This window comes from Neopsephotus bourkii, unplaced genomic scaffold, assembly GCF_033783945.1.
Source record: "Neopsephotus bourkii isolate Nb327-2 ecotype Australia unplaced genomic scaffold, CSIRO-AGI_Nbou_v1 NB_838, whole genome shotgun sequence".
Lineage (NCBI taxonomy): Eukaryota > Metazoa > Chordata > Aves > Psittaciformes > Psittacidae > Neopsephotus > Neopsephotus bourkii.
Window position 1 is genome coordinate 1,846,366 of NW_026901334.1, and position 126,926 is coordinate 1,973,291.

Consider the following 126,926-nt stretch of genomic DNA (forward strand, 5'->3'; position numbering starts at 1 on the left):
AAGTTAGCTTCCTAAGCAGCTTCAAACACTCTCCCTGTGCATTTGCACCATTATAATGATGTTAATGAATGAGGATTGCAGACTATTTTCCTATAGGACTGCCACATGCAAGTGCATCAAAGTGAAGTGATGGCATCTTTTTCTCTACCTAGTCGAATGATCAGATCCATTATTTGTTCCCACTGCTCAGTCCAGGCACACAGGAGACATGGCAGGAATTCCTGGCCTCATCCTGTGAAAAACTTCTAAATCTCTACCCACTTTCTCAAATGCTTTTGACAGAAAATCAATGACGGGCGAATCTTGCCTTTCACTAAAGGTAAAATGATGTGCTGTCCTTTTTCCTCTCAGAGCCACATTTCAGGAGCTTGCACAAAGATCAGCATTTAAGATGAATTAAAGCCCCCTCCACACCCACAAGCTCATTGTTTAAAGTCAAATTATATGTTCATGTCAAGCTAAAATGCTCATCAAACCACCCCAGAATGACTCTTCCTTGCTCTTCATTTTTCATCATGTCCAGCGCAGCAAAAGAATCAGTTCCTTGTACAGCTCTATTCTAAGCACATCATTAACAGCAATAATTAACTATGAGCATTTCCCCCCACTGTGCTTCCCATATTAAAACTGAACCCCTTCACCAGCAGTTTATCTTCATGGCAGCCCTGTGAACTAAGACAAGGCGCTCTCCTGCTTTGCAGGCGGGGATCTCAAACACCGCGGTTGGCATGAAAACGCACGTGCCCATCTGCAGAGGCTGGGAAGCGGGGTTTGTTAGTGTGCTATTCAATGTACAGCACCTCATGTGCTTTCCAAACGGTTTGGGCTCTTGGAGTTCTCTTTGGGTACGATTTGGAAGCTGCAGGGGCCAATTTCTCTAACTTACATTTATCAGTGGCAGCCGTAGCTACAAGAGCGGGTGGTGTTGCTCTCCTGGAGCAATTGTTGCTACAGAGAGATCTGTTGTGTGATTGAGAGGGAGTTGGAAGGAAATAACTTCTTTCTTGCAGGGAATACTAAGACAGGGATTCTCCATTTGACTCCTAAAGCCTGCAGCAGGACAGCTGCTTTTTATTGAGGGTAATTGCATGTAGGCTGGCTGGGAGGGTATTTAACCATCCTACTGCTCCTTATGCTTCAGGGCTCTTAGCTTGTGGGGCTGTGAAGCAGTATGTGTCCCACTGCTTCTTGTTTCTCAGGGGGCTGATGTGCACCCCACTATTCCTAGAAAGAAAGAAAGAAAGAAGGCTTTCCTTCCAGCTTCTCTTCTATCCCTAGCTCGAGCTAAGGAGCTATACTGGATGCACACAGCAGAGGTAGGTAAGATGCTTTAGGTGTTCACTTTGCCTTCTCCATGCTGCTTGGGACCAGGTAGACACAGGAATGGTTGGGATGAGTGTTATCATGCACAAAAGCAATGCCAAACCACCCAGCCACCGAGGGGGAAAACAGATGGGGAGCTAGACAAACACATACAAGTGTTTGTAACTCCCTGTGGCCGGCAACAAGCATTCGATGGCAGGGAAATAAAGAACCGGTTGGAGGCTTGAATGAGACTTTGAATGAGATCTTGCTGGGCTGCCTGAATCCTGGGGCTTGCTATGCCCTAATGACATGCAGCTGCGCTGCAAAGCCCTGCCCTAGAAAATCAGGGAGGGAGCGAACAGCATCGTGTTCACAGAGGTTTAAAACCCTTCTTAGCCCTCTGTAGTGGAAGGCAGGGTAAGGGGGGAGGCATGTTTCACTTATGTGCCAGTCACTTGTAGGGCTGTGCCCCCCTGCAGCCCTCAGAGAGAGAGGAGAGCAAATGTACCCAGGAAATGTTCCTTAAATGTGTTCTCTGAGATCACTTACATGCGAATTAACAGAGGAAGTGGGCTGAGCAGGATCATGCCAGAGGTGAGACATGGGATAGCATCTATTCTAAGCACAAAGAGCGTTTTTTCACTAGCCCCGATACCCTAGACCCAAATGAAATCTAACTGGCATTGCAAATGCTTTCCAAAAGTGAAGCTCTGGGATTGATTTAGTACCTGCAGAAGAAGCCATGCAACTTGTCCCTTTGTGTAATATCCCTGTGTGTAACATCACCTGCTTTGGACTGGGTTCTACAGTATTTGGTGGCCAAAAGTCACAGATTTCTGGGAGCTTCTGCAAATCCAAGAGACCCTGTGTGCATTTTCAGGTGTCTGAATGCTTTTGCCTATGTGGTGCCCACATAAACGTGATGATCACAGTGTAGGTGTTAGCAAGGATTAAGCTAGACTGGACTGCAATGCCAACTGCTTGGCCCAGCAGTTGTCACCTTGAGAGGGAGGAAAAGGGAGCTTGTGGTTGTGCTCTTGCTGCTCCTCTGCTCCCAGTCCTGCCATTGTCAACCAGGTAAAGTCCACACTTACTTGAACTGAAATGGGTACTGCAGGATCAGGCCATGGAACTGGTTTTTGTATCTTGTGGAGCTCTGCAGATGTGTTGACAGAGCTGCATTCCTTGCAATGCTCCATTATTGGCTGCCTGTGCAAATGGGCTCTGCCTTTTCCCTGTCAGTCCCCACAAGTTTGCTGCTAATTAGGCTGAGCATCATTCTGACTTCTATAAAGCTTGTAGGGGGTTGATGAGGAAGAGCCCAAAGAACAAAGAAAGGCAGCGAGGACATTTCAAAGGGGCAGAAGAGATGACAGGATCCCCGTCAGCTTGGGGCTAGCCCTGGAATTTCTGCACCTCTGGGAACTGAGCCGATAGCTGCATTTGAACCCTCATCTGCTGGGTGTAAAGAGGTAACCGAGCTGCAAGCCAGATGGTGGGATAACCAGGAGGCATCCTGGGATCCCCGGGTGGGCTGTGCACAGCCCGTTTGGGTTCCGTTTGGTGCAGAGACCTCTCTGAGCCTCTTTGACCTGAAAAGCTGCTGCATTTGGGCTTTTAGGAGCCTTCTGGCAAGGCTGTGGGTGTGCAGTGGCCCAGAGCAGAGGGAGCTCAGGGAGGAGGAGGCCATGTGCGTTTTATTATATAGTATTTAAAGCAGAGCCATCAGTAACGATTCCGAAAGCAAGAGGCAGAGGGAGGATATTTTTGCATGGAGAAAAAGAGCGGAATGAGACTGGGAGCTGCCATTCAGACAAAGTTCTTTCTTTATATCACCAAATACTTTTATAAAGTATTTTTATAAGGATACAAAGTTCAGACTTTTTATCACCGAATACTTTTCCTTTTTCCTTTAAATGTAGTTATTGGGAGGAAGTGTTTTTTAACTGCAGAGATTTTGTCCTTTGGAGCCGAGGTATCCTTTGAGTGTGAAGGTCTTGAGCTGGGTCACTTATCCTTCCACTCCATCTTTCCTTCATTGTTTCATTATAGTTGTACTAATTATAGGAAAATAATCAGCAAGAAAAGTGCCTTTTACTTGAAATCAGTTGGTTTTTTTTTTCCCCTACTTTTAACATACCACTAAAAAAAAAGGAGGGGGGAGGAAAGAAGAAGAATGTAAGTCCCAAATTGGAAATGAATTATTTTCCCCCAACCCTTTTGATGTGAAGTCACTGTTACTAATGCCCTCCTGCCTCCTGCAGCTCCAGCCGAAATTTGGGACAAGCTGCAACTGCCAGCGCTCCCTAATGAAGCGGCCCAGAGGAGGAATGCTTAGGTGATAATCACGTCTGCATTCAGACGGCTCCTGCTAAACCCAACCTCTCCCCCAGCCCCTCCTTGAAGTGAAAGACTTTTGGCTGAAGAATGCGGTAGGGTTGTCCTCTGCTACTCCCACTCCTCCTGCACCCCTTTCCCCGGCGCAAGGCCCTCCCCCTGTCCAATTTGGATGAGGCTGTACCTTTTCTTCTCTCCTTCAAGAGTGAGGGTTTTAGTCCCTTCTTTTCTGCCCACATCTCCACTAAACAAAGGAGCTCTGGGCACATCACCAGTTCCAGGACGTAAAGGTATTTAAACAGACTTAAATCCGGAGCTGCATAGCTAAGAGCTGATTTCTTTCTCTTTATCTGCCTGATTTGTTTGTCTGCCTAATTGCGTGTTAACTGTGGTTTGCACATTGTTATTTTAATGGATTGGGTTCATTTGCACACTCAAAAGCATGGGTTGGAAACTTCTCTCCTGGTTCCCTCCAAGCTCAGTTTCAACTCCGATGCAGTGGTTGATTCTCTTTGCTATTTCTTACAGGGGGTGTTTGAGGGAACTTCTCAGAGCTGAAAATCATTTCCGAGCCTTCTTTTTTAAGCTGTCTTCTGATGGTGTAAATGGCTTTTCCATACTCTCTTAGCAAGCCTTGTGTGAACGCGCTCGGGGTACGTGCCTGTGTATATCGATCATTTGTCATGCTTCTCGTTGCTCCGGGAGGAAATGGATGCGCCTGGACTCTCTGCAGTTGAAACCTCAGCACAAAGGCTGGGACTGTCCTGAAGCGCACAACTTTGTGCTGCTTTTTATGACCTCCTTTTCCCATCTGTTCCCTACCTCGGGAGCGGAGGGAACCTCTCCCTTTTGTCTCACTGGGGATATTCCTACCCCAGCCTTCAGCAGACAGGCGCGTGTAGCGAAGCAAGCAGAGCTCTTAGGGCTGCAGGAAGGGCAGTTTCTTTGTCTGTGCCTTTGCTCCCAGCCCTGCCTTTTCCCTTCCCACTCTCTCTCATTGAAACCTTAGACCCTGAAAAACGCCTGCCCTCGAGAGCAGCGCGATTCCCCCGGAGCAATGAGGGTTTCCTTCTAAAATCTTTCCTATTCGTACAATTGCTTTATTTATTTTGTCTGTTTCGGGCGCATTTTCTGCCTTTTCTGGGCTGGTTTTTTTTCCCTGTTGCCTGCTGTGGGGCCGGGCTGGAACGGGAAAGCGCTGCAGTGGGAAAGCAAGGGGGACAGTTAGGGGAGGCTCGGGGGCCCTGTCCCTCCCCGCCGGAGCGGGCTCGGAGCCTCCACAGGAGCACCAGATGCTTTTCCACTCTGTGTGTGGGGGGGGACCCGTGAGGATTCCTCCCTGAAGGAACAAACTCTTGGGGAGCTCGAGGTGAGAGATGCTTCCTGCTGCGGAGGAGGCAGGATGGAGGGAAGGGCTCCCCAGCCCCGTTTGCACAGGCAGAGCTGGGAGGTTTGGGGAAGAAGGGGACCAGTTTGTGGGGTGCATTCCTCTGTAATCGCTTTTACAGAGCCTTTTTAACCAGCTTCCTTACAGCCTCTCCGGGCTCCCACCCTGAGCCTGCCCATACAGCCCTGCAGCATGAAGCTATTGCCTTGCCACAAGGAGTGTGACAACTTGGGGGGGGGTCTGTGTTGTGCCAGGGTCTGTGCCCCTTCCCAGGGCTGTTTCCCTTTCCCCCTCGGAGCCTCTCATGGCTGCTGTAAGGACTGAACTAAAGGGACCACTGTGGGCTCCTTGTCCCCATGGACTCCCCCAAGCCATGTCATTGCCCTCGGGGGAGCGGGGCTCAAGCCTTTCCCCCCAGGAAGGGGCCTTGCTCCCCTCAGGGCAGAGGGGCTCTGGGGGCTGAGGATGTGCCCTGGAGTGATTGAAGGCCAAGCTCTGGGTCTGGTCCCTGCCCAGCCATGGCCATCTCGACCATGCTGTGCTTGCCCCAAGGTGTGTGCGCAGCCAGAGGTGTTGGGAGTTTCCTTCCTGCCCCTATTGCTCTACCCCATCCCCTCCACAGAGGCTTTGAAGCCTGCATCCTCCTCCTCCTCATGGCCTCTCGTGCCTGTCCCAGCTGAGCAGCTCTGCATCCCTCCAGTATGCCCAACCCTCCTCTGTCCCTTCATCCTCATGGAAACCAAGCTTAGCTCAGTGCAGTGTCTTCATGTGCTGGCCCCAGCTCATGCTCTCCCATCCGCTGCAGCCCATGATGATCCTTTCACCTCCCTGGTGTACATGTCCCTTTGCAAGCAGATCCCTCCCCTCAGCCAGCCACAGTTACCAGGTATTCCAGTGACTGATCTCCATGCCATGGCCTGTCTGGAGTACAATGCAGTAAAAGAGAGCTCTGGGACCAGGGAAGGTGGTCCATAAATAGGATCTGCTCTTTCTCGAAGTCCTCTTGCTTCTTCATAGCTGTTGCTCCTCTGAACCAAGGCACTATGCTGAGGTCAGTGCTATAACCCACCACCATGGGCAGGCAAAGGATGGATGTGCTTTTGGCACTCTTCATTCCTCCATCAGAAAGGCAGGAGAATAGATGCAAGGGCAGAACCATGAGACTTGGAGATCTTCTCTGGGTTTCCTCTTTGGGAAAGAAAGGTTTAGTAATGCTGTGATAGAGATTGGTGTGAATGTGTTGGCTGCAGGTACAAGGAGCCAGACTTGATGGGGACTGCGTGGTCCCACTGTATTAACTCTGGGGGGAGGCTGCTGGGGGTGATTGATCATTTTGAGGCTATGAAGGCCCTTAAGAGCTCTCGTGTCTTTCTCTTTCCTCTGTTTTTGCTTCTAGAAAGGGAGCAGCAGGACGGCACCTTGGCACCTGGGGGCTGCTGCCAAAACCCATCCTCTACCAAGGCAGCAGGGACCCTCCAGCTGGAACAAGCATTCGGGGCGGCCGGGGGAATCGAGGAATCTGTGCCATCATGGGGGTATTATGGCTGGCCAGGTTCATGCTGGGATGTACAGCAGTTCTGTATGTGGAACAAGCCCAGGGTCAATATGAAGGGGACTTGCAGACAGACAGATTTGCAGGCTATGAGGAAAGACAGCCAGCAAACAGAGTGCGAAGAAGAGGCCAAGACACTTTACGAGGGTAAGTTTAATGTTCTTCTCTATTTTACAAAGCAGAATCTGGAGACGTGTACAGAATTGGCTTTCCTTGAGCTCAGGAAGGAGTCTGCTCTGCAGGCCTATGGTAGGAGGAGAGCTCATGCCACAGGGGACAAGCAAGCTGACTCCCATATGAGCAGAGCTGGGTGCTGAGCTCTGCTGCTTTGTTTTGGGGATCACAGCACCTCAGGGCTCAAGTGAGGGTCTGGCTATGGAGAACCATCCACAACCTGCCTGTCTGGGGCAGTGGTGGCTGTGGCTGGGCTTTCCACCATTGCTGGGGGGCATTCTGTCAACCCAGGCTTTGACCCTGGAGTTGCCCTCTGCTCTCTGCTCCAGTCAGTGCTCCGGGCTGGAGTGAGAGGTTATTACCTCTGATAAGTGCTTTCTCATGGTTGTTGAAATGGGAAGGTCTCGCACTCAGGCCCGTGATGCCCAGCATGGCTGTGGCTGCGGACTCACCTGCAGGCAAACTGGTGCCAGAGCTGGACCCAGGAGCAGCGTTTTCCCCTTGAGGAGGCAGACAGGGCTCAAGTGAAAGGCTCGTGCTGGAGCTGAGCGCTGTGTGCAGGCTCTCAAGATGGTTCCTGGCCCCAGCGCTGGTTCTGGGTTATTTTAAGTCCGCCTGGCTGTGGTTCTTGGAAAGTTCCTGTGTCAGTGGGCAGAATGGGAGCAGAACGTGAGACACGCGCGAAGCCTGGCCCCTGCCAGACTGCTCCGGCGCTTGCTGGGAATGCTTCTGCTTCTTGACCGGCTGGAGCGCGGTGCTCTGAGCCCAGACAGCCCCAATGTGCTGGGCTTGGGCTGGAGCCGGAGCACAGAGCACAGAGCCTGGACACTGAGCTGCCGGGGCAGGGCTGGCAGCATCTGCTCCTGCAACCCAAACGTGGGTGTCCATTGCCTCCTGCTGCGCTGCAATCGGGAGCCGTGGACAAGGGGGTCCTGTGGGTTTGCGCCTCTCAAAACCGGCTACCGAGAGCTCCCTCGCAGGGTGGGGACACCCTGTGCCTCCCCCGGTGTGAGCTGTGTGTAAGTGCTTGTGTCATGTTCCTCTCTTTGAGTCCATCAGGTGAAACCTCCCAAACCTTTATGGCTGTGGGATGAGGCTATTCCTTGGAAAGGATGGGATGGCAATGTACCAGATGCAGAGATTCTTGCTCAGCCTGGCCGCCTGGGGCTGTGTGTGATTGATGACTGTGCTCGTAGTGGGGTTAGAAAGCACTGGAAGGAGTTGTGTGCATGGGTAATGGTGTCTCAGACAGCCCTGTGAAAAGAAAAGAAGGGCAGAGCAAGGAAATGACTTTTTCCATTCCCTATGGGACCAGGAGGGAGGTCACTGATGTCCAGTGGTCTTACAGCACTCGGTGTCTTAGCTGACCAAATCCTGTTCTCAAACACTGATTTACTGCTGAAATCCTTTTGACTCTTGGTGACTCTAAAGCTCCAATTCCCAAGTGCATTTTAAAACTGAAGCCCAGTTTCCCAAGTTAGAAATTACTCCTGAAAACCCTTTAAAGCCTCAGACATGGAGCAGCATTGAAGTAAAGCAATCCCAGGTTATTGGTTGTGTAAGTTCTTAGTGGCCACACAGTGAGTTTGAGGCAGGACCTGAAGTGTCTGGCTCCCAGTGCCCTGCAGAGAGCTGAGGACCACACTGCTGCCTCCTTCATGTTCTCTTCTGCTTCCCTCATGCCCTCTGAAGCAATTGCTGTAGGAAAAGAAACAAAAACCCCACTGGGGTAAGCGCAGGGTCTGTTTGAGGAGATCTGTGCAACCCCAGTGTGGGGCAGCTGAAGAGCCATTGTTTGTTGGCCCTTAGGAGAGCAGGGATTCGAGGGAGGGAATCACAGTGGAAGCTGGCAGAAGTCAGCGTGGCTGCAGCTTCAGCCCCAGGGGCTTCCCATGCTCTGTGTCAAGCAGCCCTGACAGTCTCCTAGGCTTTGTGTTCCAGTCTCTGCATCAGGATTTCCAGCCCTTCAGCAATCTCTCTCCCAAATCTCTGTTTTACGGGCAGACAGCACCACTTGAGATGAGAAGTCTATTGAAGAGTGATGGTCTAAGTAATGTTCTGCTTGGCGTAGAAAGCAGCCACAGATGTCACCAGCCACAATGCTGTAGATGGGTCTGGCAGCCAGTGCAACCCAGCTCCTGCAGAGCCACAGACCCAGATTCCCCACACAGCACCAGTCCCTTGTCCTGATGCTCTGGCTTGAAACAGTGCTGGAGAGTTGCAGTTTTGGATCAGCATCTCCTCTGACCTGGGTTTTGCTGCCTTAAGGCATCGGGATTCTTTGCTGCTGTGGAATTTAACAGCATTTGGTACACTTTGGGGGGAATCAGGGGAGCCAGCATTGAAGGTTTGCTTCATTCACAGACTAGCAGTGAGGCAGCAAAAGAATGAATGGGCAGTGAGTTTTCTTGGTGCAGCTTTGAATGTGAAGGAAGGTAGGGCTGCTTATAGAAATCTGGTGTTATTTTACAGTGTAGGCACGCAGGTGGTTTATGTGATTCGTGGACTCATCTATTCCGATACCACACCTCTAAACACCCACCTGAACCTCTAAACGTGTTTATCTGTGGTTTTGTTGGAATAGTTAGACATCATGTCATGGATTTGCTTTGGCATTTGCTCTCTGCAAGCGTCTCTTGTTAGAGAGATTAATTTCAATCCAAAGGTTCATCTCAAATAGCTTCAGTTCAAGGGTTGCATGGAAGGAATTTAAGTAGAACTGGAATTAAACTACAGCAAAGCTTAGCTGCATCACATGGGCCTTTTTATGTTATAAAGCTTGCAGTGAGAAACTGCTGTCTGGTACCTCTGACCCACACAGGGTCTCCTTGCTAGAGGGAACTGGCTGTGCACTAGGAAGCTGTAGATGCCTTACTGGTAAATGAGGCTTCAGCAGTGCAGGAGGAAAGATTGTATGGATTTCTGCTGGAACCATTTGTTTGGGGCTCTGTTCCCATCCCAGTCTCCTTTCCTAAAGGGAAAAAATATGAAATAAATGCAAAATAAACAAGGCTGTTATTCAAACAATGCTTTTACAAATAACAGTACGGTGGAGCAATAAATCACAGCCAAAGCCATGATTTAATCTAGCCTTAAACCCATTAAAGTAAAGGCAATTTAAAATGACCGTCTCCTGAAAGGCCCAGCACTGACAAATCCATTTATGAGGCAGGATTTGAATGGGATTATTAGTTTAATGAACTACTGAACAGTTTCCAAGAGCAAGAATGTGTTTAACAAAGGGGAAAGAAAAGATGATTAGTCTGCAGCCAGCTGAGCTGTTTGCTGGCAGAATGATTTCCTGTAAGTTCATGGCTGCCTGTTCTTTCAAGTAAGAAGAAAGGCTCAGCTACAGCCTGACTTTAAACACAACTAATTATGTCAGGCCCATTAATTATGAAATGGCCACTGCAATTGAGAAGATGGATGAAGAGAGGCTGCTGGGGGAGGCATTGGCGCGACCCCTTCCGTTGCTCTGACTTGCACAAGAAGGCAGAGATGTCTAAATTAAGTGTGGGGAATGGGGAACACGAGCAGTTTCTAAGCTGCTCTCCTGTAGGTTTTTGACACCTCCTTATTTTCCAACTTGACACTGGGGACTGGAGAGCAAAAGCACATGGCAACTGCACAACAGCAAGAGAAGAGTTGCTGGGAGGTAAATGAGCTCTTCACCCACCACCCTAGCTTGGCAGCGTAGATCAGTAGAGATGGAGAACCATAGGTTGTGATTCTGGGCCACATGGCACCAAGCTAAACTGGAGCTTATGCTGGGGTGCTCATAGAATGGTTTGTACTGGAAAGGACCTTAAAGTGCATCCAGCTCCAACCCCTCCCACAGGCAGGGACCCCTTCCATTAGAGCAGCTTGCTCCAAGGCCCTGTGTCCAACCTGGCCTTGAGCGCTGCCAGGGATGGAGCATGCTATTCAATGTCAAGGGGAGGTTGGACATAGAGATGAGCTTCATCACTTTAGTAGTTTACTCCAAGATGTGCACAGGGAGCAGATGACTCCCAGCAGTGTTTTAATCCCAGTCCATCCCTGACATTGCAGTTCCACAGGGATCTCGGTGCAGGAATTACAAACGGGTGTCCAGCAGCAGTTGTAATCTTCTTCACACTTGCTTTAGGTTTATTGGAAACATGTGCCTTTAAAAAGAGCTGGTGCCCAAAGCACAACCAGCGATGTCAGATGTTTCATGACTCAGGCCCTGATTTTGCCTCGGCCAAGTTTAAGAGTAGTGTTTTAGTTGACTCTGTTGAAAGGAAAAAGCCCTAGGAGGAGTCAGCAGATCCTTCCTGCAGTGTTAATCTCTGCTGCTGCTGTGAGTCTAGTGAGAGGTACTGATTTCTTGAACGTCTCAAAGTGAAGTTCTTTAAATATGGAAGTTCAGCTTTCATTCCTTAGAAAAAAATTGGTTTCTTGACCTCAAACTTGTAGGGAACTTGCTTGAATGTGAAATCCAGTTTAGAGTAAGAACCAAGGTGCTACTAAGAGGCAGTAGGAGCTAAAATGTCCCATTGCTTAACGTAATGCTATGGTTTAGGCTACCAGACAGTCTCAGACTGACTGTGTGGGTTGCTTGTGAAAAAGAGCCAGTAACTATGGTGATTTAAATGCTTAAAAAAGCAAATCTATGGGGTATGTCACTAACTACAACTGAAGCAGCAACCATGTGTAGACAAAGAGTAACAACATCCCGTCAGTACTTAAGAGAATGGTCTGAAATGGACCGTGCTGCTTGTGGTTGCCCACATGTCATTAGGTGATGACTGTAGGGCCCTTCCAACTGAAATACCCTCTTCTATTTCATCCTAAATACTGGGTTTTCTTACAAGACAGTGATATGCATGTTCATGCATGCTCTGAAGACTCCATCTGCAAGGGGAGAAGCTTTGGGCATCTCCACTTAGAAGCTATGAGGAAGAGCATGGTTAAACTGAAGCAGATCCTTCTTGCCTTGCCCCATCGCATTCCTGCCCTGGGCAGGATGTGGGTCTCTGTGCTCTGAGGCTTGCTAAAGCCAAGTTTAGACTGAGTGGACATCATTCAGGAAAGGTGCACCTGGAGCTTCCAGCCCTGTGATCCAGCTGTCTCTTGAGCATCTCTTGAGTTATCTCTTTGGTTGCTTCCAGGTCCACCCACTCCGGGCATGTAAACCTTTATTCATAAAGCTAGAGCTGAAATAGAAGCAACAAAATGAAGGCAGCAGATAGGAACTGAAGACTCCTATTCCTATGTTTTCCTTGTGCTTTGATTTAGATTGTGAAAGGGTTGATCTCGGGCTTCTGGCCTAGGCTGGTTTCTCTTGCTCTTGGCAGGAAACATGAAGGTGACCTTGGCGTGGCCAGGGGTTATCTGGTGGAGAAGTGAATGGGTTTTGTTGGAAGCTTTAAGGATTGTACTTGCAGTTTTGATTGATCTCAGAATTTAAGGGGGAGGGGAAAAGATGGGAGAGTTGGTAATGCTGCTTCCCAAAGGGAAGCGTTAACCAGTTCCTGGAAAATCTGCTTTCTGCTCTGATTTATGGTAGGAAATTCAACCCTGGCCACAGAGATGGGAGAAGCACCATCAAAGAATAAAAAGGCCTATTTAATGCTGTTTCAATTCAAGACAAAGAGAGTTTAATATGTGTTAGAAGTAGAAATGTAATAACCATCTGGAAAGCATAATTTAATTTCTCCCCATTTTCTAATAATACAGAAATGAAACCAGTAAGCACCTGAGTGGCTTCATTTGAAGCTATAATTGCTCAGTTAAAAGGCATATATTTTGGTACCATGCACTGTCCTGGTTAACTAAAGAAAGTGGTGAAGTAGGTGTCTATGGGATGACTCTCTAGCTTCAGATCCTCCATTTTCTGGTATAAAATTGCTAAAACATAAAACCTGGAGATGAAAGTAACTGCTTAAATCAAGGCTTCCTTTTCTGTTAAACAGCCAAGGAAAAATAGCCTCTGTTCACTTAAACCAGTCCCTCTTGTCTAGAGCCCCTGCTAGGCTCTGGCAGGAGGAGCAGGCAGTGGTGGACTCTTCCACCTCTTCCTAGTTTCCTTAAGGAGAGGATCAACAGCTGAATCCAGATGCTTGAAGGGCTCAGCTTTCTTTGAGCATCCTATGTCAAGGTCTTCTGAGTCCCAGTTACTCTGTCTAGGGTAAAGCAGAGACCAGGGCAGCAGAGGTGAGAAGTGCTCAGTGATGCAACCAGGAGGGAGCTGTGCACCAGTTCCCATCACCTCTATCCCTGGGGATGGAGGTAGGGGTGCTCCAGAGGCCAGGGAATGTAAAGGGTCTCCAGCAGGAATGTGAGAGACACCATAAATGCGGGGCTTTGGTGAGATCAGAGAGGTTTGTGTTGCCACAGATTGAGCTGAGTATTGCAGGTACTGCAGAGAGTCTTAGGGAAGTGATCCCTAGCTCAGCAAACGGCTTTGGGATGTGCTCAGTTCTGAGTACTTTTGGGTTTGCAATATTACCCAGCAAAATAGCTGTTGGCAGCCTTAAGGGTTGTGGCTTTTACTGGTGGTAACAGGAAGTTGGCATCTCTGCACCTTGAAAATCGAGCTCGTAGAACCAGAGCTAATTGAAATCACTGGGATCTGAGCTCATTCCTGAAAGCTGAACAGATGCTGGGCTGCTCTGCAGAACACAAGGGTGATGTTTCAAGTGGGAGGAATTAAGCACCTCCTTTGCAGGACTGAGTTAACATCCTTACATTAAATAGGGAACAGGATAGGAACAGCTGGCGTCTCCAGTGGAATTACTCTACTTAATTACTCATGAGCAGGTAACTTATCACACTGTGTATATTGCTTGAACACATACAGACCTGGGGGGAGAGTAAGCAATGGACATGTGTGTAGTGCAGGCCTAGACTTGTAAAACTGATAAATCATAGATAGAATGGTTTGGGTTGGAAAGGACCTTAAGATCATCCCGTTCCAACCCCTTGCCATGGGCAGGGGCACCACACACTAAACCATGGCACCCAAGGCTCTGTCCAGCCTGGCCTTTGACACTGCCAGGGATGGAACATTCACCACTTCTTTGGGCAGCCTGTGCCAGTGGCTGTGTTCATGGTCTGTGTATATTCATACAGTGTCTGTATGTACAGGCATTAATTTTATTTGACTCTTTGCACAGGATCTCATGGTAAGAGGAGCACTGGGGAGAGGGGACAAGTAACCTAAAAAGAAACTTCTATGTCTCTTCCCTAAAATAGCTGCTCTGTGAGCAGCAGCCAGAGCTCCTTTCTGCAGTGTCAAACCAGGAATCCTCACTATCCCGGTGTTAGCTCCATTGTCACTCAGTGAATTTATAGCAAAAGCTGAAGGACTCGGGGCACTCTGGAGCAGTGCTTGGGCTGATGTTGTTCCTAAAGCTGAACAAGTAGAAGTGCATCGAGAACTGGCTGAATCTGTGCCTGGATGGTTTGATTTCCCCATAAATATTTCAATGCTGAAGCCCGAGGACAGACAAAAACCTGCAAATGAGGTAAGGGACAGGGGAGGTGGTGACTATAAGTGTGCCAGGGGGTTGCCATTCACCCCATGTAAGCTGTCAGAACCGCTGCACCCCAAACTGGATGTGCTTGCAGAGTAGAAGGGGGATTTTCCTGTTTCTCAAGGTACCCAGAGAACACAAAGAGAGGACAGAAGAAAGGCTGAGAAGGCTGAGAAAGCTTCATGGGTTCCTAACATTAGGAGGTTGTGAAAGGGGAGAATAACTCCCCTGGACCTGGTGGCTATGCTTCTCCTAATCTAGTCTAGGATGTGTTCTGCTGCTGTTGTGGATTTCTCCTCTGATGAATCTGTCCCACCTATTTGAGGCCCAGCATCACGGATGAAGTCTCTTGACCATCAGGTTTGTGGTGGGGTGGTTGATCTGAGGTGCTTCTCATCCTGAAACCACCAGGCACTGATCCCATGTGCTGGTGGGGAAGTTGCTGCACACTCTTCCATACAACATGGGGCTCCAGCCCTGCACAGCTGTACTGTGGCAGGGCAGGAGGGTAGTTTTTAAGTGAGTGTTTTGCTTGAAACACTTAAATAGAAAGGAATTTGTGCTTGGTCACTTGCCCGATGTACATCTGGGACCGGGTGCAAGTGCTTTCCTTAGCAGAGTCTTTGCTTACAGAAAAGAAGCAGTTTGAATACAACGAGTACATATTCTGTAACTTTGACTTGTCCTCATCAAGGCAGCAGAGAGGAGATGTCAGGTGTTGGCATCTCTGCCCCTACCAAGAAACTCAGACTGGTCCAGAGAACTGTGGCTTAGAGCCCATGGACCCTCTTAGCTCAGAGTCCTTTTCCCATTGAACAGAGGCTATCCTGGAAAGCAGTGCTCAGGAGGGAGAGTCACAGCACTCAGGACCTGTTTTCACCCAGCAGGAAGATGTTTCAGGCTGTACCAAGAAGGGAAATACTGAGTATCTGTGATAGACAAGGGAAAGGGTCCCCATGCACCGGCAGCAGGTACCCAGACCTAGGCAGACACAAAGAAAGCAATGAGCTGGGAGAACACTTGCTGGACCACTGAGCATGCAGCAAGGCAGAGCAGGATCCCAGGCCAGGGTACCCCCAGTCACTGGCCGAGTATGAGAAGAACAGGAAATTGGCCCAAAGTAATGAATTATAGTGGGGTTTTTTTTGCCCCCTGTATTAATGTGTTCCATTGCCCTGGATGAGGCCAATAAAGGAGAACATGACCAGCTAGGGGAGCAATCCCTGTGCATCTCTGAGAATTACCCCAGCCCTGGCAATGCACCAGTTTCCATCCCCATCTCTCTTCCTCTAATTTAAGGAATGAAAATACCAGTTTTGACGGCCGGTGACAACCGAGGTGCACTGATTACTCACGACAGGGGAGGCAAACCCTGGGCTGCTGAGCCTGCTGTCTGGAAAGCACACACTGCGTGCAGACAAGGGTTCATTAGCTTTGTGTCTTGCTGGGTGGACACTGCAGTTATTACTCAAAACAGAGCTTTCTGAAGGGTTGGAGAGTTCAGCCTGGCTGGGTATCCTTTTGCCCATGGCTGGAGGAGCGGGCAGAAGCCTGTGTGCATGCACTGATGTTGAGGGTGTAGCTGTCGGTGAATGGGGAGCTCAGGGTGATTTGACTTGGTGCTGGTGAGGCTGCACCTTGAATCTGGGCTCCTCACTACACGAGAGACATTGAGGTGCTAGATAGGGCCAGAGAAGGGCGCTGAAGCAGAGCCTGGAGCCCAAGTGTGATGGGGAAGGGCTGGAGAAGGCTCAGGGGGGGACCTGATGGCTCCCTACAAGTGCCTGAGAGGAGGATGGAGCCAGGAGGGGCTGGGCTCTGGTCCCAAGGAACAAGGGATGGGACAAGAGGAACCGGCCTCAAGCTGCACCAGGGCAGGTTTAGATGGAGCTGAGGAACAATTCCTGCCCCAGAGGGTGCTCAGGCATTGGAACAGGCTGCCCAGGGCAGGGCTGCAGGCACCGGCCCTGCAAGGGTTCACACAGCCTCAGTGCCATGGGTTAGGGGTGGCCTTGGCACTGCTGGGAATGGTTGGACTGGATGGGCTTAAAGGGCTTTTCCAACCTGGCTGATTTTGTGATCCTGCAACTTAGTTTTTGGCTTCCATCTGTGTCTGCAAAGTGTTCTCAGCCTGGACTCCCCATTCTGTGCTGTCTGCCCTTTCCTACCTTTAACAATGAATTCTTCTGGGGTCACACTGGGCATCTGATAATAACTGGCAGGACCGAGTCCTTTTTGGCTGCTTGCTCAGGCAGTGAGCACCAGCTCAGTGCTCCAGGCTGTCTTTCCCAGGCTGCTAACAGCAACAGCCAGATGCTGCTTGTGTTCTGGCCCCACAGGCGGGCTGGCACCCTGAGCCTGAGGCAGTCCTGTGGTATGGATTGCCTCCCAGTCCTCGCTCATGCCTCCAACCCCATTGTGGATGTGGGAGAAAGGCTGCTCTTGCTAATAGCCATGCCTTTTCACATCACATGGCCACAGCTTTGCTCTGCTCCAGTGGGTTGTTTTCCTTGGCATCTCCCCATTCTCAGATGGAGCCACGGCCAGCAGTCAGCATTTGGTGCCATCAATTGAAATTCATGCTTACTTTGTCCCTGCTTATCTCTAGAATCCTACTTATTTAAAGAGGACAAAGAAGATGCTATGGCCAACATTGCTTTTCCCTCTGTCCTTTCTTAGCATCACCCTTGGAGCTGTATTCACACTCATGAAAATAGTTCTCTTGAGCAGCTGAGCTCTTCCAGCCTTTTCCTACATGGCACAGAAGGTGATAAGGGAAGATCTGCCTTGTCTTGCAGGTCTATTTTTGCACCAGCCAAACCATGGGGCTGCACCAGCACTGCTGCTCTTATCTCCATGGCTCTAACACCCGAAATGGAAGCCACCCTGGCGCTAGCAGCATCTCAGCAGTACAACTGTGTCTCTGCAGGACTGCATCGTGTCTGGATGAGACCCCCTTGCTATTCTGGCTGGCAAGGAGGCAAAGCTGAGAACCAGTGGAGCAGAAAAACCCTCTTGGTTTTCGGTTTAGGCCTGGTATGAAGTTTCTTGCTGGTTCTGAAACGTCTGTGGCTTTTGATTATCAGCAATAACCCCAGTTCAGGGCAAGTTTATGGAATTGGAATTATTTTTCCTCTAACCTTGGCATTCCCGTATCCGAGGAGCACTTCACCACAAACTGGTTGCAGTTTGCTTTTTAACAACTGAATGATGAGCCCTTTATCCACACCTTCTTGCTGATGGGAATGTGGGCTTCCAGCTTGCTGTTCCCAGGATTGAGATGACTGCTCTTCATTTCCAAAAGCAATTTTGACACAATTTGGTTAAATGTTATGTTTTTTCCTCACAAAGCAGTGTTCTCCTCACTGAGTTATTGCTTTGGAATCTGATTTCATTCTCCCTCTAGGTCAGTTCTGTGACACCATTAATTTCAACCCATTCAAAATGGGTTCTCCCCATGTTTTGTTTTGCAACTCGGCTAATTTTTAGCATATGCTTGTAAAGGTTCAGTTCTGGAGGAACAATGGTGAGCTGGTGCTTTAGCTTACTGTGTAGCAGGGTGCCCAGGGCCTCTCCCAGCATCCCTGCACAGAGCTTGATGAAATCCTTGGCTCCCTGTCTCATAGGAAAAGGTGGTACTTGCCACCGCAGTTCAAAATACCCACTTCAGTATCAGTTTCATTCAACTTCCACTTCCATCTGTTGTAGTCTATGGGGTTGATGAAGATATATCTTCCTTCAAGGACTTTGACAAAAAAGCCTGATAACATGGCCATATAACAGTGTATGAAGGTTAATGGTACCTTCCTTGCATGGCTGTTCACATCCACGTGTTGGAAGCAGGAGTGAGCAGACAGCTTCAGGTGGAAGTCAAACTGCATTTGGTGCCTGGCTGAGGTCTCTGGGCTGCCTACACACTGCAATGGGAGTCCTGTGTCTAAAGAAGATCATCCATCAATCCATCCATCCATCCATCATGCTGGGAACTTGAGGGATGGAATTTGGGCTTTACAGGATCTCTGCATCTCTCTGCTCAGACAACTTCTCTTCCCAGTTCATGTCAACCACAGACACTCTACCCAAAGATTTACACCTGAGTACCACTGGCAGCATTGGTTGTGCTTTATCCAACTTAATGCAACCAGGAGCTGCAACCCCTATCTGCAGGGAACCCTAATCCATACCAGCAGAAGCAGCTCTGCATTCAAGGTCTCCTTTTGATTTCTAAGCGCAGGAAAAGCAGCAGATGCCCAGGCTCTTAGAAAACACAGGTGGTTTTAGGATCAAAATATAGAGTCACTCTCCACCTCCAACCATAGCACTGAGTTATTGTTGGTTCTGTGTTAGTGAGACTGGTGAAGGAAGCCACATGGCACTGGGCAAAAGCAGGTCAGATGGGAAAAGAGTTGCCACAGTTTCTATACAGGGCACTGTGCGCTCTGGGACATCAGAACTGGGAAGCAGAGCAGCACAGGAAGTCATCCCACCCAGTCTGTGCTGCTCAGGGATCTCCATCAGCCGTGAAGGGTAGGGATGGCTTCTACATGGGAACATCACTCATTGCTCAGTAGAGGGTTCCTCAGAGTTTGCTCTCAGTCCAGCTCAGTGTTTTTGTCATTAATGCAAGCACTGCCCAGTTCCTGCTTCCATGGGAAAGCATTCTGCTTCTTCCACATCCCTGGTGTATCTGCTGCACAGCTGCTGTGTCTGCTGCACAGCTGCACTTCTGCTGTGCCCTGTCCGTGTGACTGTGTTCATGCTACATGTGCTGTGCATCCCGTGTGGGTCTGCTGCATCTCTGCTTTGGTTGCCATGCTTTCGGCATGTGTATTGTATGGGTGCTGCATCCTGGCTGCATGTCTTCTGTGTATCCCCTATGCATCTACTGCAGTCATGCTGAAGGTGGAAGACTGGTCTGTGCCTGGGTAATGGATTAAGGGTGTTTTGGGATCTACTACCATCTCCCAGCCTGTATGCTGGGAGAGGCTGGAATCTGGTAGTTGAGCCCCACAGGACGCTGCTGAGACTGGTTGTTGTGTGCAGGGGCACAGCCCTCCCAGCACCCTCTGCCTTCCCACTCCTGGCTCACTGCAGGAGCTTGAGAATGGCATTTGGTGGAAGAAAACCTGGAAAACCTCCCCACCACTCAGATTTCCAGGCAGAAACAAAGGCAAGGACAGGAAAACAGACCAATGGTACAGCTCCTACAACAGAGACATGCAGGTCTCCAGCTGATTATGGACTCATTGAATGGTTTGGGTTGGAAGGGATCTTAAAGCTCATCCAGTTCCAACCTCCTGCCACAGGCAGGGACATTTTCCACTAGACCAGGTTGCTCAGGTCATTGACAGACTGAATATGGACCGGTTTTAGACTGATGATGTTTAACGTTGCGGCTACAGTTCCATGCTGCAGCCTCATGTCAGGGTAGGCCTGGCTTTCCTTGAGCTCCTCACCCTACATATAGCCCTGAGAGAGTCACTGTAAGCTCAGAGCCCCAGAGCATTCTGCAGAGGGAGCTCAGAAGTCAGTTCCTGACATAACGTATGGTGGTTCCTTTGGTGGGAATGAAATGTGTCTTGCTCAAGCTCACAGCGAGGGAATGGGGTTTGGCAGAGAACTGTCCCATCAGAAGCTGTTTCACCGCTCTCCCACAGCGATGATCCATGATGATCCATGCTGGATCCATCCAATGCACTGCACAGAAACAGAGGAAAACAAGGATTGTTTTTCATTTTCAGACCCAATGTCTGTGGCTCGAGGTTCCATTCCTACTGCTGCCCCGGCTGGAAAACGCTGCCTGGAGGGAACCAGTGCATCGTCCGTGAGTATCCGTCTTCCCGTTAAGGGCACCAAGGGAGCTAAATTCCATGTGAGAAGGGATGCACATCTCACAGATGAGTGGATAACACAACATTTCATAACCCACCCGTGCTGGGAGTTCTCATCTCTGTGAGGTTTCATTGAACCAGGGTGGTTGCAACTGGTGCCATTTAGTGCCTGGCCTTTTGTCCACTGCCCCATTGCCCTGGTGTTCCGGAGATGAAGGAGCCTGCCCTTTGGATGGGAAGTGCAGGTCAGCTCAAGAGTCAGTAAATGGGATTCTCAGTGGAGACCGCAGGGGTGATTTTACCTGCATTTGGTCATGCTTCCTACTGGAACACAGTAAATACATGACGTCCTGGAGGTATTAACAATAACCTGGGCATACAAAACAGCTGACAGCACTATGGGATGTTGGTATCTCCCGTATTTTAGCTTCTTGAATAAATCTGCATTAGAGCACACTTGGAATTGTATTGAATGCCCTTTCCCAAAACTTCCTAAAAGGAGTTGACAGTGGGAGGAAAACAGCAGGCTCCTCTAGTGGGATCTCCCACCTCAGACAGGTCCCATATTTCAGAGGCAATTCCATCTTCAGAGTCAAAATCTCAGTCAACTCTGGGAGAGAAACACCTTGTGCTTCCTCATAGAGAAAAGTTTGGGACAAGATGTACAAAAGTGAGCCCAGAGCTGTAAATACACTCCTGTCAATGGAAATGGTGTCTGTTGTGTTAGGAGCGATCATAGAATGGTTTGGTTTGGAAGGGACCTTAAAACTTAACCAGTTCCAACCTCGATGTCCCACGGGCAGGGATATCTTCTGCTAGACCAAGTTGCTCAAAGCTCCATCCAGTGTGGCCTGGGATGGGGACTGTTGATGTATCCTTGCACACAGTGATTAGTCAGTCCCAGAGAATGGCATTTTATGCACTCAAAACAGAAAGGCAATGAAGAAGCCTCGTATCTCAGGGTATGAGATGCATTAAATGCATCCAACTTCACCCCAGGTGATGGTAAGAATCAAAGTTCTGCGCCCTCTCCTTTCTCCTAAGAGAAACTCACATAATCCTCAGCATCCTTGGGACACAGGATGCCCTGACAGGGATACGGGGCTTGAGTTGGATGCTGACTGCAGCGAAGGGTTAAGGAACTCCCAGGCAAAGAGCTGCTCTGTGGCATGTGGGGTTAGCGACACTCGGGGCTGGCTGCTGACTTTTCTCATAACTAAACCATGCCATCTGGGCTGCAGGTCCTCAGGGGACTCTGGCTTGTAATTGTATTTATAAAACACACAGAGATGAGATACTTTCATGGGGCTCTCATAAAAGTTGTGCTTACACAGGTGGAACAATACTGCCAGCTATGCTCTTGGCTCCCATGGCACAGGAAAGGGAAGAGATTAGCAGGGGTCCCATGCAAGAAAGGATGGGGATTGATATGAAGGCATCCTGCTGATGCATCTCTGGCTGACTCAGGCTCAGCCCCTCATTCCACAGGAGATGCATCCCAGTTAACAGACCACAGAGCGCAAAATGTTTTGTGGAGACACACACAGTGTAAGGAAGAGAACAACCTGGCTTAGCGTGAGCATCACTTGTCTCTGCTGAGAAGCTTTGTTAGCAGGCAAAACAAATTGATTTGGTATATCATAACATATATTATAATAGCAAATATATGTTATAATATAACAAATATAAAGGTGAACTATGTCTTCCCTGTCCTCTGCTGGCTCTAAAAGCAGTGTGGCAGCAGGACCAACCACTGCCTATGGTAAAAGGAAGGTGTCTCCAAGAACTCCCTGTGAACAAGTGGGTCCTTCCCACTGCTGCTCTGCCCTGAGTCCTTGCGAGGTGCCCCAGCTTCTTGCCCAGGTTCTTATTCTTACAAGAGGTGAATCCACAGCCCTTTAGCAGCTGAAGCCATGCCTGTGAGCAAGTCCCTCTGTGCTCATCGCTGTGTCCTTCTCTTCCTCCAGCCATTTGCAGGAATTCTTGTGGTGATGGCTTTTGTTCACGGCCAAACATGTGTACGTGCTCCAATGGACAGCTTTCTCCCAACTGCGGCTCAGCTGGAGGTAAGAATATTGCTGGTGCTGCTCCTCCCTCTGGAGCCGTTCTGTGCTCTCTTAATGTCCCCATCCCAATGAAAGGAAATGTCTGTGCATCCCTGAAATGGTTTGTGTTTTGGCAGCCAGGTTCTAATCTGAACTGGGGAGTGGTCAGAAAGTCTCATTTCTTTGTGGCCTTTTACTAAGGGTCCTCACTGCCCCGATACCTGGGGTAAACTGCTTGCAATTCCTGTATGAGGGATCCTGCAGGATGCAGCTCAGAAACTGCATCTCCGCAGCAAAGGGCGACGCTGCTGCCATGGAGTCCATGCATCCATCCCTGGCTGTTCTTTCCAGTGGGATGGAATCTGTCACTGCTTTTGGGAAGCCAATAAATATTCTATTTTTCCCAGTGGAAAAACAATGCAGCTTTTCCTGGGCTGGGATTTGGATGTCAGGGAGAGCTGCCCGGGGTTTTAACCAACTGCTGTGACTTAAGGAGGTTCCCCACTGGCAGAGCTGGGAATGCAGAAACTGCATTGCCCCTTTTTCTGCTTTCTTCTCCCAGCTTGGACCTGGGAAGAGGACTGGCTTAGGTCTCTGAGTAACTCAGAGTGACAGGCACATATCCAGCCAGCAATTCCCATATCCCTCTGGTAATCCCTGCCCATTCAATACCAGACCCTGCTTGCAACCACTGTTACCCTGCAGTGCATGGTTCTGCACGGAAAACACTCTTGCTTGAGGCTAAATCCTGATGGCTAATGATCTTGTGTACTTTCTGGAAGGGAATTACTGCTCCTTTGGGCCCCTTTTCCATTGTATTGCTGAAAGGACCTGGGAATTATGTAGAGCCCAGGCTGGATATGAGTCAATGATATGTAACGGAGGGTGATGGCCACAAGCTGCTGCTTGAGATGTTCAAGCTTGGGATCTTCAGGCATGAAGATGATTTTCTTGGAGGGTGGTGCAGTGCTGGGGAGTGTAACCAGAGCTGGGGGGGGGGGATCACCTTCCTTTGGGGGGTTTAGGCTTAGAGAGACAAAGCCATAGCCAGCCCGATGTGCAAGCCCTTCCACCCAAGCTCCTATGAGCCAGCACCTGGGTCAATGCAGGTTACAGGCAGCCCAAAAGGGCTTCAGCTGTTCCTAAAGTGACAGCAGTGTGTGGATGGGGGTGCCCCTCCACATCCCCAAATGGGGGTGACCAAACCCTGTGTGACCGTTTTCACTTGACTACAGAAGCACTTCACACATACATGGTGCCACAACTCAAACACCACCAGCCACAGAGTAAGATCCTGCAAGCAAAGAAACGGAGCTGTGGCACAGAATTGGTTTAAGAAGGGGTTTTGCCTGGGCCCTGTGTAAAAGGTGGGAATGCAGAGGATTTCAGAGCCTTCTGAGGTCTCAGATGGCTGTTTCTAGAGACACCCCCCAGATGTAGTTCCCGTTATTGCCCCTCTGTGGGCAAGCTCTTGTTACCAAAGTGACTCGCAGGCTCTGATTGAAGGCCAGACCCCCCCAGCCCCACATTCCTCATGTGACTCCAAGAAGGAAATTCCCAGAAGCTGCTTCCCAAGTGCCACGTTGTGCTCCAGCCCTGCAGATGTCCCCAGCAAGCGCTCAGCACCAGACCCCATGTGCGTGTGCTGCTCCTGCAGACCTTCCCCGTGTCTTTGCCGGGAGGAAGGTGCTGAAGCCACACGGGTTTCTGGAGTCAGGGTCCATATGTTAGCAATCACGCAGGAATGCAAGGAATGCTGTGAGCAGTATATACATTTGGGCACAGCCCTGGCATTCCCCTGGGCCTGGGCTGGATTGCAGCATGTGCTCGAGGTGGGGGTAGGATCCTCTGCAGGGGCTTCATCAAATCTGGCGTTCATTGTGGGGATGCTTGGATCTGTATTTATCATGAATGCTTCAGGGAGGTAAAGCAGACAAACGGTGCATTCCAGAGGCAATAAAAGCCACTCTGCCTCTCTCTGTTGTAACAGAAGGCTTGGTTTCCTGCTCTGGGGAGTAAGGGTGTTTCAGGAGTCATTCACAAGTGACTGCTCAGATGGCAGTAGTTGGTAAGCAGGAAGAAAACCTGCCTGGAGACTGGTGCTGATGGTGGCAGCCACCGGTCCTTTAAAATCAGTTGTAGAACTGATCCAACCCAGCCCTGGGAAAAGTTAACCAGGGTGAGCCATCATTCCCTTTATTCCTAGGACTTCGGTTTCTGCTACCCTGGCAAACCCTGACAATGCAGAACAGGCCTTTAAATTCTCAGTTGGAAGATGCTCTCCTGCAGGGGGTTCTAACAGTGCCAGCCTTGGGGATAAGTGAGATGGTGACGGGACCTCAGGGCTTTGGGGATCATGGCACAAGAAAGGGACCTGCTTTGTGCAGGTCCAGGAGGAGTCTTTGCCACTTAGTGGGAAAGTTTCTGGATGAGCATCAGGGTTCTTCCTGTGTCAGCCCCTGAAGCCCGAAAAGGTCTCAACTCCACTAAGCCTTTCCTCGTGCTGCGTGCATGGAATGAGGCTCAGGATGCTGGTTCCTGACAGATGGACAGCTCTGACAGTTCTGAGCTACCTCCATCTCTGGGCAGCCCTCCCAGGTTTGCTCTGTGCAATTGCTTTCCCAGGGCTGATGAATTGTAGGGAGCAGTGCAGGGGAAGCGTGTGCTGGAAACTGCCTTTTCCAGGGAGACTGGGCTCATGTCTGATGATCCAGCAATGCTTTGAAGCCTCCAGCTTAGTTTCCTTAATCATTAAGCTTTCATCTAAATTTGGCCTGATCTCTGGCCATAGAGCAATAGGAAGAGTAGTAGACATCATGACTAATTCAAACCACACCAGCAATGCATGGATTAAATGTACGGCACATGTGCTGAGCATCCTGAACGCAAAGCTCTGAGACTTCCCATTCCACTCCTCCTTCCTTTCAGGCTTCCTATGAACAAGGCATCAACCATATATTATCCCTATTGGATACTTGTCCTACTGCCTTTTGGACAGATGTTTCACCTGCACTGGCCCCAGCTCTTCCCTGCTTGGAACAGAGAAGACACAAGCCATAGCTACCATCCACTCTCCTTCGAGCTGCCAAATCAGGGCCCCTTCTATCCCTGGCAGACACGAGGTGGTTCATGCTGAAAACCACTTTTCACATAACTTGCTGTAACCTCAGGGCTTGCAGTTCGAGTTGTCACATCTGACAAAGGATGAATGCATTGTTCCAGGCCATTCAGGGAAGATGGAAAGCTCTTTGACCTGTATTTGTAACTCAGTGTTTAGCAGTTAAGCCCCATTCTGGGGCTCTTCTGCTTAAATACCGCATTACTTAAACATTGAATAGTGATGAAAGGGTTAAGCCAATACTGGCTTTGTGTCTACATCAGTATAAAACTTCCCAGTTTATTTATTGCTATTGTTTTCCTACAGTGCATTAGTCACATTTGAGTGTGGCATAATCCAGTGTGAAAGCTGAACTCTAACACAGCAAGAAGAATAGATGATACGTGCTTTTCTTTTCAGATGTCTTAAAAACCCCTTGTATTAAATGAATTGCACCATAGTAATAGTAATAGGCCACATAAAAAGAAGAGAAGTATCATAAAATTGATGCTTTTCCTCCACCAAAGAAATCCTATTCCCCCAAACATCTCATAGGTCTTTTAATACAATGGCATTTTAAAGGTTAGACAGCCCAGAATGTGAAAAGTGTGTTTCTAAAATGGGGCAATGATCCAAAAGGATAATAAAAAGGGTATGAAAATACTTGAAAAGTGTGGTATCCTGAAAGAAAAGCTTGTTTAGAATGGCAGAGTTATGAAAGAAAGGGAGGTACCAGGAACTGTGCCCTTACTCACAGTTACACGAGCTCCGGTGTCCTGTAGAAAGGGCAAAGCTGCAGTTGTTTAACTGGGGTAGATTCCTTAGCAAAGCACAATGATGAGTTTCTGTGGAATGAGCTCTGTTTGTATGACTCTAAAAGCTGTTTGCTGTAAGAAGACAACGATACCTTATCCTTATATATGCTTTATATAGCCTTATATATACCTTATACCGTCTGGGATGAACTTGAAGTACATCCCCGAATTGCTCCTCTTTTCCCACTGCCCATAGTGCTCATGGGTTTCCCTGTCTGAACAATATCAGGTATAGGAAGAATCAAACATCTTACACTTAGGTAATAAAGAACAGGCTCTCTATTTACTTTTGTAATTGTACCTCAGTGGAAGTGTAAGCCTTTACCCACACTATGGGCTCATATCCTACCATGGGAGGTCAACAGTCTCTCTGCTTAACTTGAAGGAACTGGCCACTTACCATCACCCTTAGGTTCTGCACTGAGACCAGAAAGCTTTGAGCATCCCTACATGTGAGGTGCTCACCTCCCATCACAAGCTGTTGCATCGTTGTGTGATATTTCCCTTCTCTTCCCCATAGTCCAAACCTGCAATGTGAGGTGCATGAATGGTGGGAGCTGCAATGAGGAGTCCTGCCTGTGCCAGAAGGGCTACACTGGAACCTACTGTGGACAACGTAAGTACCTGCAGGTCCTGCTGGTGAGGGAGGGCAAGGCTGGATCCATGCAGCTTCATGACTAGAGAGGTCACCTTGCACACACTGATGTGCTCTTTGATGGCAGCACTGTATCCTCCTCTCCATTGGAATCTCAGCCCCCTCTCCTTAGGGGATATAGATACAGATATAGACATACTGGATGTAATTTAGCTGTAAATATATATAAGCATAGATATATATGTAAATAAATGTAACAAATATATATGTACATTAGATATGATTTCTCTGTAAATTGTTTTAGATAAACAGCATATTCTCAACGCTTTCAATTAGAAGAACAACAAAACCACAAACTAACCAGTGCTTTCTGATTAGAAGTTGCTCTTGATTGTGTTTGGGAAGTTGAATTTTAGTTGTTATTTGACAGCACCGATTTTTTATAGAGGAACCTCCATACTGTAATTGAAAGACATTTTGCAGTGTTTTATGACTTGGTTCTCTGCTTTGTCAAATCACTTCTGCCTTTCACAGGGAGAGATTGAATTCCCCCCAGTTTCCTATATTTGGCCATTTTAAATCACTGCTCATGCACATTGTAGAAGTAGCACCCAAACAACTCGGGTACCATCCTCAGTAAGTGTCTAGTAAGCAAGTGTGCACAATAGTTCTGAAGGAGCCTCTGAGCAAATGGAGTTTTCCAGGGAAATTTCAAATCCCTGCCTCCCTGTGAGAATCGCTAAGATTCCCAGTAAGGTCTAGAAGTAAAAGCTGGGCAAAACACCATGTTTCCCCCTAAACTTCTCCTCAGCTATGACTGATTTCCTTTTTTGCTGCAGCTTTCCAAACAGTTCCACTCCAAGCAGACACACCATATGGAAAATCTCATTCCGAACAGCTCAAGCTTGGGAAAATTATAAGTAACAGCAACCCTGGGCTTAGAATGGAACGTGCTAGGCAACCTTAATTATGTGCTGCTACCAGCTCCACCTAGAATATCCTCAGTAGAGTTTTCATAATGGTTCAGATATTGGCAAGACATCACTGACAGGGTGGGGAACAATGGAGAGTCCCATTGGCAGCATCCCAGCGAGCAGATTTCGTCTTCCTCGGCTCTAAGATGAGTGTAGTCTTGGAAGGCTTGGAAATGCAGCAGTACCTGGCCTGTGCAGCTCAGAGCTTGGCTCTAGACCAGGGAGGGCTGCACTGAGGTGCTGTGGACCTCAACCTTCATGAGGGTCTATTCTACTCCTCTACAATGTGCTAATGGTGGTGTTGGGCAACTGAGTAGTGAAGCTCTCTGTAGGAGCTTTAGGAGGTGTCATAATGCTCTTCCTCTCATTAGTCATTACAGCTTCTGAGATTTCAATAGGTCAACGGCATCTGTCACAGCCATCAGTTGCTCGTGGCATGTGCAGGAGTGTTCCTACATCCTGCTCAATGAGCTTAGCTCCAGCCCAGGACCTAATCAGCAACCTCCTCCTTTGCCTTCAGTTAACTGCAGTTTCTCAGCTAAGGGTAGCAGGTCTAATTTGAAGTCAGTGAACACTGTGTGCAGATCAGACTCATTCCTCTTTGCTTTGGGTCTGTGGGATTGACAAGCCCCCTCTCCTCACAATTCACTGCTGTCACCCTTGAAACATTTGCCTTTAATGCAGTTTCTCATTCGTATCAGTTCATCTTGACCTTGACATCTAAATCCCAATGCTGACCCGAATGAACTGAGATTCCAGTGCACAGGAAATCCTCTCGAGTGAAATGAGACTTTATAGCCTTTTTATAAATGGGTTCATTCAGAAACAGGAAGTAATCTTCCAGGGAAGAAAAAGATCAGGCTTCTCTCTGTATGTTCCCTGCATAGAGGAGCCTCTTGATGGGTGAGCAACACAAAGCAGGCGATATTCCAAGTGCTGCCAGCACCACACATCTCACACTGGGGTCTCACTAAGACCAAGAATCCCTGATTTCTCTTTCCATTTCAACACAGCTGTCTGTGAAAACGGCTGTCAGAATGGAGGTCGATGCATTGGGCCGAACCGTTGTGCTTGTGTCTATGGATTCACCGGTCCCCAGTGTGAGAGAGGTAAGGAACACGTTTTCATGATGCTATCACTGACAGGGCAAAGGATGGGGGGTTGGAGATTTAAGTATTAAAGATCCTCAATTTGATGTGAATTTCTGCTCTATTCGTTTGCCTGATTGCACAGCCTCTAGTGACAACCTCATGCCCAAAGCACTCCCTGAGATCCCTGGTTATGTGTCTCTGGATCCTCCTCTCCACATGTGGCCCTTGTAGCTACTTCTAAACATCAATAAACCCCCATGGTGGGTATAAAAAGGGTATTTTTCTCTTGGGCATTTCCCTCTTTCCTATCTTGATAACCTGGGAGTGGCTTAAAAATGCCAGGAAGCCTCTTACTGCAGCATCCTTGTGGAGGGAAGGTGGCACCATCAGTCCCTTCCTCAAAACTAAGAGAGAAGGGGAAAGAAACAGCTCCAGGTCCCTCTTGTGCTGCTGCCCCAGAGCTGGATCAGGGCTGCAGGGGGGGTGCAACCCAGCACACGGAGGGGTTCTGGGCTCAAGCGCACATTGAAGCTGGGTTATGGGGATCTTCCCATTGACCAACACCACCAAGTCCTTCTCCTTAGGGCTGCATTCCGTTCTACCCTTTGCAAAATGGTTTTTATGGTTTAGTGCTATATTTACTTGAAAAACATGGAGAATTATGGCCAGAAGTGAAGTTTTTCCATGACAGAACCTTATTTTAGTAAAACTGTTTTGAAGGGAGCCCTAAGCCAACTCTGGTTTATTATAAACCTCATGCGGTTCGATGCCAGCTGCTCCTCCACTATGAAACAGCTCCACTGAGAAACACAGTTTTTACCAGCTAAGAATATGGCTTTTAGTGACATGTGGCTTTGCTGTAGCTCATCCAGCCCATGTGTGCTTGAGTAGATCAGGTTTACGCTTGGGCGGTGCGGGTATGACTGAGGGTTTGGCTGAGCCGTGCAATTTCTCCCTTTCCTGTTGGCTTAGATGGCCATCTCACGCCGCTGTGCTGATATGATTGTTGGCAAGGGGCAGAGTGGCACAGAGCAGAAATGAAACTGAAACACGAAGCCAAGGTGCAGACTCCCAGAATTAAGATCAAAGCACGCTGGAAATGCTCTGTTTGCTCTAGCCTCTCGCTTTCCCGAGATTGGGCGAATTCTGTTTAACTTCGTGTCCAAGGATAGGGCTGTTCCTGCCTTTAATGGTTTTTTTTTCCAAGCTGGGGATTCTTGGCAACATGATTTAGGGGGTGAGATAGGAATAACAGTTGGTTTCTGGTAGCCCAAGCATCAGTCAGCCCTGTTTGAATCGCAGCCAGCAGAAATAGGCAGAGCTCAACGGAGCTGTGCAGTGTTCCTTGGGTTGCAGAAGTATCTACTGAACCTAACGGTGCAGGTGCCCCATAAAAGGCCTCTGCTGTGGTTTGAGCCTCACATTTATTGGCTGCAGGGAAGGGAAAGCTCTTTAAAAGCCTCCACACACATTTACTGAAGTAACCTTTCATTGTTCCAGCCTCTGTCTTTGTGCTCTCATGCAAACACAGATACCGGTTGAGCACTGCAGGTCTATATTTGTTAAGCCCTCTCCTTGTCTTTTTCTAGCACACACACACGTGCACGTGCAGATATGTGCTGCTTTAGTTACAGAAGGGTATTATGATAGCAGCCTTTCTCTTTCCAAGGCTCTGCCTTGCAAGGTTCCATCCCCTGAACCCACGCTCCAGCCCTGTGTCTGTAGAGCCGCTTTCTTTCTGCCTTGCTCCCGGGGATCTGAAGCATTGAGGTTTGTAAATCCACGCAGACATTGGCTGGGTTTGAAAAGAAAGCTGGGAATTTCTGAAGGAAACCTCTGGATGCAGCCATGCCAGGAGGGACTGAAAGATCCCAACTGTCCCGACTTTGCATGCGTGGTAGTGGAGGGGTTAGCAGCGAGAGTGGAAGAGGCAGGGGAAGAAGGGGTCTGAGCAGGGCCAGACTTTGGAGACATCTTGTAATGTATAAAAAGCTTTACATAAAGAGAGCATTTTTACAAAGCCTTTAGAGATTTGGGTTAGTCCAGACTTGTACAAAGAGACAAAACAAGCTCTCCAGCTGTGTATACACGGCTCTTCCCTGCCAAGACAAACAGCGCGCTTGCTTTGCTAAGAGATGTTAAAAGTTACACTTCTCTAAGAGGCTCCTGGCTGGGCAGCTGGGGAGTTGGCAGCCAGGTGAGGTGGTTGTGACTGCCCCATGTGGGACAGCGAAGGACTTAACCCTTCCAAGGAGCAAACTCAGTCCCGCTCCATCTCCAGGCCTGTTACGATGAAGTCCCAGACTCACTGGAGACAGGACTGCTGTTGGCTTTCTGTTCAGTTTCTCCATTTGAAGCAGCCTGGTATTTGACATGGTTACAAGCATCCTTGGGAGTCTCCAGTAACAGGAGACTCAAGTGGCAGGCTTGGAGGGAACATGGATCATCTATAGCTCCATCTATAGCTCTGAGTCTCGCTCCTAACAGATTTTTCCCCAAGAAAGATTAATTCAAAGCAGAGCTTGAAAGCCAATGGCTTCATATGGAGGAAGAACAGTTATGCTATGGGCGCATCACCACATCATCCATGCGTGGCTGGGAGCGTGGTTGAGTACTCTGGAAATTCCTTGGATTCCTGCCTGCATCTCGGTGGGCAGAGAGCTTTTGTGAATCATGGAATGGTTTTGGGTTGGAAGTAACCTTAAAGCTCATCCAGTTCCACCTCCCTTGCCATGGGCAGGGACTCCTCACCCTAGACCATTTCACCCAAGGCCCTCTCTACAGGTAGCTTAAGCTGGGAATTTCTTGCAGGGATAATGTGGTATGTACAGTCATTCCCCTTAATACTTTGCTGTGAGATGTCTACTGATAGGAGCGAGCTGCGGTGGCAGATCAGACCACACTCAGCCTGTAGAGGAGAGGACGTGTCGTAGGATCCATCTCTCTTACTGAATTGGGGCAATTGCTCTGGATCGCTGCTGGGTAATGTGCGGCACTGACTTCAGGATGAGTGTGCACAGAGGAGTGATCTGTTCTGCCACAGACATATGGACTATGGAGCTGTCTGCAGTGGCAAGCACTGGAGAATGTGCCAGTCATCTGTGTTGATGAGAAGAAGGGATTCAAAGCCCACAAATCAATCTGATTGCAGATTAATTTAGGGTTTTAATTTTCCTTTATTTTGCTATAACCCTAAAAGGAGATAGTTTTCCTTTGAAACTGTAATAAACTACATTCCTGGAGGTTAAGCAACAGCTCCTGCTGCCATGCAGTCAACAAGCCTCATGTTCAACAGTTCAGGGCTCCAGTAAGAGGCTGCTTTGTAATAGAAGCAATCTAACCAACTTCACACTTCATTCAGGAAATACTCCACTTCAGAGGTAAATACCTTAATAGCTGGGTACTCAGAGAATCTTAGCATCATTTCCTCTCTGTACTTGACATCTTCAGAGATGAAGAACTAGAGAATATATTGTATAACCCCAGCAGCCTTTGGTAACATGAACTCCCATTACATCAGTGTGGGAGGAAAAAGCTGCAGTACAGAAAACATGAATCTGTGGGGAAAGAGGCCACATTCTGTTTTCAGTGGTTTCACAGAAAAAGGAGAAGTTTGGATGTCGTGTCTCTGATCTCGCCCTCCTTCAAGCAGGAAGAAAACGGTTGTGAAAAGGGACAATGTTTGTCTCAGGTGAAGGTGGGGATGCTCCTCCTGTGTTCCAAGGATGAGGTTGAACTGGGTTTTCTTCCTGTCCAAGTGCTGAGGTCTTCACTGTGGATGCCAGTTGCTGCTTCTCATGGAAGGAAATCTTTTCCTTTGGAAAAAGAGGTTTTTAGAGTAACATCCTTGATCTTTGTGGAGATTGCCTGTGGTTCCTCTGGTTTGATTCAAAGGGCTCTGGCTGTGTCTGCATGTTCTCCTCTTAATGGTGCAAGGTTAACCAACAGACTCCTGGGGTGATGCTCTTCAATACAGACACTGAGCTGAAAGCCAGCTGTGCTCCTGCAGCCTTGCATGGCTGTTCCCAAGTCCCATATCCCATGAGAGCCTTGGAAGGGGTTGTGTCCAGCTGGCATCCAGTGCCTGAGTTCTGGCTCTTCATTGGCCGGTACAAGAAAACAAAGCCCCATCACTGAATACAGAGCTCCAAACACATGAACAAAAGCAAGGATGGGAGCTGCAGAAGACCCTGGATGTGCAGCATCCATGGAAAAGGCAGTGAGTCTCTCCTGTTCCTCCACAGTCCTCACTGCAGGGCTGTTCCCTTTCCAAACCCATGGCCAGGACTGGCTTGGTTTGAAGTGAAAATTTACATGAATCTTGGTTAGGTCTAACTCTGGCAGCCAGTTTTGTCTAAAGGCAAGGCAGATCCCCAGTGATCTCTGCTGTTCCCTCCAGCCGTACCTTGTCCAGTGACAGACATCCCCTGCCATGTATAAACAGAATGCACGATCCAAAACACCATCTTGTAACATACAGATGGATGCTCATGAGTGGCTGAGCATAAACTGCATTTTAATCCACTTGGATTTCCAGATGGTGGGAATATTGCAGAATACCCCATTATTCTTGCTTGTGAAGCATCTCCAACCCCCCTCCTGAGGAGACTGAAGAGTGGCTTTGTCTCAGCTTTTCTGTTTCCTCTTCATAATGATTTCTTTCCCCCCACCCCTTAAAATACTCAGTCTAATTTGGAGGCTTAGAAGAAAGGAAACAGCCCCACAGGATGTGTCTGAGCCCTCTGGGTGCATGCAAAAGCCATAGCAGGAAGCAGGCAGCAGTAATGTGGTCCCTTTGCTCACTCCTCTCTTAACTCAGGTCACAGACTTGAACTCCAAAATGCTGCTCCTAGTGAAGTAATCGGGAAGGCTTTATGGATCGCATACCTTCAGCTGGAAACTCCCCCGGAGCCCAGGCACACAAAGGCATACATCATGCTGGCAAGGAAGGGACCACAAATAGTTCATGGGAATTCTGTGCTCTCTGGGATAACTCAGAGAGGATTTTAATCTCAGCCTTTGCATTGCAGATGAAGATACGTCAAAAATCTCTCTTCCATAGAACAGGCGATGCCTGAGGTCCACGTCCAGTGTGAAACTGAGCCCAAATCCAGCTCTTCTGAAGGAAGAGCAACACACAGTCCCAGAGGAACGGAGAGATCCCAAAACCATGGACTGAGATGTGGCTCCTTGAGGGCCCTTTGCCTGACTCTCCCCATGCATCCCCTGAGTTGCAAGGCTGTCCCAGGGAGCCGTGAATTCCTACTAATTCCTTGGATTTCAGTTCTCTGGGATAGGGAAAAGGTAGGGACAGCACTGGCTCTGCTGGCTCCTTTCTGCCATACCCACTCAAAGCCATCAGGGCACTTGCTGGACACTCATCAAGCCCTTCATCCTATGAATTTCAGATTCATCTTGATATTCCTTCAATCACATCTCTTCTGCAGGAATGCTGTTGGCATCTCCCACCCCCCACATGAGCTTTGTAATAAAAGGCTTGTGTTTACAAAGAGATTTCTCATCCCTGTTAGAAACTGGGTGTTCAGCTGATCTTTCCTAGTCCTCTGCTAGTACAGATGTTAAGACATAAAGCAGAGCACGTAGCTGGGATGTAGAATATATGATATAGATATGTGGTGGAGCGCCTTCTCCTCAGCCTGCCTCCAAAGCTGAGGCAAAAGCTCCCATTTCTGTGGTAGAAAAAGCATTTTGAGAACTGTGGTCCAAAGAGCTCTGGCATCTACTGCTCTGCATCACCTGCATCTATGCGGAAAGATCTGGCATAAACTGCCCAAGGAGTGGGATTCAAGCCTTTTCTCAGCTCTAAGTTGCTGTTTTCCTCCTGCAGACAGGTTTCCTTGATGAAATAATTGTAGTTCTGTAAAACCACATTTCCCTCTGATCTCTGCAGAAAACCAGTCGGAGGCTGCTGGGAATGCTGGTGGATGGAGGCACATGCTGCACATGTAATTTTCCGTCATGCCCATGGGCTTTATGGTCCAATCTTTAATGAGACAATTACTACTTTTCCCAGCCCATGTGGGCAGCACTCCCAAAGCGCAGCTTCTTGATACCTTTGTTTGTGGCTTGGTGCTCAGCATGTGGCTCAGGGGCCAGTTTGCTGTGCACAGTGGGAAGCAGCCTCTGGAATCAGAATTGCCTCCAGATCCCTTCATGGGAACAGCATTCCCAAGACTTGTCTTTAAAGATGACAGCAATGTTTTGATGGGAATTTCCCCAAACTGCTTATCCTGGGTACAAACCTGTTTCAAGGTTAAATAGGTAAAAATTGGCAAAGGTACAAGTAATAGCAAAGAGGGTCTTTGCAATGAGATGCTCGAGTCAACCTTCTCCAAAACCAAGTTACTTGCATTGCACTGAGAAACATGGGAGTATTTGAATCAGCTGTAGCTGAGTGAGCTGAGGAGGCTGGACCACCATGGGTTGGACCTCATTGCCTGCTCTGGGTTGGGCAGGAAAGCGGCTGCCTCATCTTCTGGCTCTCCATCACTCTTGGATGCAGTGGCATTCCCACTGCGGGAGGAGTGTCCATGAGCAAGGGTATCCTGATGCTGTGGAACCTGCTGATCCCTGTGGAAGGAAAGTGGCACAAAGAGAAATGCTTCTTTTCACATTTCGCATGAATCTGAAGGCTCTGCAAGGTCTGGAAGCAGCACTCTGCAGGTGACTGAGTGCAGTGGAGCATCACATCGTAGAGGTTCAGCAGAGCACATTTGGAGGTAGACCCATGAACGGCTGCAGCTCCTGTGCACTGACACCAACCCAAGGCTCTGCATCCACTCTGCTGCAAGCCCCTGAAGATGGATGAGGAGGAATGCAGACTGGCAGGAGAAGCATTGCTTGGTCCACATCTACTGAAGGCATTCAGCTCATGGTGGCACAGCAGCTCCAGGCCTGTCCAACTAAGCAGGGTCCATGTGCCCCGTGAGGAAGAGTCTGGAGCTATCAAACCCCTTTGCCACCCCAAGCACCTCCACTCCTGCACATCCATCTCTGCACTAACTGACCAGGCAGTGATTCAACAGTGTTCCGAGCCCATGGTCTCTTCCAGGCTGGAGCACACAGCGTGCTCCAACACTCCCAGGCATTTTCACAACTCAAATTTAGATGGAGCTGAGGAACAGTTCCTGCCCCAGAGGGTGCTCAGGCATTGGAACAGGCTGCCCAGGGCAGGGCTGCAGGCACCATCCCTGCAAGGGTTCACACACTGTTTAGATGAGGTCTTCAGTGCCATGGGTTAGTGGTGGACTTAGCAGTCCAGGTTGGACTGGATGGGCTTAAAGGGCTTTTCCAACCTGGTTGATTCTGTGATTCTCTAACTGCTGGGACTGCCAGCCCCGTGTTGCAGTGTGTGTGCTTTGTGCCTCGGATGCTGCTCGCAGTGGAGAGCCCTCGGAGGAGGGCTGTGCTGGGAGCTCTATCTCAGGTTTCATCAGGCTAAGGCTTTGACAGGAAACTGTAAAAATAGGACAGGAAAACTTAAAAAAGTTCTCCCTTTACTATTTCCTTCGAATATGTTATTTCAGCTCTTGGAATGTCTGGCCTTAGAAACCGCCCCGGCCAGCTTTTTCTTCTCTGCAAAAGTCCAAACAGTTAAACGTGAGGAATGTGGCTGTGTTTGGATGAGGTAAGGAAATGACTAGGTGGAGAAAGTATTCCATGAGAAAGGAGCCCTTGACGGAGACCCTCGTGCTGTTCTCCATGCAGCCACCGCTCCCCCTCCCAGCAAAGCTGTCACGTAGGAGGCAGGCTGAGAGGCTGAGCAGATGCTTGGAGCTGTGCTGTGTGCCGAGACCTAGGATCAGCATTTGATCGTTGTTATAGCGATGTAAAAGCTCTGCAGTCACAGTTAGTGCAACAGAAACAGGCACAGGACTTTCTGTTGGCTCCTCAGTTGGTTGGTGGCTTTTGGATGCTGTTCTTCTCCATACATTCGTGGTGTCTCTATGAGCAGGACATGGATTGCTCCATTAAGCTTTTAATTTGGAAGCTATCAGCTCTCCCAGCAGGTTCTCCATGTTCTCCCCAGGGAATGGCCCCATCACAAGCAGCCAGTTTGTGTGGGAATCTCTTTGGGTAGAAGCTTGCAGAGGGGTGTCCCATGTCAGTGCCTTGCCTTGGTCGCGTCTTGCCCTTTCCCAGCGCTGTTTGCCTTGCTCCAGAAGTCCGGAAGGTTGCAGACAGGAGGAGCTGCCAGGCTGTGCTGCCATGGCCTGGGGGGACCAGCCTGGTGCTGATGGAAATAATTCATTAACCCAGCCAAAATAGATATCAGCCTGGATATTCCCCGTCCTTGCTCTCCTCTGCTGGAGCTTTTAGAAAGCAGCGTGGAAGCCTGCCAAAGCCTGGGGCATATGTTGTAGTGACCTCATCCCAGCGAGGTCTGTGGCTCCCTGGGGATTGCTTACAGGCAACGTTTGTCCTGACTGCTTGAAGAGAAAGCCTTCAGCAGCGGTGTTGTTTATTATGGGAAGGAATTGGATTTTTAGCAAAGAAAAATCTCTCCTTCCTCGCTGCTCTATTTATTTATGTTGTGAAGAAGGAATTCACCCAGCCCATGGCCTGGCTCAGGAGGGGATTCCAGCCAAACGGTGCTGGGGAAATGGGAGGCTGCAGGATGGGGTTGGGGGTGCAGAAGAGAGCTCTTCAGTCCCTTCACCTCTGGACTCTGCTTACGCAGCTGGGTCAGGCGTGTTTGTGCCTCTAGGACTGTGTTTTAAATAGCAAGGGATTGTTCCTGCTTTGCCATCTTTACCCTGGGATCTGAATTCCCACTGCAAGCGTTCGTTTAGTTGGTGACACCCTGCTGGGAATGTTAGAGAAGTGGAGGAATCATTCCTCTTGTGAAAGGTGTCCAACAAAATGCTTCTTTTCACAAGTTCTTGGTCAAAATCTACTGGTTTCCACAAAGGGAAAAAGAGGAGCCAGTTAAAAGGGGGAGGAATGTTAATTTTCAATGCCTCCCCCTTCCAGCAAGGCAGTAATTTGAATTGGATATGAAATAAAGTTGTAAATGGTTCAGGTTCAGGCGCTGTTTCAATTCAGGTGGTACACAACACCCTTGTTTAGGGAAGTGTTCAGCTTGAGGTCTCCCTCAAAGGAATCAGCCTGGATTTAACATTTCCATGCAAACTAATGGCTCTGAATATCCCAGGGAACCATTCCCTACAAAAGATAGCCCTTGTTTTCATTTAGCACTGGGCAAACTGAGCAGTAGAGAAGGTGCCTTCCAAGTGTTGTCCATAAATGTTTGATAGCCTCAGAGTGGTGATTTTAAAGTGTCTGCAACTGATTATTCTTTTCTAATGACTCCAAGCTGCATTTCTGCTCTAAATTATAGCCATGGCTGGCTCTAAAGAGCAGTGCATCATTCTTTATCACCTCTTGGAGGAGCTTGGACAGGCTCTGGCAAGGTGAACTTGGGTTAAGTAGGGTAGGCAAAGCCAGGGCAGCATCCGTGGTCCTCAAGTGGTGGACATGGGGAAGCTGTGAGGTTTTAGGTACTGGTTTGGCTGAACCATAATGCGCTTCACTGCACTTTAATGTCCCAGCCCTTCCAGCAGGACTCCATGCAGCACGTGGGTGAAGGCAGATGTCCTCAGCAACCATATAGTGTTCTTCCACTTACATCCTAGACACTCATTAGGAGAGTTCAGAATGTCTACAGGGATATTTTGAGGAAGCTGCTCGCAAGTGGAATAGCGTGGCTCAGTGTAAGAGCATGTGTAATGGCAAGGATCCCACCCATTAACTCCCCAAGGCTTTGCGGCTTGGAACTGTCAGGGATTCATTAGCTATAGGGGTTCCTAACGATCTCCATGACAACCAGCCAAACATGGGAACTGGGAATGAGGTCTATTCCTGTTAAGCTTCCTCTTCTGAGCACATCTGGGGCCTGCTTTGGATGCAGGGTTGGGTAGATAGGACTCAACGAGAGCCCCACCATGGCTCTGCAGCATCTGCAGAAGTCGCTAGTATAGGGGAGGTGATGCTTCAAAGCCATATGTGGAGGGAGGCTAGAGGCTGGGGTTTGAACACAAAGAGCATAGCAAAGAGTCAGATTTCTTGTGGTTAATGCAAACACGTTAATGCTTCAGCTCTGATTCCGTGGTGCCTTTTGCCATGTGAGGGCTTTCTCTCCTTGCTGGCTGCTCCGGATGAGTAGGCATGAAGAGTAACCTAATCTAACCTGATGGTGACAAGAACTCTCTGATTCTAACTGTATTTGGAGAGGTTAAGTCAGGCAGTGATTGATTTTTGCAGTTACAAGTGGCTCTAAAGGCCCACATACATGTTAAAAGTCTCCTCCATAGAGGTGAGAAGATTCTGATGACCAAAATAAAGCCTGGTCCAGTATTTCTTACAAGCTCTTTAATGAGAACTTTACCTGCAGATGGAAAGGTGGAACTCATCCATATCCTACCACTGGGCACTGTTATTGGAAGCTTGAGGAAACAGGGAGAACTCTCAGCTTTCAGTGAGGAAGCCACCTTGTCTCTGGTTCTCTAAGAAGTATACCAGCAAAGACCAAGCTTCTAAAGGAGACCTACCTGTGACAGGGTTCCTGGAAAGTGGGATCCCAAGCATTGACTGTAAAAGGGCTTTAGACATCCAAGCGTGCATATTTCCTTAATAAAATCTGATTGGTGCCCCATTAAAAATTTAATCATTTCACCATTAAAATTAGCAACAGATGGGCGGTGGAATGCAGCCAGGCTTTCTGCATTCCAGACTGCAATTTCCTTGGCTTCGTTCCCTCCGAAGAAGTAATCTACATATGAAAATCTATTTTTGTCAATTATTTGTTTAAAAAGGGGGTGTTCTCCCTGTGCTTTCGTTATCAATCTGGAGGAATTCTTGCTGCAGTGCGTCCAGCCTCGGCGGGATGACGTGGGAGGTGCGAGTTCACCCTTTTCCTCTCTGTACCATTGAGTTTTGGGTTATACATCTATGTGATGTGAGTTTCTAGGAGCCCTCTGTAGGTAGACACCACAACGACATCAGCCACGTGTTCTCCATGCTCCTTTTGAGTAGGAAAGGGGGAAAGCAAGCTCTTTGTTAGGAGTTGTCCCAGGTATTGTCCTGGGGTTAACAAGGCTTCAAAGCAGCTCAGGTGATGTTCACTATTTCATAGTAAGCACATGGGTACTGCCATGTCCAAGCAGAGCTGAGCTCAGTTTGTGCCTCAAAGCTCTCAGTTCCCATATGCTGAAAGCTGGGGGACAGCATAGGAACACAGCAGTCCTTTATGAGCCTCCTCTGTATGGCTTCCTTGGGCACCGGGCACCTGCAGCTCACGATCTATGGCAATTCACATCCTCTGTTAGGAGAATTCCTCTCATGCAGAAGTACTTTCGTCTGTTTCTTTTGAGCCAGCATCACTCCTCTGCCTGTGACACCTCCTGGTTCTGGCTCTCCAAGTGAGTCCATCTGCAGTCTGCCTGTTCCTCCTCATGATTTCCACTTCCTCCAGGAGTTCCTTTGCAGGCTGGGGATGCAAAGCAGCGCTCCTTGTTGTCCTCCTGAGCCTTCCCAGTTCTGCTGCTTTCTGAACCAGCCTCAAGGTTGACATTTTGAGCAAGAGCCTTTCAGTTTTACATATAAAAAAAAGAGACAAAACAAGTCAAATGTTGTTGCTTTCTTTCCTAGGAATAAAGTAGAACAAACTAAAGCATTAAACTTGGTGTGGCAAGGGGACAGTAATGAGGACCATGTGCTTTGGTACCTTGTGAAAATGTGGGTCGGACAAAGAAGAGGATTATTTGGTAACTCCTTAGTGGAGTTACTTCACTTCTGGTCTGATTTTCAAATCACTTTTATACCAATATAGTGTCACAATCATGACCCTTTTTCTTCTCAAGTCCTTCTTGCTGTTTACTCCTCGGTGCCATCCACAACCAAGCTCCTTTTGACGCTTTCATTTTAGTTTCAAAGTATGGCTGCGCTTCCAGCTGCTCAAGGAATACAGATCGGAGGAGCATTAAGCTGGGAATAAGCAAGTATTGCACTCATTGATTGCTTATATAAGCTTATAGCTTATGCTTACCCTGATGCCAGGTGGGACAACCATAACCCAGTTGAACCTCACACAGTTTTTACTCGGCGTTGCCACAGGACCAAGGAAGGCCCATCAGCACTGGCACTGCCAGTCTAAAGCCTGCAGTGATTTCCAGGTGATCTCTTATGGCCCAAGATCAAGCCACTCTCTCCTGCTTTCATGCAAATATAAGGTTCTCCAATGTGGCTGTCATGCCAGCATACCCTATGGGAGAAAGCTTTCTGTTTCAAATCATCAATTTTATGGTTTTTCTTGTTTTTTATTCTTTGCACACGTGTGTAAGAATTTAAATAGAAGGGAGCTGATTGCAAAGATCATGTGTGGAAAGACTTATAGCTGAGAATTTGCAGGCCAAGAAATGGAGCTTTCTATTGGTCAGTGTCTATATTATAGCAGGACATTTCTGGAAACAGAACTATTCACCTTTACATGTGGTGCCCAAGCTGCCCAGGGCTCATAACTGAGGTATAACCACCTCCATACAAGTCTTTTGTTGCTTCACATGTCAAACCCAAAAGAGAGCTGTGGGTTAATTTGGGGACTGATGCAGGGATTTGGGTTCACAGCCAGTTACTGGGCACTTCAACATCAAAATTCCCTAAGCAACTTTGCAAAGCTCAGCCAGACCATGTGAAATAGCAGCTCTTTGACCAACACTTAACATCCTTAGGCAGTTAATGGGGAATTTTCTGGTCTGACAAGAACGTGGTTAAAGGTCCTTTTTCCAGCTGCAGATCAAACACTTGCATGCAATCATCTGTTCCCAGGCGAAGGAAAATCCCTCTTGTTTCAGAATCTTCTTTCCTGATGAATGCCTGCTGTGCTAATATCCCTAATCAAGGGTCATGAGAGCCCAGACAGTGGCAAAGCCGCATTCCTTAGTGCAAACAAGCCCTACAAAATATTCTTGGCTTTAAGGGGTAGGAGGATCCTTCTTGGGAATGGGAAACAGGCTGGTGGATTCTGCAGCATCTGGGTTTTAAAGATGCAGTGAAAATTGCCAGGGGACCTTTAAGAGTTAAACCAAAGAGATTAATCACAGTGACATGTGTAACAGCAGGAGGTTGACTTTACAGAGGCTGTCAGAGAGTGTAGAAATCCTTTTGTGGCATTTACAGTAGACATCATGGGGAAAGGTTTGGGAATCCTTTCCCAGAATGTTTAATGGCTGAGAACTGGGTCTCTTACTCTGCAAGCCAAGTAGAAGTGGTCTGACAGCAAGACACCTCCATCATCCTCTATGTTTATAGTATACAGGCTGTCAGGTCCTAAGGCTGTCCATGTACCATGTCCATGTACCATGTCATCTCCATAGGCATCTTTGCCCCTAACTGAAATGAAGAGTCATTGCTTTGCTATCCACAGCAGCTGCTTCTTTGCCTGACTTCATATCTTGAGTTCATTCTAAGGCCAGTACTTAAAAGGAGTGTCTTAAGGCATAGAATAAGTATAGTTCATGGGAAAAGGCTGAGGGAGATCAGGAAGAGCTGGCTTGGAGAACCTCTTGATGATGACATGAAACATAGACCAGAAAGGTCACCACCTCCAGTACTGGGCCCTAGCACCTGAGTGGCTGTGCTGGTAGGCAGGGGAACAGACACCCTGTGTTGGACAGAAACCTTGTGTTTGTGTCTTGGTCTAACCTGTGGATGTTATTGCTCTCCCTCAGACTATCGTACTGGTCCCTGCTTCAGCCAAGTGAATAACCAGATGTGCCAGGGCCAACTCAGCGGGATCGTCTGCACCAAGACCATGTGTTGTGCCACCATTGGAAGGGCCTGGGGTCACCCGTGTGAGATGTGCCCTGCTCAACCGCACCCCTGCCGCCGAGGTTTCATTCCCAACATTCGTACTGGAGCCTGCCAAGGTAAATGCCATGAACATGTAGAGGATGTTCCCTTACCCATCCTGGTGGGCACTGACAAGATGAGTGATGAATGCCTGCCAGGAGCTCCAGCACAGAGAACAGTTCTCTGTAAGCTTTTCTAAATCCATCATTAGATATCACAGAGCATCACCATGGACCTTGGGTGTCTCATGGGATCATCTAAGATTATCACAGCCCACTTAAAGAGTCTGGCCATGCTGTGGTTCTCAGGTGACATCCTCCATCCCACAAGTTGTAGATAATCAGGCTAGTGTTTCTCCAAGTTTCAAACTAAGTTGCAGCCTTCCATATGGCCTCTTTTTGTGGTGCTGCTTCTGTCCCAGCACTGGAGCATGATCAGCACTTGTATTGGGTGGCTAGTGCTCTGTAAATTGTATTGTTGGTTCAAAATGGAAGCTGTGACTCCTTCAAGATCCCACAGGCAACTACAATGTACATAAATCACATGCTTAGAGGCTGCATCCAGGGTCCAGGGTAGCAGAATGGTCCATGGAGTTCCCATCAACAGATACCATTGGCAGCCTCTCTAAGGGGTTGCAGGGATTCCTTTCTGCATCTGCAAGTAACTTCAGCCTTTACCTGCTATGATCAAAAACCAGAATCACCATCTGAATCCCACAGGGCAAAACTGGGAAGGCTGAAGAGGGGAACTTTTTTGCTGTCTATTGTAATCTGTGTTTTATGGTCCCAGTATCTTCAGGAAGGCTTGGCCTGTGTAACAGGTTTATCACTCACTGTTAGTGCGAGCAGAACTGGAGTTTAAATCAGATCTGCAGCACACAGGCAAGGTGGTTCTAAGCAGCAAGTACTGAGGCCTTCCTGAGGTGCTTTGGGAAGCACAGTGTCCCCTCACTGATGTGGACACAGCGGCTGCAGGATGAGCCTGGGACAGAGCTGAAGAGCAAAACCTGAGTCCATAGGTTCCCCTCTGTGCCCTGGGGCAGATGTTGCTCTCTGAAGGCTGCAGGAGGACATCCCCCCAAACCACTTCTTCCCAACCCAGCCCAGCATCAGCTACCAGCCTGAACTGAACCAGAAGGGGCTAGACACATGGATGTCTGCTTTGGAAAACATTACTATTGTCCCCCTCTTGCTTGTGTAGATAAGGCAGCAATATATTTATGCCCATTTTCTGTCCTTCACCTTATTTCTAAGGTGATCTGATGGGCAATTCTGTTATGAAATGTAAATCCATGTATTTGAGCAAAGCTTCTTCTTCCTCGTAGGGTTCTCACCATGATGGGACTGAAAATTCATGTGTTGCAATGGCTTCACTTTCTAAGATCTTTACTCTTCTTCCTGCAGATGTGGATGAATGCCAAGCCATTCCTGGCCTCTGTCAAGGTGGAAACTGCATCAACACAGTGGGCTCCTATGAGTGCAAATGCCCTGCGGGTCACAAGCAGAGCGAGACCAACCACAGATGTGAAGGTAGGACTGTACCCTGCTGCCCAGCTTCACCAGCCTGCTCAGCACAGGGTCAGGATACACGCTGGGAGCACAAGGGCCGTTAAAAACTGAACCTCTCTGCTCCCAGGGCATCTCCTGGGCTGGCAAAGCAGAGATGTGAAACAGCTCCCATGCCAGCCTTGGTGTTAGCTTCCAACTAGGAGGGAGTACGGCAAGCATGAAGGCATGATAGAAAACATACTGCAAAATGCATTTCTGATCTCTTTGTCTGCTTCCCAGAGCCCAAGGCAATGGGGAATGGAGTTTGCTGGATCTCTTAAACTAGTTTTATTCATGTAGGTGTTCTCTGAAAGGTCTTTTAATGGCAGCACAGACTCATTGAAGAAATGGGACCTCTGGAGGGCTTTAGATCTCGGCTTAGGTCAGGACTGGCTTCAAAGCTCTATCAAGTTGCTCAGTCTGAGCCTTTCCTTTTGAGGCTCTTGTCCCAGGGTTGCACCACTGTCCTGGTAAGGAATATTTCCTTATCCACTGGGTATTCATCTTTTTGCAGCTTACAACTTGTTGCCTCTAATTCAGCAGAGTGACTGGAAGGAAGGAGAAGCAGGTGGAGTCTGACTAACTGGGATGGTGATGCTATAAGACAACCAGAAATGAAATCATGGCCCTCAGTGCACTGCAGAAGGTCTGACTCCATGACATGAGGGTATGGAGCAAGTCAATGCAGTGATGCTTCACTGACTTCCAAACAGAACCTGAACCTTGTCCTTCAGTACAAAGCAAGGGCAAATGAAATGCCAGTCAGCATCCTCTGAGCCTTGATCCTGTGAGCCAGTGGCCTGGTACTGTCCCAGTCCCATTGGGGAAGCTCTCCCCCCTGCCAGGCCAGGGTTATCTGCAGACAGCCTGCTTGGCTTTCCTGGCTTTCTGGTTACTCTGTGGGATGCACCTCGCTCCTCTCCAATGGTGGTGTAAATAGGAGTGACCTTTTCAGCCTCAGCATCTCTTGGAAATGATACAGTGCTTCAAAGTGCTTTGGGGGGTGAGGGTTTAACAACGTTAAGACTAGTCATGGCAGTTAAGGGAGATCTCTGGTTCTGGAAGCCCTGGAACCCCTTTTGGACTCGGGATAAGTTGGTCCACTGTGTTACTCAGTTAAATTCAGGACTCACACAGTGAGACCACTGTCTCGGTCCATGCCATAAGGCACATGCCCCTGCGGTAAAGTGTGGAGCACAGGCAGGATGAGGTGTGGTTGGAATGTTGAACATTCATAGTGCCACCAATCTGAGCCCTCTTCGTGAGGATCTGCCTCCAGTTCCTTAAGGTCCAGTCTCAGCATCTCCTTTATCACTGCTTGGCGTGTCTCAGAGGTGTGTGATGGGAAGGACATGCTCTCCCCAAGCATTCCACAGCAGGACCGTGCCATGCAGGCTGCACCTCTCAGAAACAGGGGAACAAACATTTGTTGTATTTTCCAAACATCTGGCAAATGAAAAGGAAAGCAGCATTAAACTTTTCCTGCCTTGGTTGTTAAAGCTCTTTCCCACATACCCTAATGAAACCCTGCTGCCTGCGTTTGCCCTTTTAGGGATAAAACGTGTTCATTGCACTGGTGTGACTGCATCCCACCTAGCTGGGCTTCAGGAGCTCCACTTCTCTATCATTCCCCTCCCAGGCTCTGTTGTAACCAAGACAAGGGATGACAAATGCACTAGAACCCAGACATTTAACCTGGAATCTGTTTCTAGGTGGCAAAATCACACAAAGAGAGCACTTGAAGCAGTCAGCATCACAGCACCCCACCCCTGTGGCACTGTGGGTTTGACAGCATCCATTCTCATGGTTGCCCAAGGAAGTTGTGAATGCTCCATCCCTGGAAGTGCTTCAGACCAGGTTGGATGGGGGGAGTTTAGGGTCCCTTCCAACCCAAACCAATGTGGGATTCTGTGTGTTTTTTTCCCAACAGTCAGTTCTCTGAAAGGAGCATCACTGCTTCCAGGTGACTGTTCCCATAGCCTCACTTTCCTGTGCTCCAGACGTTTCCTGGCTAGGATAACTGTAGTAGTCTCTGTGTCAGTGCATTCCGGGTGACCTGGGTTCAGCCCTTCCGAAAAGCTTCTCCATAGTGAGACACAACCTACAGAGGTTAATCCTTCGGTGGGGGACGGATGCTCTTTCATGTCGAGCAGACATCTGTGTCTGTGGATCTTCCTTGGCAGGATGCCACGAGACTTTCTCAGGTTAACAGAAGAGTTTCAGTGCTCCAGCATCCAAGGGCTTGGAACTCGTGGAATCCAAAGCATTTTACACGCATCTCAGGTGAAGAGCCTGCTCCCCAAATTCAGTGATGTCCCATGCACTTTGGCTGCGTGATGGGCTAAGGCTGGACTGCACTAGAACCTCAGGACACAGAAAATCACTCTTGCCTTGCTCTGCCTCACCCCTGCTGGCTGGGGACCAGGCAAAGCACATATGAGATCAGTTTAGCTGGAATCTCCTATACAGCAAGATTAAAAACAATCCATTGTCTGAATCTGTCATCCAGATGCGAGGGGCCTCTGCGTGGGTCCCCACTTCCCAGAACGCCTGCAAAAGCAGCATGATGTGGCCATAAACAGCTTCCTTTCACTCTCCTTCCTGGATAGCCATAAAAAGAGACATCTCCAGCATCTATGGTGTCTGTTCCATCACTTATCTTACCTCAATTGCTAAGGAGACCACCAAAAGAGGATGCTTTTTACTGACCCAGAGGTCTCTCTCTGTGAATGAAATAAGCATGAAGGCTGCTCTGAACTGACAGGGTTGAGGTGGTTTTTGAGGGCCAGACACATCCCCACCAGGCAGCCAGAAGATGAAGAGGATATTTGGGTTATCCCTGTTTCCCTGTAGGACGTACACCCCCTGTAAGTCACTGAAGAGCAGAACAGAGAGCCAGCATCTTGTAAGGGCATCCTCTGATGCTAACACTATAAAGACAGGAAGATGTGGACCCTGTCTTGGTGTTTGCTGCGTGCTTTGGTACATCGGGAGCACTGTTTGGTACAGTGGATAGAGCACTGAATTCCTGCTCTACTGAGATTGTACTGCCAAAGTAGCTGCATCTGTCCAAGTAACCTCCTCACTGAGCCAAGGGTGTGCATCAAAATAGCATAAGAGGATATTTCCTTTATCCAGGTATGCTCCAAGCCTAAAATCTCAAAGCTGCAGGAGTTCCCTTGTTGAGCCTGTTTGCACTACATTTATAGCTGGTGAAAGGAGGGGTTTCTCAGCTTGCACTGAGACCATCCTGCTTCAGGAAGAGGAGATGGTTTCCTCTTGTTTTGAGACTCCTCATCCAAGCCTAGCATCCAGGAAGTATTAAAACTAGATTAAATGTCTACATCAAATTCTTCCCTAGTTCCCAGGAGCTTGTCTTTTCTGCTTAGAAGGTTCCTGCTGGGGAGTGAGGTCAGCAGATGGGATTGCATTTGAGCCAAGGGTCAGAGCCCATGTCACTGGCTCTGCTGATGAATGATGTCTCCCTTATTAACGCAGCAGCATGTGCCACTAATCTTCTTTGGGGCTGTTTGTTGGTGGGAAAAGGCAGGAGTAGAGATAATGTTGTTTCTTTCCCATGGTGATACTTATCTCCTCACACAAACGGCACCTGGAATTAAGGCTCCCTTTTCAGGCCCTGAATCCCTGAAGTATAAAGATGCTTTTCTAATGCAGGATCTACACTGATAAGAGGCCAGCTCAGGCCTCATCTCCCAGGCACGCAATGGGGCTGCAGCTGGAGGCCCTGAATGAATTTTGGTCAAATCCAGCAGGCAAATGGTGTCCTTTTCCTGTCTGTAGCACATGAGGATGTGTGCACGGCATCAAGTTTGGATTTGAACCTAAATATCCTCGTTCAGGGTCGCTCAGTTCCAGCACATCTCTGATGAATGGGACACTTCCAAATAGTGGCTCCTTTTGTGCCTTTGTTCATTGTATTCCGAGGCAGCTCGAGGGATCAAGAGTTCCTGAGTTTGGGGCTGTGCAATGTATAATGAGGCATTTCTGGCAGGGAGAGCAGTGGGGTGGAAGGGGAAGGATCTCTCTTCACCACCACTGGACCCAAGGCCAGCTTTGCAAGTGCCAAAGAGCTGCATTTGTGCTGTGTGGGTGTGGAAAGATGAGCAAGGAGGGCGGATGTTGCCAGCTTAGGGCTGAATTGACAGATCCTGTGCCTGGTTTATGGGGAAACTGGAAAAGAGCAGGGTCTTGAGGCTTGCAGGGGAATGGGAAGTGTGTGAGCACTGAGAGAAGGGCATGCTTATATCCAATGGATAACGCTGCTGGAAGAACGGAATTGTTGGGGAGGACACAAAGCCCTTCTGGCACTAACTGCAAAACGAGGAGAGGAATCAAGCTGAAATCAGACACATCCTCTGATACAAAGACCGTTATCAAGAAGTCACGAGGGGCTGTTACACACAGCGACAGTTTGAAGTTAACCTGGGAGTAGCTGTCAAAATGACACTGAAGGGAACATTTCCATGGCATGGAGCTAGGGGTGGCATCACTGAATAAACCTTTTTCCTTCCATCATTCTGGTGGCTCTCTGCTGGGAATTATCTTCCTTTCTCAATAGCCCTTCCTCTACTGTATACAAAATGCTAAGCCAGCTCTGTTATCAGTGAAGTGTGGAATGCCAGCACCTCACCCAGCATGCTTCCCAATACCCCAAAAGGAATGAGTGTCTTGCATCTAAAATTGTTCCAGGATGATGAAATACAAGGTACAAATAAGTACATGGAGAAACACCAGGCCAGGGAGTGAGAGGCACTGCACGCTCAGTGCAAGCTCTGTCCAATTCCAGCCAGGCTTGAGCCTTGTGGACCATCTTTGGCATCTCCAGGAGCCAGATTCTGTCAAGGGAGACCAAATCCTTCAGTCACAAATCTCTCTTCTTTACTCACCCTTTTCCATTTGGCATCACTAGGGTGACAAAATAGATGCTACTTAATGTCCCTACAGGCTTCTCTTTCGTCACCACCCCCCCAAATCCCCAATTCTCTAATGAAAACAAGGCTCTGTATTTTTCACCCTGTTGAATCTCATTCATGGCTCTGAATTGGAGGGAGCTTTGCTGCTTTTCCATGAGCAGAGGGGAGGCTGGCCCCCTCTCCCCACAACTGGAACATGATAGCCATTTTATTAGCGAGTTTTCAATTTGCTCACAAAACGTCCACAGAAGAGCTCATTGTCTGGATCCATTCAAAGCTCATTTCCATGGATTTGGTGTGGTTTGGAGGCTTCCATTACGCTCCTCTGTGGTTTCTTTGTGCTATCTGGAAGGGAAGGTCTGAGAGCCCCATGTGCTGCACGAGAGAGGGCTGATGAGGCATGACCTCTGCTACGTGACACAGGGATGTTTTCCCCATCAAGCCCTGTTTTCCCAGCAGATGGAAAGGTTGGGGTTTCACCATGTCTATGGGCACCCGTGGTGGATGGGCTTTGCAGGCTGCAGCTCTCTTTCTGAAGCTCTGTAGCCTTTGGCTTCCAGCATTTTCAGCCTTCATGATGAGGCCAACTCCAACCCAGCGCCTTGGAGAGCAGATCCAAAATCAACGTTTGCATTGAATCCTGCCCTTGTCTGACGAGCAGAGCACGCAGAATATTGCTTCAAGTTTTAACAGAGGCTTGGAAAAGTCCTGGAGTAGCCAGGTTGGAGTTGGAAGGATTCCCTGCCCGGAGCTGGGTGTTAATGAGAGCTCTACATATCCGCCCCCACTGTGTCAAGCTCCCCACAGGCTTCAGCTCTGAATGAATCAAAAACCAGGAGATGCTTTACAAAGAGCAAATAAAGAAGGCAAAATGTGGTGGGGAAGAGCTAAAACGAAGCCCAGAGCTCAGTTTCTCAAAGTACAGGATGTGCGAGGAGTCTTGAGGAACAGGCTTTCTCCCTCCTTCTTGCTAGCACTGCCCTCATGAGCTGGGATTGTCAGTGGGGAAAAGAATGCTGCAGTTTGATTTAACCTTTTGAATTACCTCTGGTTTTCCTTAAGAATGGAATGCTGTTGCTTCCCCCCACTGCACTTCTCTTTGGGTGACTGATGCTATGTCATGGGTCCCGATGCAGAAAGATGCCTGCCCGTCAGCTGGCCTCCAGATCTCTGATACAAGCTTCAGGCGGGCTCTGCAGGGGTTTTTAAGCTGCTGTTTCGAATAGCACAACCAGCTTTTGCTTCATAAAGCTCTTTCCCTTCCAGTGTTCTGCAAACTGTAACCAAACACAGGCCTGTAATTAAATGACAGGGCGGGCTGTGGTGATAAAATCTCTTTCACTGCAGGGGCCCAGGTGGGGGAAGTGTTTTCTGAGGGTTTGCATTGCTGCCTTTGGAGGTTTCGAGTTGTGTCTGTGGGCTGGGGGGGCTCTGAGCATCAAAGAGCTAAAGGAGCACTGCAAGGACAGGGGTGATGCCTCTGCTGCTTGCACAACCTGCTTGAAACCTTTGGCTGGCTGAGTTCCAGGGTTCCTAAGAAGCCAAATAGGAATGCACCTTGATGTATGGGTGTACAACCTGCCCTATGCACTTGGGCTTCACTTTGTGTGTGTTGAAGTCGGGGTTTCACTCAATCCCGCAGGATTTGGAGTTGCAGCCAAAGGGAAAAAGAAGCCAATTGTGTTTGTAAGAGGTTGTGTGAACAAGGAGGAGGGATTGAAGGGGATTGATTTGACCACACGAAGCACCCATGGTGGGGTCTCTGTTCATACTGTAGGTCTCACTTCAAAAGGCAGCTCAGACCATCTTGAACACACTCACTGCCACTGTCTATTGCCGGACTGGGCGGGATGAATTCCACTGTGTCTCACTTTGTCTGACCCCTCCTTTCTGTTATCACCCTCTTGTGAGAGCTGGCACCACACAGAGCTCTGGGATCCAGGGATTAACCTTGTTCAGAGGTACCATCACCTACCTGCTCCTGCACAGGGCTGCACTCGCACCGGTAGCCACTGCATGGCACTGTGAGATTGGAGTCTGACATTTCCTTCCCAAGTCCTTTTCCCGGTTTCTCACTGGACAGAACACAGCTCAGCACCCCTCTGGGTAACTCACACCTATTTCTTACACAGATTCCAAGCCTCTTGCTCAGCTCTGACACTGTGGCTCATGCACCCATCATCAGAGCCAGCTCTTCCAGCTCCCAGCCCAGTTTTCTCCGATCCCTCTCTTGCCCTGATGGGTTAGGTTCAGGTAACTTTCCCATTACCCCTTCATCACTGAAGCCTCATGAATAAGCTCTTCCAAAGACATTCTCCATCCCCATTCCCATGTGAAAGGTCTTTACTGTTCTGCCTTTGCCCTGCAGCAGCTCTAACCTCACACATGCTAATGCCATCAGGCTGTGCAAGGTGGCTGTGCTGTTCACATCAGCAAAACCCCCTCAAAGGAGCAGGCTTTGACCAGTTCCTTTTCATTACTTTGCTTGCCAGCCCCAGGCAGCATCTGAATTGCATATAACCCCCCCTTAGCCATCCACAGCAGCACTGTAGATTTAAAATCCAATAAATCAAGCTGCTCAGCAGAAATGATTTATTTTGCCAATTGCCAAGGCAGATTTTCTGGTGTTTCTTTTATTTTGCCACTGTAAAAACTATTGGGCAAATATTGCTTCTGTCTTTTACCACCACCTGCACCATAACCCCCAACCAATGGCTTTGGGTGGATTAAGTAGAGGTTGGCTCTAATTCCATCTCAGTTTCTGAATCAGATTTCAGTTGGCAATAGAAATATCAATAATCCTGCTCCCAGACAAGTCCTTGAGTCAAGTGCCCCAAAAGCATGTCTGGAAACTCTGCATTTAATGATATCACCATTATATATTAATATTAATATATACTAATTATATTAATTAGTGGAAAATAGATTGCCCTTTTTAAAAGAACTGATTTACCCCTCTGTTCCCATTGATTTCTCAAAGTTTTAGGTCCCAGGTGATAGCTGCACTCATAAGTTTTAGTGGAAGGTATCCCTGCCCATGGCAGGGGGGTTGGACTAGATGATCCTAAGGTCCTTTCCAACCCTAACTGTTCTATTCTATAAGTTAGAGCCTGTCTCTCTCTGTATCATCTGTACTGGTACTTGTTGAACTTTCTGCTCAAGAATTTTGTCAAGGTTGTAACAGAAATGGCCTGAAAAGGCTGGAGCATCCTACAGTTCTCAAGCAAACCCTGTAGGGTCTCATCTTTCCACCTCACTTCTTGCACCGTGGATTAAAATCTAACTCTGAGCAAGATTTCATCTCCAGAAGCAATCTTAGGATGCAGAGCCAGGCAGCCAGGATCTTGGCAATGAGCACATCTCTATGGTGAGCTGGTGGTGGAGCCTTGTTCACTTTCAGCTTGAACATGGAGCCTGCCCTACCTTCACACTAGAGAGATGCTTGTGGAACACTTTGTACATTCAGAAGCTACATGACTGGGCTGACTGCCTCTGGGAGTTGGTGCTCTTGTAACCTTCCCATGACTGTTACCACCTGCATGGGCACCAGGGCTGCCTGGTCCTTCTGTGGCCTGGGTCTGGCTGTTCCACCTTCCAAAACCTCATGGCAACGTCCTTATTTTCCATGCTTTAAATCCAGAGAGATGCACCTCCCTGGTGTGTTACAGTCACACACACAGCAGTGGGCTGGCTGCTGGAGAAGCAGGCTGAGCAGAAACAGTGTGGGGCAGGACTTGCTAACAGGGATGGTGTTTCTTGGATTGCCATGGGTAATTAGGTGGGATGCCTCCAAGGACTCTCTCTCGCTCTAGTTTTCCCTGTGAGGAGATAGAACAGTTCCAACTATGGCGTGCTCATGGCATTGATATGCAAATCACATTAAAATAGGACTGCTGATGGAGGAGCTGACCCCACAGCATGACAGCTGATGGGAGCTGGACCCTCCTTGCCTAACTGGTAGTACAGAGGCCTTTTCACCTGGATTTAGATGTCTGAATGCACTTAAAATTCATCCAAATCCCTCATGTATGGAGCAACTCAGCAGATAATGCATGCGCTGGTCTCAAGCATCCCATGACAACCCATAGCAGCAGCTACTTTCCTCTGCGATCCCAGCGCTGGTCCTGGATCTGCACTCCAGGCCAGGAGGTGATTTGCAGGGGTTCCTAATCACTGTTGGCTTGTTCTTTTCTAGATGTGGACGAGTGTGGTGCAATCTCTGGCGTGTGCGATGGAGGGGAGTGCACCAACACAGCAGGCAGCTACGTGTGTACGTGTCCACGTGGCTTCATGACCAGCCCTGATGGATCACGCTGCATTGGTAAGATGCTAAATACATCTGAGCACCACAGGTACAGGGAGACTTCATGCCCTGAACCAGATCACTGTCTTTGCAGATCAGAGGGCACGTTGCTCCTGCAATAGATGGAAAATGCTCTTTTCCTTGTGCTGTCCCTGCGTGTGCCTGTTCTGGTCACAGGTTTTGATGCTCTTACAGACCAGGGCTTTCTCCCTCTCCATAATTTGGACTGCAGGAACCTCAGTGCTTGAGGTGTTTGAAAAAGGGTTGCTAAAGACACTGAGGAGGAGGGCGGGGGGGGCAGGTGTCTGGTTGAGGAAGGATCCTTGTGCTCCTACCTACAGAACTGCATCAGTTAGTGGGAGAATCCCAGGTGCTGCCCTTTTCACCAGGTGTCATCCCACACCTGCACATTCACCCGCTTGCCTTGCACAGGCGAAGTGGGGAAAGGTTTACTCCAAGTGTTTGCAGAACCAATGCAAACAAACAGTGGCTTCTAGAATCTCCTCCTCTTTCCTGCTTAGACCACAGGTAATGGCTCATAAATCCCAATTGCCCCAAGCTAATAATCAACAGGGCTGTGGACTCAATTGGCTTCATCCCATTGAACTCAGCCTTTTGGGAGTGAGCTGCTTTGCACTGAGCTGCTGGTCTGCATCCCCTCTGTACCCAGTGGAGAAACAGAGATGCTTCCCAAGGACAGCATCGCTGACACCTATTCCTGCTCCCGTGTTCAACCTGTTTACAAGGCCACCATTCAGCTCTTGAACATCACAGTGCTCAGGTGCTGGAAGGCCTTGGTGGGGCTGGTGTGTGCTGCTCCTGTTTGGCTCAAGGTGTCTGGATTTCAGAGCTCCCCAGCACAAGCTTTCGGTGCAGTGAAAGCCGTCCAGACTGCCGAGCCTGCAGTGAATCTTGTGTGTTTAACAGATCAGAACGCCCTTCCAAGCCTTGTCAATATTTGATGGTCCGTTTCTCTCTGTAACAGACAACAGCTTCTATGATAAACAGACCAGCGCTCTGTTTACTTGCTCTCAGCAGGGGCACTTTAGTCAAAATGAACCCCAGCGTTTGTCTCGCTGTTCAGGAAGTTCATTTGCCTTTTGAAAGGCAAGGATGCACGGATTTGTGAAGAGAAACTGGTACAAGAGCAATATTAGTGCGATGGCAAATGTCAGGTACCGCTTTCTGTTGAGTCCTGGAAATGAATACAGGGAAAAAAATCCCTTCCAGATTCTTTTCTAGCCACAGAAATGAGTACAAAATAATCATGTTTTAGTGGTGGAAAGAAAACCGGGGTCGAGTCTAACACAAGAATCACCTCTGATAGAGTTTAATGGGAATGAATTGCTTTTCCTCTCTTGATTCCCAGACCCTGCCATCCGCCCGGAGGGCTGGATGGGTCATATGGACATTTCCCACTTTCCTTGAAACCAAGAGCTTCGAGACGAGAAAATGAAGTAAAATTAGAAAGCCCAGATTTAAAAATAGCCATAGACTCATAGAATCATGGAGTAGCTGGGGGTTGGAAAGGACCGAAGCTTGTTTAGCTGCAGTGGACTATGACTGCAGCTGAACTCAATACATCATGCTCCAGCCATTTCCCTCAGCTCATACATGCTGCTGCTGTGCTGCCACGTTTTGGGACAGACAGTATTTATTCTGGCATAAGACACAATTACTTTTGGGGTGTTGTTGCCCTGGGATCCAGATTTTGCAAACCCTGACTTGTTTCTAGCATTTGAGGGGGGTTTTAGTGCTTGGTTTTGGGGTTTATGGTCGTTCAAGTCCCCGATTGAAATAAATCACAGGAATAGTTTGTAAAACTGGAAACGAATACATAACATGGATGAACAGCGTCAGGAGAGAGCTGAAGAGATTGTCACACTGCCACCTCCAGATGTTTAGACTGGACGTGACCACAGGGCCTCATATATCATGGGGCACCAGCACTGGCGAAGTGGTGACTTTATGGTGGCAGCCTTCATATATTCCCATCCCTTTCCCCTCCCTTTTTAGTAAAGTAAACACCTTTTTATTGCATTTGCACAATCTCCTGTAGTTTCTGCAGCTGAAACAGCAAGGCCCCGAGCTTGGGTTGAGCCCAACCCTCATTAGGTGCTTTCAGTGTGAAACGGGAACAGCAGCAAAGCTGGAGAAAGGCTGTCAGAGTTTGAAACGAGCATGGAAGTGGTCACAAACCACGTAGACGAAGCCCTCAGTGATATGGTTTAGTGGGAGCTTGGCTGTCCTGGGATAATGGTTGGACTTGATGATCTTAACGGTCTTTTCCAGCCTACTCGATGCTATGATTCTGTGCTACGCTGTGATTTATTGAATGATTCAACCACTTGTGCTTGACACAAGGAATCCAATTCCACGCATGTTCAGAGCAGCTTCATTCAGTCAGGCTTGTCAAAGGCAGGCTCAGGGTCTTGCAGAAGCTCCAGCAGGCTGGGAGCTGGGTTTTCCCTTTCCAGTCCAATGTGTTGCTTTCCAAGAACAGCTTAAGGAAACAGCCTTGCAGATGCGTTTCCAGACATGCACATGGTGTTCCCCTGTTTGAGGCAAGTCAGCACTTCTGCACATCGCTTTCTTTGCTCTTCTTCCCTGATAGTGCAGCAAATGCTCTGAAGGATTTGGGTCTTGCTTTGCTTGGGCAGCAGCAGCACATTTATTGCCTAAAGTTCTGGGTAGGGCCAGATCTTGCTTATGGTTGCGACGTCCTGGGCTCAGAGAAGGTTGTGAGGGTGTCACTGAGGAGTTCACCTGCCTGGGGACACCTTTTCACCCACCTTGGTCATTATCCAGGGAAGGAAAGAGCAAGAGGAATAAGGAAATAGGAGGAGATATTTCTGAGGGCAAGGAATGACAAAGGGAAATGGGGTGAGGGTCACAGGCTCAAAGCAGGTTGATAAGGAGCTAGGGCCCTGAGCAGAGCTCCTCAGTAGCAACCAAGGCACTGAGGGATGCGGGAGCTGTGCACGGAGGGATGCTTTGTGCTTTGTGCCTTGGTTCTAGCGTGACTCTTCACTGAGACAGACACCACCATCTAATCTTACCCAGACAAGAAGGAAACTGGTGAGTTTTCCAAAACAGGGACCACAGGATGGCATCATCGGTCTAGACTGACTGTCCTCACCGCAGTATGAGGCTCCTTTTTGCATCCTCCTTCCTTGCAAACCAAGCACCATTGGACATCTTGGGTGGGAGACCTTTGGCTACGTGCTGCTGTGTTGCAGCTCCATTCTGAGCTAATAGCCCTCAAGTCCTTTGTAGACAAAGCCAACTGCCTTTTGCAACCACTGGCTTGGGCTTGGTCACTTGGGCTTCTCAGTTTCTGTACACGACAAGGCACAGAATGAGAGAAATACCCACCCTTTGAAGGGCTCTCCTGGGAAGCAGCACCAGGACTTTCCATTCCTCCATCTCCTCCTGTCCCTACCCCATCACCAAGCAAAGAAACAGGGATGAAAACTGCAAAGTCCTTTGCAGGTGCACAACCGGTCTTAGACACCTTGTGCACAGATGACCTGCAGTTCTGGAGTCCTCAACATAAGGACATGGAGCTGCTGGAGAAAGTCCAGAGGAGGCCATGAGGATGCTCAGGGGCTGGAGCTGCTCCTGTATGGAGCCGGGCTGAGAACACTGGGGCTGTTCAGCCTGGAGAGGAGAAGCTGCGTGGAGACCTCAGAGCAGCTTTCAGTGTCTGAAGGGGGCTACAAGGATGCTGGAGAGGGGCTCTGCATCAGGGGCTGCAGTGATAGGACAAGGGGTGATGGGTTCAATCTTGAACAGGGGAATCAGAGACCTCTGGCAGACCTGTGGCTCTATCCCCCACCTCTGTGCACTGTCTAATCTCATGTGGAATTTTACCTCCTTTCTTGCCTGCAGCATTATCTGATTTACAGGGTTATTGTGCAAACCTGTTCCCTGTAAAGCTGCAGGGGGAGGCAGAACAAACCCACCATGGCTTTGTGCTGGTGTGGGTGGTCCTGCAGGAGGTCACAGGGGGACTGCAGAGACCCGCTGTTCTTTCCATCCACCCCTCTCTCTGCCCAAAGGCAGCTCCAGATGAGTTTTCAATTAGCTCTGACCTTTATTTCTGAGAGAGATGATTGCAAACTGCAGCAAAGGCAGCTGAATTTAATAACCGCGTCCAGATGAGTAAGGGCTGGACCATTCCCTCCATTGCACACACTGCTGTGACCTCGCTGCCTTGTCAAACTTGTCAGCACATGTCTGTCTGTGGGGAGGGAGGCTGCCTTCTCCAAATCCCTCCTTACCCATTAACTGCCTGGCTGTCACCATGTATCACAGCTTCAGGACAGCAAGCATCCCACAGAAGAGCAGTAGGAGCCGGGTGGGATCTATCCTCTCTAATGCCCAAAGGGCTTATTCCAAACTGCCACCCTCAGATCTCGAGGTTCATTTTAACTCAGCCCTAAACCCGTTAAGGGTTGGAGGTGCAGCTTTCCCAGATGGCCCCACTATCCTGCCCTGGCTTGTCCAGAGAGCAGCTTCTTTCTGCATTGAGAGGATGCTGAGGAACATCAACCTGTCAGGGTGCCATCTCCTACCTCCAGCACCTGCTGAAACCTCAAGGGCATGAGAATTGCTCTTGCACTCTTGCCACCTGGCAGAGATCAAGGGCTTGGGATGACCTAAACACCCCTGTCCTTGTACTGCCCTTCACTGCAAGTAGGAGCTAATCAGGGTTGCATTCAGTCCCCTCACTCAAGTTTCCTTGGTGGATGAAGTTTCCCAGAAGGGGCTGAACCCATGAACCCCAGAAAAGGAAATATCTGAGGAAAAGACCTGTGGGTTTGGTGCCCCTGGCTTTAAATGGGGTCACTGTCCTCTGGAAGTCATTGAGCTGTGATGAGAGAAGACATGCAACCACAGCCCAGAGATCAAACAGCTCCATGCAACTGATCCCAACGGTACTTGAGGGAAGTGTCAGCCTGCTGGCCAGAGGCACAGATGAGAAATCACACCAGACTTTCCCCCTCATTAATTCACTTGAGAAATAAGGGCAGGAGATGAATGAGTGGAAGATTCCAGGTTTTCCTGGAGGATTTGGTGCCAGACGGAGCCTGCTAGACGTGTGAAAGACCCTCAGTCTCCTGGGCCTGGTCCAGATTCCACACACACCAAACACTGGTGCCAGCCTCGGTGTCTGTGGCTTTGGCCAGGCTCATGCACTTTGACCACCATCCAGGACTTGTTCTCCTCCCAGCTCAGCCCAGGCTGTGGGAACTGACCCATGACCTGAAGCGGGCATCCACTGGGAATGGGAGTGGGTAGGCTGGAGGGATGTGGAATTAGGAACAGGTCCATTTGTTTAGTGAGAGATGCTGGGACCTGGCAGGGAATGCGTCCTCGTGGGAAGCCTGGGACATTTGCCATTAAATCAATTGTGGGAATGAGATTCAGGTCCTTGCCAGGCCTGAGATGTGCTGGACCACATTGGACAGAGATGGCTGTGGGAAGGCCCTTCCTTAGCACGGCATCAGGGATCACTGATGCAGGAAGTACCTGGATCCCCAGCCTGGCCAAAGTGGTGCAGGGAACTCTGACCACTGTGGTCTGCCAGCTCTGCCAAGACTTCAGCCTGGAGCAGGAATGCTGGGGTTTGCCCACTCAGCCTGGGAGCCCTCACAACAGCAGCAGGCAGCACTGGGTTGTTTCTATCATGAGGAAGTGTTTTTAGGCCCAAGAGAGGAGAAGCCTCCATGTAGCCAAGTTCAGGGCCTGTTGGACTTCACTGTTCGCATTGATGGCCAACCCTTGCTCACAAATACAACTAAGCAAGACAGATGCTAATGTCAGAGGAGGAACCTGAAGAATGGACATCTTAGCCCCAGGATGCTATTTTGTTTAATATGATGTAGTCCATAGCAGTTTATCTGTCCCCAGCGAGGGGATAGGTCCTGGTGCCCATAGTGTCAGTGTCTACAGTGGTCTCCTGCAGACCACCCCATCTCAGCTTGTTCCCTGTCCCAGCTGGAGCTGGTCAGTGGGGGAACCCATCTCTGACATGTTTTGTAAGTGCAGCAGCTCTGGTGAGAGGAGATAGACCTGTAAATAACCCCATTTCCCTGGGAAGGTGAGGAAGCATGGGATGAGGTGGGGGATCTCATCTGTGAATTCAGCCAGAATCTGCTGGGTCAGCTTGCCCAGCTCCCAGTGGAGAGGGATTGCCCACCTACTGCCTGTTTCTGGTTCTTGTTCAACCTGCTTATAGTATTTAGAAGCCTAGATGGGGATATGAGATGTAATACTGGGAAATGAGGCCTGGCCCTACAGCCTTCGCGTGCTCCAGATGGAGGGGCTGGAGAACCTCATCATGTGGGGAGGATGAGGCAGAGCAGGAGGTCAGGCTGGGACATTGGGCAGCTGGAAAAGGCCCCACTGGGAATGGGCACTCACCCGGAGCGTGGTGATGAGAGGTTGTGAACGTGGCTCCTCGTCCTCTCCCTCTGCAGACCAGCGCATCGGGGCGTGCTTCTCTGCGCTGATCGGGGGCCGCTGTGCCGGGGACCTTCCTGGCCAGTACACCAAGATGCAGTGCTGCTGCGACTCCGGGCGCTGCTGGGCCATCGCTCAGACCCCAGAGATGTGCCCTGTCCGCGGCTCTGGTAAGTGCACCACAAAGAGCTTCCATCCATGGGCAAGTCCTGGCTCTGATGGCCATGGTGGAACCCAGGGTTTGATGTGGAGGATCATCACCATATGATGCAGGGAAGGGTCACACAGGGATGCTGGCTGTCCTGCCTGGGTCTCATTTGAAGCTGAGCCTGATGAGTTCAGCCAAGGCAAGAAGTTGTCCCTTTCTTTCTGCCCCTTCAGCTCCCTTTGGCTCAGACCATAATTGAACCGTGGGGCTAAATGAGGGTGAGCCCAGGCAGCAGGAGGCCTCGGGGAGGCACAGCACTGTAAATACGGCTCTCTGCCTCTCTTCTTCCAACACCAGCTCTGAGCAGGGCAGAGCTTTACAGAGTCTGGCACCTTCCCATGTCCTGTCCTTTCCTGCATGAAGGGAGCCCATGGTGCCATGCACCCTGAGAAGCTGTTGCCAAACACCCTGGCAAGCTGTGTCTCACCATCTGCTCCGGAGCAAAGGGTGTTAAAGCTCTCCTCACCCATCTGCCCTGTTCCCATCAGCACCCATCCTCTTTGCTCCCTGCCAGTCCCTCTCCATCCCTCTGTTCCCTGCACTCCGGCAGAGGCAGCAGGAGGGTTCTGGCCCTCTTGGAGAAGCACTAAGGCAGCTGTTTTGTTTCAGATGAGTACCGCAGGCTCTGCATCGAAGGACTCCCAGTCGTGCCAGGGTTCCCTGGGAACTTTCCAGCAATTCCTGGATTCGGGCCCAACGGTGTTGGGCCAGGACTCAATGGGCCTGGAGGCATTGGACCAAATGGGGCAAACGGACAAGGCGGGATCCCCGGTCTGCCTGGAATGGGCGCAGGAAGCTCCAGCATTGGTAATTAAACTGACTTGCTTGCTGCGCTGACCCACTGTGGCTGCTTGTCTCAGGACACGGCAGCGCCTCCTCCTGCCTGCTGGTCCCTGCACACGGCCCTGTTCTTAGACAGCAACGGGGTTTATTTTGACACAAGGCGAGCGATGGGATGTGACACTAATGCTGTGCAGGGTGCTGAGGCCAGAAGCAGATCAAACAGCATCTGCTGGCAAGGCAAGAGCTGAGCCTGGCTCCCGTACACAGTATCTTCCTAATGACCAAATAGGAATGAAGCTTTCACGTTAGCACCTCCCTCTCTGCCTCCCCCCCTACAAAACTGGTTTTCCTACCACTTTGGGTACCTCTCTCATGGGCATCCCTGTATAGCTCCATGCTAAGGGCTGAAGCCTGTGAAGATGCACTGGATGTCAATAAATATTGATTCCCACCTTTCTTCCAAGAGGCTGAGGCATCTCGTGCATGTCAGCCCGGTACTGCAGCACCCTGCAGAGGCTCCTGAGGCAGCTGAGTTTGTGTCTGCAGCCCCATGGTTGTTCAGGAGCATCGTTGTCACAGGGTTTGGACTTAAGGACCCTTGTGCTTCCTGAGCACAGTCAAGGGAGCTGTAATCCTCTGCCTGATGCTGTCTGTTGTGCTTTGCAGGAACTGCCACTTTGAATCAGACCATTGACATCTGCAAGCATTTCACTAACCTCTGCCTGAACGGGCGCTGCATCCCCACCCCATCCAGCTACCGCTGCGAGTGCAACATGGGCTACAAGCAGGACGTGCGCGGGGAGTGCATTGGTGAGTAGCTGCTGCCCCATAGCCCCCATCGCAGTCAGAGACCCACACAAGGCACTGGAGACAGAGGGCTCATGTCAGGTTAGAAAGCAGCGTGGCAGAAAGGGGGTGTGTGCCCTGCGAGGGTGAGCACTCCTGTGGTAGCCACAGCACTGCCACAAGCAGCAGTGTAGTAGCCAGGAATGTGCGATACTGCGTGGCGTTGTGTGTTGGCCCAGCCTGAGTGACAGCCCTGCATTAAGGCTGTGCAAGGGGAGGTAAGCCTGAATTCAACCTCGAGCTGACTGGCATAAGTAAGTCTCAAGATGAAGAGATTGGATCCTTGCTTCTGCTCAGGGAAGAAGGAAGAACCCTCCTCTGAAGTGCCCCTACATAAGAGACACAACACTGGGTTTGGAGGATGATGGGTATGTGAGTAGAGAAGATCCAGGAAGAGCCAATCATACAGCCTAGATCCATAGAGGGTCTGATGATACTGCAGCAAGGCAACTTAGAAGCACCAAGAGACTGTATGTCACTGAGAGCAGACGGTGTTATTCTGTCCTCCCAGAGGAAAGGGCTCAGGAAGGAGGAGCAGAATCAAACAGGGTGAATGCAGGCTGCATGCCTGCTGCCATACTCAAGGTTTTGGCTTCTATGATCACGGGTCTGCCTTTGAGAAGCTGGGTCTGTTGGGAGCTGATGGGATTCACCAAGGGCAAATTGTGCCTGACCCATCTAGTGGCCTTTGATGTGAGTGCATCAGTGGACAGGAAAGAGCTGTGGCTGTCATCTGTGTGGACTTCTGTAAGGTCTTTAATACAGTTACCCACAACATTCTTACCTCTACATTGGAGTGATGTGGGTTTGGCAGAGGGACCGCTGGATGGATAAGGAATTGGCTGGAGGACTGTGTTCAAAGGCTTACAGACAATGGCTCAATGTCCAAGTGAAAACCAGTAACGAGTGGTGTCCCTCAAGAGTCCATTCTGGGAACAGTGCTCTTTAATGTCTTCATCAACGCCATAGTGGTACTGAGGGCATCCTCAGCAAGTCTGCAGATGACACCAAGCTGAGTGTTGCAGTTGGTTCGCTTGAGGGAAGGGATGCATCCATTACTGGTTGTGGTGTCAGGATGCTGAGTGCTGGGGTTGAAAGGACAGGATCAAGGCAGCCTTTGCTGCCTCTCCTTGGAGCTTGCTGTCTATCACGGTGACTCATGGGTTTGGGCTTTTCTTCTTGCAGATGTGGATGAGTGCTCCAGCAGCCCCTGCGTGCATGGTGACTGCGTGAACACACCGGGCTCCTACCACTGCAAGTGCCATGAGGGCTTCCAGAGCACCCCAACAAAGCAGGCTTGCATTGGTAAGTGTGTTCTGTTTCTCTTTTGGGGAGGACACAGCGTACTGTAAGACTGTCAGTGGGTTATGAGACCAAGGTACCAAAGGAAAATGATTGTAAAGGGGGAGGAGAGCGAAGAGTCATAGAATCATGGAATGGTTGGGGTTGGAAGAGACACTAAATCTTTTAAGCTGAATCCTTCTTGTGGTTCTCTTTCTGGTGGTGGAAATCAGGTCCTCACTTCCTCTTTACAACACCTGCTCCATGTGGCATTTTGGGGCTGTTCAGCCTGGAGAAGAGAAGCTGTGTGGAGACCTCAGGGCAGCTTCCAGTGTCTGAAGGGGGCTACAAGGATGCTGGAGAGGGGCTCTGCATCAGGGACTGCAGTGATAGGACAAGGGGTGATGGGTTCAAACTGAAACAGGGGAAGTTCAGGTTGGAGATAAGATAGAAGTTCTTCTCTGTGAAGGTGATTGACAGAGCCTTGGGTGACATGGTCTTAATGTGAAGCATCCCTGCCAGTGACAGGGGTTGGAACTGGATGATCTTACGGTCCCTTCCAACCCAAACCATTCTATGATTCTATAATCCTAAATTGGATCTGATCCTAAACTGGATTGCTTTTCTCTCCACCTGCTGCTACTTTCCTGTGTTTATTTCCCTGGCAGATATCGATGAGTGCATCATGAACGGGGTGATGTGTAGGAACGGCCGCTGTGTTAACACTGATGGAAGCTTCCAGTGTATCTGCAATGCAGGCTTTGAAATCACCCCTGATGGCAAGAACTGTGTTGGTAAGCTATCTCCCGATGCACTTGGGACTGAGACTATGTCCTTCATAGGGTTTGGTGATTAATCTCTGCTGTATTCCCTTCATCTCTAGGGCAGAGTGCATCTTAAAATGAGAGGATTGAAATGGGAAGGTGTTTTGTAAGGGTGCTAGTGCTGCTGGAGTGCTCCTGTAGGTTTTGGGGTCCAGGAGCATGGGCAGGGCTGGGTGTGGAAGGACATTCTCCAGCAGCCAGTGTCTGAGACCTACTGTGTGCTGCATGGTGACCATGGTACTGAGAGCAGCAGGGATGCAGCAGGACAGCTCTCACCCAGGAGCAGCAGTGGGAACTCTGCCCTGAGGATTAGCACCCAGTGCCATAAGAACCAATCTGACCATGAGATGGGAGTCAGAGTGTTTTTGAGCACAGGAGAGCCTTGCTGATGCTCTCAGCCTCAACTCATGGTTTCTGTTTGTCCTCCCCAGATCATGATGAATGTGCCACGACCAACATGTGCCTCAATGGGATGTGTATCAATGAGGATGGCAGCTTCAAGTGCATCTGCAAGCCTGGTTTCGTGCTGGCTCCCAATGGGCGGTACTGTGTCGGTGCGTAGGTCCCCAGCCTTGGTCCTTGTCCTCTTCCCAGCCTGCTGCCCACATTCCTGGGGACTTGTGATGTGTCTGAGACAAGAGGAGATGAGGAAAACCAAGGCTGTTGCCAAACATCTCCTGTTCTGCCTTCAGAAATGAGCCCCTCACAGCAAAATGGGCACAGGGGAAATGTTCTTGCACCTCCACAAACTGGAGCTTCAATCCTCTTTCTGGGGGAGGTAAAACAGGGCTGTGAAGCTTCCTGTTGCCTATGTGAGCTGGCAGCAGTCATCTCCACAGCTTCCCCAGCACATTCCAGTGCGCTTTGTGGGCCACCTCCCAAAGCCAGGCAGGTTAGAATGTGAAGGCAGAGTGGAGAAAGGAGGAGGAGGAGAGCACAGCACTTCTTTGACACGCTGCTGTGGCATGGGGTGAATTCTCTGGGTCACTGAGCTGTAAACAGAGAATGATCTGGGTCTCAGGAGACCAAAGACCCCTGTTGCTTCCTTCGAACCATCAGGAAGAGTCAGCAGAGCACACAAGGGATGTGATGCTCTAACTGCACCTCTGGCTCCCTCTTAGCATCCAAGTCACCCTGCAAAAGAGGGCAAAGCTCCTGTCAGTGTCTCCTGCCTGTGGGTAAGTGACAGCCACTTTCTCCTTCCTCTTTCAGACATCGACGAGTGTGAGACACCAGGGATCTGCATGAATGGCTGGTGCATCAACACAGAGGGCTCCTTCCGCTGCGAGTGCCTGGGGGGCCTGGCCATCGGCGTGGATGGACGGGTCTGTGTGGACACCCACATGCGCAGCACCTGCTACGGAGGCATTAAGAAGGGCACATGTGCTCGTCCCTTCCCAGGGGCAGTCACCAAGTCTGAGTGCTGCTGCGCTAACCCGGACCATGGCTTTGGAGAGCCCTGCCAGCCCTGTCCAGCCAAGAACTCTGGTGAGCTCCTCTTCCATCTGAGTTTGCAAGGAGCCTGGGAGGTGCTGAGAGACATCCCAGCTCCTGGAGATGGCCTTCACAGCTTGGCAGGGACATGGGAGAGCCATAGGCAGTGGGAAAGGAATGCCACGCGGTTACAGATTGAGGTTGGGTCCACAAATCTGATGCTGATCTCTTTGCAGGGCTTCTATTGAGTGTCAGCTCTAAAATACACATTGTATAAGTGTAAACTGACACTGCTTGGAAGCCCATAGGTGACATCCAACCAAGCAATAAATCCAGCATTACCAAGAGTTGATGTGACTATGTGTGAACTGTCTAGAAAAGCTAACAGCTCTGTTGTGCTTTCCACACAGCTGAATTCCAGGCGCTCTGCAGCAGTGGCATTGGAATAACAGCTGATGGCAGAGGTACGTGCATCCCATGGGCCAGAGGTTAGACAAGCACCTCTAACATCACTCTCAGCTCTTTCTTTCAGCTGCTTTTAATGGAGCATGCATGCATCTGTAGGTGTGTGTGCCATGGGAGGCTTGGCACTGCGGAGGGTGTGCTGGAGAGTTAGTCCATGACACCCGTGTATGTAAGAGCTGTTTGTGAGTAAGCACAGGGTAGTTTGCATAGCCTGGGTGGGTGTGAGTGCATGCAAGAGCCTATCTGTGTGAGTGAGTGTCAGTGGGTGGGATGTGAGCTTGGGCACAGGGAGAGAGCAGTGCTGTGTGTCTTGTCTCCTCCCTCCATGAGTTAATGTTGAGCAAGCATCCCCGAGGACTGTGCATTGAATCAAGGAGTTGATTCCTGGCACCCTGTGGGAACTCCGTTGCTGGGGATGCACACACAGAGTCTGGCTTTACTCCCTGCTTTGGTGGGAATGAAGAGCATGACCAATTGCATCCTCTTGCTTGTTTCCATCCTCTGCCCTCCAGCTCCGTGGTCACGGGGGAAGAGGGCTCAGGGAGAGGGAGGTGATAAGCGTGTGTTGGGATGTGTTGCCAATGGGCTGCTTTGAATTAGACAGCAAGAGGTCAGGCAGGCGGCTGTGCTGCCAGCCCCGGGCAGTGCTTGGATCAGCAGGAAGAGCACAACGCAGCCAGAGAGCTCCGGTCTTTCAGAACTTTCCAAATGGGAATGAGCCAGAGGCAAAACCCTGGTGACTTCTTGGGCTTCCTTCCAGGGCACCGTCTCTGGGCCAAAGTCACTCTCAGGCTAACGATAAGATGCTTTCTAGCAAGAAGCTAGCATCAGACGTGCTCTGGTCAGCCCGTTGCTGCCCACAGCCAGGGCTGGATGCACTCAGTGCTCTCCAGGGTTGCATTTCCCTGGGGATGTAACCGAAATCCAACGGCGTGGAGACAAAGGCCAGCAGTGTCTGGGAAGCCCTGGCCTGGGCTTCTTGCCATCTGGCTCTATGGCACCGTGAGGACGCTGCTGCACAAACACAAACCTGCCCTGTTCTGTGGGCAGCCTGGTTCCAGCCAGGCTCAAATCTCTTTGCCTGGGCACCACAGCAGGTTGCCCATCATGCTCTGCCCTTGCCCCAGCTGGACCCAGCATCCTGCTCATAGCGTCTTACAACCAGTTCTTCCTCCCAGCTTTACCATTAGAAGGGATAAGTAAATGGTGTGCCATGAGTACTTGGGATAAAGATACTGTAAGGAGAGCCAGGAATGTAACAGAAAGACCTGAGAGCCCTTGATATGGAGCTGAGTCTGGGTTTATCTCAACCCTTATCCAGTTCTCTCCTTCTGAGCTCAGAGCCCTGTGCTTGATCATACCTGTGTATCCCCAGGACGAGATGCCCAGTGCCAAAGCCCCAGAAAGAGAGGAAAAGGGGTCTCCAGGACCTCCTGGATCAAACCAGTAGGACAGGAAGGAAGGATTTCTGCAGTGGGGTGCCCACTGTAAGGAACAATGAAGAATTCATGGGGGGCAGATTTCTGTATTTGCGTTTGCCAGGATCCATCTGATTTGCCTTCTTTCCCTGTGCAGACATCAATGAATGTGCCCTCAACCCTGACATCTGCCCCAATGGCATGTGCGAGAACCTGCGCGGGAGCTACCGCTGCATCTGCAACCTGGGCTACGAGTCCGATCCCACGGGCAAGAACTGTGTGGGTGAGTTCAGGGCAGCTCCAGCTCCCTGTGGCAGGGACCCAGGAGCTCAGGGATGCTGGGGAGAGGGTGGCACGCACTCAGTGTGGACCTAGGAGCCAGATGCAGGCTCTGACTGCACAGGAGCCTGGGGTGATAGAGCTGATGCCCTCAAGCACTGCTCCCATTCAGGGATGCGTTGTCCACATGGAAGAGCACAAGGTGCTTTGTGTTTGCAGAGCACCTTGTACCAAGCAAGCTACATGTATGTCCATTGCATAGCAAGGGGCTACATGTATGTGATGTAACATACCTTCCACATGGCATTGCTTTGAGGGGGGTGATGCATTTCTGTGCCTCTCAGGCTCTGTAGATGCTGTAGCTCATCAACCCCATCTCTCTGCCCGCAGATGTTGATGAATGCACTGTCAATCGCCTGCTGTGTGACAATGGACTGTGCCGCAACACACCCGGCAGCTACACCTGCACCTGCCCCAAGGGCTTCGTCTTCAGGACGGAGACAGATACCTGTGAAGGTAACGTGACTTGAAGGGACCTGAGAGCATCTTCATGCCTGAAAGGGAGCTCAAGGTCTAACGTGTCTTTGGTTCCCTTTTGACCGCAGTGGTTTGAACTGGAGCAGATCCAGGCTTTGGGTTTGTGGTTTCTTTTCCTGCAAGGGGCAAGTTTCACACTTCATCCAAAAGCGCAGACATCCAAACCCAGACCATCTGGGCTCTTCAGTGACAGAAAACCACAACAATTTCCTCTAGGGCCCTCGATTTTTAGCTAAAACTTGACCAAAATTGCCAGTTTTGGCAATTTGATTGCAAGCTTACACTTTGGAGTGGGGGAAATGATTTGCTGACCACAAAGTCCTCAGATGTTTGAGAACTGGCCCTTTGCACATGAATGTCTGTTTAGAGGGGAAAAAAAGGTTTTCTGTAAAGAAGGTGAAAAATGGCCTGGACTGAGGGTCCTCTGGGTGATTGAAAGCCTCTTTTCTTCATGTTCTTTATCATCTCCCCGCAGTCTCTGGCCCAGAAAACAAGGTCCCATGGCACTCACTGCAGTGACAGTCCCTTTCTTCCCACAGATATCAATGAGTGCACCTCTAACCCCTGTGTGAACGGTGTCTGCAGGAACAATGCTGGCTCCTTTGCCTGTGAGTGCTCCCCTGGCAGCAAGCTGGACCCCAGCGGCACCATCTGTGTGGGTAAGGATGTGACAGGCAGCTCTGGGACAGTGGCTGGTATCAGTAGTGCCCATCATCACCCCTTGCTGTTCATCTGAAGCAAGCCTTGTATTCGTGGCTTGGGGATGGGGATCTTTTGACCCCTCTCTTTCTCATCCAGTGTTTCTTTGGTTGTTGGTAGCAGTTAACATCTGACTCATGCATCCTGAGAGCCTGAGAAGCTGCAGCCTCAGGCAGTGCTTTGAGCAGTGAGCAGCAGACATGGAGATCCCCAGCTGTGCTACAGCCATGGGGTCCCAGGGGATCCTCAGGGCATCAGGATGGTGGGTTCTCACTCAGCAGATGGGTTTGTAGTGTGCTGACATGAAGGCACATCAGGATGAAGTAGATCCCTTCTCATCAAGATGGTAGGGTACCCACTTCCCACTCCTAGGTGATGAGGGGCAGCTGGAGGAAAGGACTGGAGGAGCAGGCTGGAACTAGAAAGGCAGGACACAGAAGTGATGCAATAGGTGTATCAGAGAGCACAGAAATGCTGCTCCACAGCACAACAGTGCTCAGGACACCAGCAGAGTTTGTGTCCATGCACTTTACTCCACAGCATGAAGGATCAAGTGACACCAGGGAGCAATAGTCCCACTGCAGCTCCATGATAGTTTCCTCCTAGCTGCTTCGCATGGCAGCCTGGCTTCCTGGAGCTGGGAGCCTCCAGCAAGGAGCAGCTCTTCACTCGTGTCTTGTCTTTGCCTCTCCAGACAGCATGAAAGGGACGTGCTGGTTGAACATCCAGGATGGGCGCTGCGAGGTGAACATCAATGGGGCCACCCTGAAATCCGAGTGCTGTGCCACGCTGGGGGCAGCGTGGGGCAGCCCCTGTGAGCGCTGCGAGATCGGTAAGGCTCTGCCAGCACCACCCCCAGGAAGGCAGGAGGAAGCCCATATCATCACTGACATTCCTCTGTTTCATTGCAGATACTGCCTGTCCCCGAGGATATGCTAGGATGAAGGGGGTCACGTGTGAAGGTAAACTGCTGCAGGACATAGGAGATGAGGGTTTTGATTGGGAGCATGGTCACTCTTTATTGCTGTCCTGTGACTCTGAGTCTTTGGTGGGGGATCTACACTTTGTGGCCCTTTGTCAGACTCTCTCCAGTATGTCCGTCTCTGTCTCATACTGTGATGGCCAGAACTGAATTCCAGTTGTGCCCTCACGCATGCTGAGTAGAGAGGAAGCATCACTTCCCTCAGCCTGCTGGCAGCACTCCTAATGCAGCCCCGGATACCGCTGGCCTTTGCAGCAAGGGCACGTTGCTGCCTCATGTTCAACTTGGTGGCTACCAGGACCCCAGGCCCTTTCCTGCCAAGCTGCTTTCCAGCTGGGTGACCTCCAGCACTTATCAGTGTTCCTGGCAGCCCATTTCTCCAGCTTGCCAAGGTCCCTCTGGATGGCAGCGTGACCTTCTGGTGTATCAGCCATTCCTCCCAGTTCTGTGCCATCAGCAGCTCTGCTGAGGATACGCTTTACCCCATCATCCTGATAACTAATGATGATGTGAAACAGGATCAGACCCAGTACTGAGGCCACTGAACAGCACTCCCTGGGCCCAGCCATTCAGACAGTTTCCAATCTATCTCACTGTCTGCTCAACCAGCCCATACATCAGCAGCTTCTATATGAGGACCTTATGGGAAGCAGTGCTCAAGGCCTTAATGAAGGTTAGGTGGCCGATGTCCACCACTGCTCCCTTGCCTACTGGGCCAGCCACTTTATCATAGAATTAGGTCAAGCTCATCAGTCACGACTCCCCCTGGTCCATCCATGCTGACTCCTGCTGGTGATTTTCTTGTCATTCACGTACCTGGAGGTGGGTTTCCAAGTTTAGCTGCTCCATCAGCAGTACTTACATTTGTGGGTCCTGATGCCACTGTATCAGTGCTATGCCAGCCAACAGGACCACTCTGTCTCTGACAAGGCTTTGGAATGCCCTTGCAGAAGTGCCTGGGCATGACTGTGGCTGTGTGACAGGATGGAGTCTTTTGGGCAGCTCTGGACTCCTTCCACCTCCTCCAAGAGCTCCTCAAGGCCACACTGGGCTTGTCCCTGTGCTGCTCTCATGCCTGTCCCTTGCTTTTGTGCCAACAGATGTGAATGAGTGCGAGGTCTTCCCTGGTGTCTGCCCAAATGGGCGCTGTGTGAACACTGCTGGCTCCTTTCGGTGCGAGTGTCCAGAAGGACTGACCCTCGATGGCACTGCTAGGACATGTGTGGGTAAGGACACCTCCTGGTCACTGTTCAGCCCTATCTACAGTGGTCCAACCATCCCCTACCCACCACATGCAACAGTCTTGAGAACTGAGTGATGGCACATCATACCTGCAAGGCTGCCCTAGCTTCATGTCTGCAGGTTCAGCTAGTAACACAGTCATTCTCCTTGGGTGGACTTCAGGGGTAGACATACAATTAACCTAATTGGTTAATGACATGGCCCAGCAGCCCTAAACCAACTCCTGGCTGCTTTCTGGGCACACCATGACAAAACTCTGCCCTTCATATGGGCCATCTGCACTACTACACGGTGGAGGTTCCTTTCTCTGGTTCTGTTGCAGTCACAGGCTGGCCATGTCCATGCTATTAAATCCCTTGTAGCACCACAAACAAGGTGGCCTCATCCACATGGCCTCTACCTGGGCATTGTTTGGAGGATGCTCCAGCCAAAGCTGTTCCAGGAACCTTGCCAACTGTGTCACAGGCACCGATACCTCTGGTTTGCCCAGAGGTTGGGTGCTGCAGGCAAGGGCTCAGCTCTGCTCTCTCCCCAGATGTGCGTGTGGAGCAGTGCTACATGAAATGGGATGAAGATGAGTGCACGGAGCCTCTGCCAGGCAAGTACCGCATCGACATGTGCTGCTGCTCCGTGGGCTCAGCCTGGGGCATCGACTGTGAAGAATGTCCCAAGGTTGGCTCCAGTGAGTACAAGGCCATCTGCCCAAGGGGACCCGGCTTCGCCAACCGAGGAGACGTGCTTTCAGGAAGGCCTTTCTACAAAGGTGAGAGCAAAGAGGAGCTGCTGTTTGCCTGGGGACTCGAAGGTTCATTGCAGACATCCCCTCCCTGAAACGTTGCTGTTCTGTCTTCACCCACAGATGTGAATGAATGTAAGGTCTTCTCCGGCTTGTGCACTCATGGGACCTGTCGAAACACCATTGGCAGCTTCAGGTGTCTCTGTGGCAACGGCTTTGCTTTGGATGCTGAAGAAAGGAACTGCACAGGTAAGGGAAAAGCAGCTTCCTCTGGAACACTCTTGCCCATCTTGCAGCCTTGTGCACCTCATGGAATTCTTAGCATGATGGTGGTACCCAGAGGAGCCACAGCTTTTATCTTAGGGACATACTGAGAAGCCAAAGGCAGGACCATGAGCAGAAGGCTCCTTCTGCTCACGGGATGAAAGATGAATCCTGCACTAGAGAGAAAGTTTAACTGCTGTCTCTCCCTTCAGGAAGAGGAGTTCCTTGGTCTGCTGGGCCAGACTTGCCAGTCCTTGTTCATTGAATTTGCTGTGCAGTACGGGCAGTTGTAGTGATGCTTGTAGTCTGTTCTGCCTCCACTAGCTGCTCTTCCTCCCCACAGACATCGACGAGTGCCGCATCTCACCAGACCTGTGTGGCCATGGCACCTGTGTCAACACGCCAGGCAGCTTCGAGTGCGAGTGCTTCGAAGGCTACGAGAGCGGCTTCATGATGATGAAGAACTGCATGGGTAAGGACTTGTCTCCAGGGCAGGGCTGCACCTTACTCGTGTGCAACAGGGAGGAAAGGAGCTGGTGCCACACAGGGCTTTGTGCCAAGCTGCTCTCTGTGTGTCCGGACACTCCTTGGTATTAAGTCAGATCTCTTCATTGCCCTCTGGGAGAGCAGTGGGGTCCAGGGTAGTGAGTCTTTTGCCTTGCTTTCATTGCAGAGGTGGAGCTGGGCTGAAGGCAGCACGTGTAGAGAGAGGGATGCTGTGTGTGGAGCTGAGTGCACCACAGATGTAATCCTGGGACTGCTGTGCTCTGCCTGCGCCAATAGCCCAGCAGTGAGGGGCTCCACGCTGTCTCTGCTAGCAGTGCCCCAAGGCTCTGCCCCATGCAGAGGCAGTGAAAAGGCTGTGAGACTTGGAGCCCAAAACTGGGGTTCTTCATTCAGAGACCTCTATTCATGGTGACCTCCTGGTTCAGAGGCCAGAGCCTGTGCCTGGCACCAGGGATAGTGGTGCCCCATGAGCCAGAGAAGGAGACTGGCAGCCCAGACCAGCATCAGGAAGGACTCTATATGTGTATATATATATATTCATATATATATGTAGTATAGTGCATCTTGGGCTCTTTCTGTGCGATATTGACGGGATATCGTTGGTCCTGCCCTGCCACCTCCTGGCCACCGTTCCCTCAGCTGTGGGAGGCCACAGGGGAGCCCAGGTGCCACCAACCAGCTTTCCTCCAGTTCTTTCCCATCCCTTTCCTGCTTGCTGTACCCAAAGGGCATTTCCCTGCAATCCCAGGGCAATGTTGCCTCCCTTGTTTTACGTTAGACTAAGGCCCTGTATTTCCTTTTCCATCTTGTTCATACACAATGCTCATTCTTCCTTCGCTTCGACCTCCCCTTGAACCAAACCTTGGCCACTAACCTCTCCTCTTGTTTGAGCCACCAGCAACTGGAGCTTGAGCTTGGCATTGCCACTGAGCTGGGACAGGAACCCTGCCTGGTATTTTCATTCCTGCTACGTAGGGAGACGGCAACCTTTATACTGGAGATTGGCTACTGCCCAGTGGAGCTCTGCCAGGCCAGCAGCTTGAACTCATTGGCTGTGAGCTCCAGTTCTCATGCACACTTGGCTCTTTCCTTTGGGTGATGTCTCATCTCCTTCTACTTATTTTCAGCCTTGTGTTACCCATCTACTGTTTATTCTGCACTGATTATTTACATATCCACACTCTAAATGAACACCCATCTCCAGACATGATTCGTATCGTATGTTCAACCCTTGCAGTGAACCATGCCTATTCCAACAGCATTGCAGAATGTTTCTCAACTTGTAGATGTTTTCGTAGATGTCTCCATGCCACCACAGGTATCTTCCTAACTTGGTTCATCTACCTGCCCTAAATGATGTCTCACATGCTACATTGGCCATTTAATTCAGTTACATGTAGCTTGGTCTCCTTCTTAGATAATGTATGTTCCTTGCAAGGAGCTGTCAGTTATGATTAGATCACTACTGACATTAGTAGACCTATTATTTCTACTTCTCTATTAGAAGACAGATTAATCTTTGGTCTTTATAGCACTGCTGCCGTTGCACATCCCACAGCCATGTGCCGTTAAATCAAATGCCTCCACTGGCATGAGAACATGGAGAAATACCTTGCTCAGCAAGAGGTTCACCATTTGATAGCTTGCATCTCTTCCAGCTTGAATCTTGCTGATTCAACCAGTTTTCCTTGGCCTGCTTTCCACCCAATCTTTGCTAAAATGACTCTCAACCTGGTCTCACTGCTGGGTGAGATCTCATCAACTGCTGCTCTTTCTGCCCCATTCCATGGGATCCGCAGCATTTTTGTACCTCAACCATGAATCAGTAGCCTCAACCATTATTCAAGCCCCTGTCCAGTTCCCCAAACCCATAGCACAGATCAAGTCCTTCATGAGGCGTTCTGGTAGACCATCTGCATTCTTCCAGCCCACTCTATTTCCAGTCAGGGTTGTAAGGGCTCCCTTTCACCTGCCCGTTTAATCATCCTTTCTCCTCAGATCATCCTTTACAGCTCCTCCCATCTGGCCAATGGTTTTATTCTCTCAGCTTCTCATCTGCTTTCAATTGAGGGATTCTTGTTTGTAGCTTAAAAAAAACCCCTCAATGACCTCAGTACCTCAGTTTGTCTCCAACAAGTCAGCCAGACTGTTGCTGTCCTCTAATTCCTGGCATACCATGTTCCTCTCCTCGTCTGTCTAGCCAGGAGAACTTGTCTGAGTGACAGTCTTCATATTCTGCTCTTTCTGCTTTGGCTTGGACTTTCAAACCGCTTCAATCTGTGGCTTGATTCGATACCATGGATTTCTTTTTCATATTTGCTTCTCTGAGTTCTTTATAATCCATCCCTGCCGCTGGTGTGGGTTTGTGTCTTTCCACATGATTTGTAGTGTGGGCTCCCACAGCTCACACTGATTCTTCTCCTGCTTTTCCATCTCCATTTCTGGGATACTGAGATTCACAGCCCCACTGATGCCCTGCTAAGTTCTTTCAGTAAAGAGATTTCTGATATCTTTATACAAGGATGTTGTATTTCATTGTTGGGTTGGGTTGTTTGGGGTTCTTTATAATGCCCATTCCACCTTATCCTTTCTTCCAGGTGACAGGGGATTGACTCATTTCACCCCAAAGTGTATTGTGAAGACTATGGCTTTTCCCATGGTCAAGGATTAACTTCTTCCTGCCTGTGTTTGCCAAAAGAGCTTGGCTTCAGCCTTATGATGGAGGAATTCTTGCCAGCTTCTGGCAGGAGGCAACCTCCTGGCACTAAAGGGGTTTGGGGGCATTCGTTATAGCTCACTCAGTTCATTCATGTTGCACTCCATGGCTTTGTATTCTGAATGCCCATGTCTCAGAGTGCAGCTGTGGGCAGATGAATCCTCTGAGCAGCTCCAGGAAGGCTTTCCCTTTTTTCCCCTCTCCTGCTGTCAGTGCAGACCATCTCGAGCCAATGCTAGGGGCAAGCAGGGATGTCAAATCTTTGGAATCTATTCTGGGACCAAAATCGAGAAGCTCATTCTCAGATTCCTGTTTCCAGAGTTAGAGGATCAGATTCAGCCAGCACTTGCTGTGGGAAGCACCACAAGTAGCACAAAGACCTGTGCAATATCACAGGAGATCACAAAGAGCTTTCTCCAGGGGCCACAGATCAGGAATCAACAACAAGGCTTCCCGGTTTCCATACTTGCAGTTCTTCATCTCCTCCTTCCATGGGTTTCTGGTTCCAACCATCCCCATTCCAGTTCACCATTCCAGAAGTTTCCCTTGCTTGGGTTTATTTTTTGATTCTGGCATTTCTCAACTTCTCTATCAGTTTTTTCAGCATCCCAGTTCCGTCCTCGCCTGGATCACCTCCCTCTCCCAGCAGTTACATCTATTTCAGGAATTCCCCCAGTTCCCAGTAAATTTCCTCTCTTTGTCCATATGTGATTTCTTTTCAGCTGTGCACAGCCTATTTCCTAGCGCTGTGTGTGATGCTGGCACTACTTGAAGGCTGGTAACAAGGATGTTCACGTTGTTATCCTAGGACAGTGTCCTGGGATAGTTGGATGGGAGCTGGGAACTATCTTTCTAGTCCTTGCTGGCTAATCTGCACAAAGCTAATGACTTCTTTCCTCCTCATGTTACACTTTCCATCCTACTGAGCTCAAGACAAGAGCTGTGATACTTCAGCCATCAATCCACCCAAGACCTGCATTCACTGCCCTGTTGCTTTTGTCATGTCCCTCTGTGGTGATGGGACTGCGGTGCATGGCACCAGCTCCACCCCATCATCTGGAAAACCAAGCTGAAGGGGGCAGTCCATCACATCTATGATTCTATGATTTCATGTTATTCTCTGTAGATATCAATGAGTGTGAGCGGGACCCACTGCTGTGCAGAGGTGGGATCTGCATGAACACAGATGGCAGCTTCGAATGCATCTGCCCCCCTGGACATGAGCTGACATCTGAAGGGAACACTTGCATAGGTGAGATGATGTTAGGACCAGAGTGTGTTCAAGGGTAATGCTACAGGGAGACTTGGATGGGGGTAGAACACACTTAGCCTGGAGGGACTGAGGTCGTTCCCAGGGTTTCATTGCACTGATGTTGTCTGTTTTCTGCCTGCTGTTCACTGAAGACTGATCAGTGGGGCAGTGACATTCAGCCTGGGGAGAGAAGTAGGTGGGGGGTACCCAGAGAGGGGACCAGATGATGCTCATCATGATGTCAGCTGCTCAAACTGTTCTTCCTACTCAGATATCAACGAATGCTCCCTCAGTGACAACCTGTGTCGCAATGGACGCTGCGTCAACGTCATTGGTACCTACCAGTGTGCTTGTGATTCGGGTTTCCAGGCCACCCTGGACAGGCAGGGCTGTGTTGGTGAGTGCTTCTCTTTGTCAAATAGTTGTGCCACGACCCCAGTGTACTTCCAGAACCCTCCTGGCCTCATGCCTCTTAAAATGCTTGGTGGGGTGTCTGAGGGTAAGGCAAGGGGGGAGCCTCCTGGTTGAGCTACAGCCAGGCTGGTCATCAGCTGTGAAACCAGTGTGAGCTGCAAGTGGTTGCCATGGAAAGCAGGAGATGCTTTCTTGTGGCTGAGGGGGGGGGAGTGGGGTATTTCCTCTTCAACACCTCTCCCACATTATCTCTGTTATGGGCACTGTGAGCAGCTCTGTTGCAAGGCGTTTATGGGCAGCTGCCTGACCTCTCCCTTCTCCTCCAGACATTGATGAGTGCACCATCACCAACGGCGGCTGTGACACACACTGCTCCAACTCGGAGGGCAGCTACGAATGCAGCTGCAGTGAAGGCTATGCTCTGATGCCAGACAAGAGATCGTGTGCAGGTGAGCAGTCAGCTTGGCTCTCACAGGTGCTGCCCCAGAGACCTCTGTGTCCATGGCCAGTCAGCCTTAGTGTTGGCTTTAAGTCACTTCCAGAGGGGTGGTTTTCCTGGACAGATGTTTCTGGTTTGCACTGCAATGTCCAGCCCCTCATGAAAGGCTCCAGAGTCCTGTCACTACATGACTTGGAGCAAAGTCCCTCCTGTGACTCCCTCCTGCTCCCACAATACCCTTTCACTGGCTCTAACAACTTTATTCTGGTCTCCTCTCTAGATATTGATGAATGTGAGGATAATCCAGACATCTGTGATGGGGGGCAGTGCACTAACATCCCTGGGGAGTACCGCTGCCTCTGCTTCGATGGCTTCATGGCATCCCTGGATATGAAGACCTGTATCGGTGAGGACAAGGCTGTGGCCAGCACTGCATCACAAGGCTGCTGTTGGATGGAGGAAGGGCTACAGAGGGTTACCCCAGAGTTGTGTCATGGTTCTTGTGCTGTTCCAAGCAAGTCCTTTCTCTCCTGCAGACGTGAATGAATGTGATCTCAACCCTAACATCTGCCTGCATGGCGAGTGTGAAAACACGAAGGGCTCCTTCATCTGTCACTGCCAGCTGGGCTACTTTGTCAAGAAGGGAACCACAGGCTGCACAGGTAGGAACACCCCAGGCTGGGAGGGTGCTGGTGGGAGCCCTCACAAACACCTCCTGCAGCTGCCATGGAGAGAAACCAGCCCTGCACTGCGGGATGCTGTGCACACCTGGGGATGTGGCTGTGTGCTGGGAGCCCCTCCTGGGCAGGCAGGCTGCAGGCAGGAACTGGCACTCTTCTAGTTGACAGCCAAGCCAGGGGCCTGCCCTTCCTTTTGTCTCCATCTTCCAGGGGTGACAGGGTGAGAGCTGTGCCCATGAGCACTTCAGCTCAAGGGTACAACTCAGGGCAGCCTCTTCCCCAGAGCACCTTGTTCCCATCCCCTGGGGTTCAGAATCCCGGGAGCTGTTGGTACCCAGACCCATTAGCAGGATTTTACCCCCTCCTCTCTGAGGGAAGCCTAGCTGTGTCAGCTCTGATGTCCTTCCTTCCTGCAGACATTGATGAGTGTGAGATTGGGGCTCACAACTGTGACATGCATGCCTCCTGCATCAACGTGCCTGGGAGCTTCAAATGCAAGTGTCGTACAGGCTGGCTTGGAGATGGGCTGAAGTGCAACGGTGAGTTCCTCATCCAGGAGAGGGTCTTTGTGTGTCCGGGTGCTCTATGCACACTTGTGAAGGGATGTAAGGGTACGTGTGCCTGCACTGGGGAGGTACTGGGAGCGTGGGTATGTGTGTGGAAGTGTCTCACTGCCACACTGTGTGTGCCAGCACTGCCATGGGAGCGCCTCAGGGCCATAGGGGCTCACAGAGATGTGTTGGAGCCTCATGAATGCTCCAGGTGCCTGGGGGCTGCGGTCTCCTGGGCCATTTGCTTGTCCTCTGCGCCCTGCACTATATACCTGGGCTTAGAGGGACGGCCAGAGGCAAAGCACTGACCAGGGTGTTCTCCCTCCCCAGACCTGGATGAGTGTGCCACTGAAGAGCACAAGTGCAACCTCAACGCCAACTGTGTCAACACGCCAGGCTCCTACCGCTGCGCCTGCCGGGAAGGCTTCAATGGGGATGGCTTCTCCTGCTCTGGTGAGGCCCAAAGACTCAATGGGCATCCTGCTGGGAAGTGGAGTCCTCCCCTCGGAACCACCAGCCTGGTTCAGCTGCGTGTGTCTGGGGTTCCCCAAAGCAGGTGTCCCCCAAAAGCCACTGTCCCCAAAAGCCCTGAGCCACAGCCTGCTCAGATGCCTGCAGCAGAGACCCCCCTCTTCTCAGCGTGTGTTTGGGGAGGGTCAATGCGATGCGGAGCATTGCAGCCCCCTCCTCAGCATCCCAGCAGCGGGGTGGGAAGCAGCTCATGGGGGTTTCTGGGCAAGCTGAGGGGAGCTCATGGCGCGGACACCGGCTCAGTCTCGTGCTGGATTCTCTGCAGATGTGGACGAGTGTGCAGACAACGTGAACCTGTGTGAGAATGGCCAATGCCTCAATGCGCCCGGGGGTTACCGCTGCGAGTGCGAGATGGGCTTCAACCCCACAGAGGACAGCAAGGCCTGCCAGGGTGAGTGCCCAGGGTACTGACTGTCCAGTGTCCACCTCCTTGCTGGGCTTGGTCTCTCCACTGCACTGTCACCACCTGATCTATTCCTAAGCAAGCCCAACCATCCCCTGGTGGTGCAAGGCTTTGCTTCCAGGTGGGATGCCAGATCCTCAATCCCCAGCTCTCCCTGTTCTGCAGACATTGATGAATGCACCTTCCAGAACATCTGTGTCTTTGGGACCTGCCAGAACCTGCCTGGGATGTTCCGGTGCGCCTGTGATGAAGGCTATGAACTGGACAGGAGTGGAGGCAACTGCACAGGTATAGGGCTCGCACAGGGCTCTTGGATGAGGATCACTGCTCTGTGATCTGCTGGTGGGACCTTGCCCCAGCCATGACACTGGGAGTGTCACTAGCAGCTTAAAGCATCCCTGTGTGATGTGGTGATGTGTCTTTCCTCTTGGTGGAAGGTGGGCCTTCAGTGGATGGGAGGGAAAGCTGTGGCTCTGCTCCTTTCTTCTGACCCTGGGCATAGTGGTGTGAAATAGGACAAAGCAAGATCTGTTTCTAGAAGGGCTTTGCCTACTGTCACATGAAGAGCCTTAGAAACACTGCTCATGAGGATACACCCTGAACATACAGCGCAGAGCCTAGGGCTGTGGTGTCTGTGCATCTTCATCTGTTCATTTTTCAGTCTTCATCTTTCCATCCTTGCAGACATCAACGAATGTGCAGACCCTGTGAACTGCATCAACGGCCTGTGTGTCAACACCCCTGGCAGCTACCTCTGCAACTGTCCACAGGACTTTGAGCTGAACCCCACTGGGGTGGGCTGTGTGGGTGAGTGGAGAGGACACCTTCCATCCAAGAGCTTGGCAGTCCTTGTTGGCCCCATATCCCAGGCCTGGCTGTCCATGCTGGGCTTAGCGCTGCAGCAGCACAAGAGAACCTACCTCCTGTTAAGCCTGGCCCACCTTGTGTCACCAGTGTGGGTGCTCTCCTGGTTGAAGTAATGTTATTCCTGGGCAGCTCTGGAGCTATTCTTCAGTGTTTGTTTCTTGAAAGGCCCTGGGTTACTGGGGCATTATTTGGGTCATGCTCTCCAGCCATACTGATGGCAAACAAAGCTGGACACGCTTTGTTCTTGAAGGGTTCTCAATGTCATGAGCTGCAAGGACAGTACAACACAGACAACACAGGTAGCTGACAGTGTGGCCATCTGGGACAGGACTGGGGTCTTACCCCTCTCCCTGCTTCTTGAGGCAATAGTGCTGTTCCTTCCTCCTGTGTGCACAAGTCTCTACTGGAGGGGCTTTGCTCACCCACTGCTGTCTTTGTGCAGATACCCGTGTTGGGAACTGCTTCCTCGACACCCAGGATCGAGGAGATGGGGGGATCTCCTGCAGCGCAGAGATTGGAGTTGGGGTCACCCGGGCATCCTGCTGCTGCTCGCTGGGGCGTGCGTGGGGCAACCCTTGTGAGCTTTGTCCTCCAGCCAACACAAGTGAGTTGGGAACATCCCTGGGGTGAACTTGGGCATGGGCTGGGTGGGCAGCACAGAGCTGAGAAGAGAAAGGGGGCCACTTCCCTGTGGCTTTTCAGCTGAAGCTGGGGATCCTGGGTCCAGGGTATGCTATCATCATGATGGAGCAAGGGGAGCTGAGGGAGAAGGCAGTAACCCGGTTGTGTGAGTGCAGTGGGAGTGGTGAGATGGGGTGCGGGATACCAGGCTGGTTGTGCCTGGGGAATACAGGTTGGGAGCCCTCTTTCCAGTACAGTGGGCTAGGGGAGGGCATGTGGATGAGGAATAACCCCATTCAAGAGCAGGCAGGCAGAGACAGGGTGGCTAAGTTGGCTTGGCATGCAGTGGGAGTCAGGATGCTCCATCTGGACCACTGCCACCATCCTCATGGCCTATGTCTCCTGGGTTTCTCCTGTTTCATGGGAGCCCGCTAAGCCCAGGACCCCCTTGACTGACTTTTTCTCTGCAGCTGAATACAAGACCTTGTGCCCTGGAGGGGAAGGTTTCCGACCCAACCCCATCACTGTCATCCTGGAAGGTAAGCTGACACAGACCCCACGTCCTTACCAGGGGCTTGGATGCTGGCTGAGCCCACCCAGCCTTGTGTGGGCACTCTCTGCTGTGGCACTGGGCAGGCTGGGTGCACGCTGAGCCCCTGACCACTAAATGACAAACAGCAAGTGTGTGCTCTCCTCGGATGTGCTCCTGGGCACCAGCAGGGGGTGGAGGTGATGGGATGGACCCTCTACGGATGCCAGCGTGAAGGCACTGCCTGCGCTGCTCTGGCGGGCAATGACCCCCTCCTGCCTGCTCTCCCTCCTCAGATATCGACGAGTGCCAGGAGCTGCCGGGCCTCTGCCAGGGGGGCAACTGTGTGAATACCTTTGGGAGCTTCCAGTGCGAGTGCCCCCTTGGCTACTACCTCAATGAGGACACGCGCATCTGTGAAGGTAGCTGCAGCGTGGTGCCTGGGCTTGGCTCTGAGCCTGGTGTGTGCGGCACACACGCGTGTGCATGTGTGTGTGCAGGAGGCTTGTGTGTGGATCTGGGCTGCCCGAGGATCACTTCCCCTTTCTCTTCCAGACTTCCCATCCTCATCACAAACCCTGTCCCTGTGCCAAGCCCACCACCCCTCCCACATCAGGTTTTCTCCCTCTGCCCAGTGCTTTGACCTCCAGTCTCCTTTCCTTGGCAGATATTGATGAGTGCTCTGCTCACATCGGGATCTGTGGCCCCGGGACCTGCTACAACACCCTTGGCAACTACACCTGCGTGTGCCCCCCTGAGTACATGCAAGTCAACGGAGGAAATAACTGCATGGGTACGGCATGGGCTGAGCCTGTGGGCAGGGGTCTGGCAGTGCCCTGCCTGCGTGCAGCCCTTGGGTTGTGCTGTGGGCACCTTGCCTGAGCCCACGGAGCAGCAGTGCTGGGGCTGGCACAAGACACGGGGCTGCCTTTGCAGACATGAGGAAGAGCGTGTGCTACCGCAACTACAACGACACGTGTGAGAACGAGCTCTCCTTCAACATGACCAAGAAGATGTGCTGCTGCTCCTACAACATTGGCAAAGCCTGGAACAAGCCGTGCGAGCCCTGCCCCACACCGGCCAGCCGTAAGTCACCCCGGCACCGTGGCTACCCCATGCTTTTCCAGCCATCCCCTGCACTGTGAGGCACAGACCCTGACCAAACAGGAGGAGAAGGGAGAGCATCCTTCTGGCAGGGGGTGCCTTGTGGGTGAGTGCTGTGGGGACAGGCATTGCACTGGAGGACACAGGGGACTGGGCCAGTATCTGTGGAGAGGAGATGATCATAGAGTCACAGAATCAGCCAGGTTGGAAAAGCCCTTTAAGCCCATCCAGTCCAACCATTGCCCAGCACTGCCAAGGCCACCCCTAACCCATGGCACTGAGGCCTCGTCCCACGCTGTGTGAACCCTTGCAGGGCCGGTGCCTGCAGCCCTGCCCTGGGCAGCCTGTTCCAATGCCTGAGCACCCTCTGGGGCAGGAATTGTTCCTCAGCTCCATCTAAACCTGCCCTGGTGCAGCTTGAGGCCGGTTCCTCTTGTCCCATCCCTTGTTCCTTGGGAGCAGAGCCCAGCCCCTCCTGGCTCCATCCTCCTCTCAGGCACTTGCAGGGAGGGATCAGGTCCCCCCTGAGCCTTCTCTTCTCCATTGGAACCCCCCAGGTCCCTCAGCCCTTCCCCATCACACTTGGGCTCCCTGCTCCAGCTCCGTTGCCCTTCTCTGGCCCCATCCAGCCCCTCAATGTCTCTCCTGTAGTGAGGGGCCCAGAGCTGAGCACAGGATGTGTGCCGCCTGCCTGTCAGACCCCTCTCTGATCCCTCCAGCCTTAGTTGGCCCTTGTCTGTCTCGTCCCTTGCTGCACCCTGCTCTGCCCACCAGGCATGGCCATGACCTTGATGTTCCTCTTCCAGCTGAATACCAGATCCTGTGTGGGAACCAGGCTCCTGGGTTTATCATCGACATCCACACAGGAAAGCCGATTGGTGAGTAGAGCCCCTGGGAGCCAGGTCTGCTCTTTGCCCCTCTGCTTTCCTCCTGCAGTGGTTGTGAGCTTGTTCCCTTCCCTTCCTTCGGTAAAAGCAGCTCTGGGGGCTGCTTCCCTCCCTGCTGCCTTCCCGGGATGCTGAGAGATGTTGTCTCTGTGCAGATATTGATGAGTGCAGTGAGATCCCTGCTATCTGCACCAATGGTGTCTGCATCAACCAGATTGGCAGCTTCAGGTGCGAGTGTCCCATTGGATTCAGCTACAACAACATCCTGCTCATCTGTGAAGGTAACGGGGCAGCCAGGGCAACGCTGCCAAGGATGCCCATGAGGGGGGATCTCAGTGTGGCACTGGCATCTCCTCACCCCATGGGGCACCAGGGTGAGGGCTCTCAGCAGACATGGTCAGAGTCTGCCTGCTCTCAACCTTCTTGAAATCATCATTTTCCACATCAATGGTTGGACAAAATGTGCTGATTTCCATTCATTTTCCTGCCTGCTTTTCCCTTTCTCCATTTTGGGGTTTTTTTTTGCAAATGTGTTTCCAAGTTTTGAGAGAGAACTGAAATCCCCATTATTTTCCTGCAAAGCAATAGTGAAAGCTCGAAACTTGCCCCTCGTTTGCCCAAACCAAGCCTTAACCCTCACTTGACTCCTGTGGGCCCCTCCAGCCCTGCCAGGCTGCCGGTGGCCGGTGCTTGGCCCCGTGCACAGCCCGGGTTTGCTCTGCTCTCCTCCACAGACATTGATGAATGCAGCAGTGGGGAGAACCTCTGCCAGCGCAACGCCGACTGCATCAACATCCCGGGCAGTTACAGGTGCGAGTGCTCAACCGGATACAAGCTGTCGCCTAGCGGAGCCTGCGTGGGTAAGAGGGGAGCTCTTTGCTACCTATTGCATCCAGAGACACGTGTGTGAGTGCTGGCACCCCTGCCTAGGCTCTTCAGGTGGCTTTACAGAGCCCCATGTGTGGACCAGAGGAAGGACAGGGTGAAGGATGTTCCATGTCCAGTGGACAGGATGAAGGATGTGCCAGTGACATGCGTGGGTTCCTTGTCTTTTGTCAAGCCTGTGGGCTATGGCCTGGCTGTGCTCTGGTTATCATAGACTCATAGAATGATTTGGGTTGGAAAGGACCTTAAGATTGCACCCCCCTTGCCATGGGCAGGGACACCTCACCCTAAACCACGTCACCCAAGGCTCTGTCCAACCTGGCCTTGAACACTGCCAGGGATGGAGCATTCACCACTTCCTTGGGCAGCCTGTCCCAGAGCCTCACCACCCTCACAGTAAAGAGCAGCAAAGATAATGGCATTCCTTCATTTCTGGAAAAAAACCCAGGGATTATGGGCTGCTGAGGGGCGAGGAAAGGTCTCTGGGAACGGGCTCTTGAGGCCATTTGCTCCAGTTCAATGTGTACTCGTTTTGTTAGAGTTCATGGTGCATAAATCTTGTTCTCTGTGGAGCCACCTCTCAGGAAACAGAGACCCTGCTATGCTGTGCTGTGAGAACAGACACACTGCCCACCACTGCATCAGCTCCTCCCGTCTGCTCCATCCCTTCTGCTCACTAGTGCCCCTTTGGCTTTGGTTTAGGTCGCAACGAATGCCAGGAGATCCCCAACGTCTGCAGCCACGGGGACTGCGTGGACACCGAGGGCAGCTACGTCTGCATCTGCCACAACGGCTTCAAGGCCACGGGGGAGCAGACCATGTGCATGGGTCAGTGTGGCTGCCAGAGCCCCGCTGGCAAGCACCCATCAGGGTGGATGTGAGCTCCATCCAGCACCCGCTGGGTAGTGCCAAGGACAGCCAAGGGCCACGGTGTCCCATGGGTCCCAGGCTGCCCCTGAAAGCCACAGGGGTGTTGTGCAGCTGCCTGGACCCCATCTGCACCCCCAGAGCAGTGCCTCTCAGCTCCCCCAGCCCCTGAATGAGCTGTGACCTTCTCTCTGCAGATATCGATGAGTGTGACCGGCAGCCCTGTGGAAATGGGACCTGCAAGAACACGGTTGGCTCCTACAACTGCCTCTGCTTCCCTGGCTTCGAGCTGACACACAACAACGACTGCATGGGTGAGCTGCATGAAACCCTGACTGCATGGGGCCAACGTGGCAGTGGCTGCGGTGTCACGCAGTGACACACAGGGACCAGCTCTGGGTGTCAGCTGGCAGTGGCTGTAGGGGTAGTTGGATGTGTCAGAGGTGTAGGACTGACACACGATGCGCATCCCTCTTCCCATTGTGCTTCTCATTTCCCTCCCACAGACATTGATGAGTGCTCGTCCCTGGTGGGGCAGGTGTGTCGGAACGGCCAGTGCATCAACAGCATCGGCTCCTTCCAGTGCCTGTGCCAAGAGGGGTATGACCGGACCCCTGACGGGAAGAACTGTGTAGGTGAGTGTCCAGGCAGCAGGCTGGCCCTCCTCTGGGGGGTTTGCTGCATGCTGGTGTGGCTAGCACTGTGCTATGAGATGTGGTCCCCAAGATGGTCCCATTTGAGGCAACTGAGAACTCCACTCGCAAGGCTTCAAGTCCTCCAGAGCCAAAGCCTGATCACTTGACTGCCCATAAAAGCTGGACTGGGCCTCACTGTGCTTGCATCTCCCTTCCAGCAATGCAGGGAACAGTCAAGGCAGTCCCTTTCCATGTGCTGAGACTTGTGGGCAGTGAGGAGAAATGTTGTCCTATCCATGCCCCTGCACCAAGGGATGCCTTGGGAGCTACCTTGCAGCCAGGGGCTGTGGGGACAGACAGGCACATTGTACTCTGTGCCCACCACTCTGCCTCCCGCAGCACCAGGTCCTGCAGGGCTCACTCCATGTTCCCTGGGTACCCGAGGTGGAGCATCCTGGAAAATGCCTTATCTGCTTCCTCTCCATGTTTTGGGAAGAGAAGGGTGCAGCTGCATGCAGGGCAGGAATGCAGCCTGTGCCCAAGCCCTCCATGCTGAGCACAGATGCTATCCCTGGTGGTTTCCTCTCCTGTGCAGATATCAACGAGTGTGTGAGCCTGCCTGGGACCTGCTCCCCGGGTACCTGCCAGAACCTGGAGGGCTCCTTCCGCTGTATCTGCCCCCCCGGCTACGAGGTGCAGAACGACAACTGCATCGGTAATGTTGGCTCTGTGCCCCCTCCCTTTGCAGCACAGCTTGTGCTCATCTGCTTCATAGAGCCATAGAAACAACCAGGCTGGAAAAGCCCTTTAAGGTCAGCAAGTCCAACCTTGACCCCAGGACTGCCAAGTCCACCACTAACCCATGGCACTGAGGAGTGACCTTGGACTATTCCCACACCAACCTTGTTCTTCCTGAGTGGGCTGGGGCATCACCACCCCCAGATATCTTCCTGAAAGCAATTGGGCCCAGAGCAAGGCAAATCCTGCTCCCATGAAAGGGGAGGCTTGGGGGTTTTGCTGTGCCGTGGCCTCTTCATTGCCCCATATGCCCTGAGGGAGGGTTAAGGGTCAGGGCTGGGATGATGTCCTGCAGGCATCAGGGCTCCGCACGCATCATAGATTCACAGCTGGCTTTAAAGCAGTGATGAAAGGAGTCACCTTTGGCTGCTCTGTGTCCCCGATACTCCCAGATATTAACGAGTGTGAAGAGGAGCCCAACATCTGCCTCTTTGGGACGTGCACCAATACCCCTGGCAGCTTCCAGTGTGTGTGTCCTCCGGGCTTCGTGCTGTCCGACAACGGCCGGCGGTGCTTTGGTGAGTGCGGCTCATCCTGCTGGGAAGGGAGGATAAGGGATGTCTGCAACGAGCTGTGCATAACCCATTCCTCTCACAGATACTCGCCAGAGCTTCTGCTTCACTCGCTTTGACAACGGGAAGTGCTCTGTCCCCAAGGCCTTCAACACCACCAAGGCTCGCTGTTGCTGCAGCAAGATGCCAGGAGAAGGCTGGGGAGACCCTTGTGAGCTGTGCCCGCAGGAAGGGAATGGTAGGTGTGCTGAGAGGCAGCTCCATGGGAGAGGTGGCTCTGTGTGCTCTGACACGTGCAGAGCATGGGGAAGGGGTGCAAGGGCAAGACAACCAGCACAGTGGGCTCCTCAGTCTGGAGAATACTGCCTTCAAACCTAGGAGCCCCAGTTCTGGACACAGTGGAGATGGTCCAGCAAGGCCACAGGGATGCTGAGGGGTCTGGAGCATCTCTGATGAGGAGAGATTGTGGGAGATGGGCCTGGTTGGTTGAAGAAGAGCAGACTGAGGGGATCTCATCAATGCAGATCCATAGGTCAAAGGTGGTGCCAGCAGGATGGTGCCAGACTCTTCTCAATGGTGCCCAGCGACAGGACATTTAGCTTGTAGAAATACCTCACTTTTCTGCTTGCTTTCTCCCAGTTGCCTTCCAGGAGCTGTGTCCATACGGCCATGGAGCTATCCCAGGCCCGGGTGACACCCGAGAAGGTAAGGTCTGATCTAGGGATGGGGAGGTTGCCTAGAAGCAACCAGAGGCTCTCTGGAGAGTAAGGGTGAATGTCAGTGGTTGGAGGGACATAGGACTGGGTGCTCCCCCAGGCTCATGGTCTCTGGCTGCTCACTGAAGCTCTGGAGAGGAAGCATCTGGTATTGCAGGGTCAGTGCTGAGAGGACAGGGATGTTCCTGGCTATGTGCTCCCATGAGGTTTCATTGCCTTGCTTTTCCTTCTAGATGTCAATGAGTGCTCAGAGAACCTGGGTGTCTGCATAAATGGGGCCTGCATCAACACTGATGGGTCATTCCGCTGTGAGTGCCCCTTTGGGTATAACCTGGACTACACAGGAGTCAACTGTGTGGGTAAGTGCATGGCGAGCACCTGCTTCCTCTTGCTTCTATCATAGAATGGGTTGGAAAGGACCTTAAGATCCTTAGGATCTTGAGCCTCAAAGCTTGCTGGGCTTGTTTGAGCGCTCTGGTTACGAGATCAGCCTACACCTTTCCTAACTCATCTACCTAACACGGTCCTGGCTTCCTCCAGACACTGATGAGTGCTCCATTGGCAATCCCTGTGGGAATGGCACCTGCACCAACGTGGTGGGAGGCTTCGAGTGCGCCTGTGACGAGGGCTTTGAGCCAGGTCCCATGATGACATGTGAAGGTAATGCTGCTGTGGGGCAATCCCTTCGCCCCCATTGCACATTGGGTCACTTGCCTGGGTGAGCAGCAGGTCAGCCTCCAATGGGCAGTGCAGAAGAGCTGGCTGGGGCTCATCTCCACGTTAGAGTGCACATCAGCACTGGTCCCCTTCAGCTTCCTCTGAGGCTGGAGCCCAGGAGGAGGTCTGGGGACCTGCTGCAATGCAGGAGCTGCCTCAGCAAGGACCCTGTCAAAGCTGCTGGCACCAGGGGTCTGTCAGTGCTGAATTCCATGGCAGGAAGCCTTGGTGGAACAGAGATCTCATGAGATGAATGCACAGGGAGGGGGGACCCCTGCACTGTTCCTGCCCAGCCGACTGCTGAGAGCACAGAGTGGAGCTCTCCCCTCTCCCCTGCCTCCCAGATATCAATGAGTGCTCACTGAACCCTCTGCTCTGCGCCTTCCGCTGCATCAACACCTTTGGCTCCTATGAGTGCACATGCCCGTCCGGATACGCCCTGCGAGAAGACAGAAGAATGTGCAGAGGTAAAGTCCCCTTCTGCACCCCTCAGTGGGCTCCCACCCCCTTCCCAGCTCCTGCACTTTGTTGCTCTCTGGTGCTGTGCAGAGGATTTCTGAGCTGGCATCCCTGGCCTTGTGCTCCCACCTACCTTGATGTCCGCGCTGTGTGCAGCCAGCCTGGACCAGGGCAGAAGGGGCTGCCGTAGGGGTGCAGATGCAAGGACTCAGTTCCTAGTTGCCTCGGCAGTGCTGTCAGGTTGAACGTGGGCTCACGAGGTTCTCGGTTACAGATCTGGATGAGTGTGCAGAGGGGCTGCACGACTGCGAGTCCCGAGGGATGCTGTGCAAGAACCTCATCGGCACCTTCATGTGCATCTGCCCACCAGGGATGCAGCGCAGGCCCGATGGAGAGGGCTGCACAGGTACCAAGGACCAGGCTGGGAGGGATTCCCAGTGGGGCTGGAGACCGTCCTCTTCTGGGCATTGTCCATGTAGCTTTATCTTATGGCCTTCTGTCAAACAGCTCCTCCCCAGGGGTGCCCACGTGTCAGAACTTCCTGGATGTCCTATTAGATGCCTACACACACGAAACCTCTGTTCACCTCTGGACCTATGGTCTATACACTTCCAGCACATTTTGCCATGTGTCCTTTCTATTGAGTCTCCCCAGGTCTGGGTCAAGCTTTTGGAGGGGCCAGCACTGGACAGCCCAGACCTGCCCAGTGTTAGGCACAGCAGGAATGCAGAGCGAGCCCAGCTCCACTCCTAGCCCAGCAGCTTGGCCACTTGCAGGTGGAGAATGTGCAAAGCAGGGAGGCTGGGTTCTCACCCAAAGCCACACTGCCTTGGGAGAGGTCCGGAGCAGGGGAATGTGTTCCTCAGCTGCTCAAGGATGTAGAACTTGTCCTCAAGGTCTATGGGAGGGTGTTTCAAACACGGGAAGCTGGGATTTGTCCTGTGCCTCACCTCTCTGTGGCTCCTTCCTTCCCAGATGAGAACGAGTGTCGCACCAAGCCTGGGATCTGCCCCAACGGCCGCTGCGTCAACACGGTGGGAAGTTACCGCTGTGACTGCAATGAAGGTTTTGAAGTCAGCCCCTCTGGCACAGAGTGTATTGGTAATTACCAGGTCCTGGTGTGGCTTGAGCAGCCTCTGTAGCAGCACATGATGCTTTTTATGTGTTTCGGAGCAGAAAGTCGTTGGGGTTTGCCGTTAGCAGTACCCAAACTACGCTACCCTCTCTGCTGGGACTGGCACAGGCTGGACCGGCTGCTCGGTTATCCCTGGAGATGACCCTGACTCACATCCTGACCTTGTCTCCTCACTCTCTCTCCCCAGACACCCGCCAAGGATTCTGCTTCACTGAAGTACTGCAAACCATGTGCCAGATGTCCTCCACCAACCGCAACCTGGTCACCAAATCTGAGTGCTGCTGCAACAGTGGGCGCAGCTGGGGCCCCCAGTGCGAGCTCTGCCCCCTTCCTGGAACTGCCCAGTACAAGAAAATGTGTCCTCATGGGCCAGGGTACTCCACTGATGGCAGAGGTGAGCTGGGGCAAAAGCAAAGGTGTGGGTACAGGCAGACTTCCCCTGCGATAGACCTACACAGTGCGTGAAGCAGATAAGAAACCTCTGACATTACCTTATATAGAATCATAGAATCAGCCAGGTTGGAAGAGACCTTTAAGCCCATCCAGTCCAACCATTCCCAGCAGTGCCAAGGCCACCCCTAACCCATGGCACTGAGAGTATGTGAACCCTTGCAGGGCCGGTGCCTGCAGCCCTGTCCTGGGCAGCCTGTTCCAATGCCTGAGCACCCTCTGGGGCAGGAATTGTTCGTCAGCTCCATCTAAACCTGCCCTGGTGCAGCTTGAGGCCGGTTCCTCTTGTCCCATCCCTTGTTCCTTGGGAGCAGAGCCCAGCCCCTCCTGGCTCCATCCTCCTCTCAGGCACTTGTAGGCAGCCATCAGGTCCCCCCTGAGCCTTCTCTTCTCCATCTGAACCCCCCAGGTCCCTCATCCCTTCCCCATCACACTTGGGCTCCAGGCCCTTCATCTCCCTGACCATATCCTCTGGCTCCCTGGGAGAGTCTGATCTCCCCTGGCACAGGAGCACGGTGGCAAAGGCAGCACCATGACTAAGAGATCCTTCCCTCCCTCCTGCAGACATCGATGAGTGCAAGGTGCTGCCCAACCTCTGCAAGAATGGACAGTGCATCAACAGCATCGGCTCCTTCCGCTGCCACTGCAGGCTGGGCTACACCGCGGACATCACCGGCACCGCCTGTGTGGGTGAGCTGGGAGAAGGAAACCCAAGTCTCTGGACAGCCCTTGGCCTTAGGGTGCTTCCACCCCTACTTGCAGCATGCAAACAGAGGGTCCTGAAGCACACACACACTCATCCGCCCCCACCAGGACCAGCTCTCAATGCTGGGGATGGAGCATTCACCACTTCTTTGGCAACCCATTCCAGGGCCTCAGCACCCTCACAGGGCAGAACTCCTTCCTTATCTCCAACATGAACTTCCCCTGTTTCAGTCTGAACCCATCACCCCTTGTCCTATCACTGCAGTCCCTGATGCAGAGCCCCTCTCCAGCATCCTTGCAGCCCCCTTCAGACACTGGAAGCTGCTCTGAGGTCTCCACACAGCTTCTCTTCTCCAGGCTGAACAGCCCCAATGTTCCCAGCCTGTCCTTGTGTGCTGTTTAACTCCTTAACTCTGATGAGCAGAGCTGACAAAGCTGCAGAAGTAGAGGGCTGGCCCTATCCCTGATGTTCCCAGTACTCAAAGGGAGCATCTCCCCATCTCTTCGGCCTGGGAAAGGTGTCACTGAGATCCACCAGGTCACACAGCACCCCATGTCTGAGCAGGGAGTCGATCCAGCTCTTTTCCTGCAGGAGATCTCCTAGATTTGTTGTGCTGCCTCAGACTGACGTCTTCCCTCCAAGCCCTTGTCTCTGCTCAGCTGCTTCCTGGAGAGTGGAAAAGATGCATTTATCTGGGGCAGGAAATGCCAGAATCATAGGGACATCTGACCCCTTGGTTATGTGGGGCCATGAAACCTGGGATTGCCGCGTGTAGACTGAATGGTCCAAGGGGTGGTGGGGGCAGAGTCCAGCAACACAACCCATGGATGCTGATGCTTCTTGTCTCTCGAGTCTAGATTTGGATGAGTGCAACCAGTCCCCCAAGCCGTGTAACTTCATTTGCAAGAACACAGAAGGCAGCTACCAGTGCTCCTGCCCCCGAGGGTACATTCTGCAAGAAGATGGGAAGATCTGCAAAGGTATTGTATTCATCCAGGAGAAGGCAGCAGAGACCCTGCCTCATCTCTGGCAGCTGAGGGGGGTGGCAAGAGCTGGTTAACAGACCAGTCAGGTCCTACTGTTTAGCCACAGGATAAGGCTGGATATGGGAAAAGCTGCCTTGCTGGACCTCGTGGATGGTTGCATTAGGGTTTCATCCTTCCACAGACACTCTAGACCTGTGTCAGCACTGTGGGCTGTGCATGTCACTGTCAGAGCTCCTCCTGGTGCTGGCAGCCAGGCTGCGAGGAGGGTGCCCTGAGAACGCAGGAGGACCTGGGATGTGGGGATTGTGGGATAAGCAGAGATGAAGCTCTACATCTTCTAAATGTGTCTGTGTATGAGGTGGGGAGAGGCTCGCTGTGGTCTGCATGTAAGAACTCTGTGGGTGTTGTTGCTGAGGCTGGTCCAGGTCAGGTCGTGGTCTGCCCAGGCCCACTGCGCATCACCGTGTCCATGCAGGCATCACAGACTCACACCACGAAGCTTTCTCACTAAGATAAATTGAGATGTGTGTTCCTGTGCTTGTTGCTTCAGACTTGGATGAATGTTCCACCAAGCAGCACAACTGCCAGTTCCTCTGTGTGAACATTATCGGGGGATTCAACTGCAAGTGTCCCCCCGGCTTCACTCAGCACCACTCATCCTGCATCGGTGAGTAGAGCCTCCAGGGGTTAGCTTTAAGCACAGGAGAGCCTCTCCAGCCCTGCAGCTCCGGCTCCAGAGCACTGCCCCTCTGCAGCTGGCCTTGGGGATGTGCTTCTGGCTTTGCTGCTGCTCAGACGCTGCTAAGCTCCATGCTGGGAGGTGGCTGTCGCAGAGCCATGGCCCTGTGCATGGGCTGAGTGGGCCCCTGTGTTTTGCAGACAATAACGAGTGCACGGCTCAGCCCTCTCTGTGCGGAGCCAAGGGCCAGTGCCTGAACACACCAGGCAGCTACAACTGCGAGTGCCAGAAAGGATTCTCCCTGGACAGCTCTGGAGTCAACTGCGAAGGTGGGTCTGTGTCTCTGGGGCTTTGACAGGCATGGTCCGTGTGGAAGAGCTCCTTGCTCATTCACGCTCTCTAAGGCAGCGCATCCAGCCAGAAGGGACTGCTCCCTATGCGGGGCACCAGGAATCCACATGGGATTTGCAAAAGGAATGGTTCTTGGTGCAAATAAGAGGTCAGTGTGTGACCTGCTTGGAGGACAAGTAGAGGAAGGTCTCAGTGCTGCAGCCATAGCAGCCAAAGCTGGGAAAGGAATGGTCCTGTAGCTCATCAGGGGAGATCTCATGCTGGCCAAAACCCACCATGTGCTATGCTAAAGAACAGCCTGCGTCCAGCACAGGCAGCCTGAAGCAGAGTAGATCTGGTAGCTGACTCTAAGTTAACAGAATCTTAAGGCCAGAACATCCAAGCAGGGGCTGCAAGGGGATGGATGTGGGCCTGGGGACTGGGGGTATCATTCAATTGCAAGCTGCAGAGACAGAATTAGGCAGAAGAACCCACCTCAGGGGCAGTGGCTGCCAGGCCCATACCATGTGCACACAGTCCCTGTGCCCCCAGGGCTGCCCATCAGTCAGGTAGAGTTTGTCTCACCCCCATCTGGTTTCCATTGCTGCAGATGTGGACGAGTGTGATGGAAACCACCGGTGCCAGCATGGGTGCCAGAACGTGCTCGGGGGGTACCGCTGCGGCTGCCCACAGGGCTACGTGCAGCACTACCAGTGGAACCAGTGTGTCGGTGAGTGCGGGATGGGGGCTCTTGTGCCCTGTAGCTGTGGGATGGGGGATAGAGGGCACTGAAACCCCAAGTTCCTCTCCAGCCACCCTTGGACAATGCGGTTCTGGGCAACCTGGTCCAGTTGAAGATGCCCCTGCTCATTGCAGAGGGGTTGGATGGATGAGCTTTGAAGGTCCTTTCCAACCCAAGCCATTCCATGATTCTGTTCTATTCATAAGGGAGCTCACTGCCAGCTCAGCAATGGCCATGGGCAGATGTCCTTGGCCATATGGGGTGGGGAAGCACCAGCAGCACCGTGAGATTCTGACTCGTTCTGTCTCTGGGTACAGATGAAAACGAGTGCTCCAGCCCCACTGCCTGCGGCTCTGCCTCCTGCTACAACACTCTGGGAAGCTTCAAGTGTGTCTGTCCATCGGGCTTTGATTTTGACCAGGCCTTTGGTGGGTGCCAGGATGTGGATGAATGCTCAGCAGGCGGCAGCCCCTGCAGTTACGGCTGCTCCAACACTGACGGAGGTTACCTCTGTGGATGTCCTGGAGGCTACTTCCGAGCAGGACAAGGGTAAGAGGCAGTCAGGATGCAGTCCCTGTATGGTCCTGGGGGATATTGCAGGCTGCCAAGTGCGTGGTACCCCCAGACATGCTCAATCACCACAGTTTTGTTCTCTGCCACCAATCCAATGTAAAGTCATTCTGTACAAGCCATGTCTTATACCCTATATCCTATCCTTCAAGTGTTTCTGGGTGCCACATGGAGAACTTGTGGGAGCAATGGTAAGATTTCCTTCCTAAAGCATGAATCTGAGACGGGGCTCTCTGCTCTTCTGCCACCAGACACTGCATTTCTGGCTTGGGTTTTGGGAAGGGCTCCTACCTTCCTGCCCCGCAAGAAGAGGATGAGGACAACTTGCTCTCCCCTGAAACCTGCTATGAGTGCAAGATAAATGGGTACCACAAGAGGGGTCGGCAGCGACGCAGTGTCAATGGCACTGAGAAGCACCAGGTGAGAAATCCATGGCATCCTGCATGGGGTGAAGCAAGGGAAGAGCTGGGGCACTCAGGGGATAACTGCCTGGGGTAGGTCCCGTGCATCTGTACCCGCTCCTGTGGAGCTGCCTCCGTCCAGGCAGAGACAGCAGCTCTATATCTGCCTATGCTGGGTGCTTGGGTGGTTGTGAATGCCACTGAGCCCAGAAATACAAGGTCCTTCACAACACATTAGAGAAGGTCAGGGCAATCTTAAGTGAGATGCACTTGTGTGGTTTGACCACAAATGTCTGGAGATGCATGCAACCAAGGAACAAAACAGACGTGTTTCCTTGCAAGGGAGCAGAGAAGTTCCTATAGGGCTATAGAGGAGTGCCAAGCACTTCCTGTCCCACTCCACACTGGACCTGTCACTGTAAAGAACAGGAGGGAAGTTCTGTCTAAGGCTCCCCCAAGGATTTCACAGGCCTGGGCGGGATGGATTGGATTGGGAGGTCACAATGGGCCCTTCTGCCCAGTCTGCTCTGGTTCTTTGAGGCAGAACTCCTCTAAATCAAGTCCTCCTTCACCTGGCCTGGAGCTTTTCTTGGTATCTGTAAGTAACGTGCCTGGTTCCTTCCCAAGGACCACACTGTGAACTTGGCCAGCATGGACGTGGATGCTCCTCTGTCCATGATGCTGAACCTCTCTGACCTGGCTCACAAGGAGCACATCCTGGAGCTCCTGCCGGCTGTGGAGCCGCTGGAGAACCGCGTGCGGTACCTCATCTCCCACGGGAACGAGGATGGCTACTTCCGCATCCACCAAAAGGAGGGGCTCAGCTTCCTGCACCTCGGCCGCAAGAAGATCCTGCCGGGCACCTACCTGCTGGAGATCGTGAGCGTGCCCCTGTACCGCAAGAGGGAACTGCAGAAACTGGAGGCCAAGAACCACCTCAACTACTTAGCAGGGGAGCTGGGCCAAGCACTGAGGATGAAGCTTCAGCTCCAGCTCTACTAACATCCATGAGATCCACCCGCCCAACCGACAGTCCAGTCCTTCGCCTTGCCATCCACCTCTGGAAACAACTGCCTCCTCTCTCGCTGCACCCCCTGCCACCGTCGCCCCCACTGCACTGTGCAACTGATGGGAAACGTCCCTCACCTTGGCCATGCAGGGATAACTCCGCTTGAGTCCAAACCAAGTGACTTGAGTCCAAACCAAGCCACACCACAAACGAGCTCGGGCAGCCTGTGCCAAAGGCTCAGACCTTGGCAGCAGGGCCCCCAGTCCTCTGCTCAGCCCTTGCCTGTCTCCTTTAACCAAGGTACTGTGATAGTCTGAGCTGGCAAGGGAGGTACCATGGGGAAGCTGCCTGTCCTTCATGGGCACAGGCCAGGAAATGTGAGGGGGGCCTGGGGGCAGCTTTGGAAGGAGCTATGGCACGGTGTGGTGTTAGTGCATTTCCCAACAGCTCTTGTTCCTCCTTTGCTTGTGCAGAAAGCATCCCATCCCCACACTGCCCATGCTCTGGCTTTCTCTGTCCTCTCCATGCCTTTCTCTGGTCCTTTCGGGCTCCTCTGTCAAACAGAAACGGTCCCCTCTGAGTGAAGGGGCAGATCACATTGTGAACCTCCCATCACGAAGCAGCCAGGCTACGGGACCATAAGCTCCTGAAGGGAAGCCAGGGTTTTCACACTGCAGGATGCTGAACACGCCACCAAAGATTGGAGCTGGATGGGCTTTTCCAGAGCTCCAGCAAGTCCAGGGGTTAAGGTGTCCTTCTGTGCAGGAGGAGCTCTGGGGAAAGGCAAATCATTGCATTGCTGAATGCGGTTGGACAAACTAAACGGGCAGGAAAAACGCCATGAGTCTGGTAAAGAGCATCTGGCTGCTTCCCATGCCAGCAGGGATGGAGGGCTTGGCCGGGCGGCCGTGTGTGGATGCTGCAGGGCACATTTCCTGGCCGGCACTGATGGAGTGCTTGAAAATCCTGGGAAAAGCTTCCCACCAGCAGGAACAAGTTGGGGATGGAGTGGGAGGGGAGGCTCCTCTGCAGCCTGGCAGGAAGGAAGAGGCAGGGACAGCCAGAGCAAACAGCCCTCAGCTCTGAGCCACCCCATCTGTGTGAGTGGTGCTTATGGGCCAGATCCCCCCCCCGGTCAGGAGCGCTTCTGGAAGCAGGGGCTGCAGGTGCCTCCCCTCTGGTTGTCACGTACATCTTGGTCAGGCCAAGGTGACAGCCGGGATGGATGGTCTCTGGTTAATGCAGACAAGTGAAATGCACTAAATAGAGCCTGGGGAATAGGAATTAAGTGAACTGGGGTCTCCCTGCTGCCTCAAGCAGCCTGTCCAGACTGTTCTGTCCTGGCTTTTCTTCCTCCTTCATGAGTGCTCCTCACCCAGCTCATCTCTGCAATGCCATCCCCCTAGTTTTGCATGACCCTCTTTTCAGTTCTGCATCAACCCTGTGCCTCATCACAGGACAGAAAGGTGCTAATTCACTCCGGTGACACACAGAACTACCTTACCACCAACCCTGAGGTGCTTCCAGCTCTCCGAAGCTGGGATCGAGTGGTCAGCATCAGTGCACTGTCGCCATCCCCCCTTCCACATGGATGGAGAACCAGCGGGGGCTCTGGGGAGGGCAGATCCCTGCAGTCCTGGTTGGTATTGGGGAGGGGGGGTTGGTTTGTCCCCCGTGTGCTGCCACCCCATGGGCTGGGGGCAGTCAATGGGAACCGGATTGGGGCTAAGGGCAAACTTGAAGAAGCTTTTCCATAGCACAGCTCCCACAGGGCTCTGGGTTGTGCAAGAGTCCTGGAGCTGTGCCCGGGGGGGCTCGTGGCTGGGGGCTGGGTTTAGGTTTTATTTTTTATTTTATTTTTATTTTTTCCAACAGGTGCTCTTTTTTTTTTTTTTTGAATTTTTATTTTTAAGAATCAAAACCTATTAATAATAATAATAATAATGAGCAGAGCTGGTTTGTGTGTGCGTGACAAAGCTCAAGGGCCCTTCCTTCCTCTCTGGTGCCGGGTTGGTTTTTGGTTGTTGTGGTGTTTTTTATTGTATTGCCATTTCTTGCTGGTTGGTTTGATTTGGGGGGGGGGGGGGGAGGGGGAAGTGTTGAACCCCAGCCCCTGCTCCCCCTTGTCCCGCACATGGAGGCGGCTCCTTGTGGAATCCCTTTTTTTGTATCAGAAGCAACAGCAACAATAAAATTATTTTGGGTTAAGCGGGGCTGTTTCTTCCTCCTCGCTCCCGGGAAGCCTGGGGATGCGGCAGGATCCATCCCGGCTGGAGCCCAAGCTGGGTTCTTCTCTGCTCTCCTTATGGACACGGAATCAGTCTTACAGCATCACCCAGCGCGCCCACCCCTCTGTGGCTCAGCACCGGAGGCGCTTTGGGGTCCCTCCCAAAGCAATCAGTAGGCAGAGGAGGGATGGAGCCCAGCAAAGTCTCTTCTGCTCCTTGTTCTCTCCCAGCAAGGAGAGTGGAAGGAAAGGGATTGATTTATAGCAGATCCGGATGGGTGTCTGAACCCCATCCCTCAGTGCTGCTGGGCTGAGGAGCACCCAGGTTGGCAAAGAGGAGACAGGGGAGATGCAGGAGAGTGGGGACAAAGCTGCTGCTCCCCCACCTCCTGCCCTGCTCCCCCTGCCTGTGCTGTGCTCACCCTTGGCTCCTGGCTCATCCCCCTTTGGGGAGCAGCAGCATTCACTGCTTGCAATGCAGAGGGCAGGGTTTGTGCAGCCTGTGCAGTGAATGGTGTGTGCAGGGATACAGGCACTTGCCCACAGCTTGTGCCCTGCATCCCGGAGTCAGGGTCCGGCTGCTGGTCTCATTTTGAGCATCCCTTCTTGGCCTCCCCTTCTGGACACAGCCGTGTGCCACAAGAGGGCTGCAGAGCTGCAGCATCCCTGTGCCAGGGAGGGAGCTGCTGCTTTCCGGGGCCAGGGGACAGTGAAGCCATGAAACCAGAGCAGAGGAAAGCACTGCCATGGAGCTCACAGCTGGAAACTCAGAGCTGCCTGGGTGGTGGTAGATTTGTGGCACCAGAGCAGGTGCTGGGCTTGGTACCCATGTCCTGTGGGTCACTTCTCTGCTGTGACTTCTTGCCTCTCTCTTCATGACCGTGCTCATGCAACCCTGGGGGAGCTTGGGACCTGGACTGATGTAGAAGACACATCCAGGCATGGTCCACGGGTCCTGCTGCAGACGTGGCCAGGTTGGGACTATCCCTTCCCAGCACCACTGGCTGAGGGGACACGCTGTGGGCAAGGAGCACATCCCTGAGAGAACACATGCTCGGGTATGGAGCACCCACCACTGATGCTCCTGTCCCGCATCACCCATCCCCATTGAGCAGCTCCAGATTGTGCTGGGAGATGTGGGGCCTTGGCTCAGACAGAGACATGGGGCAGCCCAGCAGTGCCCCGGGAGCAGCCGGTTCTCCATTTGGACCTGATGGGTTGCAGCAAAGAGCAGAGGAAGAGCTGTGTGGGGTTAGCACAGTGCAGCTTTATTTCCATGGTGGAGGAAGAGGTTCTCCCCCATGTGCTCACATCCCATAGTACAAACCTTCTCACCAGCCCACAGCCATAACCCACCACAGCTTTTGCTAGCCCTGGGCTAGCTGCAGCATCCCTACTCACCAGGCATGGCCCCAAGAGGACAGCCTGGCTTTCCCGTCAGCTGCTTACACACACATTGATACCCAGATGCAGGATGGCCAGGGAAGGGCCACCCCCCTGCCCCTTCTAGCAGCCCTCAGCCATGGGGAGCCCACCCCAGTCCTGATGGAGCAGGGACAGGCCATAGTAGGATAATGGTGGGAGGCTGCCAGGCTTGGGCTGGCTGAGAAGCATCTCCCGAGGGTTGTGTGGGAGCATGGATCCCTCCTGGGGTCCCAGCAGGGCTCCCCCCAGCAGGAATGCAGGAAGCCGCTTGCCTTCACCTTGTTCAGACCATCTCCATCAGCTGGATAGGGACAGGCCACTGCGGTGTAAAGCAGAGCAGGCTGCAGGGCTGGATGCCCAAGGGGGGCTGCACATGGGGGTCTGCATCTCCCCATCACTTGCGGACCAGAGGCTGGGGGCACTTGGGGCTGCCACACAGAGAAGAACAAAGCCAGCACTTGGGTCTGGTGCCTATAAACCCCCTGACAGACACAGCTCAGCTACAGGGACACACACACACACACGCACTGGACCACGGTCAGCACTCCCCGGAGGGCACAGACGAGGGTGACATGGGGGGGGGCAGGAGGAGGTGGGGGTCAAAGCTCTGGCCTGGCATCAGGCAGAGCCACCCAGAGCAGGAGCCCCGTGGGCTGTGGCCAAGGGCAGGTCCCGCCATGCCCTGCCCCATCACCTCCTGCCCCTGTCCCACGGTGGGCAGCAGGGACCATGCAGAGCCACATCCCCCCCTCCAACACATCTCTCCAAGAGTCCTGCAGACTGCAAAGAGAACTGAAAAGTGCTTAGAAAAGAGAGAAACCCCTACAAAACCCACCCCGGGCGAGAGCCTGACCTCCCCTCCCTGCCCAGAGCATCCTTGCTGGCCCAGGGCAACACCACAGAGGAAGGGGGGGCCGGGGCCGGGGCCAGCCGGGGTGGGAGGCACACGGAGCACCCAGGCTCGCCCCATCCCTGCCCTCTACACCAAGGCGTAGTCAAACTGGCCCCTCTCCAACCCCTCCTTGTGGTCAGTCCAGGAGGAGGCGGGCATGCGGCTGTAGGGGTCCAGCAGGATGCGGAAGCAGCGCACCATCAGCATCACTAAGAAGACCAGAAGGAAGATGACAAAGGCAAAGACGGTTTTCTGCTCAGCATCCATACCCGCAGCACCGGCTGGGTGCTCAACCAAGGAGGGGGAGAGCAGTTCATAATCCATCGTCGATGCATCATTCATGGCAGAGGCGAGGAGCACGTGGGCCGGGCGCATGCGGTGCCCGGGCAGTCGCTTCAGGCACGCACGCGGAGCGCAGGTCACTCCATAGCCACTGGCGCTGCTATGCCAAGCTCGGGATTCACTCCTGACCAAGCCAAGAGCTCCTGGAGGAGAAAGCAGAGATGGTGAAGGAGGAGGAACCGGCCATGGGCTACAGCAACGCTGCCAAAGAACCAGGAGCAGGGAAGTTCCCAAGGGGATCGCGGGTTTTCCAGCAAGCTCAAGGAGCCACTCGCAAGGGATGAGGGCATGGGATGGATGGGCAGTGGTGCAGAGCTTGGCTCTGGTCACAAATCCCCAGCAGGGCTCTGGAGAGGGGGCCCACCAAAGCCACTGCTGCAGGACCCCATTTGGACCAAGGAACACACAATGGAAAGGACCCCAGCAGTGGAGTCAGAGCGGGTTGAGGGCTTCAGCTGCTCTGGTCTTGAAGGTCTCTAAGGTGGACACGAGCTTAGAGCTTGCTCGCTCCTATTGAGGGGGGTTGGAAGCAGGCATAGAGGAAGCTGAGTCCCAATGGAGGAGGAGGGCACATACCTCACTGCAGCTGCATGGGGACACTAGCATCGCTATTGCAGCAGGAGGAGGAGAAGGCTGTGTCCAAACAGCCACGTCACTGAGGGAAGATCTCCGGGGTCCAGCTTCTTTGGGCTAGGGAAGGAAAGCAGAGGACAAAGAGAGCAAAAGAGGTTAAAGAGGACCAACAGACACTCGGAGATACAGCAAAACAGCACAAGGCACCTCGGAAGTGCACATCCTGCTCCTCTCCACTGAGGTCTTTGGGGACAATCACAGCTCTCTACAGCCTCCATCTCCTCAGGTACCACTTGGGCTTTGAGAGCATCGCATTCCTGGTATTCCTGCCGCTTGGCTGCAATTCCCTGTGCTCAGGGATTCATGCTTCCCATGGGCACGTCTGGGTTGAGAAATCCCCTCTTCATGGTTCTCTGTGCTTCTCAGTGCCAGAGATGAGCAGGACGGGCACTGCTGCAATAGGAGCTACCTGAGCACAAGCCATGTATCTGGAGGTGCTCAACTAATTCACATCAAAAGTACAGGGAGGAAACGGCACATTCAGGACAAAATAGAGGATTCTCTGTTAAATGCTGTTCCTAGTATTATATCCTGTAGCATCCAGGATTTCCCTCACATTTGGGATCTGTTGCTTTTTCATTACTCTGTAAAGAAGCAGATCTTCATTTCCTGGAGGAAAAAACCCACTGATGAGGCAGTTAAACGAAGGCAGCTGTTATTTAAGGAACATCTGATGGAGTTTTATTAAGATTCATGTTCCCTTAGTAACTAAAAAGAATCTATGAGCAAGGAAATTGCTTAATAGGGACAGAACTCACAAAGGAAGAGGATCACTGTCAACAATCCAGCAGCGCCGGGCCGAGATCTTCCTGGGTACGAAACATGTCTCAAATGTTAATTTGGGAATGGTGAGCATGGAACGCGATGCAGGGTGCAGGATGCCATCTGGGATGCGGGGCTCCCCCTTCCCACTGCACACACCCCCAGGCTGAGAAGCTGAGTGGGCACAGAAGGGAAGCAATGGGAAAGGCCAAGGGGAATGGCTTGAACCTGCCCGAGGGGAGACTGAGCTGAGCTCTTAGGCAGAAGCTCTTCCCTGTGAGGGTGCTGAGGCGCTGGCACAGGGTGCCCACAGAAGCTGTGGCTGCCCCATCCCTGGCAGTGCTCAAGGCCAGGTTGGACACAGGGGCTTGGAGCTGCTCCAGTGGAAGGGGTCCCTGCCTGTGGCATTGGATGAGCTTTAAGGTCCCTTCCAACCGAAACCAGGCTGGGAATGGAAGTGTCCACAGCAGAATCAGAGCCTGGTTAGGAAAAGCAGCTGGAGGAAGTCTCCTGTGTCAGGCAGAAAGCAATTTCTGGATGCTAGCATTTTGGGTATTGCTTGCTTCCAATGTACAGCAGAGTAACCTCGCTCAAACAAATCTGTTCCTCCTCCAAACACTTTACACCCACCACCAAATAAAAGATGAAGCCTGGACTCCTGGCACAGCCACGCTTTGCTCTGGATTAGTGCACAGCCCATGCTCCGTGCATGGTGTAAAGGAGATGGTGAGCAGGGAGCCCAGCTCTGGGAGCAGGGTGTGTATTTTCTAAGCAGGGATTCAAAAAGACCCCCGTGATGTGCACAATGAAGCAGAGTTGCACCAGAAAGGGTTGGTGTGCTCAAAGAATTACAGTGGAAGATGATGGGATGCAGAGCGGGGCAGGGTTTCATCACGAGGTGTCAGGAATGCAGTCCGGCAACTAGGGAATTATCCAATTTGCACACTTGAAAATAAACCCAACTTAGTGCTTTTATACCCCAAAATAGACATTTACAATTATATAACAATGAGAAATGCGACTTCAGTCTTCAAAGGAGAAAGTGGAGCCAGTTTTGATGGAGGAGAGCCAGGAGGGGCTAAAACGCTTCAATTCAAATGAAGGTTTTATGGAGACCAGACTAAAATGACTGCACACAGAAGAAGAACTGGAGCGAATCCATCAGGCCAGTGCTAAAATAACCCTGCTTTGGAAAGGACAACCCTGTTCTTGCTCCCCATATCTGAGATGTGGAGGAGTAAAAGTCAAAACGCTGCATCCAGCATCCTCGGGATGTAAAACGGAGCTGGTTCTGTGGCCAAAACGAGCAGGGTGGGGGGGGCAATGTGGCACAAGCACTAACACAGGGCTCTGGCAAAGGGCTCTGAGTGCATCTGCTGCTCCCTGGGAGCCAGGGAGCTCACAGGCCCCGTGTGCTCCCCTTGGTAAATATCCCTTGCAGCGCTGCACATGGTGCTCAACCGCCTGTTGCCACCAGACAGCAAATGTGATCACCAGGGAGATCCAACAGCAAACGCCCTCGCCAGGGCTGCAGGCAAACGGGATCTGCCAAGCAGGAGGATTTCTAGGACCAAAGCTCCTTCAGGATGGGGATGTGGGTGCAGCAGGGCTGCGGTGCTCCCCATCTCCTGCCACTGCTGTACCCTAACGCCCAAGGCGGATCCACTCGCCGCAGGACCCTGCTGGGATGCAGGCAGCTGGATGCCTTTCTGGGAAGTGCACCCTTGTGCTTGGCACTGTCCCATCTTGCTCATGAATTCATTGCCTTTTCCAGTAAACGCTGCTGGGTCAAGCGAATACATCCCACTGGAATGGGTGCTCGCACCCCATGGCTGTCGGTGTGAGCGCAACCAGGGATGATGCATTTCCAATGGGATGCAGACCCCTGGAGCAAAGAGCTGCACTGTGCCCTCAGAAGTGTTTCTGCCCCATGGAAAAACACGTTGTGAACCTCCAGGTTCTTGATGGGATGCACCCTGGCCCTGTGAGCAAGCAGGGCTGCGGTTATCCACGTTTTTCTGTCCTCCCTTCCTGTGCATCCCAAAGCCAAGGTGCTGCATTATCCCTGGGAATCTGCTCCTGTCTTTGCCACCAGCTGTTGATGCAGGACTCGCACAGGGGCTGTGTTTTCTGCCCTTCCTCAGCACACAGCCAGGCCCAGCAGGAACAAAGTTGTTTCCCATTTCAGGAACCCAGTGTGTCCAACCTCTCCTTCCCAGCTTCCCTCCTATTGCACCCAAGCCTTAACCCCAGCACCCTGCACTGACCATCCCTGGCAGGGAGACACCCCTCTGTTGCCATCAAGGTGGGTTGTGTATGCTTACAGACAGCCCTGTGGTCCAGGAGGGATGCTGAGGTCCCCCTCCATCAAGCTGGCTGTGTCTGACCCACCTATGGGTGGGTTGCACAGGCAAACACTGGGCAGATGCCAAGGGCAGGCAGTACCAGTCTCTGCCAAGGTATTAGAGCGCCCTGTCTGCTAATGCTTAATGCTGAAGGATCCAGGGGGATCCTTCATGAGCCCCTCTCCATCACCTGGCCCTGCGAGGGTCAGCATGTGGATGGATGAGGGCTCCAGGAGATACCCTGCCACAGGACCAGGGGAAGATAAGCAGACCACAGGTGTGGAGGGGAGAACCAAGTGGATCAGGCCAGGGCAGGAGCATCAGACACTGAGTGTGAGGGGTATCCCATCCACTCTCTTGCAAGGCAAAGGGGTGACCCTCCAGCCATGGGGAGATGCTTGCCTCCAAATGCCAGGCTCTGTGGTCCCTGCTCTCCCTGGAGGGCATGGGAAGCCCAGCCAAGCGCAGGGCTCTGCAGCACACCCTCACATGCCTCCTCTCCATGGTTATCCCAGCACACATGGAAAACCCACTGCTGCCAAGCCAAACCACCCAGGAAGAAGATTCCCCCCCCTTGCAAAGCTTGCTCCCACCCATCCCACCCCAGCGCCCAGCCTCCTGCCCTCTCCATCCATCAGAAGCTGCACTGGACCCCAGCACCATGCAAACAGAACCAGCCCCATCTCCTGCGCCCACCACCCTGAGGGGTAGGGGGGTCCCTGCAAGCCAAGCACAGAGGGCACTACCCCCCCACTGCACTCCCCATGAGTGCTCCAGAGGGGATGGATGGGGCACGGGTGGTACCTGGCTGGGGAATCCCGGCTCCATCACTTGCCATCTCGAGGGAAGGAGCAGCCGCCTCTCTCCCGGAGCGCCCAGGGAAGGGAGGGAAGGGAATAGAAGGGAAGGAAGGGAAGGGAAGGGAAGGCAGCTGCTCCTCACTCACGCTGGAGCGGGTTCCTATGGCGATGCAGAATCAATTAGAATAAAAGGTGGAGCACAGCAATTGGAGACGAGAGAAGTTTCCTGAGCTGCCTGCCTGGGAATGCCAGACCATGGGAGAGCACAGGGCAGGGGGCTGAGCCTGGCCTTAAGCTCCTGAATCCCTCTGTTACCCCTGTAAAAGACCCTTTAATCCCCAGGGCACTGTATCCAAAACCTCTGTCTGTCCCCGGTGTGCCTATCCCAGCCCCACAGCCCCGGGCCTGGAAGCCTGGGATGTGCTGGAGCAAGCACAGATTCCCTGCCACCCACACCACTGCCTGCTGCACCCAGGACAAGGGGCTGTGAATCAAAGAGATGCTGGGGACACAGCTGGCCATGGAGATGTCTCCTCTCCCAGGGAACAAGGGATGGGACAAGAGGAACCGGCCTCAAGCTGCACCAGGGCAGGTTTAGATGGAGCTGAGGAACAATTCCTGCCCCAGAGGGTGCTCAGGCATTGGAACAGGCTGCCCAGGGCAGGGCTGCAGGCACCGGCCCTGCAAGGGTTCACACAGCGTGGAGACGAGGCCTCAGTGCCATGGGTTAGGGGTGGCCTTGGCACTGCTGGGTTAAGGCTTGGACTGGATGGGCTTAAAGGGCTTTTCCAAGCTGGCTGATTCTGTGATTCTATGCTCAAGGTAGTGCAGAACCCCACTGCAGCCCCACGAGCACCTTCCCACCCCAGGCTGAAGCAGCAACCCAGCGTCCTGGGATGCACAGAGCTTGCAGGCAGTCACACCCAGCTCACAGGGAAGCATGCCCAGGTTCTGCAGGAGCCTGACTGCAAGCCTGGACCTGGAGGAGGAACCCAGCACAGCCCTTGCTGCCCAGCAGCCATGCACAAGAGGATGAGCGTGCGTCCGCTGCAGCACAGTGCCCAGTCTCAGGACAGCAGCCGGTCCCTGAGATGATGGCATCAGCGGTCACCACTTCCAGATGTTGCTGTGGGCTTCCTCATGGTGCCTCATTTGCCCATCACATCTCTCAGAGTGATCGGGTCTTTCCCCATCACTCTTTTCCCCAGGCTGTTTTGCTGGGAGGACAAGAGAGTGCAAACCATCCCCTCTCCATTTCCCTTTGCTTCCTGTGAAGAAGTCTGCTCCAGCCTTCGCTACCATTTCTAAGCCCAGGCTATTCAGAGGGGTCCTCAATGCCTCCTCCAGCCTTTCTCCTCTCTCCGAAGGCACTGGGTGCAATGCACAGAGATGCTCCGGACACCCAGGCTGCAGCAAGCACCATGCCCCAGCCCAGAAAGGACCATGCCCCCAGGGCATCCTCTGGTCCAGCTGCTCCCGTGTCAGACTGTGGCAGCATCTCTGCTCACAGCAGAGACCGGGGCTGCATTCCAATGAGCTCCTGCTGATCTTCTCCTCTTTAAACTGACGAGGGCTGTTTGTGCAAACACCATTACTCCAGCTGAGAGCTCTCCAGGAGCTGAGCCATGGGGTGGGTCGGACAGGATTTCCCTTGCTGGGACTGTCTCCAGCAGAGCAGGCTGCATCTGTGACACCGACTGGGCGCTTCGCACTGAGGGAGAGCCAAGAGGAGCAGGAAGAGCATTGAGCATGCAGGTGTGCAGCCTGCACCATCCAAACAGCGCAGGGAACAGAGTATGGGGCAGCAGCAGAGCCAGGGGATGGTGTAGACCATGGCTTGATGTTGAGCACAGACCCACAGCAGTGGCAGTGACTTCTACTGTTCTGCATGGTGGCATCTTGGAGAGAGCAAGCAGGGCTCCTCTGGTCCAGAACCAGGAATGCAGGCAAAGATCCCATTGGAGCAAGGCTTCAATAGACCTTGTGCAGGACCCTGAAGCTCTGGGGCTTGTGTGGGGAGAGCAGATTCCTCCTTCAAGAAAGTAGCAGCAGGATGAGCAAAAAAAAATAGCTTTAGTGACTACACATGTGGATTGCCCAAATTACCCCTGCACTCCGTTATAGTGAAGCCATGACTTGTACACAGGATCACAGGACTCTGGAATGGTTTGGGTTGGAAGGGACCTTAAAGCTCATCCAGCTCCAACCCCTTCCACGTGCAGGGACCCCTTCCACTGGAGCAGCTTGCTCCAAGCCCCTGTGTCCAACCTGGCCTTGAGCACTGCCAGGGATGGGGCAGCCACAGCTTCTCTGGGCACCCTGTGCCAGCACCTCAGCACCCTCACAGGGAAGAGCTTCTGCCTAAGAGCTCAGCTCAGTCTCCCCTCTAGGAGGTTCAAGCCATTCCCCTTGGCCTTGCCCATTGTCTCCCTTCTGTGCCCACTCAGCTTGGGCACAGGAACTTCCCCTGTTTCAGTTTGAACCCATCACTCCTTGTCCTACCCCTCTCCAGCTCCAGTATCCACAGGATACCAGGCCCTACAGAGCACAGAACCTGTAGTGTATGCAGGAACACCTCTGCTCTGCCTCCCAGGACACCTGCAGGCTGTCGGATGGGTGTATATGCAAGCTGATTGCATGGAGGCAAAGATGCCAGCGGTATCCCTGCACTCCAGACAGGGATGTAACATGTAAAAGAATCACCATTACAAACTGATGCAACCAACCAATGAAACCTCTCGGTGAAGAAGGATGTGGCTCCCAGCCCCGTATCCAATTCCTCTGTCCTGTTTGTGCTGGAAGTCCAACTCCAACTGCTCCAATAGCTTGGTCTTGAACTTCCTCCCCACCTCTGCTCAAAAGTACCTGCCTGGTGGGAGCTTCCCACCCTGCCCTAACTCCTTGGAAAGGAGCAAGAGTTGGAGGATAGCCTTTTGCTGAAGATTTTACCTCTTAGGACAAGAAAAGCTGGATGAGCCTTGGGGAAAGGCAGGACACAAGTTCCCCGAGGCACGCGGAAGACTCTGGCAATCAGAACTATCAACTCTGAGTGCACTTCAGAGCGTGGATTTAATACTGCACCACAGTCACCATCCCAGCAAAGCACCAGGAGGGCTGGTCCGGGCTTCGGATTAACTAATTGCACCATGAAGACAGCAAGAGAGCTTGTTCTGCCTGGACTTATAGGGCTTGGTAATTAAATGAGGTTCAGCCTTTGCATTATCTCAGCCAAGCACTTTTGAAAGGAAAAAGCAGAGTGTTTCTCTAATCAAAAATCCATTCACCTATGAAATGCAATACCTTCCAGAAAGGGATCTAAGCACTTCTTATTTTTAGTGCTGACAAAGGGATATTGTGAAATACTGCACTGGTTGCACCGGGTAAAACCCCACGGCATGGCATGACTGGTTTTGTCTTTGAGGACAGCGACTGCAAGCGCACACTTGGATGTTCCAGTTCAAAGCCAAACTAGTTGCCCACAGCTCAGTGTAAGCTATCCTTTATTCATGCTGGTTTCACCTAGGAAAGGTTCTAATGCAGCTGCCAATGGCAATTAACAAACAATCTCTTCTGACTTATGGTGAGCTTGGACTGCAACAAGTGCTGCCTCCGGAGGGATGGACAGCCCCGCAAAGCTTCTTGGCCTGAAGGCAATGTCATGGCCAAGGAGTGAGGATGGGGGCAGGATGCTCTGATTCCCTTTCCTCATCCCCATAGAGGGGCAGGGCTGGTGGCACATTCCCATCCCCTTTCCTGAGCCTTCCTTCCAAGGGCTGAGGACACCCCAGTGCCACGCTGGCACTCGGGTGACCATGAGGGAAGAGTGTCCTTCCCCAAGCTCACCCAGAGCACTCGGGAGCTGCTGACTCCTCTGCAATGGCAGCTGATCAAGCAGAGAATTGCACCTCATTGCTCTGCCTGCGAGCCAAGTCCAGTTTGCAAAGCTATCATGGATAACGTGAATGATGCTTTAGAGTTGACCTGTTCTTTGATATCTCTCAGTATTGTGACCTCTCCCTGTGTAGCCTCCTGGCTCAGTAGCTACCAAGTGCTTCCCTTAAGCATTAACCAAGGGAGAGAACCATGGTCCTTCAGATACTCCAGCACCTGTGGAGTTCATGACAGCATCATCTCCAAGTCCTCTACAGCTTGGGACTGCCACAGGCACCGTCAGCCCTGGAGAGGACCAGGGAAGTTCAGTGGAAGGTGTCCCTGCCTTGGGTTGGAGCTGGATGCGCTTTAAGGTCCCTTCCAAGCCGACCCAGTCTGTGATTCTGTGGTTCTATGAAAGGGCACTGGGATACAGCTCCCAGGCCATGTCTGGTGGGTGAACAAGTGCAGAGGAGGTAAGGCCAGCTGCCGTGGCCCCCAAACCTGCACATTCCGTGTCTGTTTGCATCAAGTAAGGCAGAAACCCCTCAGAGTCATTCCTCCTTGCTCCCAGAGGCTGCTGCCATCACATCTTCCACCTACGAGGCAGTCTTCAGGAAATCCAGGGTGGATGTGGCACCAGGTGCTCTGGCTTTGATGGCTGGCATTGGTCAGCAGACTGTTGATAATGGACTATTGAGATCTCCTACTTAATCGACTAACTTTGTCCAGCTCAGTCCATATAATTCTACTGAAGATAAACTGCTCCACTGCCAGTGACCAAGAGGAAGAGGCTCATGGGGCTGACCCAAGGCTGGGATGCAAATTTGGAGCTGTCACCAAAGGCCAGGCTTCAAGCAAACGTGTGCTGTCTTTTGCAGCAGATCACTATGGTCCCTGATGCAGAGCCCCTCTCCAGCATCCTTGTAGCCCCCTTCAGACACTGGAAGATGCTCTGAGGTCTCACTGCAGCTTCTCTTCTCCAGGCTGAACAGCCCCAAAATGCCAAGGAGCTGGCCAGGCCATTGGCAGCGGCTGGATTAAGTCCCCAGATCCACAGCTAAGGAACACTATTGATGTTACAAGGTCAAGCCACTTGAAAGCTGGGATTTGCCAGACAGAAGGTTTCCTCAGCCACTCCAATTAAGCCCCTTCTGTAACAGCGTTATGATACAGCAATCAATGACAGAATCACTCACTCTTCCTTCCTATGCCTGGGCAGCTGTTCAACATCTCTCTTTATTCTCCTTTCTCACTGTTTGGTTTTGCTGGTCCATGTGCTGCATCCATCCCTGCCTGGAATGCAAAACCCCTTCACTTTCGTTATGGTGGATCCAAGCTCCACGGGTGCTGAAGATTCACATCCCTAAGCACAAAGGGTTGGGAAGGAACTTGTTGCTGGTTTCAGTCTCCTCTCACACACGAGTGAACTGAGGTTTTCTTCCCATGGATGAAGATGAGCCAACGAAGAGGAATTCACTGCTGTGGTTTGGTTCTAAACGGCCTGGGTTTTTATTTGCAACAAGAAGGAAACTCGAGTTCCTTCTGCTTTCATCTGAGCCAAGGTTTTTCCTTCAGCAACAACCCACCGTGCCCTGCGGTGGATGCACAGCAAGCTCTTGTAAACAGGCAGAGCTGGGCATGGTGACAAGCAATCGATATATGATTTTACAACAGAAGCCACTGGGCAGCCCTGGCACTACAAAGAGACAGGAAAATGAGGGGAAAGCTGCACTTTTTACCCCAAACCCAGTGCAAGGACCACTGAGGAAGACAACGCTGCAGGAGCTGCCACCTTGCAGAATGGATCTGCTAAAAGTCCCTGAAACAGGAGCTCTGCTCCTCTGGAGATGGGAGGTTGCTTTCATCCCCCTTTCCCTCATCCAGTGGTCAGGAACCTTCTCATTTCCAGCTCTGTTTTGTCCCAACCAGGTCCATACATGGATGCTGAGACCTGCTGGTCACCAGGGACCTCCCCTGCCTGTGTGGCACATGCTGAGCCCCCCCCGGGGCACAGAGGGAACACGATTGCTTCACTCTAATTAGTGCGAAGCATTAAATAAGATGTCCCCTTCCTGACTCCAGCATGTGCTAGTGAAATAGCTCTATCAAAGCTGCCTTGTCAGGGGACAAGAAGTATCTTTCTGCTGGGATTACACAGCCATGAAATTATCCCTTGCCTTTGACAAGATCAATTAATTACTTCAAAGTCATTTGCAGCAATAAATTAACTTCTCTGTCTTCCTCCTTGTTAAGCTGGAATGTAGCTGCTGAGTAAAGAGAGGTATCTGAGCAGGCTCACAGTGCTTGAGGCCCACAGAGCCTCCTCCACTTGGGAAGACCCATCTTCTGCCCAGCTTTGGGAATGGTTCTGCCAACCCAAGGCCCACACAATGGCAAAGGGAGAAGCATCCGCAAAAGCAAGATGGTTTTCGGCAGATATGGCAACCCAGGTGACATGGAGGCTCTGGGACACAAATCGTGTTGACACCTTCATTGGGACACATTAATCTGGTCCTTCACACTGAGAGCCTAATGATAAAGAGGAGCATCCCTTGAGCAGGCTCTTTCTGAAATGTGTCACCATCAATAATGTACTGGGAGATTTATTTCTGCCAGCCTTAAAACTGCACCCAAAGTAATGTGATTTGCTCAAACTCTTTAACATGCTGCTCTCTCCTTGATTTAAAGTCTGTGGAACTGCCTTTATTTTCTTAGCACATTATTAATTCAGATTCTGGCTCTGACGTGAAGGAACCGAGATGCCTCTAGAGTCTGTTATTTGGGAATGAAAGGAAGAAAGGGCAGATGGAAGGGCTTAGGCAGCAAAAAAAAAACAGCTCAGTGTAACTTCAAGCTAGGAATAAGCAAATGTTATCGGTGTCTTGCACATCACTTGTGCTCCTTTTCATGCCTATGGCTCTGACCCCATCCAGATAACCCATCTCCAGAGTTCCCCAGGGGCCTTTCACCCAAGACTACATAAGCGTGGTTCACTCTCCTCAGCTCTCCAATTTACAATCCCTGCTCCAAGGCCAGGGCAACAACTCTGAGGCTTCACTGAAATGAACAGCATAGGACAACAGCCATCTCCAGCCCTTCGGGATAGTTTGCCAGACACCTGATCAGTCCGTGCACAGTTTAATGAGCCTTGCCTTGGATAAGCATGGAAATACCCCGTAAGTGAGAAGGAACAGATCTTCCATCATTTCTGTACAAAACCAGCTCACTTCCACCATGTGCTGGCTGACAACAGCAGGTGAATTGCCTACAGGGACCTTCCTGTGTTTAACTTCCACATCCCTGAGCAGGGCTGTGTAAAACAACTTCAGCAATTCCTTGGCTGAAAAAAGCTCCCAGTGAACACCTGCTCTGAAGAGCACCAGCCCTTCACCATCTCATTAGCAAGCTCCCCAGGAGCAGGAGCAGCCTTTGCAGATGCTAAGATGTTGTTTGCTGTGCCCTGACCAGGAACAAGAGATCTTGGGCCACAGGGGACCAGAGGATCACTCAGCCCCAGGGGACAGGAGCTCCAGCCCTGGATGAGTGCATTCAGCCTCATTAAACTCAGTGGTGAGCCCAAGATGCACAGTCACTGCTTCTGCAGGTCGGGACTCTGAGTGCTGAGCTGGCTCCTTGGGGCTGTGCTGACAGTCTGGAAGAGTATGAGTACCACAAGCTAATTGCTCATCTTCAGCATTTGTGCTCCTGTCTTCTTCTGTCTGTATCCCAATACAGCCAGAGACCTCTGCATCTTCCCTCAGGCATACTAGAGACATTGCCACCACCCCAAAGACCTCACAACCTCTCCTAAAGTCATGGGGAAAATTGCCAGGGTATTTATTGCCAGTCTCCCGTCATCTTGTCTATTGATTTAGGGCTCATCCAATCCAGTGCTCTGAGCTATTTAACCTCAAACACTCAACATCCATGCACGAATGAGAAGCGCAGCCACATCAGTGAGGACACAAAACCACCCCCAGTGGGGATCAAACCACGCACGCTGCCTGTTGCACCCTCCTGATGCTCCACCAGTGCAGTTTCTCCCCCAGCTCGTTTACCTCTAAGGCTCCTGCAGCATCCCGACTCCAAGAGCAACCCGGTGGCCAGTGCAGTTGCCATGGTACCCACAGTGTTCTTTAACTGCATTGACATTAACCACCTAATCACGCTGCTCTAGCTCGGTGGCCCTCAATGCCTGGCACAGCTCCCAGGCAGAGTTAAGGTGCTCACATCCAACCACTGTCTCTATCGGGTTTGCTCTGCCTTTACAGTGAGCAGAGCTCAATGTGGGATCACTGCCACCTCCCTCGCTAGGTGTTTTTCCTCCCCCCCCCCCCCAAATCACTGATTCATCTTCTCAGTCCTAATTGCATCATAACCCAATTTTGTCTGGAAATCTATTCCCAGAGCAGGAGGGTGCCCAATATAAAGACATTGAAGGACTGCACCTGCACCCAGAGGTGCAGCCATCGTTACAGTGAGGGCCAGTTGTCTATCAAAGCATCACAGTGCAAAAGAGCCTTGATCTGTAAAGCAATAGGCTCAAGGAGCTAAGAAACAACCCCAGTATTCTCCAGGTATCCCAGCAGTGATGGCTCTGCTCCTGTGGGGTTCCTCTGCATCACCCATGGGAAAACTCAGGTACCAACAGATCCACTCACCCTCTGCTTATGATGCCCTGTGCGTTCCAGCAGCCACTCAACGGGCTGCGATTCCTTCTCCCAGAAAACCAGCAATACCCATGGGAGCAGAGTCGGAGAGTCTGGACCTCAGTGAAAAGCTGTTTGACAAAGGGAAGGGAACCTGGTGCCTTGTTTTGCTTCAGATTACCTAGAAATCACCTCAGCGCAGGGGGACCGGCTGGGGCACGGCAGGCACAGATGTCCTGGCTTTGCTGGGTGTCAGAGCAAAGGGCTCTTGTGCTCACCTTAACTGCTCTGGGAAGCTGAGCTGCAGCCAGGGCACAGGAACAGGGTGCCAATTCAGAGAGAGAGACAGGCATTGGGCCAGTGGGAACAGCTTGGTTAAGCTGAGCATCAGTCTGAGATCTAACACGTTTTAATCAGAAGGACCAGTAACCTATGTCGTGTCTCCCTTGGAAAAACAGTGCTTAAAGTCAGCAATATTCAGTTGGGAATGCTAATAACTATGTTAAGCTAAGATATGGGATTATAGGCTATTGATTACTCTCCTCTTTCTGGAGAATGGCAAATATAGTTCCTGGGCTGAAGAAAGAACAATGCACAATGATATAAATAGATACACAAGCAACTACAGACTCCATAGAGTCCAGCTACAACAGCACTCATGGTTCAAAGTAAACCGGGAACAAAGCAAAGACATACATGTGAGATGAAACACCACAGCATTAACAGCGTGACCATGGCAGGCAAGCTGATGGCTCTTCTTAACCAGATCCCTGTTTATAGAAATAAATCCCAATTACTGTCATCTCCCCGGATTTCAGCACAGTACTTGGGGCGGTGAGAAAGCTGTAGTTAGGCTGGGGGTGATGGTGAAGGAAATAGGATGAGCTGTCAGCCACAGAGGAAGATGCGAGGGGGGTTGCTGAGAAGAAGGGAGTGTGCAGAGCTGTTCCTAATGGAGTTCTCACAGCCTGCTCCTGAAGGTGGGCTGCATTTAGGGGCTGTAACTGGCCAGACACAACAGAGTAAGGGGAAAAATGGAATATGGGAGTCTGAGAGGCATCACTGAGCTCATGGAAGACTTGGACATCCTTGGAAAGACCATAGGGTCATACAGTCATAGAATAGTTTGGGTTGGAAAGGACTTTAAGGTCATCCAGCTCCTACCCCCTGCCATGGGCAGGGACACCACACACTAAACCATGGCACCCAAGCTCCATCCAGCCTGGCCTTGAACACTGCCAGGGATGGAGCATTCACAAGGAGCCTAAGCTGTAAAGAAGAGGGGATATGAAGGAAACAAGGCACGTAGTAAGGGTAAGGCTTTACAAGCCCTCATCTGGAAGTGTGTGCAGCTCCAAAACATGGTCTCAAACAGGGCTGGATGCAGTGAAAGCTGTGCAGCTCATCAGTGGCATGGGAAGTTCTATGATAAGAGACCAGAAGAGCTCAGCCTAGTGAAAAACCTGCAGAGAGGCAATGGCTGCTGTCCAAAACAGTCCACAAGTGAATAAAGAGCAGAGAGGGTGAAGTGCTGTTAAATATAAAGGCCAAGAGTGGCTCAAGCAGTGTCCAAGCCCAGCAGGAAAACGTTTTGGCTGGATTCAGGCACTACTCATCCTCACCCTGAGAACATCCTGACCTGGGCACAGGAACCCCCATCTGCTCACCAGAAGATTCTCTGTTGTGGCAGTGATGGTTACATACAGCTGCTTGTCCCTCCAGGTACCTCCCAAGGCTTTGGATGCCTCGGAGATGCAGATGATGGCTGCTACCCAGAACATCCTGAACCAACCCACTAAAACCACAGCAGGTCTGGATGTTCCTCCATTGAGACGTTTCCCCATTATCCACTTTCAGTGTCTGAGAGCAGTCTGCACTCCAAACCCTTTCCAGCAAAGCTAAGGCACTCTGGAGCATAAAACAGATGCTACCAACTTGGCTGACAATACTGCAGCAGTGGAACTGGAGATAGAGATGGTCACAGAGGGAAAAGAAACAACCTTAGTTTTGTTCTAGGGCTGGGTATACAACACACCTGCAAAATCTCCTTGGCCAGAAGAAGCTGTATCTCCCTGAGGGTCTGCTGGTACCACAGCCGCATTGCATTGAAGGATGCCTGCATCCCTACTGCGACCACACCATGGGGTTGGTGTGCACAGCCATCATGGGGACACAGGAGTTATCACCAAGCCATGACTGAGGCTGCACTGGGACCATCCTCAGTGTTCCAGGTCTCCTCCCTACCTTAGCAGAAGGTGGAAGAGGGCAGCGAGCATCCCAGTCTCTGGTCTGTTGGGCGAGTTTCCCCTGTGCACGCTCCATATGCACAGCAGAGCGGCTTGGAGAAGAGCCAGTATACAGAAAATGAGGAGCAGATGTAATCTCAGCAGAACAGGAACCAGGGGACACAGTTAGAATGAGTGTCTCAATAATTAAAACACCCTTACAAGCATCTCTGCCACTACACTCAGGAACTGGTGCAGGACCCAGGCTTGCCCTAAGGAGAGCCAAAATGCACTTCCCAAGCCCCCAGGGGCTCTCTAGAGGGATGCCTATCGCAGGTCTTCCCTTCCATCCCCAAAACACAGGGTTGAAGTACAGGAGTCAGTCTTTGAGGCTACAACCCCAGACACCACAGCAGTGACAGCTTTAAGAGAGGGAGAAATGGCTCCATCTCAAGGGAGCACCCTGAGCATAAGGGGAATAGGTGGTCAGGGCAGTATGAGGAGATCACAACACCAGTAAGAATATGTGCTGCAGGTCTCGCTCTCTGAGCAGATGGAACCAGATCCAGAGAGCCTGGGGGCAATAGATCCAAAGGCAGGAACAGAACCAGTGCCTAGAGCTCGGGAAGACAAAAGGAATCCTGCTGAAAGAGGAAGCAAACACAAAGCCAGGGCTCTCTGAAAGCCCAGAATCACCAGTCCTTGCCATTCCTCATACCTCTTGTGATGCCAGAAGTGTCCTGCCTGGCCTCTGGTGTCAGAGGAGGATGGGTTTAGGGTTTTTAGGGTTGGTTTTAACCAGCACCAGCTGTCACATTCCAGCTAAAAATAGGAACCAAATCTTAACTAGACCACAAATAAGCACTCAATCGATTGTTTTCCTTAGATGCTTATTTCCAAGCGGATGTCAGGAAGCTGAAGTGCTTCCCCTGCCCCGAGGTGATTCCTCTTCACAGCAGATACTCAAGAACTGCTTTATTCTCTGAAAACTGCCTGTGCTGTCGGTAACTGAATAATATCCTTAAACCCTGCACCTGCACTGAGCCTGAGCTTATTTAGCTTTAGCTTGCAGCTCTGGGCTTAGGTACATCTCTGCTGGTAGAACAAGGTGGTTCCCCAGCCAGGCATTAGTAGCCTGTGATGAAGATACCTCTGATCAGCCAAGCTGCCGATGTAAAGCCTCCATTTCTCATCTTCACTCATCACTCACTTTCTTCACTGACTTTTCTCCAACTTATTAACATCCTTCTGAGGAGCCCTGGTGAGTAATGGCACTGTTGCTCCAGACTGCAGCTCCCCAGCCAAGGATCTCATTGCAGTGTTAGTCACAGCCACACGCTGGAAGCCCAGATCCCATTCAGCATTCACCCGGCTTCCCCAAGCCTCTTGCATTTCAAAGGCACACACACAGTTGGCTGGATGAGCCTGCTGAAGGAGCGACCCACCTCTGCCATCAGCTGCCTCCTCACTCACATACAGACACCTCCCCCTGTGTCTTTACAGCCCCCACATAGGTCGTCAGAGATCACATTTTGGTTTCCTCCCAGGCCATTGATCACCAAGGAGGAGCAGCCCTGCAGGACCCAGCTTCCATCCACGGTCGTTACCTCTCCGAGCTGTTTCTCAGCCTGTATTAATACACTGCACAAGCGTGCAGCCCAGAATAACAACCCAGCCTCTCCTTTAGTGCCCTTCCCGAAGAGCATCACCCCAGCCCCATGAAGTCCATCAGTTCTCTTTGCAGGCAGCTCATGGTCAGGGGTGTCCCCAGAGTCCCCCGGTTGATCCAGCTGTGAAAGAGCCTGACCAATCCCCACTGCATCCAACACAGGCTCTTGTGGCAGCCAGGCAGCACCACAGGGGATACCCGTGGTATGATGCCATCACCAACTGGCACACTCAGCTAAAACACAAACAGGAAGGGTTCCAGCCTCCCACTGTGTCCTGGAAAACAAACTGAGGCTGAATGTTGGATGGCAGGTAGGTAAAAACCTCCATAGACTGCCAGACTCAAAGGCTGATGGTTAAGTGGCACAGGCAGTTGATGAGCAGTGATGCTTTCCACAGGGCAATACTGGTCCAGATGCAATGTCAAAACCTCAGAAAGCTGGAGGAAAGAGCTAACAGAAACCTCAGCAGACACAAAGTGACTTGGTCTGATGGTGGACTTGCAGTCCTGGGGTAAAGGTCTGGACTTCATGATGTTAAAGGTCTTTCCCAACCTGCTTGGTTTTGTGGTTTATGGAGGCAAAATAACGCTGTACACCAGGACAAAGAGGCTGGAGAGCATATCTGCAGCAGAGGACATGGAGATCCTGGTGGACACATTGGCCACGAGTCAGCCTTCATGTCCTCCAGGGCATACAGCTAACTGTTATATCATGTAGGGAAGGCATCAGCTGAACCCATCAACCAAAACACAGGTGAGGAGCAGAGCTCCACTGGGGAGTGAAATGAGCGAGCAGCAGAAAGCACAGAGGGTGCCAGAGCCAAGGGACTCATTTCCAAGAGCTTGGAGAAGGAGTTAAAGCCTTCAGCAATGCCACCACCCTGCAGCAACTGGTCAGGAGCAATTCTGTCTCCCCCAGCAGTCCCAGTTGCTTCGTTGCTGCTCAGATTCCAGGAGGATGGAAAGGAAAGTGGCCCTCAGCAGCTAAAAGGAACCATCTCCTGTTTCTGATTATCACTTCAGAGAAGGAAATGACCCAGGCTAATGGAAACTGGCAGACTATTATTAGTGATGACTTGATTCCTTCAGTAAACTGGAGCCTTGGATAGCTCAGAGCCGCATCCACACTCCTCTTTAGGCGACAGATACATTCTCTGCTCTAGACAGCTCTGAATGCAATAGAAGTGTAAGGATGGAACATGAATATATCTGGTGACAGGGCTGAGGTCCTCAGAGATCCCAGTGAAATCATCCCTATGGGAGGGAAACATCTCCCCATGGAGATTCCCAGAATGAAGCATTCCCATCGTTAACAGGAACCAAACTGGTCCCCACTCCAGCACTGAACACTGTGATAAAATGTTGTACAAAGCAGAATCCTCTCATCTGAGTTAGCATTTCAACCTGAAGGTTTTCATTCAGAACAGCATTTTGGTTTTCTCTCCAAGTTAACATTTTTCCCTATGGAAAATATTGACCAAAACAGTAAGATGCTGATGAAAAGATTGTCAGGACATTTTCATCCCTAGGGTACCAAGGGAATGCAAGCCCTCATCCAGCACTACCACTGGGAGACTGGAGGACTCACTTTAGGTCAGGCTTGGGTCCCCCAGATGTGGGGAAGATGCCCTGTAGGCAGGTACCCATAAGCAGGTCAGACACAGCCGCCCAGGTTAGGAAGGGATGAAGTTAGCAGAGGCCACCCTAGCATGGAAGCCCATAGAAAGGGGCCACAGAGACTTTGCCTTACAGGGACCCAGCCTTGCTTTGGCATTGTGAATGAGGCCTGTCCTGCTCCCCTATCAAAAGCTATGAGTAAATCCTTGGAAGAAGCAGGGAAATGAACTGACATTGAGTAAGTATTCCTGATTGGGAGTGTGTGACTCATTACAAATGTTTAATGATGAGTTCATCGGAGCAAGACCTCAGCACATCCCTCAAGCTCCCTTCAGAGGAGCTGAGAAGCAGTCACTGTTTCTTGGGGATCACATACAAATACAGACACAGTCCCTTACCCAAACACCCCTGGTACCCCCCAACACACTCTCCCAGCACATGCTGTATACACCACACACGCACACATATGCAGGCATGCAACATGTGTGCATACATCCCCCATCTCTGCATACATCCACATGCATCCTCTCCTTCCCACCCACCCGCAGTGAGTGCATACACTCTTCAATATGCCTACGCAGCCCGGAGTGATGCACCACTGATCTGCACCCAAATCCCTCATCTGATCCAGCAGACCTGCTTGGGTTTTAATTCCTGAGAGCCTTCCATAAGACTGGGGGCTCCAGTCATAGAATCCCAGATGGGTTTGGACTGGAAAGGGACCTTAAAGATCCTCCAGCTCCAACCCTGCCACGGGCAGGGACCCCTTCCACTGGAGCAGCTTGCTCCAAGCCCCTGTGTCCAACCTGGCCTTGAGCACTGCCAGGGATGGGGCAGCCACAGCTTCTCTGGGCACCCTGTGCCAGCGCCTCAGCACCCTCACAGGGAAGAGCTTCTGCCTAAGAGCTCAGCTCAGTCTCCCCTCGGGCAGGTTCAAGCCATTCCCCTTGGCCTGTCCCTACAGCCTGTCCCAAGCCCCTCTCCAGGTTTCCTGCAGCCCCTTTAGGCACTGGAGCTGCTCTAAGGTCTCCCCTTCAGGAGCCTTCTCTTCTCCAGGCTGCCCCAGCCCAGCTCTCTCAGCCTGGCTCCAGAGCAGAGCTGCTCCAGCCCTCGCAGCATCTGCATGGCCTCCTCAGTCCCTGCATCTCAGATCTTATTCACCCTCCTCTTGATGCCTCTGCACGATTCAGAACATCCCAGCACATCTCATTGCCTCCTCCAGGGCCTTTCCCAACAAGCTCAGCTCTCAGGGATTAGAAAATGCCTTTTTAGCCTATTTGTCACTCCTAACCTGAAAACAACATCTTGGATGCTCAGGCCTGTTCTCTAGCTTCTAGGACCTCCAACACCAGTGCACCCAAGGCTGTATACAGCAAAAGAGCTTGTAAGTGTGGGTTACATGCAGCGGGGCTGATGTCCACGGGACCTTCAGCAGGGAAAGGAAGGAGGAAGATGGGGAGCAAAGCTGGGCACGTCCCACAGGCAGCCTGTGCCTTTGGATCTGCATTTTAACTCGTGTTTTGAATAGCCATTAAAAGCAGATGTGCCACAGGCCTTCCATCAGCACAAATGCTTGATAAGCTTACAAGATAGCTGCAGAAAAAAGAGCACAAGTGTTTATGCCCTGTGCAAACAGCACACATAAATGCTGACTAATGCTTGTAAGATGGGAAGTAACTGTATTACTGCTAATTAGCAATTAAATTACTTGGTAATTTCTTGGATTTAAATAGTAATAGAACTTTAAACAATGCAAAGCGAATCAGGGCCTTAGCATTTAATTACCAGGCTTTCACATTAATTATTTAGCAAGTGGGCAAATAAGCTACTGCAAAGAGATGCATTGCTGCAATTAAGTGATTTTAAGTTGTTTCTTTGGTTTGCTGTCCTGCTTGCCACCATTCATGTGCAGCAACATGCAGACTGGTGCCTGGGTATGGTGTCCCTGCCCGTGGTAGGGGGTTGGAACTGGATGAGCTTTAAGATCCAAGGCAAACTGTTCTGTGCTTTCTGTCGATGATGGAGCTGAATTCCATCATGATGGCTGCAAGAGCTGGATTGCCCACCCCAGGCTGCCCAGCTCCCTTGGCATGCTGCAGCACAGTGGGTCTGCACATAGAGAGCTGGCACCAACAAGCTACCCTAGAGGAGGGTTTTAAACAAGGAACTGACGAAAGCATGAGCATCTCCAAACCCCACCTGCCCTCAGCACTGGAACGAGTCCAAGGATGCTGAGAACAGCCCGGAGCTTGGTTAAAATTCAGCTGGAGTGGATTGTCCCAGAACTCCATTGCCCATCTGCATCTCACTCATCTCTAACCTAAATCTCATTACCCCCAGATTAAGCTGATCACTTCTCATCTTGTCCCAGCAGACGCAAAGAACAATTGATCACTTTATAACAGCTTGATGCGCTGGGAAGAGTTCGCTGCCTTTCTTTGCTAATCAAATCCAGCTCCTTCTGCCAGCCCCCCTGATCCTTCTTAACTCTCTCAAGTCCTGCTGCTTCCTCCAGCTGGGTGGGAGTGATGTTTGGAACACACAGGGCTCTGCAGAAGGATGCATCTCCGGCAGGGAACCAGGCCGCCCAGGAAAAACACTGCCAAGGTTCCCTGCTCCCACACTTCTCCATCACTTCCCAGTTTCTAACCATATTTCTCAGGTCTGGTGGAATATGGGAAAACCCAAGAAGAAGATAGCAATTGTAAGAGGAGCATCCCATCCCATCCCGTCCCGTCCCACCCCATCCCGAGCCTGCTTGCTATGGGTTGCTGACTGTGCTTTGCCTGGGACAAAGGCAGGGCTGGATTGCACCACATTGTGCAGAAGGGATGAGTCCTTCTGGGGTCAGAGGGGATGAGCTGGAGTCTGCTCTTGGGCTGAAATGGGATCATTTCTGGACAAGGCTCCTGCTCAGACAGTGGCATCACCACCAAAGCCCAGCACTCACCAGGCAGCATGTTCAGCTGCAGCTTCAGTGGAAAAGAGACTCACAGAACCATAGAAATAGGTATAACATTAAGAGAGAGAGCATTAAATGAATGCATCGCCCTGCTCAGGTGGCACCCTTCAGCCTTTTGCATCAAAAATCCTTCCAAATCAGCAAACACCTCCTTGAGGACTTGAATTATTCATGCCACTTTTGGCAAGAGAACTCCAGCTTTGCCCAAAGCTGCTCTATTTCTCCATTCCAGCAATGGCAACCTGTGAAACCAACCCCCTTTGCTGCTCCGAGCTTCCTGTCTGCTGGCAGGCAAGAGCACGGAGGAGAAGGAAGTAGGAGGAATTGCACAGGATGCTTTTCCTAGCAAGGACTGTGCCTTCTCGCCCCACAGCTCAGCTTGAGGTTAACAGCAAAACCAAGAACAAGCTCCTGGGGAGTGTTTGTCACTCTTCTGCTCAGTGACAAGGAACCCAAGGACTGGAAGGGACCCAGGAGCCAGCCTGGTCTGGTGCAATCAAATCCTTCCAGAGTAACCTTGGCCGTGGTGGGGATATGAACATCCACAGCTCAGGGTACAGGTGGCTGCAGCCTGCTCTACACTGCTGGCATCTTCAGATGGCCAAGCCACAGTGCTGGGGAACTCACCCATAACCTGGCTCTAGCTCCTGGCCTGCATTAGAAAGGGCATAGCCAGGAGTTAAAGGGAGGCAACTGCTGAACAGAGGGGAGCACTCATGAAAGCACATAGAGGCAAGGTCCCATCGAACTGGAAAGGATCCATGGTATCCAATTCATAGAATCATAGAATAGAATGGTTAGGGTTGGAAAGGACCTTAAGATCATCCAGTTCCAACCCCCCTGCCATGGGAAGGGACACCTCACACTAAACCATGGCACCCAAGGCCTCATCCAACCTGGCCTTGAACACTGCCATGGATGGAGCATTCACAACCTCCCTGGGCACCCATTCCAGTGCCTCAGCACCCTAACAGGAAAGAATTTCCTCCTTATATCCAATCTAAACTTCCCCTGTTTATGTTTTAACCCATTACCCCTTGTCCTATCACTACAGTTCCTAATGAAGAGTGCCTCTCCAGCATCCTTGTAGCCCCCTTCAGACACTGGAAGCTGCTCTGAGGTCTCCAAGCAGCTTCTCTTCTCCAGGCTGAACAGCCCCAACTTTCTCAGCCTGTTTCATACAGGAGCTCCTGCTCTCTAAATGAGAAGCCCAGCCCTGCTTGGGGCAGGGCAATCCCTCCCATTCCAACAGACAGCAAAGGCTTTGACCCAGCTCCAAGTGGCTCCTGCCAAGCTCAGAAAGCAGCAGCCAGGAAGGGCCCAGCAAACTGCACAGGCAGAGCCCCACAAAGAGGTGAGCTGATGAAAGAGCCTTAAAGAGCTTAAAGGGCCCGACAAGCAGTTTCCTACAGAGCATCCCCACACAATGATGACTCCAAAGGGAGAATGCAGTTTTCAGAAGCCAGCATGGGCCAATTGTTCTCATTAAGGCAAAAAGAGCCATCACCCTGCTCCTGGCACCTGAATGCTCTGGGATTCATCCCTTCCACCCCTCCAGCTCAGAGGCAAATGGAAGCAGGAGAGGGAGGGAGAAAAGTGAAGGCAAAGCCTTGCTGGAATTGGTCTGCATCTTCCGCAAAGCACCCCGACTGTTAGCAGCCTGCAGGGTTAGTGTGGGGAAACTGCAGTCCCTGCAAGAGCTTTCACTTGGAGAACATCCCTCCAGTCTTTGCAGGCAGGAGCATGACATTGCAGGACCAAGCAAAGACCCGAGGGGCTGAAGCAACCAACAGCATCCCCAGGACAGAGCTCCTCTGCAGCTCCTGTCAGCTGAGATGAGCTGATAAAGATGCAGATCGATTCCAGGTCTCCAGCCTGTGTAAGTCGATGCTGTTCTCGTGACTGGAGCAGATTGCTACTAACTCAAGTGATGTTATCTACCATCAGCAGCAAGGGACACAAGGCTGCAGGAAGCCAGGGTATCCCATTTCTGCTTCCCTTAGGGAAGGTGCTCATCAAATCTCACTTTGGCCACAGTTCCCAGCATCTGAAGCGCTCCCTTAGCCCAACCTGTACGTGGGCAACCATGAACCCACTCCTGACACAGCACTGTCCTGCATCACAGCAAGGGCTCAAGCAGATCCCTCTGACCCACTGTCATCTCCTTACCCCAGCTATAGCCAGAACTGCCCCCAACTTCCCCAGTGTGGCACCATGGCCAAGGATGCATCCATGAGGGAATGGTGGGATGAGTGACACAAACAGGACAGCCAGGCCGAACGATCCTGCCTGGCCTGATGGCTTTTTAGTGTTAATGGAGGCCCAGGACTTTGCTTTTGTAAACCAGTGCCTATAAACAGCTCAGACATTCACCCAGCACAGGGCAAGGCTCTCTAATCCCTATTGTGAGCTTATTCAGCAGTACAAAAGACAGCCCTGATGTTTGATGCTGCCTGTTATATTCATCTGCAGATATTTTGGTGCTAATGAACCCTGGGGATCTTTCGGATGCATCAGAAGATCACCTTCAGACCTGGAAAGGGTTGCTAGTTCTGCATCCCACTGCAGCTCTCACAGCTGGACTCTGCAGCTCTGGATTTCACCATATAAAATCAGGGGGAGACAGAGCTACCCTGCTCTCCTCTCAGGGGTAGGGACCCTGAACTGGGGGGCAGGGATTGCTGAAGCCCTCTCTTACCTGGGTCACAATCACGGACCCCCATGCAAGGCTGCCCACCAGACCCAGGCTCACCAGAGCCATGGGGCCAACGTGTTCAGAGCAACCAAAGGCACTTGGCTGCTGTGGGATGGTGCCTTCTGTGTGGGGTTTAGCACTTGAAGCCCTTTCCCAAAGCTCAGCACTTGCTGTTAGAGCTTTGCTGAGGGTCGTGATGCTTTTTATCCTGTGACTGCTGCTGCTCCGCACTGGGGAGGGGAAGCTCAGGATCAGTCCCATATCCTGGAAGAGTCAGACCTGTATCCGTGAGCCTGGGAAGCAGAGCACGAGGTGCAGTGGGAGGCAAGAGCATCTCCAGAGCTAGAGCCACCGCAACAAAGACACCCTATTCCTTCAGCCCACTGCTGAAACACTTCCCCCTTCCCACATCCGCTGTGCCAGCCTCATGCTGTGTGTGCAGAGCAGGAACAGGCAGGAGCGACGGGACTGCTTGTCTGCAGCTATGGAACATCAGGAGATGGGACCATGCTCCATGGGGCCTGCATCCCATCCTTTGGGCTGCAGCGAGGTCAGCTGCCACTGAGCTAAGCTCCGGCAAGGTGCCAGGTATCCAAACTCAGAGGGCAGTGCTGGTCTTGTCTGTACTCCCCTTGCTAACTGCACAAGGCCCCCTGTGCCAGGACACTGTGTGCCATCGCAATGCCAAGCACTTGTCATCGCTCCTTGATTTGCTTCCCTGCCACATAACAACCGAGAAATGCAGCCCCATGCTCATTCCTGGAAGCATGTTGGCACACGGGGATGTGTGCCTGGTCCGAGTCCTGCTGACTCCTCCAAGACTGCTCTTACTGGAAAAGAGAATCACAACCCAGAGACACGCGGTCTCTACCCAAACCCTGGCACCTCCAGAACAAGAGCTCCTTTGGCTGATGGAGATGATGCTCCCTCCCTTGCCATCCGCTGAGCTTTGCTCTATTCTTGCCCCAGCTCCACTCTCCATTGTTGTTTATGTCAACCCCATCAAGCAAAGACCAGGTCTACTGGTGCAACAGCACCCATGGCACAGGTCTCAGTCACCATCCACCTCCCCATTGCATTCACTGGGGCTGACGCTTCCCCCAGGCCTTGTTTGCAGCCCATGTGCTGCACACAGAGGTTGTGCCCTGCTCCTCCTCCATCACCTCCGGGCCCAGATTCATGCAAAGGGTCCCTGTGGCCCGGTGTCAATGGGCAAGGCTTGGCCAGCTGGTGGGAGAAGGAGGTGTGGGGCGAGTGGTCCATACCCATGGATGTGGATCTGCATCACCGGATCCCAGTGCAGGACAAACCAGGAGGCTGCTCCAGGCAAAGAACAGGGATGAGGGAGGGAGAGTATTATAAAACCAAGGCAAGGAAAATTTGGCCTGCACTGTTCACCCTTCCAGGCCTTAATCCCCTCATTAGCACACATGCCCAATGCAATTAAAGACAAAGTCCCAAATCTGCAATGCAGACCGTCTGCACCAGCAAAGGGGCCTCTGAACTCATCCCTGCATTAACTGGTATCTCCCAAGCCAAGGGGCATTCCCCATGTCATCCAGTTCTGTGGGGCTGCACCCCACGCACTGGGCTCTGTGGAGGACCCCCAGGTATTGAGGAGGGATGGGGACAGGCTGGTCCAGCCAGAGATCTGTGGGGCAAGTGGGGCTGGAGCTGGTTACACACAGCCAGCAGGAACAATGGCAAAGGCAATGAATGGGGAAGGTGTGACCATGTTTTCTTGTCACTGAGTCTCTGCACCCCTCCCTGTCGGTCTCCCCATTCGGGATCCAGACAAGCTCCATCTGGCCTCAGGAACCTGGAACCCTACAAGACCCAGAACAGCTTGCTGGCAGGTTTAGTGCCACATGAAGCCCTCACATCTTGCCTC

The 126,926-nt window shown here is 51.6% G+C and overlaps 1 protein-coding gene across 1 annotated transcript; it reads left to right on the forward strand.

The window, feature by feature from the left end:
• The first annotated feature begins 2,650 nt into the window (after positions 1-2,650).
• On the forward strand, positions 2,651-96,048 carry LOC133213610 (fibrillin-2-like). Its single transcript, XM_061355944.1, has 65 exons — positions 2,651-2,777; positions 6,426-6,728; positions 19,996-20,078; positions 22,053-22,151; positions 26,563-26,658; positions 28,625-28,720; positions 42,451-42,648; positions 43,975-44,100; positions 53,248-53,373; positions 59,841-59,993; positions 60,641-60,838; positions 61,481-61,624; positions 62,846-62,965; positions 63,610-63,735; positions 64,197-64,319; positions 64,978-65,253; positions 65,610-65,663; positions 67,240-67,365; positions 67,752-67,877; positions 68,438-68,557; positions 69,292-69,429; positions 69,509-69,559; positions 70,680-70,805; positions 71,357-71,584; positions 71,681-71,806; positions 72,165-72,293; positions 76,171-76,296; positions 76,568-76,693; positions 77,037-77,159; positions 77,430-77,555; positions 77,686-77,811; positions 78,246-78,368; positions 78,711-78,833; positions 79,177-79,302; positions 79,480-79,602; positions 79,999-80,121; positions 80,624-80,785; positions 81,273-81,341; positions 81,628-81,753; positions 81,999-82,124; positions 82,268-82,417; positions 83,242-83,313; positions 83,478-83,603; positions 84,057-84,182; positions 84,910-85,035; positions 85,272-85,388; positions 85,581-85,709; positions 86,305-86,424; positions 86,900-87,025; positions 87,105-87,257; positions 87,659-87,724; positions 87,969-88,094; positions 88,276-88,395; positions 88,797-88,919; positions 89,186-89,317; positions 89,887-90,012; positions 90,234-90,440; positions 91,061-91,186; positions 92,060-92,182; positions 92,739-92,855; positions 93,068-93,196; positions 93,808-93,927; positions 94,257-94,488; positions 94,761-94,929; positions 95,538-96,048. Exons 2-65 carry the CDS (start codon positions 6,559-6,561, stop codon positions 95,910-95,912), a joined length of 8,622 nt encoding a protein of 2,873 aa, XP_061211928.1. The 5' UTR covers positions 2,651-2,777; positions 6,426-6,558; the 3' UTR covers positions 95,913-96,048.
• The last annotated feature ends 30,878 nt before the right edge of the window (positions 96,049-126,926 follow it).

Excerpts from the sequence above, each read along its gene's own strand:
- LOC133213610 (XM_061355944.1), top strand. The coding sequence starts at position 6,559 with ATGGGGGTATTATGGCTGGCCAGGTTCATGCTGGGATGTACAGCAGTT. Across the intron at positions 6,729-19,995 it reads GGCCAAGACACTTTACGAGG|ACCCAATGTCTGTGGCTCGA; the intron begins GTAAGTTTAATG and ends TTTCATTTTCAG. Across the intron at positions 76,694-77,036 it reads GGACAGGCAGGGCTGTGTTG|ACATTGATGAGTGCACCATC; the intron begins GTGAGTGCTTCT and ends CTTCTCCTCCAG.